At 40.5% G+C, this 144,179-nt stretch overlaps 5 protein-coding genes across 6 annotated transcripts; all 5 read right to left on the bottom strand.

Moving 5' to 3' along the window:
• Nucleotides 1-27,010: 27,010 nt before the first annotated feature.
• LOC135727171 (cytosolic phospholipase A2 zeta-like) lies at nt 27,011-46,374 on the bottom strand. Of its 2 annotated transcripts, none has more exons than XM_065244917.2 (20): nt 46,324-46,374; nt 46,043-46,115; nt 45,577-45,713; nt 45,255-45,386; nt 45,124-45,164; nt 44,911-44,953; nt 44,654-44,711; nt 41,892-42,031; nt 40,186-40,302; nt 40,051-40,085; nt 39,773-39,911; nt 39,402-39,538; nt 38,967-39,189; nt 38,660-38,777; nt 38,192-38,329; nt 36,504-36,611; nt 29,412-29,591; nt 27,836-28,005; nt 27,544-27,730; nt 27,011-27,392 (listed from the first exon to the last, which is right to left on the bottom strand). In XM_065244917.2, the coding sequence occupies exons 1-20, from the start codon at nt 46,330-46,332 to the stop codon at nt 27,184-27,186; spliced, it is 2,394 nt and encodes a 797-aa protein (XP_065100989.2). In that variant the 5' UTR covers nt 46,333-46,374; the 3' UTR covers nt 27,011-27,183. The 2 variants fall into 2 exon arrangements, with proteins under 2 accessions (XP_065100989.2, XP_065100991.2); XM_065244919.2 differs by having other exon boundaries at nt 40,186-40,296.
• Nucleotides 46,375-50,187: 3,813 nt separating this feature from the next.
• LOC135786522 (cytosolic phospholipase A2 beta-like) lies at nt 50,188-70,193 on the bottom strand. The gene is made up of 20 exons (XM_073812479.1): nt 69,236-70,193; nt 68,961-69,033; nt 67,629-67,765; nt 67,303-67,434; nt 67,173-67,213; nt 66,971-67,013; nt 59,729-59,786; nt 59,247-59,466; nt 58,946-59,024; nt 57,630-57,664; nt 57,369-57,507; nt 56,802-56,938; nt 56,332-56,554; nt 56,022-56,139; nt 54,918-55,055; nt 53,209-53,316; nt 52,854-53,033; nt 51,104-51,273; nt 50,811-50,997; nt 50,188-50,659 (listed from the first exon to the last, which is right to left on the bottom strand). The coding sequence occupies exons 1-20, from the start codon at nt 69,242-69,244 to the stop codon at nt 50,418-50,420; spliced, it is 2,469 nt and encodes an 822-aa protein (XP_073668580.1). The 5' UTR covers nt 69,245-70,193; the 3' UTR covers nt 50,188-50,417.
• A 134-nt stretch (nt 70,194-70,327) lies between these two features.
• LOC135727172 (cytosolic phospholipase A2 zeta-like) lies at nt 70,328-85,294 on the bottom strand. The gene is made up of 20 exons (XM_065244920.2): nt 85,210-85,294; nt 84,935-85,007; nt 84,475-84,611; nt 84,175-84,303; nt 84,038-84,078; nt 83,835-83,877; nt 82,096-82,153; nt 81,684-81,823; nt 81,392-81,502; nt 81,270-81,304; nt 80,993-81,131; nt 80,632-80,768; nt 80,203-80,425; nt 79,894-80,011; nt 79,456-79,593; nt 73,261-73,368; nt 72,925-73,104; nt 71,907-72,076; nt 71,269-71,455; nt 70,328-71,117 (listed from the first exon to the last, which is right to left on the bottom strand). Exons 1-20 carry the CDS (start codon nt 85,216-85,218, stop codon nt 70,909-70,911), a joined length of 2,385 nt encoding a protein of 794 aa, XP_065100992.2. The 5' UTR covers nt 85,219-85,294; the 3' UTR covers nt 70,328-70,908.
• A 7,586-nt stretch (nt 85,295-92,880) lies between these two features.
• LOC135787447 (cytosolic phospholipase A2 delta-like) lies at nt 92,881-116,798 on the bottom strand. The gene is made up of 20 exons (XM_065297396.2): nt 116,684-116,798; nt 116,407-116,479; nt 115,965-116,101; nt 115,721-115,852; nt 115,596-115,636; nt 115,404-115,446; nt 115,070-115,127; nt 114,682-114,821; nt 114,405-114,521; nt 114,283-114,317; nt 100,897-101,035; nt 100,313-100,449; nt 99,675-99,897; nt 99,367-99,484; nt 98,539-98,676; nt 95,938-96,045; nt 95,580-95,759; nt 93,847-94,016; nt 93,555-93,741; nt 92,881-93,398 (listed from the first exon to the last, which is right to left on the bottom strand). Exons 1-20 carry the CDS (start codon nt 116,690-116,692, stop codon nt 93,190-93,192), a joined length of 2,394 nt encoding a protein of 797 aa, XP_065153468.1. The 5' UTR covers nt 116,693-116,798; the 3' UTR covers nt 92,881-93,189.
• Nucleotides 116,799-123,616: 6,818 nt separating this feature from the next.
• Nucleotides 123,617-143,154, bottom strand: LOC135786519 (cytosolic phospholipase A2 zeta-like). The gene is made up of 20 exons (XM_065295978.2): nt 143,019-143,154; nt 142,737-142,809; nt 141,371-141,507; nt 141,065-141,193; nt 140,930-140,970; nt 140,738-140,780; nt 140,483-140,540; nt 140,083-140,240; nt 139,721-139,837; nt 139,594-139,628; nt 132,233-132,371; nt 131,713-131,849; nt 131,279-131,501; nt 130,971-131,088; nt 130,110-130,247; nt 126,978-127,085; nt 126,620-126,799; nt 124,328-124,497; nt 124,036-124,222; nt 123,617-123,884 (listed from the first exon to the last, which is right to left on the bottom strand). The coding sequence occupies exons 1-20, from the start codon at nt 143,025-143,027 to the stop codon at nt 123,676-123,678; spliced, it is 2,409 nt and encodes an 802-aa protein (XP_065152050.1). The 5' UTR covers nt 143,028-143,154; the 3' UTR covers nt 123,617-123,675.
• Between the last annotated feature and the right edge of the window lie 1,025 nt (nt 143,155-144,179).

Genomic DNA, 144,179 nt, shown 5'->3' with positions numbered 1-144,179 from the left:
CAAGACGCCTTCTTTAGTATACTCTGCACATATTTGTTTATATAATATTGTAAAGTTTTACCTTTTTAAATTGCATTATATTGTTTTGCACTCTTATAGTTGTATTCGTGAAGCACATTCAATTTCTAAGAGATCTAAAGCCTGGTTTCACAGACAGGATTTAGACTAAGCCAGGAACATACTGGTGTGCATTTTGAGACAAACAATGACAATTATAAATGTTAAGATCTTTCAGTGCAAATTGCTTTCAGTTGAAACTAAAGATATTGTTTTAGGGGTTTGAAATTAGACCCTTGTGTCCATCTGTTTGTCCCCTCACATCACAAAAAAATATATTGATATAATGACAGCAGGAAAATGTTATGTGAATGTTAGGAAAGCATTAAAACTGTTTGAATATCCATGTTACATTTTTGTTTTTAATTTCCTTAGCAAATTCTGTCATGCCACGGAGAACTACTCCCCTTCAGGATGCCATTAATCACATCCTTGCAGGAAGAGACAAGAATTCAATGTTAGAAATCAAATATATTAATCCAGTTAAAGGTTAGTGACTTTGACACACTGCAATCAAGACTGAGGGGTTACACATCACTGGTTCTTAAAGGAATAGTTCAGCCAAAAACGATATTAAACCCATGATTTACTCACCCCCAAGCTGTCCGAGTTGCATATGTCCAAAATATTTTAGATCTTTCAGTTGATTAAATGTAATGTTATGGGGTCCACCCATAGTCCATGACCTTCAAGTCCAAAAAAAGTGCGTCCATCCTTCACAAATTAAATCCAAACGGCTCCAGGATGATAAACAAAGGTCTTCTGAGGGTAATCCGTGCGGTGTTGTTGTAAAAATATCCATATTTAAAACTTTATTAACGAAAATAAATACCTTCCGGTAGCGGCGCCATCTTAGACTCCTCTGTATTCAGAAGAGAGTATTAGCGTACTGTACGGACTTTTCTTAGTGACGTATGACAAATTCGGAGGGCGGGGGCACAGAGCAGCAGCAGAGTAGCCTCCGTAGGCTGCGTAAGCTCTCATCCCGAATGCGGACGCGACTAAGATGGCGGCGCTACCGGAAGGTAGTTATTTTAGTTTATAGTTTTAAATATGAATATTTCTACAACAACACCGCGCGGATTACCCTCAGAAGACCTTTGTTTATCATCCTGGAGCCGTTTGGATTTAATTTGTGAAGGATGGACGCACTTTTTTTTGGACTTGAAGGTCGTGGACTATGGGTGGACCCCGTAACATTACATTTAATCAACTGAAAGATCTAAAATATTTTCTAAAATATCCGAAAATGTGTTTGTCTGAAAAACGATGGACATATGCAACTCGGACAGCTTAGGGAGGGGGAAAACATGGGTTTAATATCGCTTTTGGCCGAACTATCCCTTTAAGGGATGTTATGTCCAGTGGTTTTCAGTCTATGACTATTGATTGTACAAACATCAATATAAATTAAAGTTATTAATAGTATTTTAATAATATTTTAGGTAATACTGGGCCTGTCTGTTGCTATACCCTTGGACATGTATTCATTATTCTACATGTAGAATTGAAAAAAAAAACATTGCATAGTAGGAATTTATAGGAATAATTACATTGTAGAGATAGCAGACTATCCATGAGTTGTATCCAGTGGATAGTCTGCTAACTCTGTGTCTCTAATAAGGTTGTGTTTGCACTTTGCAGGTCGTGGTATCTTCACTTTAGCTGCTTTCAATCAAGGAGACTTTGTGGTGGAGTATAGAGGGGAACTTATTGATGAAGCTGAACATAGACGTAAACTGTATGCATGTTCGATCTTCATGTTTGACTTAATATGGAAGAGGTCACGATTTCTGAAGTAAAGATCTCATGTTGCTCTTTAACTTATGAACTATGCATCTAACAACTATAATTTGTAAGCAACTACACTAATGCCAACATCCAATACAGGTAAAATGCAACTCAAAAGCATGCATGATGTTTGTTAATTTGCAGTATTGGAGGAGCACTTGAAGATGGATCATTTGAGCACTGGGAACCAAATTGCAGAATGAAGTTGATCGAAGCAAAAGGGAAACCACATCTCTGCCTTTTTGCACTGAAGGAAATTACGACAGAAACTGAAATAACTTATGACTATGGTGGGAAAGAATGGCCCTGGCGTAAAGCAGGGCTTAACATTAACTTTTTGAGGAACTTGTCCTTCGGACAAGTAAATTTATGTTTCACTTGTCCATGCACAAAAGTCACTTGTCCGGGTAAAGATTTATAATATAATTTATTTTTTGTGTTTTGCTAATCATTGGCGGAGCCAGGGATTTTTCATAGGGGTGGCCAGGCAGGGGCCAGCAGTTACTCTGGGGTGGCACATAAAATCTCTATCATCCAACCTTAAAATACTTTCAGTATTATAGGTGAGTTAATTACAATGATGAATAACATACAATTGCTACAATACTTTAAATGTAATTAAAATGAATTGAGATTAACATACAATTTATAGTCATAATTCAACATCATGTTTTTTTAAACTATTTATTCAAATAAAACTTTTGAAATTTACTTTGAAACCAGAATTTATATCTCCCATTGCTGGAAAAACTATAGAGACCAGAAAATCATTTTGTAGGCCACTGAAATGTATTTTACTAAGATTCATTTGGCTGCTGCTTGTTACTCTTTCTGAAGAAGGATGCTATATCTGCTGCCTTTCTCTTCATTTTTCCCACATTTCAATGATTGTCTGCGGGGGCGGAACCAAAAATTTGGGAAGTTTGGTTCCGCCCGGAAGTTTCCACCCGGACCGGGAAAGATAGACACCGGACTTCCGGTAGCGCCGCGAGGGAAGAAATCAACAAATCGAGCGCAGCTGTGTGCAGTTAGGAGGAGCGGCTGGCGATTGGAGGACACGCTATACAGGGCAGTACTTAAGACCAGTGTAAATCACAGTTTGGAGTTCAGTTTTTGGTGTGTTGAAGTGCTGTGTTGTGCTCGTCTGGTGCGCCGCTGGTGGCTGTCTAACTCTCTATCTCTCAGGCTGAAGTTGCATGTTGGTGAGGAGATCGTGAACCTTAAAGGTTGAGGAACGATCGGAACACATTGTACACCGAGACAAAACAAAGGAGAAGAAAACGGCGTTGATGTGAGTCCATACCTGTGGAAAGAGTGCGAGTTACCGGAAGTTGCAGTATAACCCGGTCTGGGAAAGAGTCGCCCTGTCAGTGTGGTTGGTGTGTTTACAGCGTGAACTGAAGCAGAGAATAGTGGGACGAAGAAATTGAAATCAGTCGTGAGTACCAGTATTCTATTGAAAACGTATTGTATACTAACTTGCATTTATACCGGATACCTCCAGGAGAGGGAGGGCGGCCCTACCCCTAAGCTAGTGTGGTGGGTGAGCCGAAGGAGCATTTACTGAAGCAGTCACGGCGACGAAACGATCAACTAGGCCGTATTATTCATCGCTAGATCCGATCCGAGCGAAGTGGAGGAAGACGGGCGTCCTTTGTGTACACCTGAGTGTGGTGGGTGAGTCCTTGTGCTGTAGTAACTTTCACTTTGACGTGGTGCTGTGTATTGCTGTGGATTGCTGTGCATTGCTGTGTGTCTTGTTAGACGAACCCCCGCCTTCACTCACTTCGTCAAGGAAGGACGAAGAGGCTATCGGTCCTAGAGAAACTAGTACATATATGTTGTGAACGTGCTTCAGGCGCCCCTGTCCAGTGTTCGATCACCCAATGGGTAGCGAGGAGAGGGCAGCGCTCGACCCGGTGAGACGTCCGCCCCTCTGCAACCATCGAGCTCGCCGAGAGGGTTCGCCCCGGCGCCACATAGGAACTGCTGCCCCATCTGACACATCGTAAAGACCAATTGTTGTAAGTCGTTTAAGTGTTGTAAGTGTAAGTGTTGTTTAAGCCGTTGATTGACAGAGACGGAGAACGCGCTTGTACACGACTGACACGTGACGAGCACCACGAGAGGAACCACTATTGCTAATCCCGTACTTACTGTACGTTGCACCTAGCGAAGAGGTGAGAGCCATCCAAGTCAGATTAACTGTGTCTTTGTGTCCCAGCCGCTGCCTGTGGAGAAAGAGAAAGAGAGTAAGCACCAAGAGAACGAACTGTGTGAAACCTGTACTTACCAGGAGCTGTAGCCAGCGAAGAGGTGAGAGCCATCCAAGCAGTGTCGGCGCCAGAGAATACAGAATGAGGGGGCCTCCTGTTTCACTGGGGGGGCACCAGGTTCATCTTATTATTATTTTATTATTATTATTATTACTACATGGCACTGTAAAATGCTTGGTACTGAGTGGCCAGTCGCAACATTCAAAGGTATTTTATTCCTTAAACAACCGCCTGAAACACAGCCTCACCCGGGTACTGCGAGCGAGTCACGTTAACAGGGACAGTTTAATATCTACTAATTAATACAGAATAAATATGCATAATTAATAACGTATATGAGATTGTATTTAGAATGATTAAACCGAATGTTCGTATTTTGACTTTTAACTTGTTTTAACGCGTCTGGCTTTTAGCCATTGGTTTGTATTTCTTAAAAATAAGCTAATAAAAGACATCAAATCAAAATGTTATGTCTATATATTTACTCATATAGCAACTAGCCGTGAAATTAGCGGGATTGTTACAGCCAGCCAAGTTGTTGTCACAAATAAATCCCTCACTACAGTAAAAACATAACTTATAATGACGGTAAAGTGCAAGACTGGATAACTCACGCAAATCATAAAGACCAGTACATAACCAAATAACAGCAAAAGAAAACAATGTCACTGACATATCTAACACCAGAATGAACTATGCATTTTACCTTAAGAAGAGCTGCAGGCGACGAGAGGACTTTTTAAATCTTTTTAAGAAGGTCCTTTTATTTGTCGCGAAATTTCTTCGTCTTGCTCAAATGCCAAGAATTACAAGTGTACATTATTTAGACAGATTGAGTTCTCATGCATGGCGATTGAGACCCCGACATGACAGTAACTTTCAGTGCAGACAAAACACTGGGGATAGCTTTAAGAATTTGTGTTGTTCAAATGTAGTGGCTGCGTGTATGTAACTGGCTGACTATATGTTAGCATTGCATTGTGGGTTAGTATTTTAATTATTATGTTTTTATTAATTATACTCCGAATTTTAATAAGTATTCATTGTATAACCAAATGTATTTGCAGCACATTATTATTTTGAGAAGTAAGGGGGCACAGTGACTCAAGTGGCCGGGCCATGCCCCCTAGGGCCCGCTCGTGGCGCCGACACTGCATCCAAGTCAGATTAACTGTGTCTTTGTGTCCCAGCCGCTGCCTTTGGAGAAAGAGCAAGAGAGTAAGCACCAAGAGAACAAACTGTGTGCAGCCTGTACTTACCGGGAGCTGTAGCCAGCGAAGAGGTGGGAGCCATCCCAGTCAGATTACCGTGTCTTTGTCTCCCAGCCGCTGCCTGTGGAGAAAGAGAAAGAGAATAAGCACCAAGAGGACAAACTGTGTGAAGCCTGTACTTACTGTACTTACCGGGAGCTGTAGCCAGCGAAGAGGTGGGAGCCATCCCAGTCAAATTAACTGTGTCTTTGTGTCCCAGCCGCTGCCTGTGGAGAAAGAGAAAAGAAGAGTGAACGACATGATAGGGAACTGTAAAAGCACATGCAGTGAAGTCCCCGCGAGGAGAAATCCAGGTACGCAGACAGGAGAATAACTTCGACACTCATACTGCTTTTAACTCTGCCTCCAGGAAAGAAAAGGAGGGCGCCACGGATAGCAGGGACAGGCAGGAGCCTGATTTCTGCCCCCCCCCCTTGGTCTAAAGTGCCCTGGACCCCCGTTGCCCCCCCTCCTTCTGTCACTCCCTTGGCCGCAGCCTACCTGGAGGGCAGAGCCGGAGATCTTAGTTTTAATTACCCTTTCCCCATTTCCCCAAGTCATTTTAAATATTTAAATAAATAAAGATTATTTTTATACTTACATATCCTCGTTGTTGTCTGGTCATTGGGTTGGCTTTGGGGACCTCCTCGAGGTGGAAGTTGAAAAGGGGCGTGTCTCTAGCCAAACCATAGCCAGCCCCTGGGTGTGACAGTCTGACATTTAAACATTAAAGCAAAACATTAAAACATTACCATGTTTTAAAAAACTTATTAGGGTAAATCAGAGGCGATTCTAGGGTTAGAGCTTTAGGGGTGCTGAGCACCCAATGAGCTCCGCTGCCACCACCCGCTCTTTTTTCCTACAGAAACCAATAAAATGTCTATTGTTAAATAGCTATCATTTTAACATTGGTTCTACTAACTCCAAAATAAAGATTTGGAGACCTTTCAGGCATGAAAATGGGTCAGGGGTGAAAAAGATGATAAGAATATTACCCCTCTAGGGTCGGGGAGCATGCTCCCCCTAAGATTTTTTTTAAATAACATATTTTAAAGCATCAATCTGATGAGTTTTCAGATGCATTTTTTTTTGCCAACCTTTTTATTTCTAATTAATGGTGAGCTAGCACATTTTTGCCATTAATGCCATATTAAAGTCTCAGGACAAAAGGTGGGCTACACCAGCAGTGTGGGTATGGTTTTATGAGAATATACAGTGTATCGTTTTAAGCCTTTATCAAAATGTCAAATCTCCTAATTTATAACTTTTATGCCTACAACATATGGTAGGTTTATTAATAGTTTGTTAATTTGCAGCTTTTCTTTTAACAGTCCTTTAATTGAACCATTACCTTTACTATATGTCTAAAACAAAACACTAAGGTTTATAAACGTTATCCCCTTCATATTAGTCTACATGTGACAAACAAAAAATATTTATTGTCTAGTTTGATAGTCAGACAGTTAGTGATTTCACACATAACTTACCGGTAGCCTACTCTTGGTATACAGTGATATGTAGTTTGTTTTCACTCTGTTCCAAACGCCATGTTTTCATGACGACTGACCAGAAAAGACGCACGTGATGTCATGTTTACATGACTCCCGATTGTTAAAATTATGCTGTCAAATTAACGATAAATCATACAATAAACTTTAACAACGGAGACACACGTATGCAACTTTCCCACTGAGACGCACAAAACTGCATGCGTCTTGCGGAAGAACATTGTAACCGGCGCTACTTCTCTCCGTTTAAGTCTATGGACGAGTCACCCAGATACTTTGCTACTCCGCAGCGCGCGGGTACCCGCCGGACTAAAATAATCCGAAAATTAACACTTATTATACGTGTACCATGGTGATTCATTATAAGACAAAAACACGGCTTGAAAGATTGATTCGTGATGTACTCGCTCATTATAAACATAACGTAAACATTTTGTAAGATTTGAACAAAAAAGTTGCATCACAACACTTTTAACTGATTCTCTCTCTGCGTGTGTTTCGCGCTGAATGACGGACGGGCTAAGCGATGCAAGTACAGAGAAGTAGAAGAGGATGACACCATTTGCTAAGGGGGGAGGTTTTCATTTTCTACCTTATTATACATTTTAAACCACAAACTACGGAGTATGTTTTGGACATTATTTAACCTGGTCAAAGACGAACGAACATTTTAGAATAATTAAATTTCTTGCCCCAAGTTTTAGGGGTGCTGCGCTCCTTTTAAGGGGTGCTGAAGCACCCCTAAAAAGGGGCTAGCCTCGCCCATGGGGTAAATGTATCTATATAAAATCAATCTTAATCAGTGGTGTAGTGCAGGGTATACACAGGTATACAGAGTATACCAACTTCTTTATTTGATGGCATGGGGTATACCCACTTCTACTTTAAAAGAGTGGGGGCATAACTTAAGAGTATACTCACTTCTCCAGGCACCACTACACAACTGATCTTACACTGTAATGTTTGTTTATGTACAGTGACGAACTCTGTCAGATTCAAATCGGCTGTAGCGCGGCACACACACAGGCGCGCTGAAAGAGAGATTCTCATTATAAAACAGATTCTTAAACAAGATTTAGGCCATTATGTGTTTTGGCCTAAAATCCCCTAACTTCTCAGAGGATGACATCATCTCAACGGTGTCACCGGACCCAAAGGAAACCATGCCACTAGCAGTGGCGTTGGTCCTTATGGACAAAGGTGACAGGACAACGGCGGGGAAATGGAGCACGCGGGGATGAGCCGGCGTGGACTCGATCTCGGGGCACCTCTCGACTTCACGGCTCCGCTGCTGTTTAGGCGGGAGAGTACTTCCTCTTGAAGGAATCGAGGAGGGAGCGCAGCACCACGATGGGAAGGAGCTCGCAGTGGGCGCAGCCCGCCTCAGTGAGCACGGCCTCTGCATGGGCAAGACCCAGACAGAGGACGCACTCGAAATGAACCGTATTGAAAGGGAACTCCAATTATACAATCAGCAACAGAGTCAATTAAAGAGTTGTGGATCAGAAAATAATCAATTCTTGAAAAGGTCTTGTGGCAATTTGAGAAGAATGTGTATTCCCGTTCTCGTGGGTTAACCAGTCTCCACAATCTATTAATCCATTGTCATCTTTAAGAGTGTGATTAGCCGCCCTATCTCTGGGGGTTGATCTGATGTTGTTTTGACTTCTATCCACGATTTCATCCATAGTTTGATTAAAGTCACCTCCAAGGTTTACATGTCCTTCAAGGTTGGCTAATATTTTATTTACCTCATGAAAAAAAATCAGGCTCCTCCTTATTTGGTGCATATATTACAAAACACTACTTTAACATCGTTGAGCTTTGCTTCTATGCAGAGTATAAGACCTTCCTTATCTTTGTGTTGATTCATCAATACAAAATGTATTTTCTTCTAATATGGCTACTCCACTCCTCTTGCTTGACACAAAATTATGAAACACATGTCCGACCCAGTCACGTTTAAGTTTCAAAGCCTCCTTTTCATCTTTAAAATGTGTTTCTTGTAAGAATGCAACTTAAGATCTTAAGATATGTAAATATTTTTTTTCTTTTAACAGGTGACCCACATCCATTTATATTCCAAGAAATTATATTTATACATTGTTTATCCATCACCCACTGTGTAAAACTGTGCACCTGCTGTGCTCCGATACAACTTGCTTGTTAAGCTCCCAAAATAAATAACAAATAACCCTTTAACATACAAACTGGTATTGTACCTGTCACGGCCGGGGGCGTACCCGAATAACTAAAGGTCACGCCCCTCTCAACTCTTCCACCTTGAGGAGTTTCCCAAGACCACCCCAATGACCAGACAGACGAGTAACTACAGTTAAAATAAACTTTATTAAATATTTAAAAGGAAAGGGGGAAGGGGGAAAGGGCAATTTAAAACTAATGAGTCTTCTTCTCGCCTCCAGGGCCACTTGGGACAAAGACTGGGGACAGGGGCTCTTTTGGGGCTCTAGTCCGAGAATCCGTGGCGCGCTCCGCTTCTTCCTGGAGGCAGAATCAAATAAAAGTTATGCAGTGATACGTTGTTCTAGGTCGCTATTCTTCTCACCCTTCTTTCTCTTTCTTTCCCTCAGGTCTTAGTTGCGTGGCTCTTTGGATCAACCCCAGGGTTCTTCGTTCACAGAGGGTCTTCGTTCACACAGAGCCTTCGTTGGAACACAGGTGAGTTGTTGCTATCAGCACAGGTTAACTTCACTTCACAGAGTATGTTACTCACAGTACTGAGGGTCTTCGTTCCCACAGAGCCTTTCGTTAGAACACAAGCAAGTATTTGCTATAAGCACAGGTTAATTTCGCTCCACAGGATATATTACTCACAGCACTGGGGGTCTTTGTTCACACAGAGCCTTCGTTAGAGCACAGGTCAGTCTTTGCTATAAGCACAGGTTAATTTCACTTCACAGGGTATATTACTCACAGCACTGGGGATCTTCGTTCACACAGAGCCTTCGTTAGAACACAGGTAAGTATTTGTTATAAGCACAGATTGACTTCACTTCACAGAGTATGTTACTCACAGTACTGAGGGTCTTCGTTCACACAGAGCCTTCGTTAGAACACAGGTAAGTGTTTGCTGTAAGCACAGGTTAATTTCACTTCACAGGATATATTACTCACAGCACTGGGGATCTTCGTTCACACAGAGCCTTTGTTAGAGCACAGGTAAGCGTTTGCTATAAGCACAGGTTAATTTCACTTCACAGGATATATTACTCACAGCACTGAGGATCTTCGTTCACACAGAGCCTTCGTTAGAACACAGGTAAGCGTTTACTATAAGCACAGGTTAATTTCACTTCACAGGATATATTACTCACAGCACTGGGGACCTTCGTTCACACAGAGCCTTCGTTAGCACACAGGTAAGCGTTTGCTATAAGCACAGGTTAATTTCACTTCACAGGATATATTACTCACAGCACTGGGGACCTTCGTTCACACAGAGCCTTCGTTAGCACACAGGTAAGCGTTTGCTATAAGCACAGGTTAATTTCACTTCACAGGATATATTACTCACAGCACTGGGGACCTTCGTTCACACAGAGCCTTCGTTAGAACACAGGTAAGCGTTTGCTATAAGCACAGGTTAATTTCACTTCACAGGATATATTACTCACAGCACTGGGGACCTTCGTTCACACAGAGCCTTCGTTAGAACACAGGTAAGTATTTGCTATAAGCACAGATTAACTTCACTTCACAGAGTATGTTACTCACAGTACTGAGGGTCTTCGTTCGCTCGCAGACAGTGGACTTTCGCTACAGCGTCAGTGCACCGTGATCCTTCGCCCATCCACTCAAGCTGTCCGGGCGTTGTAGGGACTAATGGGCTCAGTGGCACGGAGCCGAACGCTTCCCGAACTCCCCCTCCTACTTCCACGGCCGGGGTCACGAGTTGGGGCGAACTTTCTTTGGGGCCCCGCACACCACGAGCTTCTGTTGGAAAGGTCAGTACACACACAGCTATGACCCTCAATCTGCACGGTACACTTCCTACGTTACTCACTGGGTTTCACCACTGTCTGCTCTTAGGAGGAGCGACGCTCTCGTTGACACGCCCGGGGCACAGGGCTTAATTTTCTCACTCTCCGTAGGACCCAGGCCACAACAGATGTCGTTGTCTCGCGACTCGTCCGAGGCTACGCAGTTTGGGCGCTACAAGCACAGCATACACACAGCAAGTAAAACGTAAACACCATCAATCAGTGAAACTCACCCACAGCACTCTTATACAACTTCACGTGTTTTTTAGATCGCCCTCGCCACCTGGCTACGACTCCCTCGAGAGGATAGTTGGGCGATAGCTAGACCACCGATGAAAGTGAGATGTGTGTTATTCACAGGCCTGGCGTGTTGTTTATCACTCCTCTGGCTCACCTGCGCTTCCTTTTTTTCCACAGGGCCACTGCTCGATTGGAGAACGGTGCTTCCTACCAATTGCTTCGTCCGTGCTTCCGGTCACCCCGCGGCTCGCCCACGTTCCCCTCTCCAGTGGGGCCAGGGACCTCAAACACAAAGGCAAACACACACCCAGCAACTCCTCTTCCAAGCAATATACAGATAAGTATTACAGCTGTGACTCACTCTTCGTTGTCAATGACTTCTAATATCTGCACTGTTGAATGCTCTGTGTCCGCTCTCTCACGAATGAAGTCTCCCAGTATTCCTTCGCTAGCTGACTGTGCCTTTCTCTCTTCCCCAGGGAAACGATCAAGCCAGCATAGTCCGTCTGCAAAGCAGCAACACAGCGTATACAAAGTACACCACAAGCACCCCGTTTGATGTCTTCAAAGGTCTTTATATTCTCTACCTCTTCCCCTCATCAGCCTATCAGCAACCGCTGTGTAAATTATCCCCACCTGGGCGAAATCAGGCTTGATTTCGTCTTCGGGGAAACCCCGGAATTCTGGTGTTCCGAGTAAAGCGTCCGGGCGGAACCATCGTCTTCCACGCTTTTGGTTCCGCCCTTACAAACCGTCACCTGTGACATACCCACCATCATTTCTAATAGAAAACAAATTATTCAACTTCCAACATTTTTGTGAACAATAAAACCTTGAAAAACATACAGAAAACAAAACAAATAAGGGGAAAAAATAAGCAATAAACTCAAAACACGAGCCCACTTTTGGCTCACACATTTGGTCCGTGATGCTCGCAGTCAGAGTACACATGCTGACTCGGGTAGACAGACCCCAAAGCTTTCCCCGGCCCACCAAAACACAGTTTAATAATACTTCGACTTACATATTTAAGTCCCAGCCTTTTACTCGTCGCCTCCTTGTGCTCCTATATCTTTCTGCTTCTGCGTGATCAGTAAAACTCTGCTTTTTACCTTTTCAAGTAAACTTCAGAGTGGCTGGGTGAACCAGTGTATGTCAAACTTCCAATCTGGCAAATTAAAAAATAAGTTTAATCGATTTGTTTTAAATATCCATGAAATGAAGACCTCATGTTTTGATATTTTAGTGCATGTTGTGGAGAAAAGGTAAGAAATCAATTACAAAATGTTTTAATAGGTTTGAATGATAAATATGGTAATGGTATTTACAACCCCAAATCAGAGAAAGTTGGTACACTGTAGAAATTGTGAGTAAAAAAGGAATGGAATAATTTACAAATCTCATAAACTTATATTTATAGAATATAGATAACATATCAAATGTAGAAAGTGAGACATTTTGAAATGTCATGCCAAATATTGGCTCATTTTGGATTTCATGAGAGCTACACATTCCAAAAAAAGTTGGGACAGGTAGCAATAAGAGGCCGGAAAACTTAAATGTACATATAAGGAACAGCTGGAGGAGGACCAATGTTTAGGAATAGGAATGTTGTCCCATTCTTGTCTAAAACAAGCTTCTAGTTGCTCAACTGTCTTAGGTCTTCCTGGTTGCATCTTCCTCTTTATGATGCGCCAAATGTTTTCTATGGGTGACCGATCTGGACTGCAGGCTGGCCATTTCAGTACTCAAATCCTTCTTCTATGCAGATTTGACGTTGTAATTGATATGCAGTATGTGGTTTGGCATTGTCATGTTGGAAAATGCAAGGTCTTCCCTGAAAAAGACGACGTCTGAATGGGAGCATATGTTGCTCTAAAACTTGGATAAACCTTTCAGCATTGATGGTGCCTTTCCAGATGTGTAAGCTGCCCATGCCACATGCACTCATGCAACCCCATACCATCAGAGATGCAGGATTCTAAACTGAGCACTAATAACAACTTGGGATGTCCTTGTTCTCTTTAGTCCAGATGAAATGGCGTCCCAGTTTTACAAAAAGAACTTCAAATTTTGATTCGTCTGACCACAGAACAGTTTTCCACTTTGCCAAAGTCCATTTTAAATACCTTGGCCCAAGAAAAATGCCTGTGCTTCTGGGTCATGTTTAGATATGGCTTCTTTTTTGACCTATAGAGTTTTAGCTGGCAACGGCGAATGGCACGGTGAATTGTGTTCACCGACAATGTTTTCTGGAAGTATTCCAGAGCCCATGTTATGATTTCCATTACAGTAGCATTCCTATGTGTGATGCAGTGCCGTCTAATGGCGCTTTTCCATTGCATAGTACCCCACGGTATAGTTTAGTTTGGGTCGGGTCAGCTTACTTTTGGGAGCTTTTCCATTGGGTGCAGTAAGTAGTACCCGATACTTTTTTCGTACCACCTCGGTTGGGGTTCCAAGCGACCCGAGCTGATACCAAACGTGACGCGAAAACACTGTAGATCACTGATTGGTTTGACAGACTCATCACTACAGCGTCATCGCTATAATGTAAATATTAGCTTTACCTTAGTGCTAGCTTGCTGTCTCGAGGAAACATGTTGTCTTCTGTGCTTTGCTAAGTTCCCAAACTCCCTTTTAGCGATAAAAAAACATCCACAGGTTGAGAATCAGGGACACCATAACAGTTTTTTCTATTCTTGCAGTTTGTGGCGGAACATTCGCGACACGCACGTTTGCATATATGCTTAAATGCAACTTCAATGAGGCTCAACGGAGCGGCGTCGAATGACGCCACCGGTGTTTGAACAGAAATTGTCATGTGAGACAGAGGTACAGTAGTGATAAACGCGATGAGGAAACATCTATTTGTGGTGGCCAATTTTAATTTTGTGGCGTACTGATAAATAAATGAATGTATGGGAATGTACAACGGCGCTCTCACTTGTATGATGTCACAGCATTATGCAGCGCAAATATAACGACACGCCTATAATCACTCCCACTACGAAGTGATACTAAACTCGATGGAAAAGCTAACCACACCAAGTGAGGTAAGCTGACCCGACCCAAACTAAACTTAACCGTGGGGTTCTATGCAATGGAAAAGCGCCATTAGGGCCGGAAGTTCACAAGCATCAAGTATGGTTTTCCAGCCTTGACCCTTACGCACAGAGATTGTTCCAGATTCTCTGAATCTTTGGATGATATTATGCACTGTAGATGATTATAACTTCAATCTCTTTGCAATTTTTCTCATCTCTTTCTGCCCATCTTGACCTCTGGTAAATTAGTAGATTAGTAAATTATTCCATTCCTTTTTCACTCACAATTTCTACTGTGTCCCAACTTTTTCTGATTTGTGGTTGTAGAAGACGCTTTTATCCAAAGCGACATACAAATAGCAACAATAGGACGTTCAACGTCCTATTGTAAAACGGGTCATTCCAATCTGGCAAATCAAATAAAAAGTTTTATCGATTTGTTTTAAAGGTGCTCTAAGCGAATTGACGCGTTTTAGACCATAAAACATTTTTTGTTACATACAGCAAACATCTCCTCACTATCTGCTTGCTGCCTGTCCGCTGATCTTCTTCTTCTTCCTTTATTTCTTAACGCCATTCCAGCATCTATGGCTATATTCATGGCGAGAACCAGGTAATCCATACACAAGTTTATTCAGATAAGTTGATTTAAACACAAGTTGGGGGAGGGACAATTTGGTATCTCCAATTTGCCTAACTTGTATATAAATAATGTAGTATACTTTAGTTTTTATTACAGTAAACAATGTAGTGTATTGTATTTTAGTATTTACTATACTTTGTCAATGAATGCAACAGGATACTGTAGTATTAACTATAGTAAACTGATAAACTGTAATAAATAATATAGTATACTTTAGTTTCCCTTTCAATACGGTTCACTTCGCATTGCGTCAGTTAGCTGACGCTATGGGGGAAACTCCTGTTTACTCCGTGACTGAAGCCTATTGGTTAACGTCTGTACAAAGTACAGACCAATGACGTTTGAACCCGCGCGCGGGAGGAACACGTCCTTATATAAGCGCGGTTCAATCGTCAGGAGCTCATTATTTTCTCCTTCAGCGCGAACCTCTCGCTGCTCCGAAGAAAAAGAAGAAGACTTACCTCGCCGTTGACAAAAGCCCTGCAGCGGAGTCCAGGCCTAGCGTCTTCCCCTGCCGTTTTCCGGCTGAGAACCGAAGATAGCAGAGTCCAGGTCTAGCGTCTTCCCCTGCCGCTTTCCGGCCGAGAACCGAAGATAGCCTTCGCTTGCCGTGGTACGAGCCCTGTGCAGCGGACACATGCCTGACGAGGTCTCCCCTGTGGCCGCCCGGTAAGATCAATATTTTTAATATAAAGCTATAAGCTAAAAGAGCAGGCGCTGTTGTAATAGCGTCCAGCACAGCGGCTCGGTGAGCCTCTCTGCTATGAATTTCCTCCGAGCGCGTTACCGGTCTGGCACCTCCCACGCCGGGACCGCGCTTATGCTTTGGTTGTCTTATCCATGTTTCGTGCTCCCCCTGCTGTTCCTCTCTCGCCGGGATGAACACACGGCGAGCCATGAGACTAGATGGATGCATAGACAAGCACACACGGACTAACCCCCCCGTGTTCTGTCACACCGCAACCGTTCATGCTTACAGAGTCCCTTCGCTCCTCTTACATTCAGTGGCGAGATCTCTGGCACATATATTAATCCCCCGAGTGCATCGGGTGATACCGTTCATACGACGCATGGCTGTTCTGTCTGTGTTGCTGCTCCCCTCTGCCGTTCCTCTCTTGTTGAGATGAACAAGCGGGGAACCGTAGAACTGGATGCATACGACAAGCAAACACGGGCGGTCTGCCCCTGTTCTCTGTCATAGCACAGCCACTTGTGCTCCACGCTCGCGGAGTCCCTCGCTCCTTTCCCCACAGTGGTGAGGTCTCTAAACGGCTTAGTTAGCACGCGGTATTACGGCTCGCTGCCTCTAAATGCAGCTGTCTAGTGTTCAACGATTACAGAGCTTCATGCCCCTCCCCTCTTGGAGCGGCGCGATCTCATTCGTCTGCTCGATAGGGCGGATTCGCCGCTATTGGAGCACCAAGAACACTCATTATAAGAGAGCTTCATGCCCCTCCCCTCCTGGAGCGGCACGATCTCATTCGTCTGCTCGATAGGCGGACACGCCTCTATTGGAGCGCTAAAACACTTATTATAGAGCTTTACTGGCCTGAGCCTGTCTCACTTCGGATAGCTTACTGTTCGTCTGCCCGGTCATTTCTCTCTGGTTAAGACGGAATCAGAGGCAGAATGAATTTGTTTATAATATACTGAGGCCCGAATACCTCCCTTTATTCAGTCCCGTCCTATATCAGTGCGCTGAATATTGGTACATTCTTATATACCCTGTTTTTCTGCCCTTTTAATAAACGGCAAAACCGCGGGCCTCACGGCAGACTTCCTTTCTGCAATGGGTTCAGTCTGACATTAAACCACCTAGACATACTGCTTTGCTCCGTGAGCCGTTCGGTCACCGTCACTACTGAGGCTTGTGCACCTGAACGGCTGAGCTCTGGTCTCCGCAGCACAGCTGCATCAACAGAGAACGAAACTGTCTGCGAGAAAAGGGGTTATGTCGCGCCTAGGCTGGACTGCCCTGAAATGTTTTCTGTGTGCTGTTTATCCAAACATACTGTGTAATACTGTCGGTTATGCGACCTCACTATAGTGGCGAACGGTATTTAATTCCTCTAAAAGAGTAATTTCCGTGCTTACTATACTGTGTATTGACACCCACGGTTGTACGGTGTCTCTAAACACTTTATCGCCTTACTGACAAGCAATCAGTAATACGCACACACGGCCCGCTGTCCATAATTCTATCGACGCTTGCCGAAAAAACCCCGGTTTGGCCATATACTGTGTATTGACACCCCACGACTGTACGGTGTCTCTAACACCTTTCTGCCAAATTCGCTCGCAGCCCACCTCAGTTTCTCCGCTACGATGCTGATAGCGCAAACGAGCACGGTCTTACGGCTGTTATTCTCTCTTCCTAGAGAGACGACAGCCTCAGACTTTTGCATGGCTCCAAGCGTTTGAATCGCGCCCTCTCCGGACGGCCACTCAAAGGCTTACAGCCAAGCGGTTTATGACGTTTTTCGGCCATATAGCTGATTTATATTAGCGGATCCGAAGACGCTCACACCTCCGCTCCAATACTCGGAGATATTAAGGGTAATATCAACCTCAAGTGAGCTTGCTACCCGTCACAATAAGTTTCAAAGCTTAAAGCGCGCGCACAGTCAGACGCGCGCGGCATCTCGTTTAAGACGGGCACACGTACCCCTCTAACGAGCCTCAGAAAGCTGAATATCGTGGCATTCTGTTCATAAGTCCACTTCAGTTTGACTAAGCAAAGGTCCCGCCCCGAGCTGACGGCCGGGAAGCTTGCTTAAGTTACACACGGCTGCATGAAGTGCTGTCATTACGAGCTAGCCCAGCATCTGCTGTGGGTTGAACACGCTTTACGACGGCAATCAGCCTTCGGCGCGTGGAACGCCGTTAGTCTCATATAAATCACCTTGTACTGTGAATACGGTACATTAAGAGGATGATTTAGCACTGCAGCGCTCTCGACCGTGTTATTGTGATAATGCGGTCGGGCAATCTACGGTGGTTTCATTATTTACCGAACCAGACTGAGATCTCGCCCCCTGAACAAGCTGACGAGTCATCTCCTTTATAAACTCATTGCATCGCTTTATAAGCTATGTTCAATCAGAGTTCTCATGCTTAAACTACCAATATTAACCCATTACGATGGGCGTGCGGAGATGGCATCCGTGGGACACGACCTACATTACGTGCCTTATGACACATTGACACAAGCTGCTAGGACCCCTTTCACGAGGCGTCCTTATGCAAAGTCTGATCCATTCTGTCTAGTGACATTTGAAAGTCTAAACCCCCCGCGAATCGTGGGTGGAACACTTTTCTCCTCACTACAGAGGCACGGCGGCTCTCTCCCCTACCTATATCTATGTGGCCGTGATAACAGTGAACCATGCTTTTACAACCGACCATTCATTTAATTCACAAGCTTGTCATCTCTCAGATGCGGACGGCGGCGGTAACAGGGAACCATGCTTTTACGGCTGGCCATTCACTTTATTCATAAGCCTGTCATTTCTCAGATGCGGACGGTGCCCGAGGCACAGCGCTCTGGAACTGTCCAAGGTCCTGTATGACAAATACGTCTGACGTACATCAGACGATCAGCTGTTCATCTGCGTCACAGATCACTCACTAGAGCACCTGTCAATACAGGCTATTTATGGATCGTTGACGTTATCACCTCCCGTGACAATTATGCTCACTTGTCTTAGAGCATGGGCATGGTCTTAGAGGTTTCTCATTTGACAATTGTGACACGGCCGGCTGGTCCCCGCCGTCCACGTTGTCAGTTTACAGCTTCGACATCCCTGCTTCGCGCACTACTGAGGTTTGTTGCATTAAAGGTGCGCCCATTAGCTCACCTGTATGCACGATATGGTTTTTAATTATATGCGTCCACCGTGCGCTTAGAGAAGCTCACATGTACACGCTATAACATTTTGGTATACAATAAGATGCGCTTGGAAAAGCTCACCTGTATACACAGCTGTGTTATGCTTTGTGACACATACATTGTTGTTCATCTGTGTACGTTCACGGTGCGTTGGGTGCCCACCGTTACGTTCATCAATCATATGTGTACACATTCACGGCGCGTTCTGTGCACTGATTTATCTATACGCATTCACGGTGCACTGAAGAGTTCACCCGTGTGCGCACAATTTATTATCAGAACACATGACGGCGCGCTCGAGAATCTTGCCGGCCTGTGCATTATAACACTCTGATTCATCTATATGCATTCACGATGTATTCAAGTGTTCACCTGTGCCCGTGCAATTTATAGTCAATACACATTTACGGCGCGCTTGGAAAGCTCACGATGCGCTCGAGGGTGCACCTGGGTTCACACTATTGTGGTATCTGTATAATCCCACGCTACGAACCGTTCTGCCGCATTTTATAGTCAGATCGGCCGTTCGTGAGCTTCGCAGATCACTCACTACGTATGTCTGTTGCTAACAGTGGTTATTTAGATGGATCGTTGAAACCATCGCACTGGCTCACGCCCCTCTATGAGCTATGTCCTATATAGAGCCCACTCTGTGCGAGTTTGGCTTCTTCATGAACTTGGTCTACAGGGGTATCTATATCTATATTTGATATCTGCTACGCGGCTGGCTGGTCTTCGCCGTCTACGTTGTCAGATTGTACAGCTTAGACGTCCCTGCCCTACGAGCGCAGGTTCTCTCGGCTCAATCATGCACGCTCATGCGTTTTATGTGTACACCACGGTGCGCTCAGCGAGCTCACCAACGTGACTCTGAATTTACTTATCTCGCACAGCCGCAGCGCGCTCGGTACCTCGCCGTCTTGTGCTATGTTATGTGCCCCCGGTGCGTTTAAAACCCCACCGTGTGCGCGTCAACAATTTATATGGTGCTTACACATTTGCTTTTAAAGCTGTGAATATGCCGGGTATAAGGCCACACGCAGTGTCTCTCCGGTAAGGCACTTCAGTACGTTGTGTATGCACGGCGTGATGGGATTACGTTCCCCCATAGCGTCAGCTAACTGACGCAATGCGAAGTGAACCGTATTGAAAGGGAACGCTTAGGTTACTCACGTAACCCCGGTTCCCTGAAATAACGGGAACGAAGCATTGCGTCTCTTGCCGTGCTACAAACGTCTACGCAGCGAGTGTTATTCGGCTGCGCGCTTCAGTCGAATAATAATGAGCTCCTGACGATTGAACCGCGCTTATATAAGGACGTGTTCCTCCCGCGCGCGGGTTCAAACGTCATTGGTCTGTACTTTGTACAGACGTTAACCAATAGGCTTCAGTCACGGAGTAAACAGGAGTTTCCCCCATAGCGTCAGCTAACTGACGCAATGCTTCGTTCCCGTTATTTCAGGGAACCGGGGTTACGTGAGTAACCTAAGCGTTTTACAGTAAACTGTAGTGTATTGTAGTATAATATAGTTGTAGAAAACTTATTGGGTAAAGTAATTTGACAAAAGTAACGTTAATTTGATTACCACAGCAAATTAAATCAAGTACTTTACTATAGTATAGTTCAAAAACACAATAGTATTAAATATAGATTACTATAGTATTTTTTCACCTGGGTGTTACGGACACATGCGTTATTGTTATACAATAGTTTTAATTAGAACTATATTATAGTTTTTACACATATGAGCATAGTAAAAGGACTTACAAGAGTAACAGGGATGACAAGACGCCTTCTTTAGTATACTCTGCACATATTTGTTTATATAATATTGTAAAGTTTTACCTTTTTAAATTGCATTATATTGTTTTGCACTCTTAAGGGCGATTTATAGTCGTGCGTAGGTTCTACGCCGTAGCTACGGCGTAGGCTATCCGTATCCTGTGCGTATCTCTGTCAGATCTACACAGACCGCAAGCGCTGTGATTGGTCCACCAGAACCCCTCCCGTCAGGCAAAAAAAACTGCGTCATAGGTATTTCCGTTTGTGATGGTGAAAACAAAGATGAGCCAAGTTGAGGAGTGTTTTTACTCAAACTGCATCAAAAGTCGCTGTTTATTTACTTCCATCATTGCTGGTCTTCTCAAATTATACACAACAAGTTGCTGTTTCTTCTTCGTTTGTGGGTTAACTTGCTAAGCAGCAGCTTCTTTCACGTTTGTGCTGCTACTGTGGTTACACTTGTGGATACTGCCTACCAGCGGTCGCGCATGTGTTTGTAGGTCGACGCGGACGACGGCGCAAAAGTATAAATGAAAACCGACGCTGAACCTACACCGTCGCTGCTACGCAATAGGACCTAAGCACGACTATAAATCGCCCTTTATAGTTGTATTCGTGAAACACATTACATTTCTAAGAGATCTAAAGCCTGGTTTCACAGACAGGATTTAGACTAAGCCAGGAACATACTGGTGTGCATTTTGGGACAAACAATGACAATTATAAATGTTAAGATCTGTCAGTGCAAGTCGCTTTCAGTTAAAACAGCTCAAACATGCATTTTAGTTGGACTAGCTTAAAGGGCGATTTGCAGGTAAAATTTTTCAACAAATTTGTGCAATTTGCTTGTTGATAATAAACATTTAAACTGTTATCCATTGTATTTTATGTTGTTGGGTATCACAAAACCGAAAAAGTATGAAAAAATACAGCGGTTTGCAATGATTGTCCTTTCAACGTACTGTATGACGTCACGTTGGGGAGAGAATTTACCAAAGCCGCATTGAGAGCATTGAGAATGACTATAGAAAGATGAGTAAAGTACAGTTCTGATAGCGCAGATTATAGATAGATAGATAGATAGATAGATAGATAGATAGATAGATAGATAGATAGATAGATAGATAGATAGACAAACAGACAGACAGACAGACAGACAGACAGATGGATAGGCTAGTATAGAGAGATAGGCAGACAGTCAGATAGCATAACGTTAGCATATCTTCGTGTAGAAAGTAAACAAACAATTAACATACTCGTGCATGCTGGCTTGAGGGGGTCCATGATCCTGCCTGAAATGGGTGTAACTTTATGCGATCTTCAGCACAAACAGTTTTGGCAGCATGTCTCTAATCCTGGAAGGTGAGTGAGGCACGTCACATCATAAGTATTAAACAGCAATAAATGTCTCATCTATCTCTATGGCTCTGGCTGAGGCTTTCTCCACTTCTCCCCAACGTGACATCATCGCAGAATTGCGTAAAAAAAAACGTTAATACCAAAAACGTAAAAAAGTGTTCTTTAAGACCATTTTTGAGACATTTTAAAAATTATACACATATCTTGAGTGATTTATGTACCCATTAATCGACAGTGGTGGTTAACCTGCAACACGCCCTTTAAGCGTTGTCTTTTTAAAACTGAAGCTATTGTTTTAGGGGTTTGAAATTAGACCCTTGTGCCATCTGTTTGTCTGTGTATGTCCCCTCACATCACTTAAAATATATTGATATAATGACAGGAGGAAAATGTTATGTGAATGTTAGGAAAGCATATAGCTCAATTAAAACTGTTTGAAAATCCATGTTACATTTTTCTTCTTAACCCCCAGGGGCCCAAAAACGCGTCAACGCGTTTTGACGTGTTTTCTCCTTATCATAGCAGAATCAACTTAAAATACTCCATCATTAATAATCATACACTTATGTGTTTGACATCATTTGAAACTGTGAAGGGTCCTCTTTAATATGTGTACATTCACAATAACAATAGATCTTTGTGTTTTTGTCAAATAAAGAAAATAAATGGGGTGCGCATTCAGACTTTTCTATCTCCGTCAGCTGTCTCTCAAATCACATTACAAAAATCAGTTGAAACTCCGCGAATACTCATCACACAAACATGACACACATATCCAAAGAAAGCCTGAAATGTCTAACAAGCTAATTATAATCAAAAACAAATATTGACTGTTTATATAATCTGCATTGAAGTAAAGAGAGTACTGTTTTTCCTGGCTGACTTCATTATCTTTAATTCGGTCACGCCCACAGGTGGTACACGCTGTTGAGATGGTAATGAGGAGCAGCTCAACACAATAACAAACAGATGAAGTAAAGTTTGATCAGATTTAAAGACTTTACCGCATGTTTAGATTATAAACTTTATACACACACGTGAGGAATATCTTCATTTATGTCTGGACATTGAGGAAGAGAAGTGTTTATCTTTAACGTTACCTAAGACGAAGAACAATGGAGGACGCAATGGAGGAGGATATATTCCTGAAGAAACTAAGTCATTTGTCTTCATTTATATTTGCTATCATGTTGTAATATGCTTATGGCTTGTGCAGTTCAGCCTACATAAGCGACCTCAACAGACTGCACGCTTCTGATTGAAAAACTTTCGCATTGTTTACAAACGAGGACGCGTGATCACGTAATGGCGGATTTCATTGTTACATGCTGTACAGTGTTAGACACAGTTTTTCACTTTCATATCCTTCATGGCAACTTTGAGTAATGCTGCACTGCTGTATCTTTTAAGTGTGTGCTGTAATATGTTTACATGCTTATTTACAAACGAGTACGCGTGACCTCCCGTAATGGCTGATATCTGTTACATGTTGTACAGTGTTAGACACCGTTATTCACTTTCGTATCCTTCATGGCAACTTTGAGTAATGCTGCACTGCAGGATCTGCTGAAATATGACATTGTTTACATGCAACGCATTACATACATTGCACTTTAAACGCGACACCGTTTTATTATGAGCGCCGCGTTGTTTCCACGGAGACGCGAGCTCGCACACATGGACGCCATATACAATGTGTTTTTAAAGTTCATACTCGCTTACAGAAGCGTGTTTAAAACAGAAGCTAGACGATAAGGGGATGGGCATCTGAAAACAGCTTTTTATATAACTAATCACTGCAGATGTTTATCTGAGATACTAATTTAGTTTATGTACATGATAGTTTAGTTTATCTGAATGTAGTGCTATCATTTACCCATCAGTTATGTATGTAAGGGTATTTTATGCTAGCAGCTGTTTGTAACCCTCTTACAGGTCTGCATCTCTCTCATCAGTACAAAACTATGAAGTGGAAAAACATATTCACACTTTTTGGACATAAAGTTATATGGTAACATGAGCCACATGAAGTTTACAGCTCTGTTGTTTATCAGTTTCTTATACAAGTTAAGTTTTTGAAAAGTTGGTTTGTTTCCAAATAAACTGAAAATGTCCTACTGACCTTCATTTCTATTTTGATTATATTGTTAACTTCTTAATAAACCTCAAACAAACATGTATAGATTTGTCCTCACATTCTTTACTGTAGTTCCCTCTCACATTACTGCCTCATTATGCAGCTCATTATGCAAGCCTTTGTTTGCTAGCTGTCAATCAATCCTTCTCGCATACGGCCCCTCTAAACAAAAAGTATCTTACAATTTCTAAATCAATATATTGTTTTATGTGAATGAGTAGGCAGGAGGATTTTCACATCATTTTAAAGAAAAAACTCTAGACTACTAGATTCTGTTTAGAAAAGTCTTGTTAAAACATGTTTAGTATGGTTTTTTTGGACTTATATCAGTGACTTTTTAAAAAATCACGCATAAACATTTTTCTCTCAAAAATACAAACATGTACATACATGTAGCTCATATAATATTTTAGCCCAGTTTGTGCTGAACACAGTGGTATGAGACACTTGCCATTATTATGTTTTAAAGCAACTGATAAAAGACCAAATGTAAGAGCATGTCAGAACCTCTGACAGTGTCCCAAAATTGTCGGACCCCAGCGGGTTAATTTCCTTAGCAAATTCTGTCATGCCACGGAGAACTACTCCCCTTCAGGATGCCATTAATTACATCCTTGCAGGAAGAGACAATAATTCAATGTAAGAAATCAAATATATTAATCCAGTCAAAGGTTGACTTTGACACACTGCATGCAAAACTGAGGGGTTACACATCACTAGTTCTTAAGTGATGTTATGTCCAGTGGTTTTCAGTCTATGACTATTGATTGTACAAACATCAATATAAATTAAAGTTGTAAATAGTATTTTAATAATATTTTAGGTAATACTGGGCCTGTCTGTTGCTATACCCTTGGACATGTATTCATTATTCTACATGTAGAATTGAAAAAAAAAATTGCATAGTAGCAATTTATAGGAATAATTACATTGTAGAGGTAGCAGACTATCCATGAGTTGTATCCAGTGGATAGTCTGCTAACTCTGTGTTTCTAATAAGGTTGTGTTATCTTCACTTTAGCTGCTTTCAATCAAGGAGACTTTGTGGTGGAGTATAGAGGGGAACTTACTGATGAAGCTGAACATGGACGTAAACTGTACCACAATGCATGTTCAATCTTCATGTTTGACTTCATATGGAAGAGGTCAGGATTTCTGAAGTAAAGATAATAATAATAATAATAATAATAATATGTTTATTTTTTATAGCGCCTTTCAAGAACTCAAGGTCGCTTCACAATGTGGGCCGAATACAAATAATAAGACAAATATACAGGCCTATTGCTTATTATGACAGACAAACAAGCAGCAGATCTCATGTTGCTCTTTAACTTATGAACTATGCATCGAAAAACTATAATTTGTAAGCAACTACACTAATGCCAACATCCAATACAAGTAAAATGCAACTCAAAGCATGCATGATGTTTGTTAATTTGCAGTATTGGAGGAGCACTTGAAGATGGATAATTTGAGCACTGGGAACCAAATTGCAGAATGAAGTTGATCGAAGCAGAAAGGAAACCACATCTCTGCCTTTTAGCACTGAAGGAAATTACGACAGGAACTAAAATAACTTATGACTATGGTGGGAAAGAATGGCCCTGGTGTAAAGATGTGGGTCATTTTGATTATCTCTCCACTGTAAGCGTTCTGTAAAAACTACGCACTGGATCCACTCCGGGTTTTCTGGCTGCATCACGTTAAGCTGAGGTAAAACTTTATTTCAGCTAGCATGGACAAACTTATAATGCAGGAAGGCTCTGATGTTTTGGAGATCGATAAAGGTGTAAAAGACCAATGGAGATTGACTTGGTTTAGCAAAATGATAAATTGGCAAGCCTTTCAGTTCGTGGGCTAAGAAAATGAAACAGCCAGGTAACTTGCGTGTCTTTGCACAGTATGACTAGGGGTTCTGTATTTTGGGGGTAAATGATTTCTCCCGTACGTAATTACCCGCGTCCCGTTTTTGACTTCTATGTCGATCTAACCAGTGGCTGACACAACGGGTTTGTTAAACTTGTGGGTAAATTCATCTGGCGCCACAAGAACCAAGAGGCTGATGACATCCAAATACGTGAGAGTGATTCGAGGAATCATTAGAGGAGACTGCTTCCGAAATGCTCTTGCGGTACTTTGATGTCATCCATTTGTCGGTTCTTGCAGTTGCATTTGCGTGTGGTCACAAAAACGTAACATTTGTACATATATTTAAGCACCGCAGTTTAAAAACAAGTGTTTTTAAGCCATTCAAACACAAACAACAGTGCTAAATGCGCCCGCTATTTCTGTGTAGGAGGAGTAGTCAAAGCCGCGCATTCGCTTCTCATTGAGCTTGTGAGTATTTTGCCGCTTTTTGGCCTTAAATACACATATGAGTCAAAAATCCCGTCTTTGCAAGTATCCTCATATCAACACGACCATTTAGGTCTTAAGAAAAAGTAAAACGGCATAAACATTGCGCATAAAATAGCACATCAGCGTTGCCTCTATTGTAACACAATAATTTGTTGATAAAGGTACAGAGTCATTCAATTTTCAACTGTCACGGTTACAGACATCATGTGCAAATTGTACACCAGTTTAACTGGAGTTACTCGTTCATATTCATACATAACGTTAAGCTGTTGTGTGAACAGAACAGACCCTGGATTATTTGTTCACTGAATACGATATGAAAAAGTATATTTTAAAGTAATATATATTTTAAAAATCTGGCACCGCATATAATGGCCCACATATTAAAAATGGTCGGGTTTAAATCGGGCTCATAATTACAGTGAACGTGTCGGGCCAGGCTGGGCGCGGACACAACGTGCTTGGGTTGGGTCGGGCTTGATTTGTTGGGCCCGATCTAAGCTTTAGTCCTAATGGCTAACAATTTTGACGTGTTTGCCAATTTTCAAGAGTTTTTGAGCATGTTCAAGGCCCTAAAACCTTTAAAAAAGTCTTATGAAATATAATAGGACTTCCAATAGGGCATACGTACAATAGAGTAAATGGACTTCCAACAAAACAATATAAATTGAAAAATGTTCTTATTTTTATTCAGGTGTTAACATCAATGAAACGTATATGCATACTCTGTTGACATAGTGAGGGATTAAATTACTTTTCTGGATGTACACTAAAAAGATCCAGATCACTGTTCATACGACTTTGGTGATTTTGCTGGCCAGCTTCATTGAAGGACATTAACTTTTTATTTGGATTTTCTCTTAACTGCTTGGTTCAGCGTTTTCAAAATGACATCTTTGTTGTTTAGGATGTTGTAAGAAGTGAGGTTAATTAACTTGTCGTAGTCCTCCGGTGTGTATGTAATTTTGCGAGTGATGTAAGGGGAGGAGTCACCAGTGAAGTTAACATTAACAGCTCCCTCCTTCAGTTCCTTTTCGCCAACTCTTTTCACACCTGCATCAAACACTTGATTATAATACTTATTGCAGAGGGTTTTTCAAGAAAGGCCTTAATCAGAATGTTTGAGGAATATCAATTTAGTGCTGCCTTACAAAAGCTGCATTATGAATCGGGATGGGATACCCAGAGTGTTGGCAGTGCTTACCAGGAGCCTTGAATTGTTTGAATGTGATGTTGACAAAGGGAAAGTGAATCACTATAGGAGCCTCTGGATTTTCTTGATCCTCAAACACATAAACTTCCTGTATTGGCTCTGACTCCACCTTTCTGAAATCAATCTTTGGAAATGGAATCTTGCGATCAATACAGTAGTCATAAGTTTGCTTCAGGACCTGTTGGGTACATTCAAACATTACAAAACATTAACAACAAACAAATATTGCATTTTCATATTAAACTCAAACCAAACATTTACCAAGCTTACAGCTATCACTTACTTTAAACTGGTCTGGGTTCCAGGAGTAGTTAAGAGAAAGAATAACATCTGCATGTCTTTGAGAGCCTAACACAGGGATGAATCCTGAATTTATGGCAAATCCACCATCAACTAAGCTAAGCAGGGAATCCACTGGAGTCAATGTGTTAGGAAAGGCATCTGCGTGTTTTTCTGCAGTAAACCAGTAAGGTTGTGTTAGACTACTGTATGCCAAAACCAACATGATCTCACAGAAAGTCGTGTTATAGTCACGAAAAATTTGATTAATTGTTTTGTGTCCATGGCACGAAATTCAGAGTCAGGATCCTGCCAAGGAATCTTGTTTTTTATTTATATCTCATGATGTCATGATGGCAGGTTTCTGGCAGTCCCTATGTACAGGTTCATGGCCTTGTTTATTGGGTCATGTGCCTCCGGTGTCTAGTCTCTTATCACCTGTTCTCCTTTGTTATCTTGTTTGTTTTTTTCTAGATAATGTCATTGTGTCCTTAGTTCTGTGCAGGTTTATTTTGTATTGTTCTCGTGTTCATGTGGTTTTCCAGTTGAGTTATCTTGTCAAATTTAGTGTTATCTGTCTGCATACCGTGTTTCATGTCGTGAACCCCCTTGTGGGTTTTTGTTTTATGTCAGTTAATAAAGTCCTTTCTGTTTTCCTCGACATCGTCTGTGATTGGGTTCATCCATCCCCTGAACTTGACATTCAACTTTTTTGTGCCTTGAGCATGAATGTCTTTTTCGTGTCACATGAAATTTCTATAAATAGTTTTTCGGTCTGTGGCATGACTTTCTTTTTCGTGTGATTTTTTCATTTACAATACATAAAATTAAACAAAAAAGAAAGTTGTGAAATGGACCAGAAACTAGAAATGTGTGAAAGTGACACGAAAAAGACATTTGTGCTCAAGGCACGAATAAAAAACATTTGTGCTCAAGGCACAAATAAAACTGAATTTCGTGCCATGGACATGAACAAATTAATCAAATTTTGCATGACTATAACACAACTTTCCGTGAGATCAGTCTGGCCAAAACAGAATCCGATTTCCAGGTGCAAAAAGAATATATTTCATGTAATGCCAGACAAACCTAAATGACATTTACATCATCTAACAGACATGCTGCAACTTCACTGTATTATTAAATAATTATAGTAAATCTATGAGTGCTTAATAACTGGTAATTAATGACAAGTCATCAGTCTGCTTTGAATGTAATGGATTATTGTAAGCAAAGACTCCAGCTGGGTAATTTCTTTGTGCAAAAATGAATTATACTGTTATGTGGGTATCCGTTGTAAAAAATGATAAAGCATACATATTCAGAACCTTTAGTGTGCAAACGTAACTGAAAGATAGGCAGAAGTCATCTTCCAAGTAAAGCTTACAATACATTGGCTTTACTCACTTTAAAATGTTACTAACTCATTAGGTTTATGTGAATAGAATTAACTCTAGATTTGTTAAACACCTGTTATAAGATCATTCTCAAAAAATTTGTACTTTATTCCTCAAATATTGTTTTTAACATGGGACTTAAGCACTTTAACACTTGTGTTCAGTAATATGAATGCTCTTGACCTTTCCATGCGACGAAGGCAGAGTTCTCGCTGTAGTCCCGGTGTAGCTGCAGACCCCTCAGGAAGTTGGACATCTGGCTGATGATTGGGCGACTGTTCATAAAACTGCTCACCATTTTAGCTGAGTCAGCCACTGGGCTCACCACGGACGTGCTGAGTGTTTTTGGCTTATTATCAGTTTCTTTAAAAGATGCAGAGTGACAGATAATTGATACATAATCATTAACTCACTGTGTGTAATCATAAACAACTGAAATATAACATGTACTATCTTGAAATCTGAATTTGTAAATATTTTTGGTTGGCATGGCAGCTAATTTACATTTACATTTTGTCATTTAGCAGACGCTTTTGTCCAAAGCAACTTACAATACACTGTAAAAAAATTCCGTAGAAATTGCAGCTGGGTTGCCGGTAACTTACCGTAGATTTAAATTTATGTTTCTTACTGGCAACATTTTGTTCAAAGTTAAATGAACATTAAACATTTACAAGTCTTTGTCTTTACAGAGTAAAACTAAAAAAACAGCATCAAGCAAAACATTCTGGGAAACAAAATCTGAAGCAAAAAAACAGAAAAAGGTTGATGATGATTTCTGGTTCCCAGTATGCTTTGCATGAGGCTGTTATTGTATAGTTTTATTCTGTAAAGATAAAGACTTAATATTTAAAATGTATTTAACTTTGAACAATCTCTTGCCAGTAAATAACATAAATGTAAATCTACGGTAAATTACCGGCAACCCAGCTGCAATAACATTGTAATTTCTACGTAATTTTTTTTACAGTGTAGAAGCAATTACAGAACAGCAATACATAAGTGCACTGGAAAAAGTTTCATCAAGTCCAACACAATATACATAGCCAAGGGTTTGTTAGTATTTTTTTTATAGATAAAGAGGAAGATAAATAGAGAAAGAGATAAAGAGAAAGGTAACTAAAGAAAGATAGTAAGTATGTTATTAGGAAGTGAGGTAATGGCGGAAGAGATAGGTTTTTAGCCGAGTCTTAAAGACAGCTACAGGGTCAGCAGATCGTGTCACGACCGGCAGATCATTCCACAGTTGTGGAACAGTTCCTGAGAAGGTATGCGCTAGTGTTTTCTTCCCTTTTGAGATGGCACCACAAGCCGTCGCTCGGTGGCAGAGCGCAGTGATCAAGGGTACATAAGGCTCTATAAGTAAGCAAAGGTAAGGGGGTGCTGACCCAGTGGTGCTTTTAAAGGCCAGGAGCAGAGCCTTAAATTTGATGCGAGCTGCAATAGGAAGCCAGTGTGTCACGGGTGAGAACCGGGTAAGACAGGATGAGGCAAGATGCGGATCCAAATGCAGTTTATTCCAATATATACAAGTAAATAAGCAAAAAACAAGAGCTAGAGAACACACAAGGGACTGGCGACATCTAACAACGAACGACAAAACAAGAATGAACAGGCAGGGTATAAATGCAAGACAATGACCAATGACAGGGCAGAAACAATGAGTAACTAGGACAACACACAAGGGGAGAAGCATGATCACAATGAATATCCATGGTAACAAACAAGGGGGCGGAGACACTAATTAACACAGAGAGATACAAATGGGAACAACGGTATACATGCACACAAGTAAACACAGGTACACAGAGACATGATATTAACCAAAACACAAGAATTACAACACACCAGATAACAGGGACACAGGGAACACGTTACATTTAGTCATTTTTTTTACATTTAGTCATTTAGCAGACGCTTTTTTACATAGCCCCCCCTCAAAAGGGCGCCTTCCAGACGCCCACCAGAAAACACTCAAAGTTAATAAGTCCAGGTGGGCGGTGGCATGGAGGTGGACCCGGGGGAGGGATGGTGGGACAAGGCCACAAAAGTCCAAGGGCCAGGGCGGAGCCGTAGGCGGAGACAGGGACCAAGACGGCGCCGCAGGCGGAGACAGGGACCAAGGCGGCACCGCAGGCGGAGACAGGGACCAAGGCGGAGCCGCAGGCGGAGACAGGGACCAAGGCGGAGCCGCAGGCGGAGACAGGGACCAAGGCGGAGCCGCAGGCGGAGACAGGGACCAAGGCGGAGCCGCAGGCAGAGACAGGGACCAAGGCGGAGCCGCAGGCAGAGACAGGGACCAAGGCGGAGCCGCAGGCAGAGACAGGGACCAAGGCGGAGACTGCAGAGCAGGCAGCCAGGGCGGAGCCGGCAGAGCAGGAACCCAGGGCGGAGCCGGCGGAGCAGGAACCCAGGGCGGAGCCGGCAGAACAGGAAGCCAGGGCGGAGCCGGCAGAGCAGGAACCCAGGGCGGAGCCGGCAGAGCAGGAACCCAGGGCGGAGCCGGCAGAGCAGGAAGCCAGGGCGGAGCCGGCAGAACGGGAAGGAACTGGATACCAAAGTGGTGCTGGTGGTATCAAGAACCTGGGTAGAGGGAAACAACAGAGAGAGGCCCTCTGGGCCAGGTTAGGCAGGGCAGTGAGTTCGATTATAGTCATTGTGAACCAGACAGTGAGGGCAAGGAGCTTGGGGACAGCCATCTTGGGGTCTGCAGTGAATTCAGTACTGGCCATAGTCTTGGTGACACTAAAGAGTCTCTGGGGCATCTCGGTGGCTACCCTAGCTGGCCAATGTGGTACAAGGGACTCACTCGGCACAGATGACTCACTCGACACCGATGACTCACTCGGCACAGATGACTCACTCGGCACAGATGACTCACTCGGCACAGATGACTCACTCGGCACAGATGACTCACTCGGCACAGATGACTCACTCGGCACAGAGGACTCAGAAGACTCACTTGGCACAGGGGACTCAGAGGACTCACTCGGCTCAGGGGAATCAGAAGACTCACTCGGCTCAGGGGAATCAGAAGACTCACTCGGCTCAGGGGAATCAGAAGACTCACTCGGCTCAGGGGAATCAGAAGACTCACTCGGCTCAGAGGAATCAGAAGACTCAGGGGAATCAGAAGACTCACTCGGCTCAGGGGAATCAGAGGACTCAGGGGAATCAGAAGACTCAGGGGAATCAGAAGACTCACTCGGCTCAGGGGAATCAGAAGACTCAGGGGACTCGGAGGACTTAAAAGACACAGGAGACTCACTCAGCTCAGGAGGAACAGAAGACTCGGGGAACTCAGAAGATTCATGGGAATCGGGGAACTCAGAAGATTCAGGGGACTCGGGGAACTCAGAAGATTCACTCAGCTCGGAGAATTCAGAAGATTCACTCGGCTCGGAGGACTCGGGAGATTCACTCAGCTCGGAGGACTCGGGAGATTCACTCGGCTCAGGAGACTCGGGAGATTCACTCGGCTCAGAGGACTCGGGAGATTCACTCGGCTCAGAGGACTCGGGAGATTCACTCGGCTCAGAGGACTCGGGAGATTCACTCGGCTCAGAGGACTCGGGAGGTTCACTCGGCTCAGAGGACTCGGGAGGTTCACTCGGCTCAAAGGACTCGGGAGGTTCACTCGGCTCAGAGGACTCGGGAGATTCACTCGGCTCAGGGGACTCGGGAGATTCACTCGGCTCAGGGGACTCGGGAGATTCACTCGGCTCAGAAGACTCGGGAGATTCACTCGGCTCAGAGGACTCGGGAGATTCACTCGGCTCAGGGGACTCGGGAGATTCACTCGGCTCAGGGGACTCACTCGGCACAGGGGACTCTATAGACTCAGTTGACTCAGTAGTCTCAGTAGACTCAGATGGTTCAGGTTCGAATCTTCCAGCCCTTCGAGGGTGTTCGGGGGACTTGTGCTCATGAGTCTGGTTGACCTGCCGTCGTACTGGTGAGCCACAAACTGAGAAAACATAGCACATTGCCAGTGCTAACAGGGATGATTCACAAAGATTAAAAAGTTCTGGGAGCTCTGAGGCCTTCAGTGAATCAATGGGCACAAACAGTTTCAAGAGCTCTGTAGCTGTCTCATGTGATGTAACACACCTGCTGGCCGATGATTCACTCGGGGATCTGCTCGGGGACGATTCACTCGGAGATTGACTCAGGGAAGATTCACTCAAAGATTTACACAGGGAAGATTCACTCGAAGATTCACTCGGGAAAGATTCACTCGGGGATTCACTCGGGGATTCACTCAGGGATTCACTCGAGGACGCACTCGAAGACAAACTCGAGGACTCACTCGGGGACTCACTCTGGGATTCACTCTGGGATTCACTCGGCGAAGATTCACTCAAAGAAACGAACGGTCCAGGGATTCTGGTCGCTCGGACAGTGATCAGCGGGTGATCCAATACACTGGAGATCAAGCGGCCGACCCGGGCTTTCACGGGATGAACCGGATAACCAGGTGACTTGTGCACCGGCTCAGACACGGCGGATCAGAAGACTCAGGGGACTCGGAGGACTTAAAAGGACTTACAAGACACAGGAGACTCACTCAGCTCAGGAGGAACAGAAGACTCGGGGAACTCAGAAGATTCATGGGAATCGGGGAACTCAGAAGATTCAGGGGACTCGGGGAACTCAGAAGATTCACTCAGCTCTGAGAATTCAGAAGATTCACTCGGCTCGGAGGACTCGGGAGATTCACTCAGCTCGGAGGACTCGGGAGATTCACTCGGCTCAGGAGACTCGGGAGATTCACTCGGCTCGGAGGACTCGGGAGATTCACTCGGCTCAGAGGACTCGGGAGATTCACTCGGCTCAGAGGACTCGGGAGATTCACTCGGCTCAGAGGACTCGGGAGATTCACTCGGCTCAGAGGATTCGGGAGGTTCACTCGGCTCAGAGGACTCGGGAGGTTCACTCGGCTCAGAGGACTCGGGAGATTCACTCGGCTCAGGGGACTCGGGAGATTCACTCGGCTCAGAAGACTCGGGAGATTCACTCGGCTCAGAGGACTCGGGAGATTCACTCGGCTCAGGGGACTCGGGAGATTCACTCGGCTCAGGGGACTCACTCGGCACAGGGGACTCTATAGACTCAGTTGACTCAGTAGTCTCAGTAGACTCAGATGGTTCAGGTTCGAATCTTCCAGCCCTTCGAGGGTGTTCGGGGGACTTGTGCTCATGAGTCTGGTTGACCTGCCTTCGTACTGGTGAGCCACAAACTGAGAAAACATAGCACATTGCCAGTGCTAACAGGGATGATTCACAAAGATTAAAAAGTTCTGGGAGCTCCGAGGCCTTCAGTGAATCAATGGGCACAAACAGTTTCAAGAGCTCTGTAGCTGTCTCATGTGATGTAACACACCTGCTGGCCGATGATTCACTCGGGGATCTGCTCGGGGACGATTCACTCGGAGATTGACTCAGGGAAGATTCACTCAAAGATTTACACAGGGAAGATTCACTCGGAGATTCACTCGGGAAAGATTCACTCGGGGATTCACTCGGGGATTCACTCAGGGATTCACTCGAGGACGCACTCGAGGACTCACTCGGGGACTCACTCGGGGACTCACTCGGGGACTCACTCGGGGACTCACTCGGGGACTCACTCTGGGATTCACTCTGGGATTCACTCGGCGAAGATTCACTCAAAGAAACGAACGGTCCAGGGATTCTGGTCGCTCGGACAGTGATCAGCGGGTGATCCAATACACTGGAGATCAAGCGGCCGACCCGGGCTTTCACGGGATGAACCGGATAACCAGGTGACTTGTCCACCGGCTCAGACACGGCGGAAGTCATCTTGTGAGCGGGGTCGGACCAAACACAGGGAAACCTTGGAAGCACGAGGGAAAACACACAGGGGAGTGAGGAATTGCTGCTGGATCCTTAACGGTCGTTCGTTCTGTCATGGGTGAGAACGGGGTAAGACAGGATGAGGCAAGATGCGGATCCAAATGCAGTTTATTCCAATATATACAAGTAAATAAGCAAAAAACAAGACCTAGAGAACACACAAGGGACTGGCGACATCTAACAACGAACGACAAAACAAGAATGAACAGGCAGGGTATAAATGCAAGACAATGACCAATGACAGGGCAGAAACAATGAGTAACTAGGACAACACACAAGGGGAGAAGCATGATCACAATGAATATCCATGGTAACAAACAAGGGGGCGGAGACACTAATTAACACAGAGAGATACAAATGGGAACAACGGTATACATGCACACAAGTAAACACAGGTACACAGAGACATGATATTAACCAAAACACAAGAATTACAACACACCAGATAACAGGGACACAGGGAACACGTTACACAGTGCAACTTGACAAAGCCTGGACAGGACAAGAGCTTGGACCAGGACCTGCGTACCATGCTCATCTAGGAAAGGTCTTATTTTCCTAATATTGTAGAGGATGAATCTACAAGAGCAAGCGTGCTGGCAACATGCTCCGTGAAGCTAAGCCGATCATCAATGACCACTCCCAGGTTTTTGGCCGTCCTGGAAGGCGTGATGGTCGAGGAACCTAGCTGAATGGAAAGGTTGTGCTGAATCTTTGGTTCAGATGATATGACAAGCAGTTCTGTCTTCGCAAGGTTAAGCTGGAGATGGTGATCCTTCATCCAGAGTGAGATGTCCCTCAGGCATGCCGAGATGCGGGCAGAAATCGTGGGATCATCAGGGTGGAACGAGAAGTGGAGTTGAGTGTCGTCTGCATAGCAGTGGTAGGAAAGCCATGTTTTCGAATAACAGAGCCCAGGGATGTCATGTATATCGAAAAGAGCAGCGGTCCAAGCACAGAGCCTTGAGGCACCCCGGTATCAAGACATTGGGGTTCAGAAACGTCACCTCTCCAGGATACCCGAAATGACCTATGTGAGAGGTACGACTTGAACCATAGAAGTGCTGCGTCAGAGACACCCATAGATATGAGGGTCGACAGGAGGATGCGGTGATTGACCGTGTCAAAAGCTGCAGATAGATCCAGTAAGATCAGCACAGATGATTTGGAGGCTGCCCTTGCCTACCTTAGGGCTTCAATGACTGAGAGCAGCGCAGTCTCAGTGGAGTGACCGCTTTTGAAACCAGACTGATTGCTATACAGGAGGTTATTTTGTGTGAAGAAAGAGGAGAGCTGGTTGAACACAACGCGTTCAAGAGTCTTGTCGAAGAAGGGAGGAAGAGAAACGGGTCTGTAATTGTAAATTAAACCTACCTAATACTCAATTACAAACTCTTACTTGTTTTACTTGCTTCCTTTTCAGCCTCTGGGGTCCATGAGGGGGCGGTGCCAGTTGCGGCACCCCAGATATTTGTCAGATTTAGAGAGAAAACACTGCTCCATATTCCTACATGTGCAAAAAAAAAAACATACATTTATGTGCATATTTGTACATTAACACTGTATAGATAATACAACATGCAGTTTTTAAATGAAGTTTTTTATTGTGAAAATAAAACAAATGCAAACCAAAATGGCCTTGTGTGGAAAAGTGCTTGCCCCCTAAACCTAAGAACTGGTTGGGCCACCATTAGCAGCAACAACTGCAATCAAGCATTTGCGATAACTTGCAATGAGTCTGTTATAGGGCTGTGGAGGAATTTTGGCCCAATCATCTTTGCAGAATTGTTGTAAATCAGCCACAATAGAGCCACAATTTTTGAGCATGAACCGCCTTTCAAGGTTTAAGGTAGGATTCAGGTCAGGACTTTGAATAGGCCACTCCAGAATCTTCATTTTGTTTTCTTCAGCCATTCAGAGGTGTAGTTGCTTGTGTGTTTTGAATAATTGTCCTGCTGCAGAACCCAAGTTTGCTTCAACTTGAGGTCACGAACAGATGGCCGGACATTGTCCTTCAGGATTTTTTGGTAGACAGCAGAATTCATAGTTCCATTTATCACAACAAGTCTTCCAGGTCCTGAAGCAGCAAATGCCCAAGACCATCACACTACCACCACCATATTTTACTGTTGGTATGATTTTCTATCTCTAAAATGGTGTGTTACTGAGACATTACCTTCCAAAAATTTAAAATTTTGTCTCATCAGTCCACAGAGTATTTCCCAAAAAATCTTGCGGATGATCAACATGCAAAAATAGCAAAACTAAAAGTAGCCTTTATATTCTTTTTATTCAGCAGTGGTTTTCGTCCTCAAACTCTATTTTTGCCATATCTCTTTCTCTTATGTTGGATTAATGAACACTGACCTTAACTGAGGCAAGTAAGGCCTGCAGTTCTTTGAATGTTGTTGTGGGGTCTTCTTGGATGAGGCGTTGCTGTTCCACTGTTCCATGTTTTTGCCATTTCTGGATAATGGCTCTCACTGTGATTCACTGGAGTCCCAAACTTTACAAATGGCTTCATAAAATTTTCCATACTAATACTGTAGATCTCAATTTCTTTCTCATTTGTTTCTGAATTTCTTTGGATCTCAACATGATGAGTAGCTTTTGATGATCTTTTGGTCTACTTTAGTTTGTCAGGCAGGTCCACCCTGCTGAAAAAAACAGCATGTACCAGCATGGGAATTATGCTGGTCTTTGCTGGTTTGATGCTGATTTAGCTGGTGGTCACCAGCATACCAGCACCAAAACACAACATATGCTGGTCTTGCTGGTATGACCAGCATGGGATGCTGGTTCTTATGCTGGATTTGTGCTGGTTTAGGTGGTGCAAATACTGGTATTGTGCTGGTTTAGCTGGTGCTAATGCTGGTGCTGATGCTGGTTTAGCTGGTGTTCACTAGCAAAGCAGCACCAAAACACAACATATGCTGGTCTTGCTGGTATGCTGTTTTTTCAGCAGGGCTATTTAAGTGATTTCTTGATTGCAAACAGGTGTTGCAGTAATCAGGCCTGAGTGTGGCTAGAGAAACTGAAGTCGGCTGTTATAAACCACAGTTAAGTTATGTACACATTCAAACTCACCCAACAGAAAGGACACTCTCGTTTCAGGAAGTTTCTTGACCAGGTGACCAAGATAAAATTCACTCCCAAAGTTCTGAGCAGGTACAAACCCACCATACTTAGAAATGCCAACTTCAAATGGGGTGAACTCACACCATTCTAAATGTGTAAAAACAAATGGGCACTAGGTTACAAAATACTATACTGTAAGTACAGTAATTTAAATACAATCCCATTCAAGTCAGAATGTTCCAGTAAATTAAATTAGTGAACTGGGTGTGCTGGCAGTGCTCCAGTCATGGTTTCAATTCCCAGGAATATACATACTGGGAAAATGTATAAATTACACACTATATGCACCGTAACAGTAAGCATGGTTGTTCCCCAGACTACAAACAGAACGACAATTTTGTAGTATTTAGTGTATCTGTCTCTTACTGTAAAATGTTCCAATACATTGTAAAGTATATAATACAGTACAGTACATACCGGCCTCTGCTGTACATTCTGGATCGCCGTCCTTCATATTAACAGCTGTGAAGATGGGTAAAGGATTCTGGCCTTCTGACACTGCCTTCTGCATTTCTGTCAGTGTACCCAAGGGTTTCTATGAAAGAAGTGTATTAATTCATCTACAGTAGTTATTTTCACTCTAATTCATTCTTATAGATGCAATAGACTTGTTTACTATATCGCTGACACATTTAACATTGTAGATAATGCCTCAATTCAAAAACGTTGCTATCCAACATAATATTTCAACATAGCTACAAAAGAATATTTCTGTATTCAGTACCTTTCCTTGAATAAGATACTCTATAGCTAGACCCCACATGTCAATAAGAGAGACAATATGCCCTTCTTTTCCTCTTTCCTCCATCTTCTTTTTGTAGTACAACAGCTGCTCACGGGAAAATATACTGAATGTACTTTTAGAGATTTCTTTCCTTGAAGACTCTATGAACTTAATGATGTCACTTTTAGACCAGTTAGGGTCGCCATAAAGAGAAGCTAAAGTCCTGAAAAACAGACAAAAAGGCTCTTAACAATAGATCTGCCCCATTCTTTAGAATAACTAAGATTCATTCTATAGTGTGACCCATTGGCTTCTTTCATTTTAAAATTAAGCTCATAATCCATTTCTTTTTAGCACTCTTTATTTTACAATGTATGTTTTCAGCTTTTTAACCTGCCACACATCGTTGTTGTGCCTGTAGCTATTTTTGCTTACCAGGTGGAGCCAGAAAGCCCTGTGATGTAGCTGACAGCATCAAGGAGTTGGAGCTTCTGCAGACCTCTAAGAGCTCCATAGGTGCCCGTCATTGCCCGAGTCCCACCTCCTGAACACACCACAGCTATCACTGGAACCTGAGGAGTCAAACAAAAACATTAATCACAATCACATCAGACAAATCAGACCAAATGTGCAATACAATTGGGCTTTCCAAGTAAATAGGACAGGGGACATTGGAGTTTCCAATGTCATGGGATTGAGTTCACATGGAAATGCTGCACTTATGAAAGGTTTATAATATAGTTACACTACTTAATACATTTAGTATACTGTAGGCCTATATAAAGCATCGGATTACTCTGTAATACCTTTCTGGGTTCAGGTGTAGTGATGAGATTCAGAACTTTCTGAAGTGCCTCTGATACAACTTTACTCCTCTTTACCAGAAAATTCTTTTCTTCCTTCGGGATATCAAATTCCAGACGTACATCGAGCTCTTCAGTAGAACTAAAACACACATAAACATTATAACTATAAGAACAGAATGGATTGAAAAGATACTAAAAGATACTGTAACACAAAGTCTGGTATTGTTTTAAATCTAAATAACATAATTGATTAATATTATTAATTTAAGGTTTGTTACCGATCGTCCGCTTTCAGGTCCACATTAACTTTTTCCTTTAAAAACATTTTCCAATTTAGAAAAGTTTGTTTACATGCACACAAATACACATACAGTATGTCCACAAATATAAACAATGATCTTGCTAGTTCTCACCTGTGCTAGGGGCAAAGACATTGTAATTTGATAATTGGATGGTAGTGGTTGTAAAGGGATAGAAGTCCCAGTGTCTTGAGTGTTTTGATTTGCACCATCAACTTGATTTTTCTTAGACTGGACAAACAAAACAACAAGAAGTGCAGAATAAGAACAAAACATTAAAATTGGAACTTGAACATTTAAAAAAAATCTTTTAGTTTCAGGCTACTGTTAAAAGCAGGCCCGGAGTGGGTAATCGGGAGAATCGGGAGAATTCCCGGTGGGCCGCTTCACTTTTGGGCCGGTCTAGTTTTTTTTTTTTTACATTTGTCACGTTAGTGAGTCTATCTTCTCTTAAATGACACTTCACACGTTTCGCATTGACACTGCAGCGCGCAGCCTCTGCATGGGTTGTACCATGTGAGGGAATTCTCCCCTCCCCTCCCATAGAGTTTGTTCGGTCCATAGCACGTCCAAGAAAACTTTTCTCCGGTAGGCTAGGCCGGCCCTACCGTAACAATACGCGTCTGAGAGGAGGAGGGCGTAAAAAACAGGTTGAAGAAAAATCCATTGGAGGAGTATGCTGCCAAATGTGCCAAACCTACAGATTTATTTTCAAGAGGACCAACAAAAGTGGCAACAGGTAACTTAAAGAGAAATAAGCCTAGTAATGATTAGCATTAGCAACGTAATTATTCGGCTAATACCGTTGTCCAAATATTTACAAGCCAAACATTTTTTTGTTAAAATATTACCCTTTTGTGTATACATGGCGATAGACTTTGCAAATATTATGCAAGCAGCTTCTGAGCAGTCCCCCGCTGAAAACGAAGAGGCCATGAATAAACAATATTAATTCAAGTTATTTAACCCTCAGGTTGTGTTCAGAACCCTATAACATGTTTGTTTTCCCAGTCAAAAATGACCAGCCTAAAAAAGCTTATAAATCACTTGTTATGCCATTTACCCAATATTGTATTCAATATTTTTGTCAGATTGTTTTCTTTTTTAATTAGGACTTTTATATTTCTATTTGCATTAATCATCGGCCTCACAGCATTAGCAATGCTAATAATTTATCAACCTTTCCTTATGGAATACACTCTAAAAAGGGCTGGGTTATTTTTATATTTTATATATTGGACAGAATACGCTGCTGGGTTAAAATTGACCCAGTGCTGGGTTGTTTTAACCCAACTGTTGGGTTATTATAATCCATGGTTGCATAACAACAACCCAACATTGGGTTATTTTTAACCCAGCATGGGGTAATTTTTAACCCAGCATGTGTTCTGTCCAATATTTACCCATTATGGGTAAAAAGTAACCAAGCCTTTTTTAGAGTGTAGAGGAATATTTTTGTTAACTTCTTATCTTAAGTGAAATATTATTTAACTTTACCTTACTTGTTGAACCATGATATTAATAAAAACTATAGTAAGAGCTGAACTGTTGCTTTATTTATCCAATTTGAAAAAAGTGCTAATTTGGAATAACACTATGGAAAAAGTGGGCCGGTCTTGGGCCTGAAACTCCCGGGCTGAAAAGTGGCCCCACTCCGGCCCTGGTTAAAAGCAACATAATAAATGTAAACAATGCATTTTTAGTGTTATTACTTATAGCAGTAAAACTGAAAAATACATTAGGGTACTTCCACAATTGTCGCGTGTAAACAATGCCTGTTAGAATCGATGACATACATTTTCATCAAAGATTACACTTACAGAGGTTAGATTAAGTTCAGTTTCCAGGTTTCGGTTGATGTAATAACAAAATGTCTTTAAGAATTTCTGATCCTCCTCTTGTGAGATGACATGATCCTCTTTATATGCCCCTTTCAGGTTCAAAACCATATTACGTATCGCTGAAGGATACAAAACAAAGATTCACTTAAACCTAGGATCATATCATTAAAGTGAAAATGCTCTATTGTCTTCATCAATTTTTTTTCATTTTATTCAATGAGTATGCTGTGAATATCATTAAAGCCCGGTATACACTGTGCGATTTTAAATAGTCTTTTAGGATTGTTGCTTGCCACACTGTGCGATTAAGATCGTAATTAAGTCCATGTCACACTATATGATCTCAGTTTCCATCAATGTCAGACTGTACGAGTTTAAAGACTTTTAAAAATCGGACGTATGCAAACAAACGCATCCGCAGTTTTACGTCATCGATTGACGACGGCTGGGAAAACACACGCTGAAGCAGACGCGGAGCTATGGGCGGGCCCATATTGACAGCTGGCCCGCCCAATCAGAAATGTAAAAAATACTACTCTATAGTTAGACATGTATACTACTTTATGTGGTGTATTTTATCTATTGCATGTTATGTTAAAAACAGTAAAATTATAAGTAAGCCTGATAACTAAAAACTATTATAAAGCAGTTGAATGTTGCGTTACATTATGGTTAATGAGAAAAATATTCACGAGCAGCTTTCAGCCATGATCACTTTGAGAACTTTTTTGCAAGCAAGTGGAAAACGTATTTTGAATAACAACACGTTATAAATATGTGCTCCGCGCTTTCCTCTCAATAACATAAACACACAAAAAATATGACAGCGAGGTAAAAAATAGAAAGAAAACATCTGATCACAGTGATGTTGTTTGATAGCCTATACCGAGAGCCATACCAGCTCTCTAACTCAGCACTATAAGTCACGCCACGTTTTTTGCTACACTTTATACAATATAGCCTATTGCTTTTAAGCAACAAATAGCCTATCATAACAACCTATAAGCCTACTGTGTAATTGAGACATTCATTTAAGAAATGCATTAAAAGCAGAAAGACGTGTAGGCTGCGGAAATATAGTGGGTTCACTTCAATCCACACCACAGACGTTCTTGGTTTGCTTCTTATTTATTAAATCGAGGCAATTGTTTGATTAAACATTGATTAATATTAAGATACAATTTATACAAAACGAAATTCACTTTAAAGAAAGTCTTTCAACAAAACAAACCTATGCAGGACTCGCAAAATTACTACCCCGAAGTCCCGGGGCTATGGCGAATTCCTGTCGGGCTAAAAAAAAAATTATGCGCCCTGCCCGTCGGGCGGAGGAAAAAAATATTGTAATGTGTTTGCATTCTCTCAGATTTAGTTAGGTAATTATATTGTATGTAATTCGGCATCAATATCCTCATTAACAAGTGAAACTGTCAGGAAATGAAGTGAACGCATAATTAAACCCATTATTCCTTTTGTTCACGTCTGATATGCGCGCTCCTCGGCTCCGCTCTTCACGAGTAGGCTTGCTCTTGTGCTCATCAAAAAGTATATTAAATGTTTATTTATTTGTCATTTCGTTTAACCTCAGAGTCTAACATTATTCTAGCAATTCCTTTTTCTTTCTTTATTTAGTAAGTTAACTTAAATATGTGAGAACGAAAATATATTTTTAGTGATTTGCATGAAGAGAATATGATGTTAGAAGCTTCATTTTAAGCATTTAGTAGCCGTATTTATTTAAACACTTTAATATTCATTTATATGTCTTGTCACTGTGTGCAGGTTCTTTTTTGTAGGCTTTTTACCAAAAAGGCTTAATTAATGTCACATTGCATTACAATTTAAAATATCAATATCAAAAATGTGACGTGCAGTTCGGGTCTGTGTGTATGCTGTTTAAATTAGTGTTCTGAAGTCTTGACGAATTTTATAGACTTGTTATAGTTTCTTATTCAAAAGTGACACCCATAGATTCAGGCCCACCCGGACTTAATCCATGCCCACCCATATGTCACGTTCTGCATCCGCCACTGCGCTGAAGCGAAGGCTATAACAAACCGAAACAACATCTACTGTTCATTTTAATCATGACTTGTCTCGAGCATAAAAGAAGAAAAAACGAAGGAGACGAGTACCTGGCATTTGAATTTCCAGCGCGATTTCTCTCCAGGCTGCTTCATTTTTATCCTATCATGGTACAGTGGCGATGACACGTTGTACAAACACTCTTTATTGTTTCCATAACTCCACAAGTTTTTCCTCCAGCTGTACAGTCTACCTGGTTCTTTTTTACATTTGTCTGCGTTGATTTGTTGTCGCCGCACTAACTGTGTCATCGGGTTCTGTGCTTCTATTGGTTATTGAGCTGCCGGTTGTCGCAGGGAGATGTCACACAGCAGGATTGTATCTCAAAATTTCTGACACTGCCAGAATTTTGTCGGAGGATAATTTTGATCGCAACGGTCATTAATCGGCTGTCTGTGAACATGTCAAACTACCGATCAAAGATGGCAGATTTTAGCCTGGGATTCCAGAAATCGTTTAGGATTTCAAAATTTGTCCCAGACAGCTAAATCCTGGCTGAAATCTCACAGTGTGCACCGGGCTTTATTTAATAAAGCTCAATACTTTTGCTTGTTTTCTATTACATTGTCTTTAGACTAACAAATATCTAGTCATTAGTTGAATAATTTATGTGAAAATATTTGCATAGTAGTTTGCATGCAAATATCTGCATTTACCTCCAGAGTTTTTAAGAAGCTTGTCTACCCCCACCGTCAGTTCACAAAAAGGACCTGCCTGGTTTCACAGGACAACATAAAGCTTATAAGATTATATACTTTTCGTACTTAAAAATGTTAGTGGTGAAAAAACAACAAGTCTGGTGGTGGTGGCCAAGACTTTTGCACAGTACTGTATGTCTTATAAAAGCACTATATTATTGTAAGGATTCTGTAACACTTGAAACAGCTAATAAAACTGCAATATGGGTTCTTACCACCAACACCCCATTAGACATGCATGGATTCGGCACCTCAGAGCTGCAATGGGCAGGCACAGGCAAGACCACTGCTTAGTTTATATTTATGTGCATGAACATACATGTTTATTGAGGAAAACAGGGCATTGCTCCAAAAGTGCACTATGCAAGTTATGAAACATCACTCATTTTGCAAATGACCACTAAAATTCAATTAAAGGCAGTGCTTACCTCTTTGTCATCTCAAACTCCACCCACAGCTCATCTTTTGTCTATGAGAAAAGGTGAAACATACAGTATACACATGTTAAATATCAGGGAAGTTTTTTTTTTCAATTGTATGCCATGATGTCTCCACTCACCTTATCATTTAAAATGAAACATTTTGTCTCATTCTTCTCTGGTGTGAGGTTATCAATGTCAAACAGGACAGTGGCAATACGATCATCTCTCATATACGGGTCATTGTCATAGACCTGGAACTCCAATATATTCTGCGTGGTGGAGAAAAGAGGTGACATTAAACTCAAGGACTCAAGGTGCATCTTAAAGAGGAATGTACTTTTAAAAATAAAGGTGCTTCATGATCCCACAGTAGAACCATTTTTGCCTGAATTTTACTTTACCCGAGATGGCATTCCACCAGACATAATAACAGATACAGACAGCTGCCTATTAGTTTACCTTGACATTGCTCTGCAACCTGAAGTGGAAGGTTTCATTCCATACAGGTTTGTTGCTATTATCAATCGTCTTGGTGCGATATGTACGGGCAGATGCCGTGGGTAAGTTCAAGATAACATAGCAGTCAGCTTCAGAAACTAAGAAAAAATTGTGATAGGCTTAGAAATGGTAGGGTGTCGGCAAGAAGATTTAAACCCTTTCATTCACTTGACCCAATGCACATAAAGTTCGCTGAAATTTGCTGAAGCTGCTTAACGGTATTTACAAAAGTAAAAGTGAAGGAGCAACATAAACACAAGGTCACACACAAATAGAGCAAGTCTAAATGATTGCACAGCTGACAACTGTAAACACACAAGCTTGAACTTGCTGTTATAGCATAATTTATAAATTCTTTAGAAAGGCAATAAAAATGAAGTTAATATGTTGTCGTTTGGATGTTGATAAAATAGGCTTCTTGACTTACAGTAGTCACATTTCATTTTGATATTCCCATGTAAAACTTTGACTGAAAGATTCCAGTAAGGCTTGATTTCTTTCTGTTGAACAAATACACAGTTTAGAAATAAACAGGTCAGAGATCTTCAATTTTTTTGGTTTGATGTGTTATTCACATTATGAATCAAATGATTTACATTGTTTACAATATGTATAATTCCCATGGTTGAGAGAGCTTTTGCAATAGTGCAAAGATTTATCTATCAGAATAAATACTTTTATTTCAGAGAGCAAACAACATTTGCTTACCTTAAGCATTGTTGGATCCGGATATTTCTTGAACCAGCAACTGGTGAGATGTTGGGGGGAGTGCTACAGTATATGGCAAACTATGCAAAATGCAGAATATTGACAGCTTGAAAAGCTAGTTTTCCCTCTATGTAATATATATTCATACACTGTAAAAAAAATCCGTAGAAATTACAATGTTATTGCAGCTGGGTTGCAAGTAATTTACCGTAGATTTACATTTATGTTATTTACTGGCAAGAGTTTGTTCAAAGTTAAATAAATTTGAAATATTAACAAGTCTTTATCTTTACAGAATAAAACTATACAATAACAGCCTCATGCAAAGCATTCTGGGAACCAGAAATCATCATCAACCTTTTTCTGTTTTTTGCTTCAGATTTTGTTTCCCAGAATGTTTTGCTTGATGCTGTTTTTTTAGTTTTACTCTGTAAAGAAAAAGACTTATAAATGTTTAATGTTCATTTAACTTTGAACAAAATATTGCCAGTAAAAAACAAATTTAAATCTACGGTAACTTACCGGCAACCCAGTTGCAATTTCTACGGAATTTTTTTACAGTGTAGAATTAGTCCTTATCTCATGTCTTAAAAAACCAACCACAAAACTTTTCATATGGAAGTCTATTTTCTTACTGTAACTGTTAATAATGATAGCAGATTAAGAGACAAAACAGAATGCCCAATATGTACGTATATATGATCAACAAAGCTGCCAGTTTATATAACAATAAAAAATAATAATCATATAACAAATACAAATGTGACAACTTTTCTCTGCAAGTAAAACTACATGAGAAGAAACAAACTATTTTAGTATTAAGAAAGTTTAAAGAACTCCGGAATTAGCCATTACACAGTCAGTTATCCTTTGACTGAGACCCTGCAACTCATTCGCTGCATCCCAAACCGCATAGTTCCATACTATATAGTAGGCGAAAAGCACTACTTCTCGTACTCTTTGCCTACTATATAGTATGAAAGTAGGCGGTTTGGGACGCAGCAATTGTATACAGTTTGGGCAGTGCACTAAAAGTATCCACAGTTACATTTGCATTTGGCAGACACTTTTATCCAAATGTTCACATTTTTTATTAATTTAATTACACAAAACATACACTGTAAAAAATGACAGTTTAAACCCATTAAAAAAGACTTAACATGCTTCCTCTAGGCCAGGGATGGGCAATTTCGGTCCTGGAGGGCCGGTGTCCTGCAGAGTTTAGCTCCAACCATAATTAAACACACCAGAAGCAGCCAATTAAGGTCTTAATAGGCATAACAGAAACTTTTAGGCAGGTGTGCTGAGGCAAGTTGGAGCTAAACTCTGCAGGACTCCGGCCCTCCGGGACCGAAGTTGCCCATCCCTGCTCTAGGTCTTGCTGGATAATTTACAAGTAGTTGGCTGCCTGCTGTCAGAGACTACTGAGAGGGGCCCCTTGAGGGGGATCCCTATAACAGTGTCATTGCACTTTACTGCATTGACTATTTAAGGGGCGTGCACACAGTTTGTCGATTGCATTTTATTCTTAACCAGTCATTGTCTTCGAGGACCCAAGCAGTTGCTTGGTTTGCTTGCATTGTCGCGACATGCCTGCCCCTGCCATGCCCAGGTGCCAGCCTGAGCCTGGTCCTAATGGCCAACAATTTTGACATGTGTGCCAATTTTCAAGAGTTTTTTGAGCATGTTTAAGGCCCTCAAACCTTAATAAAAAATTCTTAAGAAAAATAATAGGACTTCCAATAGGGCATCCGTTCAATAGAGTAAATGGACTCCCAACAAAACAATATAAATTGACAAATGCTCTATTTTTATTCAGGTGTTAACATCAATAAATCATATATGCATACACTGTCATATGGCAAAAAAACATTTAAAGTGGGCCATGGCATGAAAATGTTAGCATTGCCACTTTGTGGATGAGAAACAATGTGTCGTTTTGGGTGTGTCCTTTTACATGCAAATGAGCGATGAAGTGCAAACACTGATCACAATGATGACTCAATTGTGATGTCAATTATTTTTTACCTCTCTCTTTTTCTTTGCACTAAATGGCAGTGCTGTGGTTGGATAGTGCAGATTAACCCTCTGGGGTCTAAGGGGTTTTTAGGGCCCTGGAGAAGTTTTGACCTGCCCTGACATTTGTGCTTTTTTCAATTGCTTAAAAACATAATAATGGCAAAAGTCTTATAACACTGCATTCAGCACAAACTGGGCTACTATATTATATGATTAACATGTATGTACATGTTTGTATTTTTGAGAGAAAAATGTTTATGCATGGTTTTTGAAAAAGAAAAAAATGTAAGTGACTGATATAAGTTCACAAAACTCATTCTAAACATGTTTTCCCAAGACTTTTCAAAACAGGATCTAGTAGTCTAGAGTTTTTCTTTAAAATGATGTGAAAATCATTCTGCTTACTCCTTCACATAACACAATATACTGATTTACAATTTCAAAGTCACTTTTTGGTTAGGAAGGCAATATGCAAGGAGGCTGAAAGCTCTTGAATAATCTGTGATTGACAGCTGAAGAACAAAACAATTGCATAATGAGCTGCATAATGAGCCTTTAGGCAGGAATGTGAAGACGCCATTATTGTTACGTGTTTGTTTGTGAAAGCAACACAAAAGAAATGCCTTCACATGCATGATCCCGCGTTAAATAAACCTACTGTGCAGAGATATACACGAATAAACTGGGTTTTAGATGTGTTTAGATGCGTCTTAATACAAAGTGGGTCAAATATGAGGCATTGTGTGTTTGTGTGTGCGTTTGGCCGTTGATCGCGTCTGACGGAAGCACAAAGAAAACATAAGCGCATGGAGATAACTTTTATTTACTAGGCGAGAGTAACCAAGTAGATGTGATGTTTGCAATCGTCTTTTATAAGAATACCAAAAAGCGTGTCAAATGAGGCATCGTGTCTTTGTGTGTGCATTTGGACATCGCGTCACACAGACGAAGCACACACACACTTGCATCTTTTATAAGAATACCACAAAGCGGGTCAAATATGAGGCATCGTGTGTTTGTGTGTGAGTTTGGACGTCGATCCCATCACACTGACGAAGCACACACACTCGCGTCTGTCTGGAGATTTAGGCGCGAGTAAACAAGTATGTGACGTGTGCAATCGCATCTTTTATAATGATACCACCAAGCGCTTCAAATATGAGGCATTGTGTGTTTGTGTGTGCGTTTGGACGTTGATCGAGTCACACTCACGTCTGGAGATAACTTTAGTTACAGTCACGAGTAAACAAGTAGATGTCATGTTTCCAGCACTCGGATTAAAACTCAACACAGCAGTGAATGGCTGCAGAGACGGAATGTCCATTGACTGTGGGGTTGACTAATGAATATGGATGATCTCTGCTTTTCTCTTCAATGGAGCGGGGCGTGGCTCATTATAGATAATGAAGCAACAAAAGAAAGACGGTACATCTCTCTCTTCTAATACAGTTAACAACGAAATACAATATTTATTTTTGATTTCACTTACATCTTTCAAAAGCAGACATTCCAAGCATTATGTAGACATTTATCTTTTGTTTCTATGACAAGTATTCGTTAAGTTACAGTTCATTTTTCTGACGTGTTTCTGAAAGGACTTCACTGAGGGAGAGAGAACAAAACGCGCATCATGTTTATTTTCTTAATTTTGCGAAAAGCACAACATGCTGTTTTTATTGGGAGTGGACAGAAAAAAAACGAGACAATGTAACATTTTAAATGATGTATAAATCATATCTGTATGTCCAAAATCAGCAGAGTTATCTAAGACTCTTTGGGGAGTGATTGAAAAATAAAGAGTTTGCGGCGCCCGCGCCGCAGCCGACCCAAGAGTGTTAAGGTGTGGTATTGTTATAATAAGATCTCCTTATGACATCATAAGGAGAGCCATATTTCAATGACCTAATTTTTGTTTACCCTCAAAGTGGCAACGCTAACATTTTCATGCCATGGCCCCTTTAATACATTTAAACACTGTTGACATAGTGAGGGATTCAATTACTTTTCTGGATGGACATTTAAAAGCAAAAACTAAAAAGATCCAGATCACGGTTTCTAAGACTTTTGTGATTTTGCTAGCCAGCTTCATTGAAGGACATTAATTTTTTTTTTTTGGATTTCCTCTTAACTGCTTGGTTCAGCGTTTTCAAAATGACATCTTTGTTGTTTAGGATGTTGTAGGAAGTGAGGTTAATTAACTTGTCGTAGTCCTCCGGTGTGTATGTAATTTTGTAAGTGATGTAAGGGGAGGAGTCACCAGTGAGGTTAACATTAACATCTCCCTCCTTCAGTTCCGTTTCACCAACTCTTTTCACACCTGCATCAAACACATGATTATTATACTTATTGCAGAGAGGTTTTTGAGCAAAACCTTAATCAGAATGTTTGAGGAATATCAATATAGCACTGCCTTAAAAAAGCTGCATTATGAATCAGGATGGGATGTCCAGAGTGTTGTCAGTGCTTACCAGGAGCCTTGAATTGTTTGAATGTGATGTTGACAAAGGGAAAGTGAATCACTATAGGAGCCTCTGGATTTTCTTGATCCTCAAACACATAAACTTCCTGTATCGGCTCTGACTCCACCTTTTTGAAATCAATCTTTGGAAATGGAATCTTGCGATCAATACAGTAGTCATAAGTTTGCTTCAGGACCTGTCGGGTACATTCAAACATTACAAAACATTAACAACAAACAAATATAGCATTTTCATATTTCATCTTAAACCAAACATTTACCAAGCTTACAGCTATAACTTACTTGAAACTGGTCTTGGTCCCAAGAGTAGTTAAGAGAAAGAATTACATCTGCATGTCTTTGAGAGCCTAACACAGGGATGAATCCTGAATTTATGGCAAATCCACCATCAACTAAGCTAAGCAGGGAATCCACTGGGGTCAGGGTGTTAGGAAAGGCATCAGCGTGTTTTTCTGCAGATAAACCAGTAAGGTTGTGTCAGACTACTGTATGCCAAAACCAACATGATCTCACAGAAGCCGTGTTATAGTCCCAAAAAATGTGATTAATTTTTTTGTGTCCATGGCATGAAATTCAGTGTCAGGATGCTGCCAAGTAGTCTTGTTTTGTATTTATATCTAGTCATGATGGCAGGGTTCTGGCCATCCCATGCTCTATGTGGAGGTTCATGGCCTTGCTTATTGGCTCATGTGCCTCTGATGTCTAGTCTCTTGTCCCCACCCCCTCGTTCTCCTGCTTATTAGTAACCATTGGTTTTCTCCCATAACCTGTTCCCCCTTTTTATCTTGTTTGATTTTTTCTATATAATGTCATTGTGTCCTTAGTTCTGTGCAGGTTCATTTTGTATTGTTCTCATGTTAATAAAAGTTAATAATAAAAGGTTCATTCGTCCCCTGACCTTGACATTCAGCTTTTTTGTGCCTTGAGCATGAATGTCTTTTTCGTGTCAGCCACACAAATTTCTATAAATAGTTTTTGAGGTCTGTGGCACAACTTTTTTTCATGTCATTTTTGGTATCGTTTTCTAATTTTCCCTTATTTTGAAATCATTGTTGCTTAGAGTTGGGGTTAGATTTGGGATTTGGGTTAGAATGTACAGTTATGTATTGGTTTCCACATTTCTTTTTCGCTTTTAAAACTATTCTTGCCTGCAGTTGGAGTTAGAGTTGAAGTTTTGGTTAGGATGTCTTAACATGTAACAGAAAGTGATTCTAACCCCAAGCCCAAGGAATAATGGTAAAAAAATTGGAAAAAAAAACTATGAGAAAACAATACATAAAATTAAACAAAAAAGAAAGTTGTGCAACGGACCAGAAACTAGAAATGTGTGAAAGTGACACAAAAAAGACATTTGTGCTCAAGGCACGAATAGAAAACATTCATGCTCAAAGCACAAAAAAAAACTGAATTTCGTGCCATGGACACGAATACATTAATCAAATTTTGCATGACTATAACACAACTTTCCGTGAGATCAGTCTGGCCAAAACAGAATCCGGTTTCCAGGTGCAAAAAGATTATATTTCATGTAATACCAGACAACACTAAATGGCATTTACATCATCTAACAGACATGCTGCAACTTCACTGTATTATTAAAAGAATATAGTAAATCTATGAGTGCTTAATAACTGGTAATTAATGACAAGTCATCAGTCTGCTTTGAATGTAATGGATTAGTGTAAGCAAAGACTCCAGCTGGTTAATTTCTTTGTGCAAAAATAAATTATACTGTTATGTGGGCATCAGTTGTAAAAAATGATAAAGCATACATATTCAGAACCTTTAGTGTGCAAACATAACTGAAAGATAGGCAGAAGTCACTTTCCAAGTAGCTAACAATACATTGGCTTTATTCACTTTAAAATGTTACTAAATCATTAAGTTTATTTGCATAGAATTAACTCTATTTGTGTTAAACATCTCTTATAATATCATTCTCAAAATATTAGTACTTTATTCCTCAAACATAGTTTTAACATGGGACTTAAACACTTTAACACTTGTGTTCAGTGATATGTATGCTCTTGACCTTTCCATGCGACGAAGGCAGAGTTCTCGCTGTAATCCCGGTGTAGCTGCAGACCCCTCAGGAAGTTGGGCATCTGGCTGATGATTGGCCGACTGTTCATAAAACTGCTCACCATTTTAGCGGAGTCAGCCACTGGACTCACCACGGACATGCTGAGTGGTTGTGGCGTATTATCAGTTTCTTTAAAAGATGCAGAGTGACAGATAATTGATTCATAATCATTATACTGTGTATAATCATGAACAACTGAAATATAACATGTATTATCCTGAAATCTGAATTTGTAAATATTTTTGGTTGGCATGGCAGCAAATTGTAAATTAAACCTACCTAACACTCAATTACAAACTCTTACTTGTGTTACTCGCTTCCTTTTCAGCCCCTGGGCTCCATGAGGGGGTGATGCCAGTTGCGGCAGCCCATATATTTGTCAGATTCAGAGAGAAAACACTGCTCCATATTCCTACATGTGCAAAAAAACAAAACATTTTATGCGCATATTTATACATTAACACTGTATAGATAACACAACATGCAGTTTTTTAATATGAAGAGAAAACAAATCCAAACCCAAATTGCCCTGTGTGAAAAAGTGCTTGCCCCCTAAACCTAATAACTGGTTGGGCCACCCTTAGTAGCAACAACTGCAATCAAGCGTTTGCAATAACTTACAATGAGTCTGTTATAGTGCTGTGGAATAATTTTTGCACACTCATCTTTGGATAATTGTTGTAATTCAGCCACATTGGAGGGTTGTCGCGCATGAACCACGTCAGGACTTCGACAAGGCCACTCCAGAGTCTTCATTTTCTCTGTATTCAGCCATTCAGAGGTGGATTTGCTGGTGTGTTTTGGATCATTGTCCTGCTGCAGAAGTTCACTTCAACTTAAGGTCACGAACAGATGGCCAGACATTGTTCTTCAGGATTTTTTACCAGGCAGCAAAATTCATGGTTCCACAGCAAGACTTCCAGGTCCTGAAGCACCAAAACAGCCCAAAACCATCTCACTACCACAACCATATTTTACCGTTGGTATGATGTTCTGTTTCTGAAATGCTGTGCTACTGGGACATACACCTTCTAAAAAGTTTAAAATTTATTTAAGTATTTTCCCAAAAGTCTTATGGATGATCAAGATGCAAAACTGAGACAGGCCTTTATGTTCTTGTTGTTTAGCAGCGGTTTTCGTCTTGGAACTCTGCCATGCAGGCCATTTTTGCCCAGTCTTTTTCTTATGGTGGAGTCAACACTGACCTTAACTGAGGCAAGTGAGGCCTGCAGTTCTTTGGATGTTGTTGTGGGGTCTTCTTGGATGAGTCGTCGCAGAGCTCTTGGGGTAATTTTGCTCGGCCAGCCACACCTGGGAAGGTTCACCACTGTTCCATGTATTTTTTTTTGTGGATAATGACTCTCACTGTTTTTCGCTGGAGTCCCAAAGCTTTAGAAATGGCATTTTTTCCAGACTGATAGATCTCAATTACTTTCTTTCTCATTTGTTCCTATATTTCTTTGGATCTAAACATGATGAGTAGCTTTTGAGGATCTTTTGGTCTACTTCAGTTTGTCAGACAGGTCCTATAGACAACACATATTTCCACGTGACCAATTACCCTTGTTGAGTGGCAAAACATTGAACAAAATGCCTGGGTTTAATAGAAAGCGGCAGTATAACTGACAATTATCATCTTGGGATCTTGGCATGTGACCAGACAATTCTTTTGCTGACATACCTGTATATGTTTGTCTTGCCTAATACTTCCAAACGATATCTACAAATTCTTGTTGAATCTGTTTGCACAGTCGATCAGACAACAACTTCCCTCATTTTAGACACGTTTTTGCGGATCTCACGCTACATGCTAATGCTGTCGCTCAGACTTTTTGCCACCAGTGGGCATTACCGCAGTCACTTTCGCCAAAGGTGACATCATGTGCATACCCTCTATTTAAGTGATTTCTTAATTGTGAACAGGTGTTGCAGTAATCAGGCCTGAGTGTAGCTAGAGAAACTGAAGTCAGGTGTGATAAACCACAGTTAAGTTATGTACACATTCAAACTTACCCAACAGAAAGGACACACTAGTTTCAGGAAGTTTCTTGACCAGGTGACCAAGATAATATTCACTCCCAAAGTTCTGAGCAGGTACAAACCCACCATACTTAGAAATGCCAACTTCATATGGGGTGAACTCACACCATTCTAAATGTGTAAAAAAACAAATGGGCACTGGGTTAAAAAAAAATCCTATACTGTAAGTACAGTACTTTAAATACAATCCCATTCAAGTCAGAATGTTCCAGTAGATTATATTAGTGAACTGGGTGTGTTAGCAGTGCTCAGGTCATGGTTTCAATTCCCAGGAATACACACACTAGGAAAATTTATAAATTACACACTAAGGGATTAGCTTAAAACAGGACTAGGCCTTAGTTTAATTAGAAAATCTAACTAGTTTTAAAAAATATGCCTTACTAAAAACATTATTTGTGTGCATTTTGAGGCAAAACAAAGGGCACTGATATATTTTAAGATATATCAGTGCACATTGTGTTCAGTTTGGACAGCTCTTACATTCATTTTAGTCTAAGACTAGTCTAATCCCTGTCCGGCAAACCGCCCCATGTGTCACTTTGGACAGAATCACCTGCCAAATTTGTTGAAGTTACATTTATACTTTCTTATACTTTCTAATTCTATTCCAATTTTTGTTTGTTCCAAAGAAATAAACTACCAGGTCATTTCTCCAAACAGGGTAGTATCCAATTCTCCAATTATTTAATAATTTTACAATTTCGAAATAAAAAAATTGCTGTGAGATAAAAATGGTCAAAATTTTTCCCAAGCTGTCACTGGGATTGCACCCTTTTAAAAAGTAAAAAGTCCTTTGCACTTGCAAGAGTTCAGATTAGTACTGTACCTCAAAGGAAATATTGGTACCAGATGTATTCATATCAGTACCTAAATAGAATATATTAGGGCCTTTTCAAAGGGTGCTGCACCGTAACAGTGAGCATTTTTAAGTGATTTATGTGCACTGTTTTGTGAACAAAAAATGGAGGTGCCATAGACTACAAACAGAACAGTTTTCTAGTATTTAGTGTATCTGTCCCTTACTGTACAATGTTATAATACATTGTACAGGATATAATATAGTACAGTACATACCGGCCTCTGCTGTACGTTCTGAATTGCCGTCCTTCATATTAACAGCTGTGAAGATGGGTAAAGGGTTTTGGCCTTCTGACACTGCCTTCTGCATTTCAGTCAGCGTACCCAAGGGTTTCTATGAAAGAAATGTATTAATTCATCTACAGTAGTTATTTTCACTCTAACTCATTCTTACAGATGTAATAGACTGTTGTTTACTATATCACTGACACATTCAACATTTTAGATAATGCCCCAATTCAAAAACTATTGCTATCCAACATCATATTTCAACATAGCTACAAAAGAATCTTTCTGTATTCAGTACCTTTCCTTGAATAAGATACTCTATAGCTAGACCCCACATGTCAATAAGAGAGACAATATGCCCTTCTTTTCCTCTTTCCTCCATCTTCTTTTTGTAGTACAACAGCTGCTCATGGGAAAATATACTGAATGTACTTTTAGAGATTTCTTTCTTTGAAGACTCTATAAACTTAATGATGTCACTTTTAGACCAGTTAGGGTCGCCATAAAGAGAAGCTAAAGTCCTGAAAAATAGAGAAAAAGGTTCTTAACAACAGATCTGCCAGAGTGTTGTTATAGTGGTTCATTGTAATTACTTAGAAATTTATATTACTGAATCATATCAGGGTGACCCATTGGCTTCTTTTATTTAAAAATTAATCTTATAATCCATTATAGATATCTTTTTAGCACTCTTTATTTTACAATGTATGTTTTTAGCTTTTTAACCTGCCACACACCGTTGTTGTGCCTGTAGCTTTTTTTGCTTACCAGGTGGAGCCAGAAAGCCCTGTGATGTAGCTGACAGCATCAAGGAGTTGGAGCTTCTGCAGACCTCTAAGAGCTCCATAGGTGCCCGTCATTGCCCGAGTCCCACCTCCTGTACACACCACAGCTATTACTGGAACCTGAGGAGTCAAACACAAACATTGATCACAATCACATCAGACAAATCAGACCAAATGTGCAATATAATTAAGTAAATGGGACAGGGGACATTGGGGTTTCCAATGTCATGGCATTGAGTTTAAATGGAAATGCTGCACTTTACACCTTTATAGCCATCTAAATAAATGCATTTGACATGAACCTTTAATTTAAAGCAGCTTACAGTGGTATTGTACTTTTTCATCAATCAGTTCATGAGTTTCCTATGGTATTCTTCACTCCATGTTCTAAATTACATGCTCAAAAAACATCACTTTTGAGCATGTTTGAGAAGTTCAATGATGTGTGTAAGAGTAAGATTATGAAAGGTTTATAATAAAGTTACACTACTTAATAAATATATACTGTATACTGTAGGCCTATATAAAGTATCTGAATACTCTGTAATACCTTGCTGGGTTCAGGTGTAGTGGTGAGATTCAGAACCTTCTGAAGTGCCTCTGATACAATTTTACTCCTCTTTACCAGAAAATTATTTTCTTCCTTCGGGATATCAAAATCCAGACGTACATCGAGCTCTTCAGTAAAACTATAACACACATAAACCTTATAACTATAAGAACAGGATGGATTGAAACTAAAAGATACTGTTACACAAAGTCTGGTATCATATTGTTTTACAACTAAATAACATAATTAAAGGTTTGTTACCGATCTTCCGCTTTCAGCTCCACATCAAGTTTTTCCTTTAAAAACATTTCCATTTTAGAAAGGTTTGTTTACATGCACACAAATACACATACAGTACAGTATGTCCACAAATATAAACAATGCTAGTTCCCTTTCAGTCGGTCACTACGACGCCATGTTGTGACCGACGAATTGAGAACTCGCTAGAGAGACCAATCTACTTCGAGAACAACTAAAACGCCAATGAACTTGGCATGCAGGTATTTGCATAATGCCGGCGCCGCCCCACCAGGTCCGTATATAAGCAGCAGGTGCAGAATACCAAATTAGCTTTGAGTACACCATTTGATGAAGTTGGTTGGACAAGCAGTACCACAGCGGATGCTTGTGGTTTCTACTTTTTTCTCTTTTTTATTTGAGTTTAAGTGTGTGCGTTGCCTCTCCCCTGTGTGCATCATCAACAAGCATCTAAAGAGTGTGTTTCCCCTAAAAGAGTAATATAAGTTGAGCTTTGTGTCTTTTTAAAGGCAGCCACTCTCTCATGTCCCGGAGATTTGCGTCTTTTTAAAGATGACACCTAACACGTTCACTAGATTCTATAGTGTTTGTGTCGATCCAGTCTCCTCTTGTGTTCTCTCCTCATCTGGGGGAGCACTGAGCACCGGCTCACATGTCGGCTTGCAGCCCTATATTGGGGCTACACCGTAGTACCGGTACGGAAGGGTGTTTGGTCAAAATGGCTTGAAAATTATTTTTTGACCTCCCTCCACTGCCTTGGCTGTCAGCCTCTCACTAGCTGCATTCTCTGTAATCCTATGTGCTTGGCTCGGGCCTCCACACTGCGTCCCCTTCTGCGGGGTTCCCTTGTGAGTATTTTCTGTGGGGATAATCCTACTAGCCCACGTTTTCCCTTAGCAGAGCCCGCTCTGCGTCTCCCAATATGTCTTATTACTGTCTATTATTCGACCATCATATTTTTATTATGTACCACCCATTTACCCCATCAGGGGGTGGCTTCCGCAGCGTTCCTACTCCGCTCAGTCAGGTCGTTTCCCAGTTGCTGGTTCCCTTTCGTGGGTTAAGAAACAAGTAGTGACCGGCCTTCTGTGTTAAATCCTATTCTCCATCTCCTTAGTGGATTCTGCACCTGCTGCTTATATATGCAGGGCGGCGCCGGCATTATGCAAATACCTGCATGCCAAGTTCTTTGGCGTTTAAGTAGTTCTCGAAGTAGATTGGTCTCTCTAGCAAGTTCCCAATTCGTCGGTCACAACGTGACGTCTCCGCTCCCTTTCTTCAGGGAACGAGGGTTAAATACGTAACCAAGACGTTCTCACCTGTGCCAGGGGCAAAGACACTGTAACTTGGTAATTGGATGGTAGTGCTTTTAAAGGGATAGAAGTCTCAGTTTCTTCACTCTTTTGATTTGCACCATCAACTTGATTTTTCTCAGACTGGACAAACAACACAACAAGAAGTGCAGAACAAGAACAAAACATTAACTTTGGAAAATTTTTAAAAATCATTTCACATACTGAGTCTTGCATATTGATTCCAGGCTGCTGTTTAAAGCAAAATAATAAATGTAAACAATGCATTTTTACTGTTATTACTTATAGCAGCAAAAATGAAAAATACATGAGGGTACTTCCCACAATTGTCACATCTGTAAACAATGCCTGTTGGGGTCGATGACGTACATTTTCACCAAGGATTACACCTGTTAGATTAAGTTCAGTTTCCAGGTTTCGGTTGATGTAATAACAAAATGTCTTAAAAAATTTCTGATTCTCCTCTTGTGAGATGACATGATCCTCTTTATATCCCCCTTTCAGGTTCAACACCATATTACGTATCGCTGAAGGATACAAAACAAAGATTCACTTAAACCTAGGATCATATCATTCAAGTGAAAAATGCTCTGTTAACTTCATCCATTTTGTTCCTTTTTATTCAGTGAGTATGCTGTGAATATCATTTATTTAATAGAGCTCAATACGTTTACTTGTTTTCTATTACATTGTCTTTAGACTAACAAATATCTAGTCATTTATACATTGGTTGAATAATTTATGTGAAAATATTTGCATAGTAGTTTGCATGCAAATATCTGCATTTACCTGCAGAGTTCTTAAGAAGTTTGTCTACCCCCACTGTCAGCTCACAAAAAGGACCTGCCTAGTTTCACAGGACAACATAAAGCTTATAAGATCTATCTATATATCTATCTATATACTTTTGGTACATATATATATACATACACATACATACATACCATACATACATACACATACATACATATATACATATACACATATACACACATATACAGTCTTGTTAAAAATAATAGCAGTAAAATGTGACTAACCAGAATAATCAAGGTTTTTAGTATATTTTTTATTGCTACGTGGCAAACAAGTTACCAGTAGGTTCAGTAGATTCTCAGAAAACACATGAGACCCAGCATTCATGATATGCACGCTCTTAAGGCTGTGCAATTGGGCAATTAGTTGAATTAGTTGAAAGGGGTTGTCATGACTGCTGGGTGATCAATGGCTGTGTTATCTGTGTGTGTGTGTTGTTTACCTGTGGTGCCGGTTCCTCGTGTGTTCACTAACTCCGCCCCCTTGTTTCGGTAATTGTTCACCGGTGGTGTCTCGTTTACCTTTTCCTTTATATTGCACGTAGTCCTGTCCTTCGTTGCGCGCTCATTGTTTTATCACAGTCCTGCTGCCCTGCCTTGTCTTGTCAGTCGCTCTCTGTCTCTTCCTCTTGTTACCCCAGGTTTGGTTTTCGGCGTTCGGGGACTCGTCTTCACCCGGACCGCTCGCTTGTGGAGTACTGGATCTCATTGACTTTGTTTGTCTCTCGGTACAGTTGGTTCGCCTCGTTTCTAGGCGGTATACCAGCTGTCTCTGTCTCTCTCTGGTTTGCATCATCACCCGTGAGTGGAGTACACCTATTTACCATTGTGGATTACATTGACTCTAACGACTGTTGTTTCTCGGAACCGCTGGTTCGCTTCGTTTTTAGGCGGTGACCAGTGGTTTCCGGGTGGCTTTTCTACATCAGGATTTCACAGTGGATTATTGTGTAGCGCCGACTCACTCTCTCCTACTGTGGGAGTGCTTCATTCCCACAGTAGCGTTATCATCTAGAGTGAGCCAACGGGTGTGTGCCATGTGTGGATCTACCAGTGACTTTGCTCTCCAGTTCTCTACCTCATTTTCCAAATAAATATTGTTAACTTGCACTTGTCTCCGAAGTTCATTTCCTGACAGGGGTGTGTTCAAAAAAATAGCAGTGTGGCATTCAATCACTGAGGACATCAATTTTGTAAAGAAACAGGTGTGAATCAGGTGGCCCCTATTTAAGGATGAAGCCAACACTTGTTGAACATGCATTTGAAAGCAATAGAAAATGGGTCGTTCAAGACATTGTTCAGAAGAACAGCGTACTTTGATTAAAAAGTTTATTGGAGAGGGGAAAACCTATAAAGAGGTGCAAAAAATGATAGGCTGTTCAGCTAAAATGATCTCCAATGCCTTAAAATGGAGAGCAAAACCAGAGAGACGTGGAAGAAAACTGAAGACAACCATCAAAATGGATAGAAGAATAACCAGAATGGCAAAGGCTCAGCCAATGATCACCTCCAGGATGATCAAAGACAGTCTGGAGTTACCTGTAAGTACTGTGACAGTTAGAAGACGTCTGTGTGAAGCTAATCTATTTTCAAGAATCCTCCGCAAAGTCCCTCTGTTAAAAAAAGGCATGTGCAGAAGAGGTTACAATTTGCCAAAAAACACATCAACTGGCCTAAAGAGAAATGGAGGAACATTTTGTGGACTGATGAGAGTAAAATTGTTCTTTTTGGGTCCAAGGGCCACAGGCAGTTTGTGAGACGACCCCCAAACTCTGAATTCAAGCCACAGTACACAGTGAAGACAGTGAAGCATGGAGCATGATATGGGCATGTTTCTCCTACTATGGTGTTGGGCCTATTTATCGCATACCAGGGATCATGGATCAGTTTGCATATGTTAAAATATTTGAAGAGGTCATGTTGCCCTATGCTGAAGAGGACATGCCCTTGAAATGGTTGTTTCAACAAGACAATGACCCAAAACACACTAGTAAACGGGCAAAGTCTTGGTTCCAAACCAACAAAATTAAAGTTATGGAGTGGCCAGCCCAATCTCCAGACCTTAATCCAATTGAGAACTTCTGGGGTGATATCAAAAATGCTGTTTCTGAAGCAAAACCAAGAAATGTGAATGAATTGTTAAAGAATCATGGAGTGGAATAACAGCTGAGAGGTGCCACAAGTTGGTTGACTCCATGCCACACAGATGTCAAGCAGTTTTAAAAAACTGTGGTCATACAACTAAATATTAGTTTAGTGATTCACATGATTGCTAAATCCCAGAAAAAAAAATGTTTGTACAAAATAGTTTTGAGTTTGTACAGTCAAAGGTAGACACTGCTATTTTTAGCACAGGTAAACAACACACACACACAGATAACACAGCCATTGATCACCCAGCAGTCATGACAACCCCTTTCAACTAATTCAACTAATTGCCCAATTGCACAGCCTTAAGAGCGTGCATATCATGAATGCTGGGTCTCGTCTGTTTTCTGAGAATCTACTGAACCTACTGGTAACTTGTTTGCCACGTAGCAATAAAAAATATACTAAAAACCTTGATTATTCTGGTTAGTCACATTGTACTGCTATTATTTTGAACAAGACTGTACATACATACACAAACATATATACATACACAAACATATATACATACACAAATATACACATACATACATACATACATACATACATACACACACATACACATACACATACACATACACATACACATACACATACACATACACATATATATATATATATATATATATATATATATATATATATATATATATATATATATATAAAATATATAACATAATATATATATAGTCTTACTTATGCCACCATGCCAGAATTAGATTTGTTTTTGCAATGTTATAGTGATCATATATAATTGTTTCTCAGTCTCTTTAATAGAATACATCCAGAAAATACAGGAAATGTGTTTATAGTATTAAAAACTGTATAAAAATGTAAACTGATGCGTCAAGTTTTTAGGGTAAACTCCCCTTCCACTTGATCCGCAGGATCTCTTAAACCTAAATAAAATGAAATCCAATTTTTTTAATTTTAAAGATTTAATCTTTTTACTTAATTCTGCTCAAAAACGCTTAAAGGACAAGTTTGGTATTTTACACTTAAAGCCCTGTTTTCAGATTGTTTATGATGAAATAGAACGGTTTTGACCCGAGAATTTTTGGTTGTTTGTTGGATAACCATCACCTCTACAATGGCTGCATAGTTGCACTGGAACAATCCTTCCTAAAAATGTATAAAAATTTCGTTTACAAAGACGTGAAAATCACTGAGTGGTCAGGGGTGTCCACTGATATGCTCACACAAAAATCGCTGCAAAAGATGCTTTCCAACAGGTTTTATCATAGTTTTTGTCCAACTCCATTGACTTGTATTAGATGTGCTGTGAGGTACAGTATTACTCCGCCGCCGGAAACAGAAATGGAGTTGTTTGTATTCTTGCAATTGGCAAAGGTGGATTATCGCCACCAACTGGGCTGGAGTGTCTATTATTCAAGCTCTCAACGGAGGAATGTACGGGTGTGAGGCGTTTGGAAAAATAGGCCCACAAGTTTACAACAAATGGTAAAACACCTGTTGGAAAGCATCTTTTGCAGCGTTTAATGCATTTTAGGAAGGATTGTTCCAGTGCACCTTTGCAGCCATTGTAGAGGTGGGGGTTGATACAACAAACACCCGAAAATTCTCGGGCCAGCACCATATGTCCAAATTTCAGTCAAAACCTGTTAGGAATGACACTAGACAGAAATCCCAGCGCAGAGGTTTTATTCACAGGGTATGTATAAAAGCAGAACACTCAATGTCTTCAGGTGAAAATATGTATAGGAGAAAAACACTCAATGTCATCAGATGTAAATATGTATAATAGAAAACACTCTGTGTCCGTGTGTGATGAGGTGCTCTGAAATAGAAAACACTGCAGGGCTGTAGAACATCCACAACTCCGTAGTCACAGAATGGTATTCCTGACGGGGAACAGGGAGGAAATCCTGGCTAGGCACGGAGAGTGATTCCTGGCGGGGCACAGAGAGAGAGAGAAGCGGTCAGAGTCTTCAGCAGTACGCGCGCTGGACAGCGCACTGCGGCAGTCAGGGTGTAGAGCAGAATTACGCGCTAGTGCGCACTGCGGCTGTCAGCGTCTTCAGCAGAATTACGCGCTCATGAGCGCACTGTGGCTGGACAGCGCAAGGTGTAGAATATCGCTAGGAGGTTCCTCTGACCGAGAGTTTCCGAAGACTTGACAGATGCCACACCAATCGGGAGAGACTGACAGCAGGGCGGGGAATCTAACGGGGCAAAGGCAGCAGAGAGCACGGTGAAATATTCTAAGAATAAACTAGACACGACAAGAACTAGACACGACAAGAACTAGACAGAGCTAGCGGGCAGGAACACACAAAGCCGAACTTGCAAAGAACAGAGGAAACGAGGGGAATTTAAATCAAACCGGATGGGCAAATAATACGGATCAGGTGTGGGACGCCGGTGAGAAGAGTCGGAGATGATGAGGTCATGGATGATGATGGAGCTGTCAAAACATAAACACAACACAACACATGGTGAAACAAAGACAAAGCGGCCAATAAGACCGAAATCATGACAGGACTCCCCCCCCACGACCGCCACCGGGCGGTCCATGAGGAGGCTCACCCCGTCGCCGGCGGAGATCCTCTATCAGCCCAGGGTCCAGGATGTCCCGGGCCGGTACCCAACACCTCTCCTCCGGACCATATCCTTCCCAGTCAACGAGATATTGAAATCCCCTACCCCGGCGACGCACATCCAGTAAAGACTTAACTGAATACACAGGGGCACCATCTATAAGCTGAGGGGTGGGAGGGGTGGGGGCAGAGGGAACAGGATTAAGGTGGGAAAAATACACAGGCTTCAGTTTAGACACATGAAAAACTGGATGAACCCGACCGAGTGCTGGGGGCAATCTGAGCCTCACCGTCACGGGATTAATAACCTTAACAATGCTGTATGGCCCAAGGAATCGTGGAGCCAGCTTGCGAGAATGCTCACGGAGAGGTAAATCCTTGGACGAAAGCCATACTTTCTGCCCACAGATAAAACGGGGCGCGGTTCTACGGTGACGGTCGGCCGCGGCTTTGGTTAGTCTGGAAACCTGGCGTAATGTAAATCTAGCCTTTCTCCAGGTGCGTTTGCAACGACGGACAAAAGCTAGCGCAGACGGAACCACCGCATCAGGTTCCTGTGATGGGAATAAAGGGGGCTGAAACCCCATGGACGCCTCAAAAGGGGACATGTTAAGGGAAGAAACAGGGAGAGAATTATGGGCGTATTCAACCCAGGGTAACTGTTGGCACCAGGAGCTCGGATATTGCGATGTCAGACAGCGGAGAGCTCTACCTAAGCTCTACCAAAGGTTCCGACTCGACAGGTGGAGACGTCGGGGCAGAAGGAGAAGTGGAAGTCTCACCCAAAAACACTCGCTGGCGCAGAGAGCGACGCTGACCACGAAGGATCCTCCGGGCTTCGATCCGGAGAGCCAGATCAATAATGGCTTCGAGAGTGGGGGGAAGATCGTGCACGGCGATCTCATCCTGAAGATCATCTGACGACCCCTCAACAATCTGCGCTCGAAGAGCCGCTTCGTTCCAGTGGCAGGCAGCCGCTAGGGTCTTAAACTCTATGGCGTACTCGGTGACTGAGTGTCCTCCCTGAACCAGGCGTGCCAACCGAGCTGCAGCGGCGTCCCCGCGAACGGAGCGGTCGAATAGCCTTTCCATCTCCTCGCGAAAATCATTGAAGGATCGGCAGCAAGGATCGCCGGCATCCCAAACGGCTGTAGCCCACTCACGCGCCTTGCCAACCAGAAGGATAATCACAAACGCCACCCGGGTGCGCTCTGCGGAATAGCGGCGGGGCTGGAGGGCAAAAACCAGAGAGCATTGTGACAGAAAAGCCCGACAGGAGGCAGGATTACCATCATAAGGAGGTGGGGCTGTGACATGAGGCTCCGTCTGCGACGGCTGGCTGGGTTGGGTGGCCTCATGACTGACCTGGTCAAGACGAGAGGAAAGGTCAGCCATCCGGACAGATAACTCCTCCAGCTCTTGAGATGTTGAAGTGAGACGAGCCGAGAGTTGTCCCAACCGTGAGCCCTGCTGAGCGAGCGTCGACCGGAGAGCATCAACCTCCGCGGGATCCATTGTGGCAAGTTCGTCCTGTTAGGAATGACACTAGACAGGAATCCCAGAGCAGAGGTTTTATTCACAAGGTATGTATAAAAGCAGAACACTCAATGTCTTCAGGTGAAAATATGTATAGGAGAAAAACACTCAATGTCATCAGATGTAAATATGTATAATAGAAAACACTCTGTGTCCGTGTGTGATGAGGTGCGCTGAAATAGAAAACACTGCAGGGCTGTAGAACATCCACAACTCCGTAGTCACAGAATGGTATTCCTGACGGGGAACAGGGAGGGAATCCTGGCTAGGCACGGAGAGTGATTCCTGGCGGGGCACAGAGAGAGAGAGAAGCGGTCAGAGTCTTCAGCAGTACGCGCGCTGGACAGCGCACTGCGGCAGTCAGGGTGTAGAGCAGAATTACGCGCTAGTGCGCACTGCGGCTGTCAGCGTCTTCAGCAGAATTACGCGCTCATGAGCGCACTGCGGCTGGACAGCGCAAGGTGTAGAATATCGCTAGGAGGTTCCTCTGACCGAGAGTTTCCGAAGACTTGACAGATGCCACACCAATCGGGAGAGACTGACAGCAGGGCGGGGAATCTAACGGGGCAAAGGCAGCAGAGAGCACGGTGAAATATTCTAAGAATAAACTAGACACGACAAGAACTAGACACGACAAGAACTAGACAGAGCTAGCGGGCAGGAACACACAAAGACGAACTTGCAAAGAACAGAGGAAACGAGGGGAATTTAAATCAAACCGGATGGGCAAATAATACGGATCAGGTGTGGGACATCTAAAGACATTTTTTTTGTACATATTTCCTGTATTTTCTGTTTGTATCTTAATAAAATAGATTGAAAATAAATATGGATGGACATTAAAACTTCTAAAACAACAAGTCTGGTGGTGATGGCCCAAGACTTTTGCACAGTACTGTATGTCTTATAAAAGCACTATATTATTGTAAGGATTCTGTAACACTTGAAACACATAAATCTGCAATATGGGTTCTTACCACCAACACCCCATTAGACATGCATGGGCTCGGCACATCAGAGCTGCAATGGGCAGACACAGGCAAGACCACTGCTTAGTTTATATTTATGTGCATGTTTATTGAGAAAAACAGGGCATTGCTCCAAAAGTGCACTGTGCAAGTTATGAAACATCACTCATTTTCAAATGACCACTAAAATCCAATTAAAGGCAGTGCTTACCTCTTTGTCATCTCAAACTCCACCCACAGCTCATCTTTTGTCTATGAGAAAAGGTGAAACATATACACATGTTAAATATCATTGAAGTTTTCTTTTCAATTGTATTCCATGATGTCTCCATAGCACTCACCTTATCATTTAAAATGAAACATTTTTGCTCCTTCTTCTCTGGTGTGAGGTTATCAGTGTCAAACAGGACAGTGCCAATAAGATCATCTCTCATATACAAATCATTGTCATAGACCTGAAACTCCAATATATTCTGTGTAGTGGAGAAAAGAGGTGATATTAAACTCAGTGACTCAAGGTGCATCTTAAAGAGGAATGTACTTTAAAAAATAAAGGTGATTTTGATTATGAGTACACAGAAGAACCATTTTTGCCTGAATTTTACTTTAACCAGATGGCATTCCACCAGACATAAGAACAGATACAGACAGCTGCCTATTAGTTTACCTTGACATTGCTCTGCAACCTGAAGTGAAAGGTTTCATTCCATACAGGTTTGTTGCTATTATCAATCGTCTTGGTGCGATATGTACGGGCAGATGCCGTGGGTAAGTTTAAGATAACATAGCAGTCAGCTTCAGAAACTAAGAAAAAATGGGGATAGGCTTAGAAATGGTAGAGTGTTGGCAAAAAGATTTAAACCCTTACATCATTCACTTGCCCACATAAAGTAAGCTGAAGATTGCTGAAGCGGCTTAAAGGTATTTTCAAAAGTGAAAGTGAACCCACATGGAAAGAACCTATATGTGGATATATGTGCATATATGAAACCTATATGCAGCTTATATGCACATATATGCTGCATATATACAGCATATATGCGCATATATGAAACATATATGCAGCTAATATGCACATATATGCAGCACATATACAGCATATATGCACATATATAATAATATATATGCACATATATGAAACCTATATGCAGCTACTATGCACATATATGCTGCACATATACAGCATATATGCCCATATATGCTGCACATATACAGCATATATGCCCATATATGCTGCACATATACAGCATATATGCCCATATATGATAATATATATGCTGCATATATGCAAAATTGAGGTGCATATATGTGCATATACAGGCCATAAATTATGTGAATTATTAAATAAAGTTATGATGTCTGCACATTTAAAACATTTACAAGATCTGTCTACGACATGTATAACAAAATGGTTTAATTTAACAGCTACTGTTCAGTGATATTTAACAGTGACAGTAGCGCAGATGGTAAAGCGAGTTGTCTAATGATCGGAAGGTTGGGTGTTCGAATCCCAGCAGTGGAGCGTGGGATTGCATTTTTTTTTTGTAATCGGAAGGTTGGAGGTTTGAACCTTGCTCCTGCAGGTGCAGACTGTCTTTGGTTGGACCTTTATTTATGTTTAATTTATAAGCAGCTACAGATTTTAATAATTTTACCAATATATAGGTTAACATATATGTGCATATATGTACATATATGTACATATAATATAGGAAAACGGCCAATTTTATATATGTCACATATATGTAAAACTTATATCAAAACCTATATTGAAACATATATGTTTATATATGTTTTTTCCATGTGGGAAGAAGCAACATAAAGAACAAGGTCTCTCAAAAACACAGATAGCAAGTCGAAGTGATCGCAAAGGTGAAAACTGTAAACACATAAGTTAGAACCTGTTGTAATAGCATTTTTCAAAAATAAAGTTAAGGCAACAAAAATGAAGTTAATATGTTGTCGTTTGGATACTGATAAAATAGGCATCTTGACTTACAGTAGTCGTATGTCATTTTGATATTCCCATGTAAAACTTTGACTGAAAGATTCCAGTAAGGCTTGACTTCTTTCTGTTGAACAAATACACAGAAATAAACAGGTCAGAGATTTTTAATGTTTATGTTTGATGTGTTATTTACATTATGAATCAAATGATTTACATTGTTTACAGTAATTATAATTCCCATGGTTGAGAGAGCTTTTGCAATAGTGCAAAGATTTATCTATCAGAATAAATACTTTTATTTCAGAGAGGAAACAACATTAGCTTACCTTAAGCATCGTTGGATCCGGATATTTCTTGAACCACCAACTGGTGAGATGTTGAGGAGAGTGCTACAGTATATGGCAAACTATGCAAAATGTCGAATGTTGACAGCTTGACAAGCTAGTTTTCCCTCTTGTCATACTGTATAATACATTCGTAGAATTAGTCCTCATCTCATGTCTTAGAAAACCAACCACAAAACTTTTCATATGGATGTCTATTTTCTTACAATAACTGTGTAAATGATGATAGCAACTCATTGTATACAGTTTGGACAGTGTACTAAAAGTCTCCACAGTTATATTTGCATTTGGAAGACACTTTTATCCAAATGTTCCAATTTTTGTATTAATTTAATTACACAAAACATACACTGTAAAAATGCTGGATTATTTTTGGGTGTAGTATATGGTACAGTGTTTTGACAGTTTAAACCCATTAAAAAAGACTTAACATGATTCCTCTAGGCCAGGGATGGGCAACTTCGGTCCTGGAGGGCCGGTGTCCTGGAGAGTTTAGCTCCAACCATAATTAATCACACCTGAAGCAGCCAATTAAGGTATTAATAGGCATAACAGAAACTTTCAGGCAGGTGTGCTGAAGCAAGTTGGAGCTAAACTCTGCAGGACACCTGCCCTCCAAGACCGAAGTTGCCCATCCCTGCATCTAGGCCTTGCTGGATAATTTACAAGTAGTTGGCTGCCTGCTGTCAGCGACTACTGAGAGGGGCCCCCTTGAGGGAATCCCGATAACAGTGTCATTGCACTTTACTGCATTGACTATTTAAGGGGCGTGCACACAGTTTGTCGTTGCATTTTATTCTTAACCAGTCATTGTCTTTGGGCTCCAGACCAGCTCGAGGACCCAAGCAGTTGCTTGGTTTGCTTGCCTTGTCGCGACATGCCTGCCTCTGCCATGCCTAGGTGCCAGCCTTAGCCTGGTCCTAATGGCCAACAATTTTGACGTGTGTGACAATTTTCAAGAGTTTTTGGGCATGTTTAAGGCCCTAAAACCTTAAAAAAAGTCTTATAAAAAAGAATAAGACTTCCAATAGGGCATACATACAATAGAGTAAATGGACCCCCAACAAAACAATATAAATTGACAAATGCTCTTATTTTTATTCAGGTGTTAACATCAATAAATCATATATGCATACACTGTCATATGGCAAAAAAACATTTAAAGGGGCCATGGCATAAAAATGTTAGCATTGCCACTTTGTAGGTGAGCAAAAATGTGTAATTGTTTGTGTGCACTTTAATATGCAAATGAGCGATGAAGTCCAAACACTGATCACAATGATGGTGGTTTGATGCGATTAAAACTCAATTATGCTGTCAATTATTTTTTCTCTCTCTTTCTCTCTGCACTTAATGGCAGTGTTGTGGTTGGATAGTGCAGATTAGGGGGTGGTATTATTATAATAAGATCTCCTTATGACATCATAAGGAGAGCCATATTTCAATGACCTAACTTTTGCTCACACATACAAAGTGGCAATGCTAACATTTTCATGCCATGGCCCCTTTAATACATTTAAACACTGTTGACATAGTGAGGGATTAAATTACTTTTCTGGATGGACATTTAAGAGCAAAAACTAAAAAGATTCAAATCACTGTTCCAAAGACTTTTGTAATTTTGCTAGCCAGCTTCATTGAAGGACATGAACTTTTTATTTGGATTTCCTCTTAACTGCTTGGTTCAGCGTTTTCAAAATGACATCTTTGTTGTTTAGGATGTTGTAGGAAGTGAGGTTAATTAACTTGTCGTAGTCCTCCGGTGTGTATGTAATTTTCCGAGTGATGTAAGGGGAGGAGTCACCAGTGAGGTTAACATTAACATCTCCCTCCTTCAGTTCCATTTCACAAACTCTTTTCACACCTGCATCAAACACATGATTATTATACTTATTGCAGAGGGTTTTTCAAGCAAGGCCTTAATCAGAATGTTTGAGGAATATCAATTTAATGCTGCCTTACAGAAGCTGCATTATGAATCAGGATGGGATACCCAAAGTGTTGTCAGTGCTTACCAGGAGCCTTGAACTCTTTGAATGTGATGTTGACAAAGGGAAAGTGAATCACTATTGGAGCCTCTGGATTTTCTTGATCCTCAAACACATAAACTTCCTGTATCGGCTCTGACTCCACCTTTTTGTAATCAATCTTTGGAAATGGAATCTTACGATCAATACAGTAGTCATAAGTTTGCTTCAGGATCTGTTGGGTACATTCAAACATTACAAAACATTAACAACAAACAAATATTGCATTTTCATATTTTACCAAACTGTTAGGGTTGTGTCTCTGTTTGTTGTGTTTGATTACTTGTATTATTATTTGACGTCTCTCTTGCCTTGTTTATATCTCCACCCTGTCATTTGTTACCATGGTTTCATTTAATTGCCTCAGGTTCTTGTATCTGTTTATTATTGTTTCAGTTTTCCCATTGGTCATTGTCATGTATTTATTCACTTCCTGTTCACCTGTTTGTTACGGTTCATTGTTGTTGTTACGTTTCACCGTGTGTAGTGTTTTCCAGTGGGGTTTTTTGTGCTACCTCATTTATTATTAAAAGTATTACTGCAAATTGATCCACTCTTACCTGGGCTTCACTCCTCTGTCCGCGGTCGTGACACAAACATTTACCAAGCTTACAGCTATCACTTACTTGAAACTGGTCTTGGTCCCAGGAGTAGTTTAGAGAAAGAATGACATCTGCATGTCTTTGAGAGCCTAACACAGGGATGAATCCTGAATTTATGGCAAATCCTCCATCCACTAAGCTAAGCAGGGAATCCATTGGAGTCAGGGTGTTAGGAAAGGCATCTGCGTGTTTTTCTGTAGATAAACCAGTAAGGTTGTGTTAGACTACTGTATGCCAAAACCATACAGGGATAAATTTGAAAATGATACATAAAATGACAGAAAAAGAAAGTCGTGCCACGGACCCGAAAAACTATTTGTAGAAATTTGTGCGAGTGACACGAAAAAGACATTTATGCTCAAGGCACAAAAAAAATGAATGTCGTGCCATGGACACAAATAAATGTATCAAATTTTGTGTGACTATAACACGATCACAAAATTTGATACAGATCAGTCTGGCCAAAACAGAATCCGATTTCCAGGTGGAAAAAGATTATATTTCATGTAATGCCAGAGAACACTAAATGGCATTTACATCTGCTGCAACTTCACTGTATTATTAAATAATTATAGTAAATCTATGAGTGCTTAATAACTGGTAATCAATGATAACTCATCACTCTGCTTTGAATGTAATAGATTAGTGTAAGCAAAGACTTGTCATTCCAGCTAGGTAATGTCTTTGTGCAAAAATGAATTATACTGTTATGTGGGCATTGTTGTAAAAAATGATAAAGCACACATATTCAGAACCTTTAGTGTGCAAACATAACCGAAAGATATGCAGAAGTCACTTTCCAAGTAAAGCTTACAATACCTTGGCTTTATTCACTTTAAAATTTTACCAAATCATTTATTTTATATGTAATTATATGTAACATATAATTATATGTTTATTTGCATATAATTAACTCTATTTTTGTTAAACATCTGTTATAAGATCACTCTCAAAAAATTAGTACTTTATTCCTCAAATATTGTTTTTAACATGGGACTTAAACACTTTAACACTTGTGTTTGGTGATATGAATGCTCTTGACCTTTCCATGCGACGAAGGCAGAGTTCTCGCTGTAATCCCGGTGTAGCTGCAGACCCCTCAGGAAGTTGGACATCTGGCTGATGATTGGGCGACTGTTCATAAAACTGCTCACCCTGTTAGCTGAGTCAGCCACTGGGCTCAACAAGGACGTGCTGAGTTTTCGTGGCTTATTATCAGTTTCTTTAAAAGATGCAGAGTGACAGATAATTGATACATAATCATAAACAACTGAAATATAACATGTATTATCTCGAAATCTGAATTAGTAAATATTTTGGTTGGCATGGCAGCTAATTGTAAATTAAACCTACATAATACTCAATTACAAACTCTTACTTGTGTTACTCGCTTCCTTTTCAGCCCCTTGGGTCCATGAAGGGGTGATGCCAGTTGCGTGCTGCCAGATACTTGTCAAATTCAGAGAGAAAACACTGCTCCATATTCCTACATGTGCAAAAAAAAAAACATACATTTATGTGCATATATTTATATTAACACTGTATAGATAACACAACATGCAGTTTTTAAATGAAGGTTTTTATTATGAAGAGAAAACAAAATCCAAACTCAAATCGGCCACCCTAAGTCGCAACAACTGCAATCAAGAATTTGTCATAACTTGCAATGAGTCTGTTATAGTGCTGTGGAGGAATTTTGGCCACATTGGAGGGTTGTCGCGCATGAACCGTGTCAGGATTTTGACTAGGTCACTCCAGAGTCTTAATTTAGTTTTCTTCAGCCATTCAGAGGTGGACTTGCTGGTGTGTTTTGGATCATTGTCCTACTGCAGAACCCAAGTTCATTTTAACTTGAGGTCATGAACAGATGGCCGGACATCTGGTAGGCAAAAAAATTAATGGTTCCACAGCAAGTCTTCCAGGTCCTGAAGCAGTAAAACAGCACAAGACCATCTCACTACCACCACCATATTTTAATATTGGTATGATGTTCTTTTTCTGAAATGCTGTGTTACTGGGACATACACCTTCTAAAAAGTTCAAATTTTATCTCATTAGAGTATTTTCCCAAAAGTCTTGGGAATGATCAAGATGCAAAACTGGCAAAACTGAGACAGGCCTTTATCATCTTTTTGCTTTATCAGCGGTTTTCATCTTGGAACTTTGCCATGCAGGCCATTTTTGCCCAGTCTCTTTCCTCTTTCTTATGGTGGAGTCATGAACACTGACCTTAACTGAGACAAGTAAGGCCTGCAGTTCTTTGGATGTTATTGTGGAGTCTTCTTGTTGTGGAGTTGTCACAGAGCTCTTGGGGTAATTTGGTCAGCCAGCCACTCCTGTGAAGGTTCACCACTGTTCTATGTCTTTTCCATTTGTGGATAATGGCTCTCACTGTGGTTCGCTGGAGTCCCAAAGCTTTAGAAATGGCTTTACATTTTCCAGACTAATAGATCTCAATTACTTTCTTTCTCATTTGTTCCTGAATTTCTTTAGATCTAAACATGATGAGTAGCTTTTGAGGATCTTTTGGTCTACTTCAGTTTGTCAGACAGGTATAGAGCAGTGGTTCTTAACGTTATTCCTGGAGGCTCTGCACATTTTGTATGTCTCTTTTATCTGACAGACTCAGTTCAGTTCATGGAGATCTCTTCTAATGAGCTGATGATTTGAATCAGGTGTTTTAAATAAGGGAGACATACAAAATGTGCAGGGCAGTGGGCCTCCAGGAATAACTATTACTATCTACTGGCTCTACTGCTATAGAGGGTATGCAATGACGTCACTTTTCCACGTGACCAATTACCCTGTTGAGTGGCAAAACATTGAACAAAATGCCTGGGTTTAATAGAAAGCGGCAGTAAAACTGACAATTATCATCTTAAATTAATTTTAGTTGGCCTTGATAGCAACCCTAACAACTTGCCAAAAAACCATTAGTCCAGGAATTTTGGCATGTGACCAGACATTTTTTTTTTGCTGACATATACACTCACCTAAAGGATTATTAGGAACACCATACTAATACTATGTTTGACCCTCTTTCGCCTTCAGAACTGCCTTAATTTCTGTGTCGCATTGATTCAACAAGGTGCCGAAAGCATTCTTTAGAAATGTTGGCCCATATTGATAGGATAGCATCTGGCAGTTGATGGAGATATGTGGGATGCACATCCAGGGCACAAAGCTTCCGTTCCACCACATCCCAAAGATGCTCTATTGGGTTGAGATCTGGTGACTGTGGGGGCCATTTTAGTACAATGAACTCATTGTCATTTTTAAGAAACCAATTTGAAATGATTCAAGCTTTGTGACATGGTGCATTATCCTGCTGGAAGTAGCCATCAGAGGATGGGTACATGGTGGTCAAAAAGAGATGGACATGGTCAGAAACAATGCTCAGGTAGGCCATGGCATTTAAACGATGCCCAAATGACACAAAGGACCTGAAGTGTGCACAGAGAACATCCCCCACACCACCAGCCTGCACAGTGGTAACAAGGCATGATGAATCCATGTTCTCATTCTCAGTGGTGGACAGTAACGAAGTAAATGTAATTCGTTACTGTACTTAAGTAGTTTTTTCGCGTATCTGTACTTTACTCAAGTACTTTTATTTTGGGAGACTTTTACTTTTACTTTACTACATTTTAAAGTCAAATATCTTACTTTTTACTCCACTACATTTTTAAAAAATCGGTCGTTCCTTTTTATTTATCAGTGGATAAAAAACATAACTGGGCAAACTAAAAAACTAAGATGCACACGTGATGCGTCAAACCACCAATCAGGGTACAGCATGCGCTTCGTTTTAAACTTGTTTTGGTTGCCGCACTGTTTCACGTAAGCTACGCGAGTCACGCGAGTGCAGCAGCCAGCCAATGCATCGTTTGGAGAATGAAACTGCATTCAAAAACAACGGAGGAGATAACTGACCCGTCACAACAACAATGGCCATATTTACGCGCGGTTTTTTAAGTCCTTGAATAAAAGAACGAGTCCTTCGTGTCTTCTCTGCCTGCCTTAAAACTGTGCTATTTCGTTTTAAAAGAATACTCTTTCAAATCTAAGGAAACGCGTAGAGGTAAGCCATTTTTATTCTGGTTATATTTTTAAATGAGCAATCTTAACAGTAGCTTGCAGAAAACTGTTAATTTTGTTGCTAAAATATATACGACGTTATTATGAATGAACTTTAAGCTATGCAGGCTGAAGCTATTTTTAGCCATATAGTTAGCTGTTTCACTTAAGTTCATTGTATTTGAAGCTCAGTGCTCTGTTATTTTGAAATGACAATCACTATCAACACTGTTGTAAAATATAAATGACATTTTGACTAGCCATGCAGTGTATGATGCTTAAACAGGCAGGTGGATTGGAGTGCTCCCTATTAACTGAGATTGTTATTAATATTTTCAAAAGTTTTGCTTCCAAAATATATAAATACATTTAATTATATATTACAATATACATATGACATGCTAAAGCACATGAAACGTTTCTGAAATTATATTCTGGCTTGTTTTATTTGTCAAAGAAAGGGAGACTTATTTCTAGATAACGTTATGTATTTAATGTTTTGAAAACTATTGTGAACCTGTGCTTAAGTCAAGTTTTTATTACACTTAAACTGTTAAATTATTTAACAAATAAATCTTGAAATGAGACTTACTGTTCTCAAATCCTGTTATTTTATTTGATGCTAAAGGAAATTTTTTGTTTTTAAGGTTTTAGGCTTATGATAATTTTAATAGACATCAGTGTCTGATTTATTAATGTCCTTCTATTAATTGATTGGTTAGCCAAGAGAGTTATTTCACATAATTTGAGTTTTGTGACAAAAATGATACGGCCATAATAAATCACAGTACTTTTGTACTTAAGTAAATTTTGAGGCAGATACTTTTGTACTTTTACTCAAGTAAAAATTTTAAGCAAGTACTTCTACTTTTACTTGAGTAATATTTTACCCTGGGTATCTTTACTTTTACTCAAGTACACGATTTGTGTAATTCGTCCACCACTGCTCATTCTGTTTATGCCAAATTCTGACTCTACCATCTGAATGTCTCAACAGAAATCAAGACTCATCAGACCAGGCAACATTTTTCCAGTCTTCAATTCTGTCCAATTTTAGTGAGCTCATGCAAATTGTAGCCTCTTTTTCCTATTTGTAATAGAGATGAGTGGTACCCGGTGGAGTCCTCTGCTGTTGTAGCCCATCCCCCTCAAGGTTGTGCGTGTTGTGGCTTTACAACTGCTTTGCTGCATACCTAGGCCATAACGAGTGGCTATTTCAATCAAAGTTGCTCATCAGCTTGAATAAGTCGGCCTATTCTCCTCTGACCTTTAGCATCAACAAAGTATTTTCGCCCACAGGACTGCCACATACTGGATGTTTTTCCCTTTTCACACCATTCTTTGTAAACCCTAGAAATGGTTGTGCGTGAAAATCCCAGTAACTGAGCAGATTGTGAAATACTCAGACCCAACAACCATGCCACGCTCAAAATTGCTTAAATCAACTTTCTTTCCCATTTTGACATTCAGTTTGGAGTTCAGGAGATTGTCTTGACCAGGACCACACCCCTAAATGCATTGAAGCATCTGCCATGTGATTGGTTGATAAGATAATTGCATTCATGAGAAATTGAACAGGTGTTCCTAATAATCCATGTATGTTTGTCTTGCCTAATACTACCAAATGATATCTACAAATTCTTGTTGAATCAGACAACAACTTCCCTCATTTTGGACACGTTTTTGCGGATCTCACGCTACATGCTAATGCTGTCGCTCAGACTTATTGCCACTCAGTGGGCGTAACTGCAGTCACTTTCACCGAAGGTGACATCACATCCTGCAACAGGTGTTGCAGGAATCAGGCCTGAGTGTGGCTAGAGAAACTGAAGTCAGCTGTTATAAACAGAGGCGCGGGAAGATATTTTCGGTAGGGGGTGCTGGGTTGCGGATGCAGAGGGGGGGGGTGGTATAGAGTTATTAAATTTTAAAGTTGTTCACAAGCTTTTTATTCTGCAGACCACTCTACCCATGTATGTCTTATTTTAAAAACTCACTCGCACCTCCCATCCATAAAGTAAAGATGAGCTGACGGCGCATACAAACTACATAATTATATTGCAACATAGATTCTCTGCCAGGGTCGTAATTTTCTGCTACTATTCTCACGCCGGGCCGTTGATTTAGCATATTTTTCATCATTACTTTATTCATTACTTTATTAGCCATATGCCATATAATCAGAAATATTATATATAGACTAGGTCAAAGTAAGAAAGGTGTCCAAAAAGTTACACAAATTACAAAATGCAACGCGAGTCATGTGCGGAGTCTCCTCTGGCACGCATCACGCACCGGGTCTGCTGTTCTGTATGGTGTAGCTTAAGTGCAACATGGAGTTTAAAGATGTTAAGAAAAAGAAAAACAGGAGAATTAACTTCGAGCAAGTTTGCAGGAAAGTCGAATGCATGGAAACAGTTTATGTATACATTCTCACTCGTGCCAATAGCCTATACGCCTTCTTTGTTTTCCTTTGCTTAAGTTTTTACTATTTCTAAATTCTAACATGGAAACTTTATTGACATCACTCGAGTTAAGGAGATTAGTGGATCTTTTAATTTACGGGTTTTTATTTAATTCTATTTTTACACGTAAATGTTATGTGTGTCTTAAGTTTCGTTTCAGTTTTCCATGCCTCCTGCACGGCGGTGTAAAAATAAGATATTTTTCGACTTTAAAATTCAAACATCATATCCTAAATTGTCGGAATATATTCCATATAGATTCATTTGGATTTATAGATGTTTAACATTAAAATCGATGCATGACAATAATTTATATTAATTTTTGAAATGCCCACCACTCTTAAATGCGCATGTTCCTTATTGTACATCGAGGGTTTACAATTTAGTTCCTTTCATGTCGTATTAATCATTTAATTTAATCTTTTTTACTTTAAATGTTTACTTTAAATGTTCTGTAACATTTACATGTGCATTAAACACCGCGAAACAATTTGGCTATATTTTAAAATAGTTTTTGAAAAGATGACCTTTTTCTGATATGCAGCAGCAGGATGCAGGAGGAGTCAGTTGGAGAAATAACGCTAGTCCTCGGGACTTTTGGGCTGTGTGATTGAAAAATATTCTCTTCTGAGACATTGCGAAGCGGATAGATACAGATAGCCTAGTAAATGCATTCGTCATTGTGGCTGTGAGTGTGCATGCTTGTCTGTTATGCTTATACGTATTCGCAGGGCTGAATCGCAATCACGTCGTCAAAACAAATCTGATTGGCTAATAAACACTGAATTAAATTAAATCATTTTAAAATCACTAAAATTATCCCTCTCTTCATCACACACCCCAAGCATGACATACAAAATGTCTTTGAACAGAAACAAACAATCAATCAGAGATATTTATAAGCTATCATTTTATTGTCATCGCAGTTTTAAATCCTTGCCACCAGGGGGTGCTGCAGCACCTGCAGCACCCCCACTTCCCGCGCCCATGGTTATAAACCACAGTTAAGTTATGTACACATTCAAACTCACCCAATAGAAACGATACTCTGGTTTCAGGAATTTTCTTGACCAGGTGACCAAGATAATATTCACTCCCAAAGTTCTGAGCAGGTACAAACCCACCATACTTAGAAATGCCAACTTCATATGGGGTGAACTCACACCATTCTAAATGTGTTAAAAACAAAAACAAATGGGCACTAGGTTAAAAAATCCTATACTGTAGGTACAGTACTTTAAATACAATCCCATTCAAGTCAGAATGTTCCAGTAGATTATATTACAGAACTGGGTGTTCGTCAATTATTTTAGAATTTTACAATTTCGTAGGAAACATTTTTGTGTGCAATACGCTGTCAGATAAAAATGGTCAAAAATGTCCCCAAGCTGTCACTGGTCACTGTATCTGTCCCTTACTGTACAATGTTACAATACATTGTACAGTATAAAATATAGTACAGTACATACCGGCCTCTGCTGTACATTCTAAATTGCCATCCTTCATATTAACAGCTGTAAAGATGGGTAAAGGGTTCTGGCCTTCTGACAGTGCCTTCTGCATATCAGTCAGTGTACCGAAGGGTTTCTATGAAAGAAATGTATTAATTCATCTACAGTAGTTATTTTCACTGTAACTCATTCTTATAGATGCAATAGACTTGTTTACTATATCACTGACACATTCAACATTTTAAATAATGCCCCAATTCAAAAACGTTGCTATCTAACATAATATTTCAACATATAGCTACAAAAGAATATTTTTGTATTCAGTACCTTTCCTTGAATAAGATACTCTATAGCTAGACCCCACATGTCAATAAGAGAGACAATATGCCCTTCTTTTCCTCTTTCCTCCATCTTCTTTTTGTAGTATGACAGCTGCTCACGGGAAAACAAACTTGATTTACTTTTTGAGATTTCTTTCCTTGAAGACTGTATAAACTTAATGATGTCACTTTTAGACCAGTTAGGGTCGCCATAAAGAGAAGCTAAAGTCCTGAAAAACAGAGAAAAAGGTTCTTAACAATAGATCTGCCAGATTCTTTAGAATAACTGAGATTCATACTATAGTGTGACCCATTGGCTTATTTTATTTTAAAATTAAGCTAATAATGCATATCTTTAGCATTCTTTATTTTACAATGTATGTTTTCAGCTTTTTAACCTGCCACACAGTGTTGTGCCTGTGGCTTTTTTGCTTACCAGGTGGAGCCAGAAAGCCCTGTGATGTAGCTGACAGCATCTAGGAGTTGGAGCTCCTGCAAACCTCTAAGAGCTCCATAGGTGCCCGTCATTGCCCGAGTCCCACCTCCTGAACACACCACAGCTATTACTGGAACCTGAGGAGTCAAACACAAACATTAATCACAGTCACATCAGACCAAATGTGCAATACAATTGGGCTTTCCAAGTAAATGGGACAGGGGGCATTGGGGTTTCAATGTCATGGGATTGAGTTCACATGGAAATGCTGCACTTATGAAAGGTTTATAAAAAAGTTACACTACTTAATAAATGTGGTATACTGTAGGCCTATATAAAGCATCTGATTACTCTGCAATACCTTTCTGGGTTCAGGTGTAGTGATGAGATTCAGAACTTTCTGAAGTGCCTCTGATACAACTTTACTCCTCTTTACCAGAAAATTCTTTTCTTCCTTCGGGATATCAAATTCCAGACGTACATCGAGCTCTTCCTTAACACTATAACACACATAAACATTGTAACCTATGAACAGGATGGGTTGAAAGTAAAAGATACTGTAACACAAAGTTTGGTATCACATTGTTTTACAATTAAATAACACAATTCATTAATATCTTTAATTTAAGGTTGGTTACCGGTCGTCCGCTTTCAGCTCCACATCAACTTTTTCCTTTAAAAACATTTTCCATTTTAGAAAGGTTTGTTTACATGCACACAAATGTCTACAAATATAAAAAACAAACTTGCTAGTTCTCACCTGTGCCAGGGGCAAAGACATTGTCATGTGGTAATTGGATGATACTGCTATTAAAGGGATAGAAGTCCCAGTGTCTTGAGTCTTTTGATTTGCACCATCAACTTGATTTTTCTCAGATTGGACAAACAACACAAAAGAACAAAACATTAAAGTTGGAACGTAAATTTCACATACTGAGTCTTGCTACTGTTAAAAGCTAAATAATAAATGTAAATAATGCATTTGTATTGTTATTAAAATATGTATGTGTAAACAATGCCATACATACATTTTCACCAAAGATTACACTTACAGAGGTCAAATTAAGTTCAGTTTCCAGGTTTCGATTGATGTAATAACATAATGGCTTTAAGCATTTCTGATCCTCCTCTTGTAAGATGTCATGATCCTCTTTATATGCACCTTTCAGGTTCAACACCATATTACGTAGCGCTAAAAGATACAAAAAAAATAAAGATTGACTCAAACCTAGGATCATATCATTAATCCTATAATTTAAAAGTGAAAAATGCTTTAGTAACTTCATCTCTTTTGTTAATTTTTATTTAATGAGTAAGCTGTGAATATAGTTTATTTAATAAAGCTCAATGCTTTTGCTTGTTTTCTATTACATTGTCTTTAGACTAGCAAATATCTAGTCATTAGTTGAATAATTTGTGTGAAAATATTTGCATATTAGTTTGCATGCAAATATCTGCATTTACCTCTAGAGTTCTTAAAAAGCTTGTCTACCCCCACCGTCAGCTCACAAAAAGGACCTGCCTGGTTTCACAGGACAACATAAAGCTTATCTGGAAAGATTGTCTATATATTTTTGGTACTTGAAAATAGGCCTATAATATTGAAACTATAAGTACTTAATCTAATGTCACACAAATGACACATTTAACCAGTTTAAGAGTTGTAACATTGCATTTGTATATATATATATATATATATATATATATATATATATATATATATATATATATATATATATATATATATATATATATATATATATATATATATATTATATATATATTATATATATATATGTATATATTGAATATATCATTTATTTATACAACAGTTCTCTCAGGTTCCCAAATCTGATTGGCTAAGAGCTCTTCCCATCTATGCGATATTCTACTGATAACGCCAAAGTAACCGCTTCATGGTCAGTATCATTCCGCCGCTACCTACTGGTCATTTTAGAATTAGAGAGAGAAGCTTTCTTAACATGCTAGTCACACACACACACACACACACACGCACATCCATGGGCTCAAACTTGCTGTTGTTAAACACTTTATGTGTGTCTCAATAAGTTCCCTAGCTCGTAAATCAATCTGTGAATCCCAATCAGAAGTGATTATCCCCAAACCAGTCGAAGATCAGCACTCTCTGATGTAAACTTTCGGGGATGTAACGTTACCACAATAATGTCATGTTGTGTGATATCACCACTGATATTTATCAGCAGAAACATCTCTCTGACTTATAAAAAACTGGTTACAATGTAAAACAATCATTAAGTTTGATGTAGTACTGACAATATCAAAGCCCAGTTATAAAGCGAGTGCTCGTTCTGGGTTAAGATGAAATGGAAATCAATAGTATATAAATATAGTTTTATTAACTTTTACCCTGCCAAAACAATAAAAACTCAAAATACATTAAATATGAATTAAAAAAACAAGGAATAGTTTCATGACACAAAATACTGCTGGTTTGAATCTTTCTAAGCAAATATTCAAATAGGCGCTATTTTTTACTAATCGACTGCAGATTTGGATATTATACATATATATTTTCTATTGAACTAATATTAAAACTACACTTTGTGACCAAGAAACGGTAATATTAAGAAATGGCTATTCCATCTATTGAGTTACGTATTATGACATTCAAAACATCCGAAAGTGTAAACTGTCATTCTGGCCTACAAATCCGTTGCAAAAGAAAGTAGTTCCACAACAAAGAGGCTTTTTAAATTACTCTGTTGTTGTTTTCTAGTTTTTTTTTTTAAATGTGTGCCATCGAACTGTTGTATAAAAGCAATTTTGCTCTCGGATATGGTTGATATAGCTCTATATTATCACGCACGGCTCGTGCCTCTGGCCTGATCACAGCTGTGATGATATAGCGCAGGGTTCCTCAAATCTTACCCTGGAGGTCCCGAGCACTGCAGAGTTTAGCTCCAACAGTCAAACTTACACACCTGTGACTTTCTAGTGATCACGAAGACCTTGATTAGCTTGCTCAGGTGTGTTTGATCAGGGTTGTGGCTAAACTCTGCAGTGCTCAGGACCTCCAGGGTAAGATTTGGAGAAGGGGGATATAGAGCTTTATCACACTCCTACTTGAGCGATATTGCTTAAATATATATATTATAATATAGAAGCACTAAGGATTCCGTAACACTTAAAACAGGTAATAAAACTACAATATGGGTTCTTACCACCAACACCCCTTTAGACATGCATGGACTCGCCATCTCAGAGCTGCAATGGGCAGACAGAGGCACAACCACTAATTAGTTCATATTTATGTGCATGTTTATTGAGAAAAACAGGGCATTGCTCTAAAAGTGCACTGTGCAAGCTGTAAAACACCACTCATTTTGCAAAATACCACTAAAATCCAATTAAAGGCAGTGCTTACCTCTTTGTCATCTCAAACTCCATCCACAGCTCATCTTTGGTCTATGAGAAAAGGTAAAACATACAGTATACACATGTTAAATATCAGGGAAGTTTTCTTTTCAATTGTATGCCATGATGTCTCCACATAGCACTGACCTTATCATTTAAAATGAAACATTTTTTCTCAATCTTTTCTGGTGTGAGGTTATCAATGTCAAACAGAACAGTGCCAATAAGATCATCCCTATACTGGTCACTGTCATAGACCTGAAACTCCAATATATTCTGTGTAGTGGAGAAAAGAGGTGACATTAAACTCAAGGTGCATCTAAGACTTTTTAAAATAAAGGTGCTTCATGATCACACAGAAGTACAATTCTTGCCTGAATTTTACTTTAACCAGATGGCATTCCACCAGACATAAGAACAGATACAGACAGCTGCCTGTTAGTTTACCTTGACATTGCTCTGCAACCTGAAGTGGAAGGTTTCATTCCATACAGGTTTGTTGCTATTATCAATCGTCTTGGTGCGATATGTACGGGCAGATGCCGTGGGTAAGTTCAAGATAACATAGCAGTCAGCTTCAGAAACTAAGAAAAAATTGTGATAGGCTTAGAAATGGTAGGGTGTTGGCAAAAAGATTAAAATCCTTACATTTTCATTCACTTGACCACATAAAGTAAGCTGAAGCGGCTTAAAGGTATTTTCAAAAGTGAAAGTGAAGAAGCAACATAAAGAACAAGGTCTCTCACAAACACAGAGCGAGTCGAAATGATTGCACAGCTGAAAACTGTAAACAAGTTTGAACCTGGTGTAATAGCATTTTTCAAAAATAAAGTTAAGGCAACAAAAATGTTCAAAAAAGTTAATGTGTTGTCGTTTGGATGCTGATAAAATAGGCTTCTTGACTTACAGTAGTCGCATTTCATTTTGATATTCCCATGTAAAACCTTGACTGAAAGATTCCAGTAAGGCTTGACTTCTTTCTGTTGAACAAATACACAGAAATAAACAGGTCAGAGATCTTTAATTTTTATGTTTGATGTGTTATTTACATTATGAATCAAATGATTTACATTGTTTACAGTAATTATAATTCCCATGGTTGAGAGAGCTTTTGCAATAGTGCAAAGATTTGTCTATCAGAATAAATACTTTTATTTCAGAGAGGAAACAACATTTGCTTACCTTAAGCATCGTTGGATCCGGGTATCTCTTGAACCACCAACTGATGAGATGATGAGGAGAGTGCTAAAGTATATGGCAAACTATATGCAAAGTGCCGAATGTTGACAGCTTGAAAAGCTAGTTTTCCCTCTTGTCATACTGTATTATACATTCATAGAATTAGTCCATGTCTTAGAAAGCCAATCACTGAACTTTTTATATGGATGTCTCTTTTCTTACAGTAACCGTGTAATTGATGATAGCAGAATAAGAGACAAAACAGAATGCTCAAATATGTACTGTATATATGATCAACAAAGCTGCCAGTATATATAACAATAAAAAAACAAGACACATATAACAAATACAAATGTGACATTCTTCTCTGCAAGTAAAGCATGAGAAGAAACAAATTATTTTAATATTAAGAAAATTTTAAAACTCAATTGAGTGAGATTCTGCAACTCATTGTATACTCAGCTTTAATAAACATGTTGCATATGATGTAAGTTTAGATGTGCTGATGTAATTGTTTTTTTGGCTCCCAGGATAATAGTGACACATGTACACTTATAGTAGCACTGAAAACATAATTACAGGTTGACTTTAGTTTATGTCACTTTTAAGTTTTGGCAAAAGCTAATCAACCTTTTGAATCCTTCTTCAATTTAAGGAAACATTGCTGCACAAACTAACAGACTTATCTTTGTAGGTTTGTGAATGTAAGTTAAAATACTGTAAAACAAAGAGGACATTTTCTTCTCACATTATGTTGAAAGCTGGCCTTGTTACAGAAACTGCACATAAATCTGCTGAGACAGAAAAACAGTTTACTGAATTTGTTTAACAGCATGCTTGTATTGTCATGTTCTCTAGTTCAATTTCAATGCAAAACAACATGCAAAAAAAATACAAAGAATAAAATGTCTGGGCATTCTGGTCTTTTGCTACTGTAATACTTACGGTCCATCTCTTGTCCATCAGATTAGAAGACGGCAACTAACTGTCCTGATATACAGTATAACTACAAAACAGATTCACAGAGGACACTGTTCAGCAGACATGGGGACTTGTGACTTGGTGACTTGGACTCGAGTCGACTCGAGTCACTATTTTTGTGACTTGTGACTTGAGTTGACAAAAAATAAAATACTTGAGACTTGAATCGGACTTGGAAGTTAAAGACTCGAGACTTGACTTGAGACATGATGACTTGAATGACTTGAGTGTTAAACACATTGAGCTCTATCTTACACCCGGCGCAATACAGCGCAATGCGCGACGCAAGTGTCTTTCGCTAGTTTCCACCCTAATTTTCACGTTTAGCGCCGCATTGTTTAAATAGCAAATGCATTTGCGCCCCCTTTTGCGCCCATGGGCGTTCTGGTCTGAAAACGAGGTGTGTTCAGGCGCATTGTTGGCGCGTTGCTATTTTGAGGCAACTAAAATAGACTACGCCATTGACCAACAAAAACCTGGTCTAAAGTCTAAAGTCAATGGCGCAATGTGTTTTATGTTATTTAAAGAGCGAATTAGTAAAATGCGCCTATACACGGGAGGACAACGCGGGTTTGCTTATCACAAGGTACATGAATGTGCAGCAGCACAAAAATGCTTTTAAATATGAAAGATTAAAGGATTGAATGTAAAAGATTATTATTGAGTCTCTTGGACATAAATGAGGACTAATTATGAGACGTTAGAAGGCGCAAAGAGCTGCTTCACCTGCAGCCTGGTAAGTAAATAAATGCTTTGCTTTGAACAAATGCATCTGTTTTTAAATGTTTTTTTTAATGCTACCTCACGGATTTATTGTATATGATGACTCTGTACCTGCGGATATGGTGAGATGAGAAACATTTTTAAGTAATGCTTAAAAAAACTCTTTGCTAAAAAAAACGCTGTCCAAAGTGCTGAAACGTGAGGAGAGCCGTTTGTAAATTCTTTATCTCCTGTTTGTTACAAATAAAGTATTTTTAGAGTACAAACCTTATCTTACATACTTGTAAATTATTTTTTGATGATATTGGATAGCCATACATTTAAAGCAATTACAAGCCTGCTTTTTACTTCCATGACTAAAAGAAAACGGGTTTTAAAGGTTTTAATAAAAAAATAACAATTTCAATACAAGTGAAAAACAACACAATTATTTAACATTAATCTTAAACTGGGGATCTTCTTCCTCCGCTTAGTTTTTCAGTTTACAAAGTCCGTCATCTAAATAGGGATTAGACATAACGCCAGCGCAACTGGCTTTTAAAGGGGATGAGAGCTGTGACTCTCATTGGTTTACTGCACGTTACGCCCAAAATACTCCCATTACAATAGGACCTAACCTTTTCGACCATGCGCTCGGCGCAAAAACATTTTTCCCGTCGTTAAATTAGCAAAAGTGGATTCGGACACGCCCATTTAGACGTTGCGCTGTGCGCTTTAGACAATGCGCTTAGATCGTTAAAATAGGGCCCATTATGTTTTCAGTTTGAATATAAACTATATAAATTATTTAAAAAAATAAAGTTGACCCAGCTGGAGCGCAGGCTAATGGTGTTGTAATGACTGAATCACAACATTATCATCAGTCATGCCCTCTCATACGCACACACACACACACACCACGCCCACTTACTGTAGATCAGATATCAACATGTCAGCCGGAGGGGTACCGAGGGTCATGCTTTCGGCTTCAACAAGATGGCAAAAGACGAACAGTGCATTGCAAGACATGCAACATTAAAATCACGGGCAGCCAGACGACAGCCTCAAAGCGGTACAAGATTTGCCTACTTTTTCTAAGTTTGCCACCTGAACACACACACACACACACACACGCACACACAGAGAGAGAAAAATGACTTGATTCTACAATGTTAGGGGCGATTCACATGTCGCGTCTTTTGCACGCTCAATTCGTTATTTCAAATGTAGGCGCGCAAACGGAAGAGACGCGCATGCGGTGCAACACGCTCGCTTATTCTGGGCGCATGTTTGAGAGAGAGAGAGAGAGAGGAGAAATGTAAAAACTTTTAATGTTGTACGTAATCTGTAATTGAGAGAGAGGAAGGTTTTCAGAGAGGAGTCTGTTGGATGTTAAGCTGTTATTTGTTTTATGGACTCAATGTTGAAAATTTCAAACATTTCAAACACGGTTGGCAGAAGTGAAAAATAAATAATTTATGAAGTAACTATTTTGTTTGATTCCATGATGTATTTTACTAAACATGAGTATTTACAATGCAAATCCAAAAATCCAAATTATTGTAATTTACTGATAGTTACTTTCTGTATATCTTGTCCTTTCACTTTATTAAGATCAGATTCTGCAAGTAAAATTACAATAATAAGGTGACTTGACTTGGACTTGACTTGACCTACTACAGGACTTGACTCGACTTGACTTGACTTGTCCAAGAAAAAAAAAACTTGGGACTTACTTGAGACTTGAAGGTTCAGACTTGAGACTTACTTGAGACTTGCACATGTGTGACTTGGTCCCATCTCTGCTGTTCAGAAGCTGGATTGTCACTTTGTATCCATTGACGTGAGTCTAAAACTCTGGGTAAGAAGAGATCTAAGAGATCGTCTAAAACTCCAGTTTAAATGATGTGCTGATGGTCAAGATGATGTTTTTTTTTCTTCAAGAGGATACAGTCTGAAATGACCCAACACCCCATATCTTCACTTGTATTCTGAAAACACACACTTGTAATAATCCTTTCTTAGACAAAATATCATCAGCAGGGCTGGACTGGGACAAAAAATTGGCCCTGGCATTTTGGCCCAGACCGGCCCACTACATAGGATCCCAAATCTCTGTGCAAACTTGACTACCAACTCCACACAATGATTAAGTAGAAAAGTATAAGAGCTGACAGGTGACATTACAAAAATGTAAGCGATGTAAAAGGCTTTGCAGGTTTTAAAAATAAAAGTATTAGCCAGTGAGTGCACAATGTTTAAACTAACCATTCTGAACACCTTATGATAACACCAAGACCTGATAATTGTTACAATGAAGTCGCACTCTCGTGGCTGAGTCCCATTACAGTGTGTGCAGAATATTTTGATCACTTTTTTCTGAACACCTTTTACCAATTCCAAAACACAGTAATTTTAATAACCAACATTAATTTTGTATATATCTTTTCCTTTTATCCTATTTAATGCCCTTGCTGCCCGAATCAGGATTTCTTGTACACCTCAATTTTGCAAATTTCCATGCATGGCATCTTTGTTATGGACATCAAATAATGAATTTCCAGTGTGTGTGTTAAAAGTTTTTTGGCCCATTTTAAATGAAAAGAAAATGTGCCTAATAATTTTGCACACTTGAATATAAGGTGTTTTTTTCTCCAGCCAGACATCATTAACAATAATGTATTACTTATAAATGCCTTATTTACAAAATGAATGGTAGTTATTAAGATTAATTTGGTTTGGAATTAGTAAAATATGTTTGATAAAAACTGTGATCAAAAGTTTTATGTAGCTACCTAATAATTCTGCCCACACTGTATTTTATTGCAGTGTAATCATCAAAGTCATTTTGCAAACAGCAATTGGTCTAGCACTTGTGTTTTTGACTGTGTTTTATCAAGAGGATATCTAACAACAGTGTTTTAGATGCAGTTCTGCTTACCACATGTCCACTCGGTTCTCAGTAGTCTCTTATTTTGACAGACGCACACTGACGCTGCATGCTTCATAAAATGCCCTAAAAGGTGTGATTGGGCTAGCCAAATGTCAAATAAAAAAGAACCAATGGGCTGCTGATTAGGTGTCTCCTGGACCGGTCTGTTCGGAAAAAAAATCTTACGCTAACTTTTTTGGAAAATGCGATACATTGCCACCGCACCTTTTAGCGCCATTAATGGAATTACATTAAAACAAGAAAGAAAGCAACGGGCTGCGTTGCGCGATGTATGAGTGTTATGGGCTGGTCAGACAAAAATAGTGTCAGATGTATGTTACGTCTGTATGATACTCGCTCTCTGTTTCTTGTGTCAGATCATCGCTCTGTCCATCTGACACAAGAAACAGAGGGGTGGAGCTTGTTAAGAGATGATTGGGCAAGCCCAGTGTCAGTATGGAAAATGAACCAATGGGCCGCTGTCCCTGCTTTATGGGCCGGTCGTTGGCCAATTAAAAAAAAAAATCATATTATATTCACCGGCCCCCAAAGACGTCGGCCCACCGGGCATTTGCCCGGTATGCCAGATTACCAGTCCAGCACTGATCACCATGCTTGCATCTGTCTGAATCACCATATGTGATTCAAGATTGCCCTTACACAACCGTTATATTAACAAGAAATAAATATCAAGTACGTTTAGACAAAAAATGTCCAGTTAGCTCATGCTCTTCTGCTCAAAGATAAGTTGTTAAAAATGTGTTGCACATTAAAAAACTCAATAAAGCTCCTGTACAACTAATATTTTGTAGAGTGTAGGAACATGGTCTGTATGCAGCAAGAGATCAAAGGATACATTAAACATTATAATATATCCCAACAAAAGAGATATCCTATGTTTAGTGCAGTATTCTGTCAAAGTTTTCTTAAATGTTGCAACTGTTTGCTCTCAAGAGTGTCAAAGGGCCCTTTTCTTTTGCTTGTGGTATCTAGTTGCAATAGTACTTATCAGGAATGTCCGATGTCCCAATTGTTATTCAATGATCGCTGTTCCCATTCCTCAATCAAGTTTAAAGAAACAAGAGCCTACCAAGGCCTACCAAGTATGCTAAGAAGCATCTTATTGATCTCAAAAGTAGGAGTTTAGAGGTAACAAGCCAGTTAAAGCAAGCCAGTTTGGGCAGTGCACTAAAAGTCTACAGATACATTTGCGTTTGGCAGACGCTTTTATCCAAATGTTCAAATTTGTAATATTAATTTAATTACACAAAACATATACTCAAAAAAATGATGGATTATTTTCAAAGTTGGTTCAAAAAGGACGAACCCAACCCTTTGATGTTTTAACCCAGCTGGCTAAAAATATAAACATTTTCTTTGTTAATTTTGGTTTGTCCCTTTCTGACCCAATGCTTGGTTAAAAATAACATAATTTAGCATGTACTGAATCAATAAATATGCTCAGCCTATGTTAATGTTGTGCAATGTTACATTTAACATGTTTATAAACTTTCCACTGCTATTTTACATTCTCTATGTTCAAATGCATTCCACTTGGTCATTTTACAAATTCAAAAAAGTTAGATTTCTAGTTCTGTTAATACAGTGTAAATTAAACATAATACAGAGGTCCTTCTTTCTATGCTCTGTAAGGAGCGGTTGCATGGGATAGTCACAGAATTTTGTGCTAATTTTTCCGTGGCATTCTCACGGATCTCCGCATTTTCCGTGGCCCTGCCACTGACTTTCTTTTCCGTGGCATTCTCACAGATTGGTTACTCAACTGTTTTTTTTTCGGTTTAGGGTTAGATTTGGTTTTTGCGTTAGTATGTCACTTTAAGTATTGGTTTATACAACGTTTTGATTTATTCTTTTATATCTTCTAAACTTTAAACAATTGTCACCTGGCGTTGGGGTTAGAGTTGGGTTTGGGTAGGGATGTCATTGTATGTAAATCTAACCATAAAACTAAGCGACAATGGTAAGAAAATAGGAGAAAGCAGTTGAGTAACCAATTCGTGAGAATGCCACGGAAAAGAAAGTCCGTGGCAGGGCCACGGAAAAATGCGGAGATCTGCGAGAATGCCACGGAAATTCATGAGATCATGTTGTAAGGAGCTACCCATCGGCCCAACGACAGAATCCAATGGTGTGGTGAAATGGGTCTTGTGTTCTTTCCTTCTTCAGCGCTTCTATAGAATAATTCCATTTATTAAGTTTCAATTTATTACTTTGACCTCTGTGGTTAAGTTATTATTTGACTCAAAATTTATAAGTTACCAATTTTATTCTGATGTTGATCACATATAGAGAATAAGATGTAATTCTGAAAGTGCTTAGGCAGTTCAAGTACGTTTTTAAGGCAAAAGTGATAACTAAGTGGCTCGGGGACCAGAACGTTAAAATTTTGGGTCCATGGCCTGGAAACTCCACAGATCTTCATCCCATTGAGAACTTGTGGTCAATCCTCAAGAGGCGTTTGGGCAAACAAAAACCCACTAATTCTGACAAACTCCAAGAAGCGATTATGAAAGAATGGGTTGCTATCAGTCAGGATTTGGCACAGAAGTTGATTGAGAGCATGCCCAGTCAATTGAGGTCCTGAAAAAGAACGGCCAACACTGCAAATACTGACTCTTTGCATAAATGTCATAATATTGTCTATAAAAGCCTTTGAAACGTATGAAGTGCTTGTAATTATATGTCAGTACATCACAGAAACAACTGAAACAAATATCTAAAATCAGTTTAGCAGCAAACTTTGTGAAAACTAATATTTATCTAATTCTCAAAACGTTTGGCCACGACTGGGCATAGAGGTATTCTCATTCTAACCCTTAAGTTAGAGGTTTCTCCAAAACACACTGAAAATAAGAGGATCCATCTATGTTTTAGGTTGAGGCAATTCTCTATTCAACCTAAAACGGGGGCGCAATTACTCCAATAATTTTTCAATGGAGGCAAAACTCCTTATCTAGGCCCCCTTCAATATATTTATCTTAAACACTGAAAATATAATAAAAGACTTGACAAGTTTTCAAATGAATAAAGGTTAACAATTTATTCAAACCACACCACCTTTGGTTAATTATTTCACAGAGTCTTTTTCCTAAACAAACCCAAAGTTAAATCCGGTATTACAGCTCCATCTAACAGGCTATACATATTTTTTTAAATATTTGAATTTTTATTCATTTCAGCCATCCAACCAACTGTTAAAGAGTTTTGGGTTTAATATATGTTACAGTGTAGTGTTTTTTTTTTTTAAACTAAAAACTTACTTTTCTGGACGGACATTTAAAAGCAAATACTAAAAAGATCCAGATCACTGTTCCTACGACTTTTTGTGACTTTTGTAACTTGTCATTTTATTTGGATTTCCTCTTAACTGCTTGGTTCATCATTTTAAAAATGACATCTTTGTTGTTTAGGATGTTGTAGGAAGTGAGGTTAATTAACTTGTCGTAGTCCTCCGGTGTGTATGTAACTTTGGGAGTGATGTAAGGGGAGGAGTCACCAGTGAGGTTAACATTAACATCTCCCTCCTTCAGTTCCTTTTCACCAACTCTTTTCACACCTGCATCAAACACATCATTATAATACTTAGTGCAGAGGGGTTTTTGAGCAAGGCCTTAATCAGAATGTTTGAGGAATATCAATATAGTACTGCCTTAAAAGAAGCTATCAGCATTATGAATCAGGATGGGATGCCCAGAGTGTTGTCAGTGCTTACCAGGAGCCTTGAATTGTTTGTATGTTATGTTGACAAAGGGAAAGTGAATCACTATAGGAGCCTCTGGATTTTCTTGATCCTCAAACACATAAACTTCATTTATTGCCTCTGACTTCACCTTTTTGAAATCAATCTTTGGAAATGGAATCTTGCGATCAATACAGTAGTCATAAGTTTGCTTCAGGACCTGTTGGGTACATTCAAACATTACAAAACATTAACAACAAACAAATATTGCATTTTCATATTTCACTTAAACCAAACATTTACCAAGCTTACAGCTATAACTTACTTTAAACTGGTCTTGGTCCCAGGAGTAGTTTAGAGAAAGAATGACATCTGCATGTCTTTGAGAGCCTAACACAGGGATGAATCCTGAATTGATGGCAAATCCACCGTCAACTAAGCTAAGCAGGGAATCCACTGGAGTCAATGTGTTAGGAAAGGCATCTGCGTGTTTTTCTGCAGTAAACCAGTAAGGTTGTGTCAGACTACTGTATGCCAAAACCAACAAGATCTCACAAAAAGGGTAACACTTTATTTCGATAGTCCACTTTAGACATTTTACTAATTATAAGTAACTTTGCAACTACTTATCAACTACCAATCTTTAGTGAATTAGTAGACTGTCTGCTTAATATCTACTAACCCTTTATTGTTATGATATCTCAACAGACATTCAACTGTCTGTTAGTGTTTTTGCAGGTGCATGTCAACTTATTCCACTAACCCAAACCTCTTCCCTAACCCCAACCCTTACAGTCTACTAATAAACTAATGACAGTTAGTTGACGTATAGTTGCAAATTATTGAAAGTTAGTTGACATGTAGTTGCAAAGTTATTTATAGTTAGTAGAATGTCTAAAGTGGACTATCAAAATAAAGTGTAACCAAAAGTCGTGTTATAGTCATGAAAAATTTGCTCGTCCATGGGACGAAATTCAGCTTTTTTGTGCCTTGAGCTCCCGGACAAATTTGTATAGTTTAGCGGATCCGTGGCACGACTTTCTTTTTTGTGTCATTTTATGTATCGTTTTCTCATTTATTCCCTTATTTTTAAATCATTGTCGCTTGGGGTTTGGGTTAGGATGTACTGTTATGTATTGGTTTCTACATTGTTTTTCAGTTTTTAAAACTATTCTCGCCTGGAGTTGAGGTTAGAGTTTGGGTTTAGGTTAGAATGTCTAAAATGTAACAGAAGGTGATTCTAACCCCATGCGACAATCTATTTCATATTTTCTTACCAATAAGAAAACAATACATAAAACAAAACAAAAAATTTAAGTCGTGCAACGGACCAGAAACTAGAAATTTGTGCGAGTGACACGAAAAGACATTCGTGCTCAAGGCACGAATAAAATTTAATTTTGTGCCATGGACACTAATGAATTAATACAATTTTGTGCGACTATAACACAATTTCCGTGAGATCAGTCAGGCCAAACCAGAATCAGATTTTCAGAAAGATTATATTTCATGCAATGAGAGACAAAACTAAATGGCATTTACATCATCTAACAGACATCCTGCAACTTCACCGTATTATTAAATAATTATAGTAAATCTATGAGTGCTTAAAACTGGTAATTAATGATAACTCATCAGTCTGCTTTGAATGTAATGGATTAGTATAAGCAAAGACTTGTCATTCCAGCTAGGTAATTTCTTTGTGCAAAAATTAATTATACTGTTATGTGGGCATCAGTTGTAAAAAATGATAAAGCACACATATTCAGAACCTTTAGTGTGCAAACATAACCGAAAGATATGCAGAAGTCACTTTCCAAGTAAAGCTTACAATACCTTGGCTTTATTCACTTTAAAATTTTACCAAATCATTTATTTTATATGTAATTATATGTAACATATAATTATATGTTTATTTGCATATAATTTACTCTATTTTTGATAAACACCTGTTATAAGATCATTCTCAAAATATTAGTACTTTATTTCTCAAATATAGTTTAAACATGGGACTTAAACACTTTAACACTTGTGTTCAGTGATATGAATGCTCTTGACCTTTCCATGCGATGAAGGCAGAGTTCTCGCTGTAATCCCGGTGTAGCTGCAGACCCCTCAGAAAGTTGGGCATCTGGCTGATGATTGGGCGACTGTTCATAAAACTGCTCACCATTTTAGCGGAGTCAGCCACTGGACTCACCACAGACGTGCTGAGTGGTTCTGGCGTATTATCAGTTTCTTTAAAAGATGCAGAGTGACAGATAATTGATACATAATCATTAACTCACTTTGTGTAATCATAAACAACTGAAATATAACATGTATTATCTTGAAATCTGAATTAGTAAATATTTTTGGTTGGCATGGCAGCTAATTGTAAATTAAACCTACCTAATACTCAATTACAAACTCTTACTTGTGTTACTCGCTTCCTTTTCAGCCACTTGGGTCCATGAAGGGGTGATGCCGGTTGCGTGCTGCCAGATATTTGTCAGATTCAGAGAGAAAACACTGCTCCATATTCCTACATGTGCAAAAAAAAACATACATTTATGTGCATATATATACATTAACACTGTATAGATAACACAACATGCAGTTTTTAAATGAAGGTTTTTATTGTGAAGAGAAAATAAAATCCAAACCCAAATTGGCCTGTGTGAAAAAGTGCTTGCCCTCTAAACCTAATAACTGGTTGGGCCACCCTTAGTAGCAACAACTGCAATCAAGCATTTGCGATAACTTGCAATGAGTCTGTTATAGTGCTGTGGAATAATTTTGGCCCACTCATCTTTGCAGAATTGTTATAATTCAGCCACATTGAAGGGTTGTCGCGCATGAACCACTTTTTTAAGGTTTAAGGTAGGATTCAGGTGAGGACTTTGACTAAGCCACTCCATAGTGTTCATTTTGTTTTTCTTCAGCCATTCAGATGTGGACTTGCTGGTGTGTTTTGGATCATTGTCCTGCTGCAGAACCCAAGTTCGCTTCAACTTCAGGTCAGGAACAGATGGCCAGACATTGTCCTTCAGGATTTTTTGGTAGGCAGCAAAATTCATGGTTCCACAGCAAGTCTTCCAGGTCCTGAAGCAGCAAAACAGCCCAAGACTATCTCACTACCACCACCATATTTTACTATTGTTATGATGTTCTTTTTCTAAAATGCTGTGTTACTGGGACATACACATTCTAAAAAGTTCAACTTTTATCTCATAAGAGTATTTTCCCAAAAGTCTGATCAATGATCAAGATGCAAAACTGGCAAAACTGAGTTTATGTTCTTGTTGCTTAGCAGCGGTTTTCATCTTTGAACTCTGCCATGCAGGCCATTTTTGCCCAGTCTTTATCTTATGTGGAGTCATGAACACAGACCTTCACTAAGGGCAAGTGAGGCCTGCAGTTCTTTGGATGTTGTTGTGGGGTCTTCTTGGATGAGTCGTCGTAGCGCTCTTGGGGTAATTTAGGTCGGCCAGCCACTCTCACTGTGGTTCGCTGGAGTCCCAAAGCTTTAGAAATGGCTTTATAACATTTTCCAGACTAATAGATGTCAATTACTTTATTTCTCATTTGTTCCTGAATTTCTTTGGATCTAAACATGATGTGTAGCTTTTGGAGATCTTTTGGTCTACTTTAATTTGTCAGGTAGGTTCTATAGAGGGTATGCAATGACGTCACTTGTTCCACGTGACCATGCTGGAGCTCGCCCTGTTGAGTGCCAAAAAACTGAACAAATTGTCTGGGTGTAATAGAAAGCGGCAGTATAATTGACAACTATCATCTTAAATTGAATTTAGTTGGCCTTGACAGTGACTCTAACAACTTGCCAAACAACCATTACCGTGGGTTTACACCAGCCCCGTTTGAGGTGTCAAAATCGTGTCTACTGGGTCTAGTTTGCTGCTTAAACATTTTGAATCCATTCACGCGTCTAGAGGGTCATATGCAAAATTCGCTTCTTGTGGGAAGGGTAAATGCTATGCAGTTGTTTTTTTGCAAGATGGCTGTTGTTGATTGTGCATTCATCGAGAGAGTTACCGGTTTGTATTTGGTCACCTTAATATAGGGGGAAAATAGTAAAAAAAGGGTGGGAATGCCGCAGGTCGATAAACGTCACCTGATTCAAAAGTGAAATGTGTTTTTACAACTAACCAGGTTGCCCATTGTCCTCACTGACACTCTTCCAAGCGAGGTCCTTTTTATTCCTGTCTCAATAGAAATAAGAACTTGTGTCGTAGAGCTCCGGGTGACTGCTTATGGACAATATCAATATCAAGCGTTCCTCAATGTTGAATGAGTGATTCCGGGAGGGGCTGCCACCACAGCAGCAAGCAGGCTCCTGATTGGTAAACGCGAAAATCCGCCAAAGTTCACATTTTTCAACTCGGGCGTTTTTCGAGTGAAATGCAAAATGCACAAAAAGCACCATTCGCGCGTACCACGACAGACGCTCAATTCACGCCATTTGTGCAAACTAGGACGCACGAATGGCGCGAATTGAGGTGGTATCGCGTCTACCGCGCTGCGCTAAATGCCTCATTTGCGCTGCAGACCTCCAGATGCGCGTCAACGCGTCTTCACATTGACTTAACATTGAAATCCCTTGCGCTTGACACCTTTACCACGGCTGGTGTAAACCCAGCATTAGTCTGGGGACTTTGGCATGTGACCAGATATTTATTTTGCCAACGTATATGTTTGTCTTGCCTAATACTACCATATGATAGCTACAAATTCTTGTTGAATCTGTTTGCACAGTCGATCAGACAACAACTTCCCTCATTTTAGACGCATTTTGCGGATCTCACGCTACATGCTAATGCTGTCACTCAGACTTTTTGCCACTCAGGGGGCGTAACCGCAGTCACTTTCGCCGAAGGTGACATCATGTGCATACCCTCTATTTAAGTGAATTCTTAATTGCGAACAGGTGTTGCAGGAATCAGGCCTGAGTGTGGCTAAAGAACCTGAAGTCAGGTGTGATAAACCACAGTTAAGTTATGTACACATTCAAACTTACCCAAAAGAAAGGAAACTCTAGTTTCAGGAAGTTTCTTGACCAGGTGACCAAGATAATATTCACTCCCAAAGTTCTGAGCAGGTACAAACCCACCATACTTAGAAATGCCAACTTCATATGGGGTGAACTCACACCATTCTAAATGTGTATAAAAAAACAAATGGGCACTAGGTTAAAAAATCCTATACTGTAGGTACAGTACTTTAAATACAATCCCATTCAAGTCAGAATGTTCCAGTAGATTATATTAGTGAACTGGGTGTGCTGGCAGTGCTCAAGTCATGGTTTCAATTCCCAGGAATACACACACTGGGAAAATGTATAAATTACACAATATATGTCACTTTGTATTAAGTAACCTACCAAATTTGTTGAAGTTACATTTATACTTTCTTATATTTCTAATTCTATTCTATTCTAATTTTTGTTTGTTCCAAAGAAATATAGTACCAGGTCATTTCTCCAAAAAGGGTAGTATTAAATTCTCCAATTATTATATACTTTTACAATGTTGAAATAAAAAAATTGTGTGCAATACACTGTCAGATAAAAATGTTCAAAAATGTTTCCAAGTTTTACTGGGTAAAAATGTTCCCAAGCTGTCACCTTTTAAAAATTACACCTTTTTTGAAAGAATTCAAATTAGTACTGTACCTCAAAGGAAAATATTAGTACCAAATGTATTCATTTAGGTTCTTAAATAGAACATATTAGGGCCTTTTCAAAAGGTACTGCCCCAGTGAAAGTGAGCATGGATGTGCAAAAATGTAGTGTATCTGTCCCTTACTGTACAATGTTATAATACATAGGCTATAGTACAGTACATACCGGCCTCTGCTTTACATTCTAAATTGCCGTCTTTCATATTAACAGCTGTGAAGATGGGTAAAGGATTCTGGCCTTCTGACACTGCCTTCTGCATTTCAGTCAGTGTACCCAAGGGTTTCTATGAATGAAATTTATTAATTCATCTACAGTACTTATTTTCACTGTAACTCATTCTTACAGATGTAATAGACTTGTTTACTATATCACTGACACATTCAACATTTTAAACAATGCCTCAATTCAAAAACCATTGCTATCGAACATCATATTTCAACATAGCTACAAAAGAATATTTCTATATTTAGTACCTGTCCTTGAATAAGGTACTCTATAGTTAGACCCAACATGTCAATAAGAGAGACAATATGCCCTTCTTTTCCTCTTTCCTCCATCTTCTTTTTGTAGTACAACAGCTGCTCATGGGAAAATATACTAAATGTACTTTTAGAGATTTCTTTCTTTGAAGACTCTATGAACTTAATGATGTCACTTTTTGACCAGTTAGGGTCGCCATAAAGAGAAGCTAAGGTCCTTAAAAACAGAGAAAAAGGTTCTTAACAACAGATCTGCCAGATTCTTTAGAATGTCTGAGATTCATACTATAGTGCAGGGTTCCCCAAATCTTACCCTGGAGGGCCGGAGCACTGCAGAGTTTAGCTCCAACCCTGATCAAACATACCTGAGCAAGCTTATCAAGGCCTTCATGATCACTAGAAAATCACAAGTGAGTACGTTTGATTAGGGTAGGACCTAAACTCTGTAGTGCTCCGGCTCTCCAGGGTAAGATTTGGGGAACCCTGCTATAGTGTGACCCATTGCCTTCTTTTATTTAAAAATTAAGCTCATAATCCATATTTATCTATTTTTATCTTTATTTTACAATGAATGTTTTTAGCTTTTTAACCTGCCACACATCGTGGTTGTGCCTGTTGCTTTTTTTGCTTACCAGGTGGAGCCAGAAACCCCTGTGATGTAGCTGACAGCATCGAGGAGTTGGAGCTTCTGCAGACCTCTAAGAGCTCCATAGGTGCCCGTCATTGCCCGAGTCCCACCTCCTGAACACACCACAGCTATCACTGGAACCTGAGTCGTCAAACACAAACATTAATCACAATCACATCAGACTAATCAGACCAACTGTGCAATACAATTCGGCTCTCCAAGTAAATGTGACAGGGGACGTAATGGGACTGAGTTTACATGGAAATGTTGCACTTTACACGTTTATACATGTTATAGCATCTAAATTAATGCATTTAACATGAATATTTAATTCAAAGCAGCTTACAGTGGTATTCGGTATACTTTTTCTCAAATCAGTTCCGTATGACATTAAATTACATGCTCAAAAAACATAACTTTTGAGCTAGACATGGGCATGGACTGTTTCAGAAGTTTCTTGTTCAATGATGTGTGTAAGAGTGAGACTATGAAAGATTTAAAATATTATTACACTACTTAATAAATGTAGTATATCGTAGGCCTATATAAAATATAAAAATTGCTGAGTATCTGATTACTAGGTAATACCTTGCTGGGTTCAAGTGCAGTGCTGATATTCAGAACTTTCTGAAGTGCCTCTGATACAACTTTACTCCTCTTTACCAGAAAATTATTTTCTTCCTTCGGGATATCAAAACCCAGACGTACATCGAGCTCTTCAGTAAAACTATAACACAAATAAACATTATAACTATAAGAACAGGATGGATTGAAACGTCTAGGTTACGTATATAACCCTTGTTCCCTGAAGGAAGGGAACAGAGGCGTCACGTCGTGACCGACGAATTGGGAATCTACTACATAAAAACTAACAAAACACCAATGAACTTGGGATGCAGGTATTTGCATCTGCCGGCACAGCTCCGCTGCATGAGTATTTAACAAGAGGCAGGTGCGTTTACCAAATCAGCTATATTATTTGCTGAGGAAGCAGAGCATAGTGCCTGGCCTGGTAACAGCAATCTGTGGCGACGGGACTTGACGTCTCCATTCCCTTCCTCTAGGAAACGAGGGTTACATACGTAACCGAGACATTCCCTTTCAGTCTGTCACTACAACGTCACGCCATAACCGACAAATTGGGAATACCTACCAAAGTGCCACTGAAGTTGGACCCTTTTAGTGCCTGCAAAAGCCCTCCAGGTAGGGGGAAGTACCTAAGGCTTAGTGCAGAAGGCCGGTCACTACCTGTTCCTAACCCACGATAGTGAACCAGCGAACTGTGGAAGCGACCTAGACTGGGCAGAACTAGGAAAACTGTGGAAGCCATTCCCCAAGAAGGTTAATGTTTGGTGTTCTCACTGGTTTGAAGAAAAAACCTGAGAGGATACCGGCTCGATACGAACACTGTAGAATCTAGTGAACGTATTAGGTGTTGCCCAGCCTGCAGCTCTACAAATGTCTGTTAGCGAGGAACCGCAAGCCAATGCCCAGATGATGCCACACTATGTGTAGAAGGAGCACGTAAACTAAATGGGCAAGGTACGTCTTGCTGTTGGTATGCAAGGGCTATAGTATCCACAATCCAATGGGACATCCTCTGCTTGGTGACAGCTTTCCCTTTCTGCTGACCACCGTAACAGACAAAGAGCTAGTCTGAGGTCCTAAAGTTACGCGTTCTGTCTATGTACACACCTAGTGCACGTACAGGACATAAAGCCATGGCTGGGTCTGCCTCCTCCAAAGGCAGCGCTTGTAAGTTCACCACCTGATCTCTCAAAGGAGTGGTGAAAACTTTGGGCATGTAGCCAGACCGGGGTCTCAGTGTTATGCTGGATGCAGTGGGGCCGACCTGAAGGCACAAATCGTTGACCAAAAATGCATGAAGGTCCCCTATCCTTTTAACAGAAGCCAATGCAAGGAGAGGTAGAGTTTTCATTGTGAGATATTTAATACTCACAATATGCAGAGGCTCAACAGGAGCGTCCTGGAGTTACTTCAGCACCAAGGACAGATCCCAGGGAGGAATAGAGGGAGGGTGTGAGGGATTCAACCTTTATGCGCCTATAAGAAATCTTTTGACCACGTCGTGCTGACCCACATCTCTACCATTCACGGGTGAGTGGTGAGCGGATATCGCGGCAATATCGACTTTAATAGTAGATGGTGACAGCCTATTCTCCAAACGGTGCTGGAGATATGAAAGCACAACACTGATCGGGCATTCTCGGGGGTTTTCTCGTTGAGAAGAACACCAGTCGACAAACAGGTTCCATTTAACCGAGTAAGCCTGTCTAGTAGATGGCGCTCACGCTACAGCGATAGTGTTAGATACCCCTTGCAATAATTTACTTAGAACCTACGCGCTCTGTCCAGAGACCACACATAAAGGCTCCAGAGGTTGGGCGTGGGTGCCATAATGTGCCCCCTTCTTGAGAAAGAAGATCCTTCCTCAGGGGAATCCTCATGGAAGGGGCTGTTGCGAGGAGGAAGAGTTCTGTAAACCAACTCCTGGTGGTCCAATACAGTGCAACTAAGAGCACGCTCTCCTCGTCCTCCCTGATTTTACACAGTCACTGCATGAAAAGAGCTGTATACGAACAAATACGGGATGGGAAATCCCTGCTAAACTTTAGGTTTGCCAGATAAATGAGGCAGAGTGCTTGAAAAGGTAATACACAGAAGTAAACTTGTGAAACATCCAGAAACTTTACGTATGTGGATGTATATAGGAACTGGTGGAAGATTCCAGGAATCGTTACTGCTGGTCGTGAGGAGGGGTGGGTGTGAGGTGTGAAGGGCTTTTTTATGTTAATGACCCACAGGTAGAGGTGCTTTGTTTTCAGCTGGGGGGAAATTAACTATCTCTTCAAGGCAGTACATATTGTTGTAGACTACATAAAAACTGTGTTTGCTAAATACATTTATTATTAATATAATTTAATTAGTCTATTTAAGAAACTTAGCATCATTCAAAATAAATGAAATTCAATGGACACAATTACCATTTTAATGTGTGAAAATGATGTCTCTGACTTTTCATGTTTAATGTAGTCAAGAGGAATGCAACAAATGTTATTTGAGAATATAGATTTCCGACACTTTGAAAACATGTCTCAGACTGCCCTAGGTCAGTATGTTGTGCACGTATCTCTCAATGCTGCATACATCTTTTAAAAGAAGCAGTTCAAATGAGACATTTTGTTTCAAAAAAACATCATGTAACACATTTTTGCTAGCTATAGGATGTTAATAAATTTAATACAATATTCATAAGTCAGTGAAATGTTAAGCTGCTTGTTTTGTTAAATGTGGCTTGTTTTTGCTGATGTCTCATGATTTGAAGTTCACTGTTTCTATTGTTATTATGATTATACCCTAACATTTCATTAAATCTTTTAAAATAGAAACAAAAAAAATCAATAGACAGGTCCATAATCTAAAAGACAGTCTTTCACATGTGAATGCAAAACATGTTGGGTGATACAGACTGACAAACTCTGTTAAACATATTTGCAGATACCTGTCAGCTATGTACTTAGTCAGGAGGTGCCCAAACTAGGGCCCGGCCCACAGGCTTGTTTTTATTTATTTAAGTTTATTTGTATAGGGAGAGATACAATAGACATAGACAAACTGGAGATACAGTCCTCAAATGCATGTACCATAGTGCTTGTAGCTGAAGTTAATTTGCAGCACTACTATATCTATTATCTGTACTAGGGATGCACCGAACCCAGGATTCGGATTCGGCCGAATACTGGGCTTTTTGACGGGGTTCGGGTTCGGCCGAATCTTAGATTTTTTTCCACCGAACCAAACCCTAAGCTTGCGCTACGCTGGTCGACGTCACACGGCCGTTGCTTACACACATCAGGTGCTGACGTGGAGATAAGTGTTGTTTTTTTCCGGTGACCCTTAGGGGCGTTTTCACATTTTGTGGACGCACCTAGAAAAACTAACGCATCGCACCGCATTGCTTTCATTGTGCTTTGCAGTCGGGCTATCAAAATGCATCCCTGCCCTGCCCGTCGGGCTATCTTGACTTATAGGGAGGAAAAAATATATTTAAATGCTTATGTATCCTCTCACAGATTTGGATGGGTAATTGTGGTGCATGAAATTCAGGCAATTGGTATTTAAATTGTGTTTGAGCGCGCGCTCGAGTTTTACTTTCACTTTCGCGTTCGGGCGAAGCCGCAGTACAGGAAGCAATCCGTACTGATTTGTCATGGATTTGTGTGAAAATCCTCCAACTTCGTCCTGTCAGTCATTACTATCCTCACGTAAGAAAATTAAATCTCTCGCAGCAAGCTTTAAAGTGATATATATTGTACGGGCAGTGAAGACAGTGACTCTGTGCAGAATCTTAAAGCGACAGTAGCCCCTGTTTTTCTGATCGAAAAAAAGATCCAATCTCTAACTGGATGATCCAAACTGTGAGTTTTGTGACCCACTGAACCACTTTTAAATGGTGGGTATATCTGGTGTGGGGATGAGCAGGAACAGTTGGTTTACATGGAAATCCAGTTCCCTTTCAATACGGTTCACTTCGCATTGCGTCAGTTTGCTGACGCTATGGGGGAAACTCCTGTTTACTCCGTGATTGAAGCCTATTGGTTAACGTCTGTAGAAAATACAGACCAATGACGTTTGAGCCCGCGCGGGGGCGTGGCACACGTCCCTATATAAGCCGGTGAAATACGTCAAGAGCTCATTACTTTTCTCCTTCAGCGCGAACCTTCTCGCTGCTCCGAAGAAGAAGCCCTTACTCGCCGTCGATCCAAGCACTGCAGCGGACTACAACACACCAGCGTGTTCCCCTGCCGCTTTCCGGTGAGACTAAAAAGAGTTATCTAAAAGAGCAGAAGCGCGTTGAGATAATGTCGCTTCGGCATTGCGGCTCCTGCCGAGCCCCTTTGCCTGTGGAGGATTTCCACAAGGAGTGCGTCATCTGTCTGGGTCCTGCCCACGCCGAGGCCGTACTCGCTGAGGCGGGCTGCGCCCACTGCGAGCTCCTTCCTATCGCGGTGCTGCGCTCCCGCCTCGAGATCTTTAACGGAAGGCTTCCCGTGCTCTCCCGCCTAAACAGCAGCGGAGCCGTGAAGCTGGAAGACGCCCTGAGACCGAGTCCACGCCGGCTCATCCCCCGCGTGCTCTGTCTCCCCGCCGTCACCCTGTCACCTTCGCCCATGAGGACCTACGCCCCCTGCCGAGTGCTAGCGGCATGGTTTCCTTTGGGTCCGGTGACAACTTGGAAGTGATGTCATCCTCTGAGGAGTTAGAGGATTGGGCGGCTTCGGATGACGACGCCCACGCAGCCGCCGCTGATGAACCTACCGAGTCGCGTCCTCACGACTCTGAGCTCATCCGCATCTTGACGCAAGCTACGGCGGAGCTCAACATTAAGTGGTCGCCGCCGTCAGAGCCTCAACTCAGCCGGTTGGACGAATGGTTTCTGCAGCCCGGGCGCCGTCAATCGTCCCGCCAACGGCAGGCGCCGTTTTTCCCTGAGGTTCACCAGGAGCTCACCAAATCTTGGCGTGCTCCCCACTCCACCCGAGCTCAGAGCGCCGTCTCCCACGTCCTCTCCGTAGTGGACGGCGCCGACGAACACGGCTACTCCAAGATGCCGCCGCTCGAGGAAACTGTCGCCGCCCATCTCTGCCCGTCTTCAGCCGGCGGATGGAGGGCGAAGTTGAACCACCCATCAAAGCCCTGTCGCCTGACATCGACCCTGGCGTCGAAATCCTACGCCGCCGACGGCCACGCTGCATCCGCTCTCCATACGATGGCGGTGCTGCAGGTATACCAGGCAAAACTCCTCCGTGACATGGACGAGGCAGGTCCGGACCCGTCGACCTTTCAGAACCTGCGCAGCGCGACTGATCTGGCCCTTCGCGCCACTAAAGTCGCCACTCAGGCTGTAGGAAGAGCCATGGCCAGCCTGGTTGTTCTGGAGAGACATCTGTGGCTGAACTTGACGGAGATAAAGGACACGGATCGGGTTGCCCTTCTTGACTCGCCCGTGTCACCGTCGGGGCTCTTCGGCTCCGCTGTGGAGGGGTTCACCCAGCGCTTCACTGAGGCACAGAAATCGTCGCAGGCTATGCGGCATTTTCTACCAAAACGATCTGCCTCAGCGTCTGAGACCGGCCGCCCAAAACCGCCGCCAGCTCAACGCCCTAAGCCAGCACCAGCTCAGCCCCAGCAGAGAGCTGAACCGGAGGTCAAGCGCCAGCGTCCTGCACGACCGGCTGGCCCGCCTCGACGCCGCGGTCCCCGTCCTCGGATTACGCTGGACCCGACGCCGGCGCCGCCTCCCTGAAGAGAGTCTGAGGAGGAAAAGAGGCTCTGGTCCCGCTTCGGCCGGCCCGCCCTCGAAAGTTCTGCGTGTTTCAGTCCCCTCGGGCGCTGGACACACCCTCGCTGTAACAGCGAAACAAAAATTTTTACCTTTTCACAAAAAGAGCAAATTTCCTCCTCTGTACACACAAACACACACACACGGCTTAACGTCCATAAGCATATCAACGCTCGCCGTCAAATTTCACGTTTGGCAATCCACCCCCGGTATGCCGGGCTGGATTCTAAACGTAATCCAACACGGTTATTCACTTCAATTCGCCCGGAGACCACCCCGGTTTCGCGGCGTTCTCTACACCACTGTCCCAGACGATCGTGTACAGATCCTCAGGGAAGAGGTGCGTTCTTTATTACTAAAAGACGCGATAGAGACGGTCCCGGCGGATCAAAGCGAATCAGGCTTTTACAGTCGTTATTTTCTCGTTCCAAAGAAAGACGGCGGCCTCAGACCGATATTGGATCTACGCGTTTTGAATCGCGCTCTTGCCAAACGGCCGTTCAAAATGCTTACAGCCAGACGAATCATGGCGTTAATTCGACCGGGCGATTGGTTCATATCAGTGGATCTGAAAGACGCTTACTTTCACATTCCGATAGCGCCACGTCACAGGCCATTCCTAAGATTCGCGTTCGACGGGACAGCATACCAGTACAAAGTTCTGCCCTTCGGATTATCTCTGGCACCACGCACATTTACCAAATGTGCGGATGCGGCTCTCGCCCCTCTCAGACAGAGCGGCATCCGCATATTGAATTACCTCGACGATTGGCTTATTCTAGCACAGTCAGAGAGGGAAATTACTGCGCACAAGACCGTTGTACTCCAGCATTTGGAGAATTTGGGGTTCAAAATCAACCTCCAGAAGAGTTTGCTCACCCCCACGCAGCGAATCGCGTTCTTAGGCACGACGCTCGACTCATTAAAGATGCGGGCATGGCTTACACAGGAACGCTCGCTCACGGTCAGACGCGAGGCGGCATCGTTCAAAGCGGGTTCACATCTCCCTCTCAAACGATTCCAAAAAATGCTGGGTCTGATGGCAGCAGCATCCCCACTAATACCGTTGGGAATGCTGTTCATGAGGCCGCTTCAGTTTTGGTTGAAAGCGAAAGTTCCGCCCCGTGCTTGGTTGTCGGGCCGCTTATTAATCAAAATCACGTACAGCTGCGTGAAAGCGCTTTCGATATGGACATCCCCTCACCTTTTCCTCTCGGGCACGGAGCTCGGCTCCGTGAGCAGGAGGAAAGTGGTGACTACGGATGCGTCTGCGACGGGTTGGGGCGCTCACTGCGACGGCGAGCTCGCCTTCGGTGCGTGGAACAACCAGTTGTCTCAGCTACATATCAACCACCTCGAGATGTGGGCGGTTATCTTGGCGCTACGACACTTTCGACCGAAACTCCAACATCAACACGTTCTAGTGCGGTCGGACAGTATGACGGTGGTTTCGTTCATAAACCACCAAGGAGGGCTGAGATCTCGCTCCCTATCCAGGCTGGCGAAACGGCTTTTATTATGGGCTCACGCGAACGTACGTTCGTTAAAGGCGACTCACGTACCGGGTGTAGCCAATACGGGTGCAGACATTCTCTCGCGCAACGGTCCGCCGCCGGGAGAATGGAGACTGCATCCTCAGACGGTCGAGAGAATATGGACCGTCTTCGGCCGGGCGGAGATCGATCTGTTTGCATCAGACGAGAACGCGCATTGCCCGATCTTCTTCTCGAGACATCACGATGCCCTGTCGCAAGCATGGCCGGCGTGTCTTCTGTATGCTTTTCCTCCGGTGGCTCTGTTACCACAGGTCCTTCAGAGGATAAGAGAGACGAAATGCGCGATAATTCTGGTCGCCCCGTTTTGGCACAATCAACCGTGGCTCCCCGACCTATGGCAGCTGAAAACATCAGCACCATGGCCAGTACCGCTGAGGAAAGACCTCCTATCTCAGGCGAGAGGGACGATATGGCATCCACAGCCGGAGCTATGGAATCTACACGTTTGGTCTCTGAACGGCAACCATCACGCCTTTCAGGACGAGTGTTAAATACTCTAACTGAAGCTAGGGCCCCATCTACCAGGCGCCTTTACGCTCAAAAGTGGTCTATTTTTTCTGACTGGTGCACGACGAAAGACTTAAACCCAAACACCTGTGAAGTGGAGCATATTCTCTCCTTTCTGCAGGAAATGCTGGACAGCGGTCGCGCGCCCTCGACGCTTAAAGTGTATGTGGCGGCGATAACGGCGAATCACGCCCTTATCGCCGGTCGCACCGTGGGAAAACATGATCTCATCATTAAATTCCTCAGAGGCGCTCGCAGACTAAACCCACCGCGACCTAACACGGTCCCGTCTTGGGATCTGTCCACGGTCCTGAAAGCGCTGCGCGGTCCCCCTTTCGAGCCCCTCGAACAGGCTGACCTGCGCGCTCTCTCGTTTAAAACCGCTCTCCTCCTGGCGTTGGCATCGGTTAAACGAGTGGGCGATTTACACGCGTTTTCAATTGACCCGTCGTGTCTGGAATTCGGTCCTAACGATAGCAAAGTGATCCTTAGACCGAGAGCGGGATACATTCCTAAAGTTTTGACCACGCCATTTAGAGTTCAGGTGGTTTCACTTCTCGCCCTTCCGACGGCGGACGGCGAACAAACCCCGAACACGCTCTGCCCCGTCAGAGCGTTAAGAATATACACGGACCGTTCTGCCTCATACCGCAAGTCAGATCAGCTGTTCGTAAGCTTCGCGCAACATTCCTTAGGTATGCCGCTCACTAAACAGAGGCTATCTAAATGGATCGTCGAAGCCATTGCTTTGGCTTACGCCTCCCTGAATGAACATTGTCCAGTTGGTTTAAAAGCTCACTCCACGAGGGGTATGGCTTCATCTTGGGCTTGGTCTACGGGGATTTCTATCGTTGACATTTGTAACGCGGCCGGCTGGTCCTCGCCGTCTACGTTTGTCAGATTTTATAGCCTGGATGTCCCTGCCTTACAAGCACAGGTCTTATCGGCTTAATAATTCACGCGACTGCGTTTCTGTATGCCTTCACAGTGCGTTGTTAGCTCACCGTCATGGCTACCTATTAATAATTCATGCACAGCTCGCGGCGCGCTCAGAGAACCCGCCGTCTTGTGCTCTATTGTATATGCATCATGGTGCGTTTAGAAACTTCACTGTATGCGTATTACTGTCTCATATATGGTGCTTACACTTGCGCTCGCTAGAGCTATGTATATGCTGGGTTAGGGCCACATGCAGTGTCTCTCCGGTAAGGGCACCTCAGTCCGTTGTGTATGCACGGCGGGATGGGATTACGTTCCCCCATAGCGTCAGCAAACTGACGCAATGCGAAGTGAACCGTATTGAAAGGGAACGCTTAGGTTACTCACGTAACCCCGGTTCCCTGAAATAACGGGAACGAAGCATTGCGTCGCTGGCCGTGCTACAAACGTCTACGCAGCGAGTGTTATTCGGCTGCGCGCTTCAGTCGAATAATAATGAGCTCTTGACGTATTTCACCGGCTTATATAGGGACGTGTGCCACGCCCCCGCGCGGGCTCAAACGTCATTGGTCTGTATTTTCTACAGACGTTAACCAATAGGCTTCAATCACGGAGTAAACAGGAGTTTCCCCCATAGCGTCAGCAAACTGACGCAATGCTTCGTTCCCGTTATTTCAGGGAACCGGGGTTACGTGAGTAACCTAAGCGTTTTTTTGTTTGTAAAAAAACCAACAGCATCAAAACAACAACAAGAATAGCAGATTAAACATTGTGGTTAGAGGCCCTATTGGCTTTGTATTGGCAAAATTTCAGGCTACCAAAAACTGAAGAGTGCCTGCCCGAAGGGCTACCAGGGATTTTGCGAGCCCTGTAACGGAATAAGGATGCGAGTAGGATTCGGTATTCGGTCGAACCCAAAAAATCTGGATTCGGTGCATCCCTAATCTGTACATGTGTATATGTATATATATTAGTGTTGTCACGGTACCAAAAATATTGTTTTGGTGCCGATACCAAGTCAAGAATCACGGTTCCGATACTTTGATACTTTTTATGAAAAGGAGAAACACTCTCAATCTCATTGCTGTGCTTTATTTTAAAACCAGGACAGCATTCTAATAATATAACACACTAATAAATGAACATATGAACAGCAGATATATTAAACATTTGAACAAAATATGAAAAACATCTCTATATGCAGTGGTTATTCACTTAACATTCACTTAACCATAACATTACCATAATTAATAGGAAATAATGAGCCTAAATAATAACCACATGTTATTTAAACTGTGATATATGGATTAATATAGGCTAATGTTTCCTGTACTTCAATGTCTGATTTATCTGTGGTTAACTTTATATTTGAGTCCATAATTTCTTACAATGCTTTTCACAAATGAAATACACCTCCTTTGTGTAGGTCTGTGCTCTTTAAATGCTTTAATAAAATAACCTAATATAAATAAATCACTGACAAACATGCACATGCTCTGATTATAATTATATAGCCTATACTGTAGATCATTTTAGCTGATGTTTTGTATGCTTTATTTTAGCAGCTTGCAGATTATTAATGTTATTTATGAAAGTTGCATTTTTAGAGATGTTGAATTAGCCGTTTACTAATTACTCCATTCTTTTTGAGGAGTTAAAAAATAATAATTGAGTGCATGTCGAGTATTCATTAAAATAGCGGAGATACGGTTTAGTGAAACAACATAAAAGAAAATGACAACAGTATATCAGAAGCATATACGAGCTCTGCTGCCTATAGCTCGCGCACCGTGCACATGGATCATCTCTTTATGACGCACGCACGATCACCGGAAGCTCGCACTGCAGACCAAAGCGCGAAAATAAACAAAGTTTGAAGGCAAAAGAACGCATCCTGTTGAATTTCAGAAGTCAGACTGAGCTGCAGCGGGCAGTATCACTTAGTGCTCGCACATGCAGCCATCTCGCTGTTGTGTTTGTCACATGACAGCTGCAGTTTTGGCTGCGTGTGGGGAGAAAAAACACAGACGTCCACAGGGAGGCAATGGAAACGTGCGTTGCACGCACAAACATGTAATGTGTCACGTTCAAATCTGGGACGCGTTAGTTCTTAAAAGTATTGATACTAATATATTTAGGAACCGTGACGTTATTTATTTTTGAGAATCGCGGTACTTTTGAAGTATCGATGCATCGTGCAACACAGGTCTTCACGGGTCCACTTAGATCCGAAAACCCGTGGTACGACCTGAGACCCGATCGGGTTCGGGTCTAAAATTTTCACATGTGCCTCGGACATGGGTCGGGTATAATATTAGCGGCAACGGGTCTCGGATAATTTAAAATGAATGTGTTTTGCTAAACGGACCGAAAACCCGAACTCTCTCGCTTGTGTACGTCAATGTCATTTTCAAACCTCTCCTCTGTTTGCCAAGAGCGCTTGCGACATTGTGTGGCTGGCGGTAGGTTAATTTTCATTGAGACAGACATGTCAGTCAATGTACATTTTAGCGATTACCTGGGTGTCGTCTTCAAACATATGGAGCAGCTCGCCAAATTGGTTTACGGGACCAGCAGCGTTTAGTTCTGTGTGACTGCTACATGCGGGGCTGCAGACTGCACACACGATGGTGCCGTTTATATTCAGGTCCAGTCGGGTTAAGAAAAAATGCCACTAGTCTCGGGTCAAATTTTCTCAGGTCGGGTCTTTCTTTAAAAAAAGATATTTATACACATCGGGTTCTGTATAAAGTGATTCGGGTCATTTCGAGTCGGGTACATTTCTTTGGACCCGAGAAGACCTCTAGGCTGAGCAGGTGAGACCTTGTAGTATTCCCAAGCCACTCGAGGCTCTCGCTGGCGATGAAGGAAGGGGAGGATGATGGATTATGAGTCTGTATGAAGCTCCACAACTCCTCTGGAGAGCTGGAGACGAAGGATGGGTTATGAGCCCGAGTGTGTCTCCAGCACTCCTGTGAAGAGCCGGAGGATAAGGAAGGGTTATGAGCCCACTCAAATCTCCAGAAACCTCCTGAAGACCTGGGAATGAAGGAGGAATTCGCTCTGTTCATGGTCATGGGACCGGCTGAAAACCAAGGGTTGCCCACACGGCCCTCCTCCGGGGAGAGTGGTGCCTTTACCAGCTTCTGAAGAGCGATCCCCTATAACTCCAGGTCACCCGACTCAGGGCCGCTTGGTCTATGTGTCCCACCTCGGGAAGCGGGCTAATCGGGCAGGTCGAGGTGGTTACGGTGGATTCCTAAATGCTGCCTGGATTAAGGAACGATGGTAGCCATAGCAGGGTGCCCTCTATGAGGAGCAGCCTGAGGCACAGATGAAACAGAAGGGGCAGCTGGGTTCCAACCCGGAAAGATGGCCTCAGTCTGTTTTTGGGTGGCCGAGAGCTGTTATTTGCTCTCAGCGGCATCACCGAAAAGGCCGGTCTGGGAAATCAGAGCATTCAGGAGACTAATTTTTTTCAACCTACTTCATGTCCGCGAGACACAGCTAAATGTAGCTCTAGGACCACCAGGGTGAATATCGCACAACCAACAGCTTTGTGGTGACTTTGGTCACACCAAGCGCCAGGTCAGTAGCTACAGAGAGATCAGAAAAGACCACCAGGTTGTGAGCTCCCTCGTGCAGGTCTCTCAGAGCCTGATGAACCCGCAGCAACGCCATAGCGTGCAGGGCAGAAGCAGAAGGGCTTTGCAACCCTACCCGCAGGGAGAGTGGATCTGAGTCAGCGTCCGAAATAGACAGACTCCCCTTTCCGATGCTGCGACAGACACAGAATCCTCGTGAGGACTGACAGAGGATGAGGGCATTGTAGAACACGCGCCACCCATCTCCAACTGGAACTGACTGTGGATCAGGATGCAGAGAGCCACTGGACGAACCGGCAGACCGATTCAGCACCTTATATGGAGAACAACTTTTTCTTTTTTACGAAGTTTTGCCACCGTACCTTTAACGCAACAGAAAGGGGGGTGACATTCCCGGAGGTACAAAACCCGTCTCTGCAAATCCAAGAGGGTCATGTTCATGCAAGCAGAACACAAGCCCTCCACGAACGCTGCATCAGCGTGCTGTATAAACAGGCACGAGACAACTATCGTGGCCACCCCAGGGACCCATGACATGTCACATCCAGAACTAGAACACGGACGATATGTCATCTTTAAAAAGACACACTCGCCGTGACACGAGAAAATGGCTGTCTTTAAAAAGACACAAATTCAAACGGAGCTGCTCATTTAGTGGAAATCACTCTTTGCGCTATGCTGAGCTGATGAAGCACAGAGGGGAGAGAGCTTTCAAAGCAAATAAAGCTGATTAGGTAAACGCACCTGCCTCTCGTTAAATACCCGTGTGGCGGGGCGGCACCGGCAGATGCAAATACCTCTATGCCAAGTTAATTGCAGTTTTGTTAGTTTCTCGAAGTAGATTGGTCTCCGCGAAGCGGTTCCCAATTCGTCGGTCATGACATGACATTGTAGTGACCGACTGAAAGTGAACTAAAAGATACTGTAACACAAAGTTTGGTATCACATTATTTTACAACTAAATAACATAATTCATTAATATTATTAATTTAAGGTTTGTTACCGATCATCCGCTTTCAGCTCCACATCAACTTTTTCCTTTAAAAACATTTTCCATTTTAGAAAGGTTTGTTTACATGCACGTAAATGTCTACAAATATAAACAACGGTCTTGCTAGTTCTCACCTGTGCCAGGGGCAAAGACACTGTAAATTGGTAATTGGATGGTAGTGGTTTTAAAGGGATAGAAGTGCCAGTGTCTTCACTCTTTTGATTTGCACCATCAACTTGATTTTCCTCAGACTGGACAAACAACACAACAAGAAGTGCAGAACAAGAACAAAACATTAAAGTTTGAACTTGAACATTTTTAAAACAATCATTTCACATACTGAGTCTTGCATACTGATTCCAGGCTACTGTTAAAAGCAAAAAAGACATTTTCACCAAAGATTACACTTACAGAGGTTAGATTAAGTTCAGTTTCCATGTTTCGGTTGATGTAATAAAATAATGTCTTAAAGAATTTCTGATCCTCCTCTTGTGAGTTGACATGATCCTCTTTATATCCCCCTTTCAGGTTCAACACCATATTACGAATCACTGAAGGATAAAAAACAAAGATTCACTTAAACATAGGATCATATCATTAAAGCGAAAAATACTTTATTCTTCCAGTTTGTTCGTTTTTATTCAATGAGTATGCTGTGAATATCATTTAATTAATAGAGCTCAATACTTTTGCTTTTTTCTATTACATTGTCTTTAGACTAACAAATATCTAGTCATTTCTTGAATAACTTGTGTGAAAACATTTGCTTAGTGGTTTGCATGCAAATATTTGCATTTACCTCGAGAGTTCTGAAGAAGCTCGTCTACCCCCACTGTCAGCTCACAAAAAGGACCTGCCTGGTTTCGAAGGACAACATAATGCTTATCTGGAAAGATTATCTATATACTTTTGGTACTTGAAAATGTTATTGGTGACAGAACCTGTGGCCTATAATATTGAAACTAAAAGTACTTAATCTGATGTCACACAAATGACATTTAACCAATTTAAGAGCTTAAATATTGCATTTGAAAAAACAAATATATATATATATATATATATATATATATATATATATATATATATATATATATACTTGAACCAGGTAATAAAACTGCAATATGGGTTCTTACCACCAACACCCCATTAGACATGCATGGACTCGGCACCTCAGAGCTGCAATGGGCAGACACAGGGAAGAAAACTACTTAGTTCACATTTATGTGCATGAACATACATGTTTATTGAGGAAAACATGGCATTGCTCCCAAAGTGCACTGTGCAAGGTGTGGCAAATGACCACTAAAATCCTAGGCAGTTCTTACTTGTTTGTCATCTCAAACTCCACCCACAGCTCATCTTTTGTCTATGAGAAAAGGTGAAACACATACACGTTAAATATTATTGATGTTTTCAATTGTATGCCATGATGTGTCGACATGGCACTCACCTTATCATTTAAAATGAAACATTTTTTATCCTTCTTCTCTAGTGTGAGGTTATCAATGTCAAACAGAACAGTGGCAATAAGATTATCTCTCATATACGGGTCATTGTCATAGACCTGGAACTCCAGAACATTCTGTGTAGTAGAGAAGAGAGTTGACATAAGAACCATTTTTGCCTGAATTTTACTTTAACCAGATGGCATTCCACCAGACATAATAACAGATACAGACAGCTTGTTAGTTTACCTTGACATTGCTTTGCAACCTGAAGTGGAAGGTTTCATTCCAAACAGGTGTGTTGCTATTTGCAATTGTCTTGGTGCGATATGTACATGCAGATGCAGTGGGTAAGTTCAAGATAACATAGCAGTCAGCTTCAGAAACTAAGAAAAAATTGGGATAGGCTTAAAAATAGTATGGTGTTGGCAAGATTTTAAACTCTTACATTTTTATTCACTTGACCCAAAGCACATAAACAAAAGCTAAAATTAAGCTGCATAAAAAGTGAAAGTGAAGAAGCAACATAAATCACAAGGCCACAAATACAGAGCAAGTCGAAACAATAGCACAGCTAAAAACTGTAAACACACAAGCTTGAACTTGCTGTAATAGTACTTTTCAAAAATCTTTTAAAAAAGTAAAAGCAACAAACAGTTAGGATGCTGATAAAATAGGCTTCTTGACTTACAGTAGTCGCATTTCATTTTGATATTCCCATGTAGAACTTTGACTGAAAGATTCCAGGAAGGCTTGACTTCTTTCTGTTGAACAAATACACAGTTTAGAAATAAGTAGTTCAGAGATCTTTATGTTTGACGTGTTATTCACATTATGAATCAAATGATTTACATATATTGTTTACAATATTTATAATTCCCATGGTTGAGAGAGCTTTTGCAATAGTGCAAAGATTTATCTATCAAAATAAATAATTTTATTTCAGAGAGGAAACAACATTAGCTTACCTTAAGCATTGTTGGATCCAGATATCTTCTAAACCAGCAGCTGGTGCGATGTTGAGGAGAGTGCTATATGGCAAACTATGTAAAATGGCGAATGTCAATATTGACAGCTTGAAAAGCTAGTTTTCCCTCTTGTCATACTCTGTTGTACATTCATAGAATTAGTCCTTATCTCATGTCTTAGAAAGACAAACACAGAACTTTTTATATGGATGTCTATTTTCTTACAGTAACTGTGTAAATGATGACAGCAGATTAAGAGACAAAACAGAATGCCCAATATGTACAAACAAAGCTGCCAGTTTATATAAAGAAAAATAACAAGACACATATAACAAATACAAATGTGACAACTTTTCTCTTCAAGTAAAACTACAAATGATTTTAGTATTAAGAAAATTTAAAGAACTCATTAGCCATTACACAACTATTACAGTCCAGCGTCAGTTATCATTTGAGTGAAAAACTGCAACTCATTGTATTCATGAATATCAGCTGATGTCACTCACATCTCAAACTTGTCTTCCGCCATTTTGAATACCTGAAGTGGTGGCAAATGAACTAGGAGCTATGCCTATAATATGTAATGAGCATCAAAATCCCTATTTTTACAACACTAAGGCGGCTCGAAACAACATGATACTTTGCTCGAAGTATCACATGTGTCCACACGTGAACTCGAGCATTGAGAACATTGTTTGTGTACACAGAGTTTACTAAAAAGTAGGGATGTGCCTCAAGCCGAAAACATTATTCGGAAGTGTACGGATAATAGCTTCAAAAGGAATAACGAATTAATCCGAATAACAGAAAAAATATTCGGCAAGACATAATCACATGTTTACTGGAACAGCGCTTAATTATTAACCTCTTAAAGACGAATAATGTGTGAAGTGAATGAGTGCGATCTATAAAATGACATGAATTACATTTTCTACGAGTCCCCTATTTAGAAACGCTAAGCTGTTTTGGAATTAGTAAAAAATCTTAAAAACGCTGCTAATATCAAACTTCTTTTAACACATGTAAGGAACCACCCATCGGCCCAACGACGGTATCCAATGGCGTGGGCGAAGGTATCAGCGTGTTTTGTCTTTTCTTGGCACTTCTGACAGAATAATTCCATATCAGGATTAATTTAATTTCTTTGACCTCTGTGTTTAAATTATAATCTGACTCCAATTTAATATAGCAAGAATTTTGTGCATTATTCCAATTATCTGTTAAACATAATTTAGATATTTGATTATTTATAAATTCCCATAGTCTTAGTTATTCGTTCATTAGGGACCTGATATCGCACAGGATATACGTCTGCAAGGGCGTAACTTTGGGTCTACCCTTGGGGGGGTTAAACTCCCGGCATTTATTTATTTATTGAATCATTTTCTTGTGTAAAAGGTAACATGCTAATTTGCCTTTCCTGTATTAGAAATACATTAGTGATACTTTTAGTCCAGGATAAGAAATAGCAGATAAGAAACTGTTCACACATTATAATTAGACTAGTGCGCGTCGAGAGGTTAAAGTTTATTATATACCAAAGCAAAAGCAAAATTTAAACTGAAGATTATGACATGAATTGCAATTATCATAAAAATAAAGTAAATAACAACTGAAACATTTGAATTAAATCTTTCTAATTATCTTGTTTAAAATCATGTTGCTTGTTTTGAACTAAGTCAAAACTGATTTTTAAATAATAGAGCATACTGATATTTAAAATATTAAAAGAATATCTGATTATTTATTAATTTAGATGAAGATTAATGAGAACGTTTTTTTAAACAATTCATTCTGTTCACACACACTCTGTAGCCTATGGACTTCGATAATAATGAGCTTAGCAAGTTTGTTGTAATGCTTATTATGCTTTCGTAAATTCTTGTCCATACCGATGTTTGTGAACTATTCTGTCAGTGCACGTAATTGCGTGTCTGTGCGTTGCGTTTCGGATCAGCGCGAGTCTTGTCGATCTTAATAACTTTTTAACATAAATCACTCCCGAACTTTATTTCTCTTAATAATTTAAACATCAAGCAAGTCCTTCATTTTATTTTCAAATTCCTGCATGTTTTTAAACAGAAAGCAAGATGTCAGACATGACACGCATCTAAGTATATTAGGTTAATCATTTCACTCTCAGAAAACGTACAAATAACAATACGTTTAGATGTTTAATTACTATAGTATTTGAATCGCTAGACGAGGGATTAATGTAGGCTACTTATTTTTTCTGAAAACCTCCCACTCATTTAGAGAGAATGGATCACATATGTAACTGTGCTGAAAGAAAAAAATAAACGCTTAAAGGTGATGTACAGTCAACACGCTCTCAAGTTCAACACACATAGACACAAGCTGTATGAGGCTTTGAAAATGAGAAGTTTGTTTTCCATGTGTATTAGTCATGAGAATCAAGATATTTGTCTTTTTGATTAAATTATTTTTAATAAATATTTACAGTTATTTAAGTTATAATTATTATAAAAGCAAAAATTCATTTAAAATGCCATTTTCATGTAATATGACAAACTTCCGGTTTCATCCGAATACAAATACAGAAACAAATACTGACTATCCTGTACACCCCCTACTAAAAAGAAGGTTTTGAACAACTGACTTTGGTTGTTTTGGCGTCCGCTCGCCGCCATCTTGCCAGTAAAGATGTATCGATCTCCGAATGCACCGTGAGGAGGGAGGAGAGTAAAGATGGATAGCTCCTAAAGCATAGTTCCATATAAATGCACGGATAATTCTAGTTGAAAAAGGAGCCTCATATGTGATTCATTCCCTCGCATTCGGAAATCGATTCTGTATGTCTGGCAAAGACTGCGAGCGGATATAACAGATTGAAAGACTGTCAAATAAAAATTTAGATATAGTTTCCCAGACTTACCAAAACAATGAGAAAGACAAAAAATATATAAAAATAGTTTTTTTATTAGTTTTTTAACATAAATTTGATGATAACAATCTTAAAATAGCATCTCCAAGGCCCAGGGAAACAATAAATCAATGAATTATTCAATGTTCTGTCCCAGGGTTCAACAATACCCAAATTCAATCCAGTGGGATTAAGGCTCCTGCTGGCATAAGCTACAACTCTCTCTCTACCATCCTGTAGCTGTGCCAACACAGCCCCCAAACCTCCGAAACTGGCATCAGTGTAAAGATGAAAGGGTTTTGATAAATCTGCATATGCCATGATTGGGGCACTCACCAGAGCAGTCTTTAGGGAATCAAATGATGTCTGGCAGTCTGGGGTCCAGTCAATGGCCACATTTCCTCTCTGAATACTAGCAGAACCTACTAAGAGACTTTCAGAGGTGCTGTTATTCTAGAGAAACCCTTCACAAATCTTCAGTAGTACCCCACAAACCCTAGGAATGATCATACCTGCTTAATTCTTTCACCAGAAATAACATGGCCAAGGTAGGTGACTTTTCCTTGGAACAGGTTGCATTTATGGGGCTGCAACTTTAAGCCATGGGCTGCCAGCTTCTCAAAAACCTCCTCTAGGTAATTAATATGGGTGTCGAAATCTGGGGAGTGTACAACAACATCATCCAAGCTGAAAGATTGTGGGTGAATTACAGAGGCCAAAGGGCATCCTCTGGAACTCACACAAGCCCAAGGGTGAAGTGAATGCAGTCTTCTCCCTGTCCTTTGGGTCCACATCTACTTGCCAATATCCACTGGCCAGGTCAAGAGTAGAATACCAATTAGCTAGTTTGAGGCTGGTGAGGGATTCTTCTATCCTGGGCAAGGGATAGGCTCTTTGTGGGTTAGGGCATTCAGCTTCCTATAATCCACGCAAAAACGGCAGGATCCATCCTTCTTCACTAAGACAACCAGTGCTGCCAAAGGGCTGGAGCTTTCCTTTATGACATCATTATCCAACATTTTTTGCAGAAGTTCCCTCAATTCAGGGTAAAGGCATGGTGGAACTGGCCTGTAGCACTCCCTACTGGGCGGTGCAGAACCTGTAGCTATGGAGTGGAGGACTGCATTGGTCTGACCAAAGTCCTCATCGTCAGCTGCAAAGATGTCTCTCCATTGCTGCAACAGTGAATCCATCTTCTGTTGCTGATCTGTTGTCAAACCCTCACCTTTCAGCAGGCTAACTGGATGCTGAACTTTGGTACTAATATAGTTAGTCTGGATATCCACTTCCACCGCTCTTGGATCCAAGCTCTTCTAGACAAGGTCCCTTTCTCATCGAATCTGCCTTGGATCAACTTGGAAGATATTAGCAAGGGGGCGGCATTGAGGTATCAATATGGGGTAAGGATTGAGATTACAAACCCTTATCGGGGGCGTCCTCCCACCACATTAGTAACAGTCCTGGCCACCTGCCACTCATCATCTCTTTCTAGGGCCTCCACCAAAGCACAAATATCCGACCTGGTTTCTGCACCACAAAGGTGTGTCCACAGCACCACCTCACTGTTAGGGGGCAAATAGACTGGGTCTTGGGGAGTCAACCGGCAGCCATATTGCGCCAGAACACCCACCACACCAGCTTATTAGTGGAAAGGAGACAGAGAAGACACATCCCTACTCTTTTTCGAAAGACATCCTGGGATTTTTTTAATGACCACAGAGAGTCAGGACCTCGGTTTAACGTCTCATCCGAAGGACGGTGCTTTTTGACAGTATAGTGTCCCCGTTACTATACTGGGATGTTAGGACCCACACAGACCACAGAGCGAGCACCCCCTGCTGGTCTCACTAACACCTCTACCAGCAGCAACCTGGTTTTCCCATGTGGTCTCCCATCCAAGCACTGACCAGGCTCAGCCCTGCTTAGCTTCAGTGGGCAAGCTGTCTTGGGCCATAGGGTGATATGGGTGCTGGCATATTCTGCTTTTGACAGAAAGCAAAAGCACTCTCCTATTCCCTTTTGCTTCATGTGACATGGTTGTACCAAAGACAGTCAGGCCAGAGTGGACTCCCTGAAACCGCTCTTTCCAGCAATGTGAAATGACATTGATCCCTAGGATACCTCTTTCAGCACTCAGGCACTCATCCTTTACAATAATAACCCCTTTACTTGGCACAGTGACTCCTCCCACTGAAATATCCAAAATGGCGTAGCCAGTATATGGGATTTGTAGTCCATTAGCTGAAAGCCAGTGCAGATCTTGTGGACTTCGCTTCTGCTCTTCACACAGTCATTTCTGAAAGAAAGTTTCACTGAACAATGTAACTTGTGAGCCTGTATCAAACAAGCAGGGCAAATTTACTCCTGCAACAACAACTTCCACTCCTGGAAATGTCCGTACCAGGGATGGTTTGTTAGTTTGGTTTCCCTGGTCCCCCTCCCCAACCACCAGATTTCCTCTAACCTGTCTCTTGTGTGTGTAGGACGGAAACAGGCATCTGAGACAAGCTGGGAGCCAAACAACTTAGCACGGCTTGGAGAGCTACGGAGTCGATCACGCACCCCTACATCCATTAATTGTGTTCCATTTTGCCTCCAGGAATCAGAGGAAGGCGCCACGTGTTCAACTAAAAAGGAGAAACAAGGAATAGAACCTCTAGGAAGTCCTAATACTTACCCCAGGACGAAGGAGCTCCATCCTTTTTACCCTTGGCCCTCTCCTCCTCTGCAGAAATAAAGGAACACGTCAGAGCTATTTTAAATCCCCCTTTCCCCATCCCAGTTGATTTTAACTAATTTAAATAATGTTTGTTTTAACTGTACTTACTTGGTCTCGTGTTTGGTCATTGGGGTGCTTTTGGGGACCTCCTCGAGGTGGACCGTCCGGAGGGGCATTAGTGGCCTGCTCCGGTTGGTAACACATACATACACATTAGGGATGCAACAGTACAGTTTGTCCACGGTTCAATTCAATTTTCGGTTCTTGTCCACAGTTTTCGGTTCGGTTCTGATGACTTGGCCCATTACGGTGTTTTAAAATTAATCTGTGCTTGGGTAACAGGAACAGTTTTACCTGCAATTCTCTTTATTTTATGTAAATGCAAAAATCATCTTACACATTTCTAGTTCATTGAGTAATATATATTAATAATATCAGATATAATTAAATAAAGATATATAAAAATGATATCCCCTTCAAACTGGGGAACACATGAATTCTTACATTTTACAAACATAAACACATGTAAACATAAATTGGCCATTTTATATACCTGTACTTACAGTACTAAATTAAACTGTACATTGTAAATGATGGCCTTACTTGTATACCTTACTGCACTACTGTCCAACATCATTCTATGCTGTAGAAACCAAAAATGTGTTCCTCAATCAAGATAAAAATAACATAATTTAGCATGTACTGAATCAATAAATGTGTTCAGCCTATGTTAATGTTGTTCAATGTTACATTCAACACATTTATAAACTTAGCTTTCACTGCTATTCTACAATCTCCGTTGTTCAAATGCATTGGACTTGGTCATTTTACAAATTCAAAAAAGTTAGATTTCTAGTTTTGTTAATACAGTGTAAATTAAACATTATGCAGAGGTCCTTCTTTCTATGATCCATCTAAGAGGCTATACATATTTTTTTAAATATTTGAAGTTTTATTCATTTCAGCCAATCAACTAACTGTATTAGAGTTTTGGGTACACTATATGGTACAGGTGTAGTTTTTGACAATTTAAAAGCATTAAAAAAGACTTAACAGGCTTCCTGTAGGCCTTACTGGATCATTTACAAGTGGTCAACATTTTCAAGAGTTTCTGAGCTTTTTTAAGGCCCTAAAACCTTAAAACAGTCTTATGAAAAACATTAGGATTTCCAATAGGGCATATGTACAATAGAGTAAATGGATTTCCAACAAAACATAAATTGACAAATGCTCTTATTTTATTCAGGTGTTAACATCAATAAAACGTTTATGCATACACTGTTGACATAGTGAGGGATTAAATTAAAATGTCCATCCAGAAAAGTAAAGCAAATACTAAAAAGATCCAGATCACTGTTCCTACGACTTTTGTGACATGAACTTGTCCTTTTATTTGGATTTCCTCTTAACTGCTTGGTTCAGCATTTTCAAAATGACATCTTTGTTGTTTAGGATGTTGTAGGAAGTGAGGTTAATTAACTTGTCGTAGTCCTCCGGTGTGTATGTAATGTTGCGAGTGATGTAAGGGGAGGAGTCACCAGTGAGGTCAACATTAACATCTCCCTCCTTCAGTTCCGTTTCACCAACTCTTTTCACACCTGCATCAAACACATCATTATAATCTTTATTGCAGAGAGGTTTTTGAGCAAGGCCTTAATCAGAATGTTTGAGGAATATCAATATAGTACTGCCTTACAAAAGCTGCATTATGAATCAGCATGGAATGCCCAAAGTGTTGGGAGTGCTTACCAGGAGCCTTGAATTGTTTGAATGTGATGTTGACAAAGGGAAAGTGAATCACTATAGGAGCCTCTGGATTTTCTTGATCCTCAAACACATAAACTTCCTGTATCGGCTCTGACTCCATCTTTTTGAAATCAATCTTTGGAAATGGAATCTTGCGATCAATACAGTAGTCATAAGTTTGCTTCAGGATCTGTTGGGTACATTCAAACATTACAAAAAATTTACAACAAACAAATATTGCATTTTCATATTTCACTTAAACCAAACATTTACCAAGCGAACAGATATAACTTACTTTAAACTGGTCTTGGTCCCAGGAGTAGTTTAGAGAAAGAATGACATCTGCATGTCTTTGAGAGCCTAACACAGGGATGAATCCTGAATTGATGGCAAATCCACCGTCAACTAAGCTAAGCAGGGAATCCATTGGAGTCAGGGTGTTAGGAAAGGCATCTGCATGTTTTTCTGCAGATAAACCAGTAAGGTTGTGTTAGACTATAGTGTATGCCAAAACCAACATGATCTCACAGAAAGTCGTGTTAAAGTCATGAAAAATGTACTTAATTTATTTGTGTCCATGGCACAAATTCGCCTTTTTGTGCCTTGAGCATAAATGTATTTTTTGTGTCACCCGTACAAATGTCTATAAACAGTTTTTTGGGTCCGTGGCACGACTTTTTTGTTCGTGTTATTTTATGTATCATTTTCTCATTTATTCCCCTATTTTTAAATCATTGTCACTTGGGGTTGGGTTTGGATGTACTGTTATGTATTGGTTTCTACATTTCTCGCCTGGAGTTGGGGTTCGAGATGGGGTTTGGGTTAGAATGTCTAAAAATGTAACAGAAAGTGATTCTAACCACATGATTTTCAACAGATTTTCAGGTGCAAAAAGAATATATTTCATGTAATGCCAGACAACACTAAATGGCATTTACATCATTTAACAGACATGCTGCAACTTCACTGTATTATTAAAAAATTATAGTAAATCTATGAGTGCTTAATAACTGGTAATTAATGATAACTCATCAGTCTGCTTTGAATGTAATGGATTAGTATAAACAAAGACTTGTCATTCCAGCTAGGAAATTTTTTTGTGCAAAAATGAATTATACTGTTATGTGAGCATCAGTTGTAAAAAATGATAAAGCACACATATTCAGAACCTTTAGTGTGCAAATGTAACTGAAAGATATGCAGAAGTCACTTTCCAAGTAAAGCTTTCAATACCTTGGCTTTATTAGGGCCCGAGCACCGAGGAGCAGGCCAGAATGTCCTGCACCATAGGTGCAAAGCCCTATTGTTTTTGATCAGATTCTTCTGCTTTTTCTTCTCCGAAATGAATCGCATTTTTGAGGGCCTAAACATGCTCGAAAACTCATGAAACTTTGCACACGTGTCAGAAGTGACGAAAATGTACATGTGGTATAGACGTCAGAAGTGGGCGTGTAGAAATGGCTCGATAGCGCCACCTGCAAAATTTCAAAAGAACAACCCTCCCGCTACGAAAAACGTACAGATACGAAATTTGGTAGGATCATCTATCACCCCAAGACCTACAAAAAAGTCCCTTGGAACCAGGCTCTATAACCCACAGGAAGTCGGCCATTTTGAATTTTCACTGTGATTTCTGTGCAAATTTTGGCATTTCCAAGCTTCGTACTTTAACGAACTCCTCCTAGAGATTTAATCCGATCATCATCATATTTGGTCAGTATCATCTAAAGGCCTTTGCGATGTTAAATTGCGGCGCTTTTGACTTTTCGTTGGAGGGCGTGTCAGTGGCGGCCTGACAAATTTTAGCGTTTTCCCCATGAAACAGGATGTTGTTCTAACTCAGGCATACAATGTCCAATCTGACCCACCCTTCACATGTTTGATAAGAGTCCCGGCCTGAACACATTTCCATGCCAATATTCAGCTTCAGTCCTAGCGGCACCTAGAGGTAGCAGGAAATGCCTTGTTTTACGCTGTCATTTACTGTTCTCAGAGATTTAATCAAATCATTATCATTTCAGGTGAGACTGATCTTAAGCCCTTTGTGATGATAAATTGTGAAGATCTTGACTTTTCGTTGAAGGGCGTGTCCGTGGCAGCCTCGCAAAGAGTGATGTTTCGCCAAGAAACAGGAATCTGTTGCAATTCAGGCACACATTGTCCGATCTGCCCTATACTTCACACTTTTGATAAGGGTCCTGGCCTGAACACATCAATATAACAACAATCAGTTACAGTCACAGCACCACCTGCTGCACACAAGAGGTATGGCATATCAAAGTTCCTTTAAATATCCACCTATATTTACCCACTTAAATTTAAATCCACCTGGTTCAATGCTTTACTAAGGCCATAGGGTGGCGGTGCACATGCGTGCGAGGGCCCTTCCATCGCTGCTTGCAGCTTTAATTCACTTAAAAATGTTACTAAATCATTAAGTTTATTTGCATAGAGTTAACTTTATTTTTGTTAAACATCTGTTATAAGATCATTCTCGAAATATTAGTACTTTATTCCTCAAATATTGTTTTTAACATGGGACTTAAGCACTTTAACACTTGTGTTCAGTGATATGTATGCTCTTGACCTTTCCATGCAACGAAGGCAGAGTTCTCACTGTAATCCCGGTGTAGCTGCAGACCCCTCAGAAAGTTGGACATCTGGCTGATGATTGGCCGACTGTTCATAAAACTGCTCACCATTTTAGCGGAGTCAGCCACTGGGCTCACCACAAACGTTCTGAGTGGTTTTGGCTTATTATCAGTTTCTTTAAAAGATGCAGAGTGACAGATAATTGATACATAATCATTAACTCACTGTGTGTAATCATGCACAACTGAAATATAACATGTATTATCCTGAATTCTGAATTTGTAAATATTTTTGGTTGGCATGGCAGCTGATTGTAAATTAAACCTACCTAATACTCAATTACAAACTCTTACTTGTGTTACGCGCTTCCTTTTCAGCCCCTGGGCTCCATGAGGGGGTGATGCCAGTTGCGGCAGCCCAGATACTTGTCAGATTCAGAGAGAAAACACTGCTCCATATTCCTAAATGTGCAAAAAAAAACAACAACATTTATATGCATATTTATACATTAACACTGTATAGATAACACAACATGCAGTTTTAAATGAAGGTTTTTATTATGAAGAAAAAAACAAAATCCAAACTCAAATGGCCCTGTGTTAAGAATTGTTTGCCCCCTAAATCTAATAACTGGTTGGGCCCCCCAGTAGCAACAACTGCAATCAAGTATTTGCGATAACTTGCAATGAGTCTGTTATAGTGCTGTGGAAGAATTTTGGCCCACTCATCTTTGCAGAATTGTTGTAATTCAGCCACATTGGAGGGTTGTCGCCGATGAACCACCTTTTTAAGGTTTAAGGTAGGATTCAGGTCAGGACTTTGACTAGGTCACTCCAAAGTCTTTATTTTGTTTTTCTTCAGCCATTCAGAGGTGGACTTGCTGGTGTGTTTTGGATCATTGTTCTGCTGCAGAACCCAAGTTCGCTTCAACTTCAGGTCAGGAACAGATGGCCAGACATTGTCCTTCAGGATTTTTAAGTAGGCAGCAAAATTCATGGTTCCACAGCAATTCTTCCAGGTCCTGAAGCAGCAAAACAGCCTCACCACCACCATATTTTACTGTTGGTGTGATGTTCTTTTTCTGAAACGCTGTGTTACTGGGACATACACCTTCTAAAAAGTTCAACTTTTATCTTATCAGAGTATTTTCAGAAAAGTCTTGGGGACAGGCCGGCCCTGGGCATAGGCGGAATAGGCAAATGCTAAGGGCGCCGCCGACCCCTTGGGGCGTCCGTGCGCCCAAATTATTATTTTTTTATATAATATAAATATTTTGCACAAGAAAACAGCAGTTATTAATGAATTATTAGTAGCATAATATCTCGGAAGATCGTGTTGTTAAATAGCTCTCTGGCTATACTGCACTGAAGCGGCAGTTTAAAATATAAACCCAGAATTCAGCGAACGTCAAGAACAAGAAAACGGAAACAACAATCAGACAGAGACGCGGAATTTACATTATGTTACACAGACCATGTTTAAATTTCAATGTTTCTGCACAGAAATTTGTTCACTTTGTTTGGTATTAATAAGCTGCGCATTGGAGTGCTGGCCGCGGTGCTGAAGACGCGCTCGGACGGAGTACTGGTGGCAGCACAGATATTTACGTGCAACCTATTGGAAACTATTATTCGTTATTATATAATTATTATTCGTTATTTTACTTTATTACTTCCACTTAAGAAGAGTTCTGCACTTTTTATTTCAATATTTCTCTTTATATAAATACTATTTTGTACTTAAATCTATAATTTCATTATTTTACTAACCCAACTAACTCATCTGCGCTTTCCGATAGGTTGCACGTAAGGGGAAAAGTATAGCTCTCTTCCCCTTGAGAAGAGTTCTGCACTTTTAAACTTAAAAAAAATATATCTCTTTACAAAAAAAACCTTTTTTCTTCCATTTAAAAGCTGTAATTTCGTTATTTTACTAACCCAACTAATGACTCCTCCACTTTCCAATAGATTGCACGTAGATATCTGTGTATATGTGCCATCACGCGTCTTCAGCACCGCGGGGAGCAGCCAGCACTCCAATGTGCAGCTTATTAATACCAGACAAAGTTGAAAACATTGACATCCAGAAACATTGAAATTTATACATGGTCTGTGTAACATAATTTAAATCCCGCATCTTGGCCTTATTGTTTTTTTCTTGCTCTTGACGTTCGCTGAATTCTGGGTTTATATTTTAAACTGCCGCTTCAGTGCAGTATAGCCACAAAGCTATTTAACAATGAGCACAATCTCCCGAGACACTACAACATGCTACTAATAATTCATTAATAAGAGCTGTTTTCTTGAACACAATTAAATATTTCAAGTTAAATGTACAGTGTTAAAACATCTAAAAAAGACAAGATTTTAACAATGTCAAGATCAAATGCCTGAGTAACAGGGTATTGTGTGTATGTGTTTGTGTGTTTGTGCGGGTTTCCAAAATATTTTCAAAATAAAGAAAAACAAGACAAAGCTGTGCAGTTTGTTTCTGTGTAAGTTTATGAACAAAATGATTGGAACACAATTGTGATTCTAAAGGGCACCAGGTGAAATCTTGCCTAGGGCAGCAAATTGGCCAGGGCCGGCCCTGCTTGGGGATGATCAAAATGCAAAACTGGCAAAACTGAGACCGGCCTTTATGTTCTTGTTGCTTAGCAGTCGTTTTCGCCTTTGAACTCTGCCATACAGGCCATTTTTGCCCAGTATTTATCTTATGGAGTCATGAACAATGACCAAACAACCATTAGTCCGAGGATTTTGGCATGTGACCAGACATTTCTTTTGCCGACATATATGTTTGTCTTGCCTAATACTACCAAATGATATCTACTAATTCTTGTTGAATCTGTTTGCACAGTCGATCAGACAACAACTTCCCTCATTTTAGACGCATTTTTGTGGATCTCATGCTACATGCTAACGCTGTCGCTCAGACTTTTTGCCACTCAGTGTGCGTAACCGCAGTCACTTTCGCCAAAGGTGACATCACGTGCATACCCTCTATTTAACTGAATTCTCGATTGCGAACAGGTGTTGCAGTAATCAGGCCTGAGTGTGGCTAGAGAAACTGAAGTCAGCTGTTATAAACCACAGTTAAGCTCTATGCAAATCTGGCTGACGTCACTTCTTGTTGAGGTTCGAAGTTTTCTCAAACAAAACTGAGTGTAGCTAACTCCTCCCCCTCCCTTCCGTGCTTTCTGAAAGAGTCATGAACACACCCAACCCCCACTCCCAAATCCTTCTTGTCGTTTATTGGCTGGAACACTTTGTTATGTTTCGTGGTGGTAGGTTTGACCACTTTGGTTTTGTTGCAGTTTGTGGAGCCTGGGCTGTCTACAGAGAGTTTTTTACAGTGTGTTTAGGGAACAGGCAGCTGGCAGATAGTAAGGAGAAGTTTTGCTGTATGAAACAAAAATAAATTATGGCCTAAAACGCGTGAATTCACTTAGAGCACCTTTAATTTATGTACACGTTCAAACTCACCCAACAGAAAGGATAATCTGGTTTCAGGAACTTTCTTGACCAGGTGACCAAGATAATATTCACTCCCAAAGTTCTGAGCAGGTACAAACCCGCCATACTTAGAAATGCCAACTTCATATGGGGTGAACTCACACCATTCTAAATGTGTAAAAAAAACAAATGGGCACTAGATTAAAAAAATCCTATACTGTAGGTACAGTACTTTAAATACAATCCCATTCAAGTCAGAATGTTCCAGTAAATTATATTAGTGAACTGGGTGTGCTGGCAGTGCTCCAGTCATCGTTTCAATTCCCAGGAATATACATACTGGGAAAATGTATAAATTACACACTATATGTCGGTTTGTATAGAGTCACCTGCCAAATTTGTTGAAGTTACATTTATACTTGTTTATACTTTATTGTATTTTATTCAATTTTTTTGTTTGTTCCACAGAAATACCAGGTCATCTCTCCAAACAGGGTAGTATTCAATTCTCCAAGTATTTTATAATTGTACAATTTTGAAAAAAAAAATTGTGTGCAGTACGCTGTCAGATAAAAATTGTCAAAAATTTCCCCAAGCTGTCACTGGGTAAAAATGTTCCCAAGCTGTCACCTTTTAAAAATTACACCTTTTTTTAAAGAATTCAAATTAGTACTGTACCTCAAGGGAAAATATTAGTACCAAATGTATTCATTTAGGTTCTTAAATAGAACATATTAGGGCCTTTTCAAAAGGTACTGCCCCAGTGAAAGTGAGCATGGATGTGCCCCAGACTACAAACAGAACAAATATTTTCTAGTATTTAGTGTATCTGTCCCTTATTGTACAATGTTATAATACATTGTACAGTATAGAATACAGTACAGTACATACCGGCCTCTGCTGTAAATTCTGAATTGCCGTCCTTCATATTAACAGCTGTGAAGATGGGTAAAGGATTCTGGCCTTCTGACACTGCCTTCTGCATTTCAGTCAGTGTACCCAAGGGTTTCTATGAAAGAAATGTATTAATTCATCTACAGTAGTTATTTTCACTCTAACTCATTCTTATAGATGTAATAGACTTGTTTACTATATCACGGACACATTCAACATTTTAAATAATGCCCCAATTCAAAAACTATTGCTATCCAACATCATATTTCAACATAGCTACAAAAGAATATTTCTATATTTAGTACCTGTCCTTGTATAAGATACTCTATAGCTAGACCCAACATGTCAATAAGAGAGACAATATGCCCTTCTTTTCCTCTTTCCTCCATCTTCTTTTTGTAGTACAACAGCTGCTCACGGGAAAATAAACTGAATGTACTTTTAGAGATTTCTTTCCGTGAAGACTCTATAAACTTAATGATGTCACTTTTAGACCAGTTAGGGTCGCCATAAAGAGAAGCTAAAGTCCTGAAAAACAGAGAAAAAAGGTTCTTAACAACAGATCTGCCAGATTCTTTAGAATAACTGAGATTTATACTATAGTGTGACCCATTGGCGGCTTTCATTTTAAAATTAAGTTAATAATGCATATCTTTTTAGCACTCTTTATTTTACAATGTATGTTTTCAGTTTTTAACATGCCACACATCGTTGTTGTGCCTGTAGCTTTTTTGCTTACCAGGTGGAGCCAGAAAGCCCTGTGATGTAGCTGACAGCATCAAGGAGTTGGAGCTTCTGCAGACCTCTAAGAGCTCCATAGGTGCCCGTCATTGCTCGAGTCCCACCTCCTGAACACACCACAGCTATCACTGGAACCTGAGGAGTCAAACACAAACATTAATCACAAATCACATCAGACCAAATGTGCAATGCAATTGGGTTTTTCCAAGTAAATGGGATAGGGGACATTGGGGTTTCCAATGTCATGGGATTGAGTTTACATGGAAATGCTGCACTTTACACATTTATACATGTTATAGCATGTATATTAATGCATTTAACATGAATATTTAATTCAAAGTAGCTTATCATTGGTATTCGGTATACTTTTTCTTAAATCAGTGATTTCCGTATATGTCATTTAACTACATGCTCAAAAAACATCACTTTTGAGCTAGACATGGGCATGGACTGTAGTATATCGTAGGCCTTATATAAAATATATATAAATTGCTGAGTATCTGATTACTCAGTAATACCTTGCTGGGTTCAAGTGGAGTGGTGATATTCAGAACTTTCTGAAGGGCCTGTGATACAACTTTACTCCTCTTTACCAGAAAAGTATTTTCTTCCTTCGGGATATCAAAATCCAGACGTACATCGAGCTCTTCAGTAAAACTATAACACATAAACATTGTTACTATAAGAAAAGGATGGATTGAAACGTCTCGGTTATGTATGTAACCCTTGTTCCCTGAAGAAAGGGAACGGAGATGTCACATCATGACCGACAAATTGGGAACCACTTTGCGGAGACCAATCTACTTCGAGAAACGAACAAAACACCAATACACTTGGCATGCAGGCACATACACACAAAATTATCTCACAGTATTCTTTTTCTAATAAAAACATTTGTTTGTCTTAAGAAACCAGTTAGAAACCTGTGCGTATTTGTTCTTAAAGAGACAATAACCTCAATTAACCTACTTAAAGGATAATTCCGGTATTTAACACTTTGAGTCTCATTTCTGGTTTGTTTTGGATGAACTACACTGATGGACACAGACATTTTGACAATGGGTCGTGTCTTGAGTTTTTGACTAGTTTAGAAGCGTCTCTTGACTGCTTCAGAATGGAAGTCAATGACCATGCACAAACATGTCATTAAAACAACACTTAACGTTCATTTTCAAAACTGTGCTACTCACCGAGTGGTTTGTGGTGTTCGTTGATGATTAAAAACAAGTTGTGTAGCGAAAAACAGTTTCTGTTGTGTTTTATTTTGGATTTTGTAAAATTCCATTGACTTCGCTTGGAAGACTCATTGCTCGCTGATATATATCACTCCGCCGCCGGGAAACAGAAATGGTTCTGTTTACATGTGGTTGTAGTTTTTTCGCTCAGTTTCTCTCAGAAGAAATTTTTCCCATATTTGTAGAGCTGGACCAGAATATTCGAATATTCGTTCCGTGGGTTGACATTCGATTTTTAGTTTTGAAATATTTTACAGCGTTAATGCAGAGCTTTTGCCAAGCAGAAAGTGCGCTTCACGCTCCCACTCTATAGGTGGCGCAGAGAGACCAACATCCATAGCCAACAGCCACCAAACGCCACCAGTAGAAGAGATCGCCTCGAACGGAGAGCGCTTCCTGCTTTGGCATTCACGCTAATAGTGTTGTAAATAACGTTCAGTTTCTTGCAAAAACTGATTGATTTGCTTCACACGACGTCAATATGTCACACAGAGTTATGGGGGATTACTGTTGTATTGTATATATATATATGCTTTAGCTCTTAAAGTGTGCGGATCGGTTGACTTGCATGACGGAGCACTGGGGTTTCTGCAAAATATCTTCTTTATTGTTCTGCTGATGAAAAAACATATTGGATGGTGTAAGTGTTATAAATAAACTTGATTTTGAAAGTATGCTACCATTTTATTACAGTTTGTTGAACTTCGTTCATTTATTTTCGTTGTTTTATTTAAATAGCCTACCCTTTACGTTGCCAGTAATTACTGTGCTGCTTATTTCTGATACGGGAATGTTTGTTTGTTAGAAAATGTTAGGCTACCTTATTAAAAGTATTGCTCCTGTGTTTTGTTTCACTAATGCTGTTCTCGCAGGACGCGTGACAGGCACGCCGAGTGTGCTAACGCTTCAGACTCAAATATAGAGCGGAAGTATATACCCGGTTGTGAGGTATCTGAAAAAATTGTTCCACTATAGCAGTGTTCTTCACTCCCAGCCCTGGAGAGCCGGTGTCCTGCAGAGTTTAGCTCCAACCTTAATCAAACACACCTGAGCAAGCTAATCAATGTCTTCAAGATCACTAGAAGATCACAGGTAGGTGTGTTTGATTAAGGTTGGAGCTAAACTCTGCAGGACACCGGCTCTCCAGGATTGGGAGTGAAGAACACTGCACTATAGCAAATAACACTGATTGAAATCATACATTGCGCCAATATATTCGTTTTTAATCATCAACGAACACCACGAACCACTCAGTGAGTAGTACAGTTTTGAAAACAAACATTAAGTGTTGTTTTAATGACATGTTTGTGCATCGTCATTGACTTCCATTCTGAAGCAGTCAAGAGACGCTTCTAAACGAGTCAAAAAGTCAAGACACGTCCCATTTTCAAAATTTCTGTGTCCATCACTGTACTTTAATGAGACTCAAAGTGTTAAATACCAGAATTATTCTTTAAGTCTGTGTCATTAATGTTAATCAGACAACCCAAGACAAACAGAAAATCACTCCTGTTGCTCTAATAATAATAATAATAATAATAATAATAATAATTAATTTGTACAACAAAGACAGTGTTTTTATTCATTTAATTCGATTTCTGTACCTAATGCTAATTTTAGACCTTACTTCAGAGCCGGCCCAGCCACTAAATGACACTGCCAGCTAGTGGTTGAAAAAAAAAATCATACATCAAAAGTAAATAAAAGTAATAAAAAGAAATGGACCTACAGCGCTCTTTATCAGGCATCATGATAAGCACAGTTGTTATTTATTTAGTTTTTTATTATGGCGAGTTCCCCGCAAATCTTGTTCCTGACTGACCCTATGATGTCACTCATCACTTGATCATTGTCTGTCAGACTAGGCTTGTTTGAGATGCAGCTTGCCTTGCCTGGAATTTAGACGAGAGCAGACGGCTGCAGTAAGGGCAGGAGTGAAATAACTGTAGGCAAGCCGGACGCCTCATGAATCTCGCTGTGTTGTGGACTGCAAACGTCAGCAATGGAAGAGATCGCGTTTGCGTATTTTATTATTAAATAGATGCAACTGAAATACCAACAAATGCATTTACATTAAGATGTTTATAAGAAGAATCAACAAAGGTAAACTGTTCATTACTGGAAAAGGCTACTTAGTACTCCAGTCTTGAAGTCTTTACATTGGCTCCCTGTCAGATTTCGGTGGACTTTAAAGTTCTTATGCTTACATATAAAGCTTTAAATGATTTGGCTCCTCACTATCTCATTGAGCTTTTAGTTGCCTACACCCCTGTGCGTGCTTTGCGCTCCTCTGAAACTGGCCTTTTACTAGTTCCTAATACCGGTTTAAAATCTATGGGTGATAGGGAATTTTCATCTGTCGCTCCAAGGCTTTGGAATTCCTTGCCTGCTCCAATGAGGCGAGCAGAATCCCTTAGTGTTTTTAAATCCTCCCTTACATCTTATTTCTTTAGGGTAGCTTTTACTTAAAATTGAACTCTCTTTTAACTCACTTATCCTGACAGGACGTTCTTATTGTGTGTGGTTTTATATTTGACTTGTTTTATATATTGTTTGTATAATTGTTTCTTTTTTCTCTTGTGCAGCGCTTTGAGATGCTACTTTTAAAGGCGCTATAGAAAATAAAGTTTTTATTATTATTATTATTATTATTTAAGTAAATATTGGGATGTAACGTAAGTCTAGTGGTATAAATTCGTTTTTGTGTGAAATATAAACAGCTCATAGTACAAATAATTCAACACCAATACAAAAGTTTAAAGGAATTAAAATTTATATATTTATATTTATATTTATATATATGTCATAGAACAAGTTGAAAAACGCATCTCGCACTGATCACCGTTGATCAGTTATGCGCAGATTTAGCTCATCTATTAACTTCAGCCTATTAACTTTTGTTATGCTTTTTACATAAGGGATAATATATAGTGAGGTGGTTGTTATAGCGAATGTTAGCTACTTTTAATCTTGTTTGTGGTGTTTTAGATATTATTGTTAATCTTGCTTATTTGAAAAATGTAAACATTGAAGTGTTCTAATTATTTTATATAATATTTTATTAAAATGTTATTCTATTTACTATTTCATTTAAATTATATATAGGCTGTTGTTTGTGCCTCTTAGACTCTGGTGTCAATAAAAAATGTTTCTTTGATGGTCAGTGAAAATCACTTTATCAGTCTTTTTTATCAGCAAGTTCATCAGTGTATGTTCGTTGCACTGCACTGCCATTCAGTTCAGTGGGATCATATTTTCCTGTTAAGACATCAAACATGGAACTCAAATCAAGAACTCAAGGGGCAATTTCCCTGACAGGAATTAAACTAGTCCTAGACTAAATTAAAAGTAGGCTAAGAGCTGTCTAAATTTAAAAAAGCTTGCACTGACATATCTTAAAATACACCAGTGCCCTTAGTTTTGCCTCAAAATGCACACAAGTAATGTTTTTAGTGAGACATGTTTGTTAAAATTAGTTATGTTTTCTAATTAAACTAAGGCCGAGTCCTGGCTTATGATAATTCCTGTCCAGGACCACCCCAGGATCTTTTATTGTCATTCTGTAGGCTACATGTTGCCACATAAGAACGAAATACGTACTCAGGACCAGCAGCGTAAAATGATAATTAACATAATTTTTAAAAAAAACTTGTAGATATAATATGTACAGTATAGTCATAAGGTAGTCATTTATTTTCTTTAGGCCTTACTTAAAATGGTCAAATGGGCCCCCGACCAAATTTTGCTTAGGGCCCCCGAAGGTCTAGGGCCGGCTTTGCCTTACTTAATGTGCAACTTTGTTCTTTTTTATAAATGTTTGTAATTTGAGTTTTATTTGTTACAACGAGACTTGACTTAGACTCTAGCCTGGAGACTTGACTTGGACTCAAGCTCAGAGACTTATGAGCATCTCTGACTATACACACATAGTAACCCCACGTAGGGAACACAACTAACCTAACACAGGTTTACAGAGAATACAGCTAGTGATAGACTGACAGCCGATGCTCTGCAACAACAGCCATCATGGCAGTGGAGGAGTACAAAAAACATTTTGCACTAATGGCCTTTCATAATGGTGCAAATGTGCAGCACCAAAATAGAGGCTGCAAGCCGACATATAAGCAGACCTTTGGTGTTCTCACTGGTTTGAAGAGAGAACCCGAGAGGATACTGGCTTGATATGAACACTGTAGAATCTAGTGAATGTATTAGGTGTCACCCAGCCTGCAGCTCTACAAATGTCTGTTAGCGAGGAATGGTGAGCCAATGCCCAAGATGATGCTACACTACGTGTAGAATGAGCAAGTAAATTAAATGGGCAAGGCACGTCTTGCTGTTGGTATGCAAGGGCTATAGTATCCACAATCCAGTGGGACATCCTCTACTTGGTCACAGCTTTCCCTTTCTGCTAACCATCGTAACAGACAAAGAGTTGGTCTGAGGTCCTAAAGCTTTGCATTCTGTCTATATACACACACGTAGTGAACGTACAGGACATAAAGCCATGGCTGGGTCTGCCTCCTCCAAAGGCAGTGCTTGCAAGTTCACCACCTGATCTCTGAAAGGAGTGGTGGGAACTTTGGCCACGTAGCCAGGCCGGGTCTCAGTGTTACGCTGGATGCAGCGGGCCCGAACTAAAGGCACAAATCGTCAACCGAAAATGCATAAAGCGAGAGTACTGGAAAACAACTCCTGGTGGTCCAATACGGTGCAACTAAGAGCATGCTCTCCTTGTCCTCCCTGATTTTACACAGTGTCTGTGCGATAAGGCTCAGTGGGGTAAATGCGTATTTGCGCACACCCCGCAGTCAACTGTGTGCCAGTGCATCCACACGGAGTGTGCCCTTGGTTAATGAATAGAACAGGCGACAATGGATTGTCTCTGGAGATGCAAACAGATCTATCTGCGTTCTGCCGAAACGTTTCCAAATCAGCTGAACTGACTGGGGATGGAGTCGCCCTTCGCCGTGCGCACAGCATGAGAGAGCGTGTCTTTGTGTTGAGCAAGCCCAGAATGTAAATGGCAAAAATGGACCTCATATGCTTCTGACTCCATAGGAGGAGATGACGGGCGAGATGCGACAGGTGACGAGAGCGTAAACCGCCTTGGCAATTGATATACACAACAGTCGCAGTGTTGTCTGTGCGAACTAATACGTCTTTGCCTCGTAACTCGTTGCTAAAACGGACAAGCGCAAGATACACAGCCCACATTTCTCGGCAGTTTATGTGCCAATGCAGCTGGGGTGTCATCCAGACCCCTGAAGCCACAAGCCCGTCAAATGTGACACCCCACCCTGTGTTGGAGGCATCTGCATACTATTGCATGCCTGGAGATCGGTCTCAGAGGCATACCAGCCCACAGAAACGAGTGGTCTAACCATGGAGTGAAAGTGCAACGACACGCTGGTGTTATGATAACATGGTGGACACAGTCCCTTCTCGGGACTCGGTTGTGAAGCCAACACTGAAGCGGTCTCATATGGAGCAGCCCGAGCAGTGTCAAGGCTGCTGCCATATGTCCCAGGAGCTTCTGAAATTTTTTTAGCGGGACCGTGAACGTATTCAGGCAAGGCAGTATTGACTGTACACGCACATCTGTTAGACATGCTGTTAAATCGAGTCCAGTTCCATCTCGAGAAAAGAGATCCTATGCACGGGGCAAAAATTGCTTTGGTTCCCAGTTGATCCAAACACCCAAACGAGCTAGGTGTTTTAGAGTTAAATTTCTGTAATCGCACAGAGTCTGACGTGATTGAGCTATTATGAGCCAATCGTCTAGATACACGAGAATGCACGCACCTTTCTCTCTCAGGGGTTTTAAAGCCCCTTCCACTACTTTGGTGAATACAGGGTGCGAGAGAGAGCCCGAATGGGAGGACTTTGTACTGGTATGCTCGCCCCTCGAATGCAAAGCTGAGAAATGGCCTGTGTCGGGGGAGAATCGATACGTGAAAGTACACGTCCTTCAGGTCGATGGATGCGAACCAATTGTTGGACGAGTGCATGGAAATATGCATTAAGGCGTCAGCATTTTGAATGCATTCTGTGAAGTGCACGGTTCAGCGTACGCAGGTCCAATATCGGTCACAAGCCAGAGCTTTTCTTGGATACAATAAAGTAAGGGCTGTAAAAATCCTGACGTCATCTCAGCTGGAGGGACCGGTTCGATTGCGTCATTCGCCAGTAGGACAGCAATCTCCACACGAAGTACGTGTCCTTTGGCAGCTCTCACCTCAGTAAAACAAACGCCTGAGAATTTGGGGGTGCCGGAAAAATTGTATCCCATAGCAGAGACGAATCATGCCCAAAAGCTAAGATGACGGGCTGGGAAGCTGTTTCCACGCCCCCAGATACCGTGCGAGAGGTAAAAAAAAAAATGCCACTGTATCGTAGAACACGTGCCACCCATCTCCAACGGCAACTCTGACTGTGGATAGAGAGTTACCATTGGACAGACCAGCAGACAGCAAGTTCATTGGCATTTTGTTAGTTTCTCTAAGTAGATTGGTCTCCGCGAAACGGTTCCCAATTCTAAATAGTTCCCAGAACTAAAAGATACTGTAACCCAAAGTCTGGTATCACATTGTAACTAAAACTAAATAACAATTAATTAAAATTATTAATTTAAGGTTTGTTACCGATCATCCGCTTTCAGCTCCACATAAACTTTTTCCTTTAAAAACATTTTCCATTTTAGAAAGGTTTGTTTATATGCACACAAATGTCCACAAATACTGTATAAACAATGGTCTTGCTAGTTCTCACCTGTGCCAGGGGCAAAGACACTGTAAATTGGTAATTGGATGGTAGTGGTTTTAAAGGGATAGAAGTGCCAATGTCTTCACTCTTTTGATTTGCACCATCAACTTGATTTTCCTCAGACTGGACAAACAACACAAGAAGTGCAGAACAAGAACAAAACATTAAAGTTGGAACTTGAACATTTTCAAAACAATCATTTCACATACTGAGTCTTCCATACTGATTCCAGGCTACGGTTAAAAGCAAAAGAATAAATGTAAACAATGCATTATTACTGTTATTATAGCAGCAAAAGTTACAAATACATGAGGGTACTTCCCACAATTGTCACGTGTAAACAATGCCTGTTGGGGTCGATGACGTACATTTTCACCAAGGATTACACCTGTAAGATTAAGTTCAGTTTCCAGGTTTCGATTGATGTAATAACAAAATGTCTTTAAGAATTTCTGATTCTCCTCTTGTGAGTTGACATGATCCTCTTTATATCCCCCTTTCAGGTTCAACACCATATTACGTATCTCTGAAGGATACAAAACAAAGATCCACTTAACCCTAGGATCATATCATTCAAGTTAAAATTGCTCTGTTAACGTCATCCAATTTGTTCATTTTTAAAATATGCTGTGAATATAATTTATTTAATAGAGCTCAATGCTTGTTTTCTATAACATTGTCTTTAGACTAACAAATATCTAGTCATTTCTTGAATAACTTGTGTGAAAACATTTGCTTAGTAGTATGCATGCAAATATCTGCATTTACCTCCAGAGTTCTTAAGAAGCTTGTCTACCCCCACCGTCAGCTCACAAAAAGGACCTGCCTAGTTTCAAAGGACAACATAATGCTTATCCGGAAAGATTATCTATATACTTTTGGTACTTGAAAATGTTATTGGTGACAGAACCTGTGGCCTATAATATTGAAAATATAAGTACATAATCTGATGTCACACAAATGACACATTTAACAAAAAAAAAAAAAAAAAATTATATATATAACTGCAATATGGGTTCTTACCACCAACACCCCATTAGACATGCATGGGGTCGGCACCTCAGAGCTGCAATGGACAAACACAGGCAGGACCACTACTAAGTTCATATTTATGTGCATGAACATACATGTTTATTGAGGAAAACATGGCATTGCTCCCAATGTGCACGGTGCAAGCTGTGGCAAATGACCACTAAAATCCTAGGCAGTTCTTACCTGTTTGTCATCTCAAACTCCACCCACAGTTCATCTTTGGTCTAGGAGAAAAGGTGAAACACCACATACACATGTTAAATATTATTGAAGTTTTCTTTTCAATTGTATGCCATGATGTGTCGACATAGCACTCACCGTATCATTTAAAATGAAAAATTTTTTCTCCTTCTCTAGTGTGAGGTTATCAATGTCAAACAGGACAGTGGCAATATGATTATCTCTCATATACGGGTCATTGTCATAGACCTGGAACTCCACAACATTCTGTGAGGTGGAGAAGAGAGGTGAAATTAAACTCAAGGACTCAATGTGCATCTTAAAGAGGAATGTACTTTTAAAAATAAAGTTATTTAACAAAAAAAAATTGCCTGAATTTTACTTTAACCAGATGGCATTCCACCAGACATAATAACAGATACAGACAGCTGCCTATTAGTTTACCTTGACATTGCTCTGCAACCTAAAGTGGAAGGTTTCATTCCATACAGGTGTGTTGTTATTTGCAATCGTCTTGGTGCGATATGTACGGGCAGATGCCGTGGGTAAGTTCAAGATAACATAGCAGTCAGCTTCAGACACTAAGAAAAATATGTGATATGCTTAGAAATAGGGTGTTGGCAAAAAGATTTAAACCTTTAAATTTTCATTCACTTGACCCAATGCACAAACAAAAGCTAAATTTAGACTGCATAAAAAGTAAAAGTGAAGGAATAAAAAGCACAAGGTCACAAACACAGAGCAAGTCGAAACGATAGCGCAGCTGAAAACTGTAAACACACTAGGGGTTAAACCAACTAGTCTACCTTAATGCAATGTCGTGAAACTTTAAGCCTGACATCGACTAGTCGCGTTGATCACTATATTTTTTTATGTATTGTTGCATTGTTAACATTAGGGATGTTAACCGATGACGTTTGACCGATGGTTGACCCCTGTCTTTATTATTGTTTGCACTTTCTCAAACTAAAGCGCAGTCTCTTCGGAGCTGTCATTTTCTTAAATGAGCGCGGCAATTTTCAACTGAGCTTCACAAACGCCTTTATTTTCAACGCAATCATCTTGTACCTAAACTATTTCGAAACTAAGCAGCCATTTGTCCTCCTATTCGGCACCACGTTTGCGGGACTCTCGTTTTGCGCTGTGGGAAATTTAAAAAAGTGTGCGCGTGCGTGCGTGTCTGTAACAGTGTGAGCCGGAGGCAGAGCGCAGAGAGATGCGACAGAGTTGCGAAATTGCAGGCGCCGAAATTGCAGGCGCAGCTCGAAATGGCTGTTATTTCAAACAGCGTAGCATATTTTAAATGGTTTCAGCTAATGAGGCTCGGTGGCCAGTCAAGAAAATGTTTAGTTTTCGCCATCCCTAGTTAAAATTAAGTTGCAACATTGGAGCAGTATAATTTAAGCATTGTTATACCGACATGCATCGATAAAAAATGCTCTAAAACGGGAGTTATTGTTGCATTGTTACGTTAAGTTGCAACATATGAGCTGTATTTTTTTTTTCATTTAAGTTGCAACATAAGCTGTATAATCAGCATCTGTATTAATGTTCTGCTAATAAATTGTGGCATGTTGCAAAGCAGTCCCATCTCTTGTGTTTTGTAAAATTAACATCAACGACTAGTCGACGTCAACTCAACTTTGATGTCATAACAGTCGACTTTAAATAAAAGTCATTCAACCCCTAAAACACACACGCTTAAACTTGCTGTCATAGCATTTTTCGAAAATCCTTTAGAAAGTAAAAGCAACAAAAATGAAGTTAACGTTGTTATTTGGATACTGATAAAATAGGCTTCTTGACTTACAGTAGTCGCATTTCATTTTGATATTCCCATGTAAAACCTTGACTGAAAGATTCCAGTAAGGCTTGACCTCTTTCTGTTGAACAAATACACAGTTTAGAAATAAACAGGTCATAGATCTTTAATTTTTATGTTTTATGTGTTATTTACATTATGAATCACATGATTTACATTGTTTACAGTAATTATAATTCCCATGGTTGAGAGAGCTTTTGCAATAGTGCAAAGATTTATCTATCAGAATAAATACTTTTTTATTCCAGAGAGGAAACAACATTAGCTTACCTTAAGCATCGTTGGATCCAGATATCTCTTGAACCAGCAACTGATGAGATGTTGAGGAGAGTGCTACAGTATATGGCAAACTAAAATGCCGAATGTTGACAGCTAGAAAAGCTAGTTTTCCCGTTTGTAATACTGTATTGTATGTTCATAGAATTCCTTAGAGACAAAACAGAATGCTCAATATGTAAATATATGATCCACAAAGCTGCCAGTTTATATAACAATAAAAACAAGACACATAAATACAAACGTGACAACATTTTCTCTGCAAGTAAAACTACATGAGAAGAAACAAAGGATTTTAGTATTAAAGACAGGGCCGGCGCTACCTATAGGCAGAGTAGGCAAATGCCTAGGGCCTCCAGTTTGGAAGGGGGGCTAACTGCTAAATCCATGTGCGCTAGTCACTACTGACAGCATTAAATAAAGTTACACGTTCTCACATTATTCTGAAAATTAGAGGGGTGTGAGGGGCCTCCAACATAAATTTTGCCTAGGGCCTCCAAATATCTAGAACCGGCCCTGATTAAGGAATTTAAAGAACTTAGTGTCACGATACATAGACCTAATACAGAACCCAAGTGCAAGACACAGATGTACAAAAATGGGAATTTATTGAGACACACAAAAAAAATAGAAATCAACAACCCCACGAGGGAGCAAAATAACATAAGGATTACAGAATATGATGGGACACTAAACTAGATAACACAGAACAATAATCTCACAGAACACAGAACACAAAACACTGGATAAACTAGACTAAACTGACAAAGTACTCACACGGATGAAACAAGGCATGGAACAACACATGGTACAACAATGAACAGGCACAGACTAACAAACACAAAGACCGAGAACTAATGAATACAACAGGTGACATGGATTAAACAATGAGGGTGACAAGGGAGCGAGGTAAAAGTGACAGGACAACGGGAAAACGTGGTCTAGTAAAACCTATACTAAGACCACGTGATCCCACACAAAACATGGGCCTGTCATGATCCTGCCCCAAGACTAGATTAACCAAAGGATAAGATGGCAGAACCATGACACTTATGCATTAGCCATTACACAACTATACTGTCATGATCCTGCCAGTTTGTCAAAGTTATTCATAGTTGTTCATGATCATGTGGCAGGATTGTGGCGATACTCATG

Source organism: Paramisgurnus dabryanus, chromosome 17 (assembly GCF_030506205.2).
Source record: "Paramisgurnus dabryanus chromosome 17, PD_genome_1.1, whole genome shotgun sequence".
In the NCBI taxonomy this organism is placed as follows: Eukaryota; Metazoa; Chordata; class Actinopteri; order Cypriniformes; family Cobitidae; genus Paramisgurnus; species Paramisgurnus dabryanus.
This window is presented reverse-complemented; position numbering and strand designations above follow the sequence as displayed.

Bases quoted from the DNA above. Each gene is read 5' to 3' on its own strand.
- LOC135727171 (XM_065244917.2), bottom strand. The intron at 45,714-46,042 runs GTAAGTCAAGAA...ATTTTTTCTTAG, and splicing joins CAAAATGAAATGTGACTACT to TTTCTGAAGCTGACTGCTAT. The intron at 40,086-40,185 runs GTGAGAACTAGC...ATGTTTTTAAAG, and splicing joins TGTCTTTGCCCCTAGCACAG to GAAAAAGTTAATGTGGACCT.
- LOC135786522 (XM_073812479.1), bottom strand. The intron at 59,467-59,728 runs GTAAATGCAGAT...TGTATCCTTCAG, and splicing joins ACTTCTTAAGAACTCTGCAG to CGATACGTAATATGGTGTTG. The intron at 53,034-53,208 runs GTAAGAGTTTGT...CATCTTTTAAAG, and splicing joins AAAGGAAGCGAGTAACACAA to AAACTGATAATACGCCACAA.
- LOC135727172 (XM_065244920.2), bottom strand. The intron at 80,012-80,202 runs GTACTGAATACA...TTTCTTTCATAG, and splicing joins AGTATCTTATTCAAGGAAAG to AAACCCTTCGGTACACTGAC. The intron at 71,456-71,906 runs GTAAGTGATAGC...TGTACCCAACAG, and splicing joins GGGACCAAGACCAGTTTCAA to ATCCTGAAGCAAACTTATGA.
- LOC135787447 (XM_065297396.2), bottom strand. The intron at 101,036-114,282 runs GTAACAAACCTT...TTTGTGTTATAG, and splicing joins GAGCTGAAAGCGGATGATCG to TTTTACTGAAGAGCTCGATG. The intron at 100,450-100,896 runs GTATTACCTAGT...TTGACGACTCAG, and splicing joins CTGCACTTGAACCCAGCAAG to GTTCCAGTGATAGCTGTGGT.
- LOC135786519 (XM_065295978.2), bottom strand. The intron at 131,502-131,712 runs GTAAGCAAAAAA...TCTGTTTTTCAG, and splicing joins GGGCTTTCTGGCTCCACCTG to GACTTTAGCTTCTCTTTATG. The intron at 127,086-130,109 runs GTGAGTTTGAAC...TTGCACATTTAG, and splicing joins CAGATTATCCTTTCTGTTGG to GAATATGGAGCAGTGTTTTC.